Below are 144,179 nucleotides of genomic sequence, written 5' to 3'. Positions count from 1 at the left end.
AAGTATTAATTTTTGGCATTTTTTCCCTTTCTTTGAAGTTCTCCTTCTGGCTACAAAAACTTCCAATTAAGTTTTTTAAATAAAAGATAGAAGTTAAAAGCAACTGCTGCCTGGGGTTAGCAGGATGGAAACTTGTAGTTGCTTGAAGCTGTACTTCAAAAAGAGAAAACTCAATTTTAAAAGTGTAGAGGTTTATTCGTAAAATACATTGTGTTCCAAAAAATGATTCTGTGGATACTCTGGGATGTGGAGGAGTGAAACTGTAGGTTACTTGTTCCAGTGTGCTTATTTACAGAATATACCTTTTCTGTCTAATATAATGTGTAATATAATATGTATTTTTCCTTTAGTACTAGAGATTGAACCCAGGGTATTCTACCTCCAAGTTGCATTCTCAGCCCCATTTTATTTTATTTATTTTTGGTTTTAAAATAGGGTCTTGGTAGGTTGCTGAGGCTGATCTTGGACTTGTAATCAATCCTCTTGTCTCAGACTCTTAAGGCCTGAGATTACAGTCTCGGGCCACCACACCTAGCTCTAATATTTTTATTCTAAATAAAAATAAAGAGACATTTTTGAGCATCTGGATTCTTGTTTAGTTTTTCTTAGTCCCTATAATTAGTTTACTACTGAGATTCTAATTTTTTTCTCCTGGTGCTGGGGCTCCAATCTGGGGACTCACAAATGCTGGGCAAGTGTTATACCTCTGAGCTCTCTCCCCAGCTCTGAGATTCTCATCTTTATTCATTAAAGAACTTTTGTAAACTTCTTTTGTATAATATGTGTGTGTTTCCTTTTCTATTTCATACATATACAAGAATATATGAGTGTATTATACATTTCTTTTTCTCTCTTTTGACAGTTTCTCTTGTTCCTAAATTCTAAAGTCTACTTACAGCAGACTTCCCTAAGAAGAATGTACATGTATTCCTCCAGGAATCAAAGAGGATGGTGAGTAAGTGGGTGAGGGCTTTCTTTCTTTCTTTCTTTCTTTCTTTCTTTCTTTCTTTCTTTCTTTCTTTCTTCCTTTCTTTTGTTCTTTCTCCCCTTTTCTCCTTCTCTCTTTCTCTCTTTCTTTCTTTTTTTGTGGTACTGGGGATGGAACCCAGGGGCTTTTCTACCTCCGGGCTATACTCCCAGACCTATTTTTTATACTTTATTTGGACACAGAGTCTCACTAAGTTGCTGAGAGCCTCACTCAGTAGCTGAGGCTGGCTTCGAACCTGTGCGATCCTCCTGTCTCAGCCTCCCAAGTGCTGGGATTACAAGCATGCGCCACCATGCCGGGCTTAAGGGTTTTCTACAGCACTTTTTCCTAGGAGTGGTGAGCATTTTTTATTGGAAGACTAGAGTCGGCCGCAACATGTAGCAAAGAGGAGTAACTGCTAAAATAATAATAATAAATAATGGTTTAACTCTATTTTTATCATAAATCCGAGGCTGTCACTCCTTAGTGGGTTAGGAAGTTACTATTTTTGTTGTTGTTGTTGTGGTGGTATTTGAACCTGAGGTTAGTCTACCTCAGGCTACCCCCTCATCCTTGCAGATTTATTTTTATAAGGGACAAGTAGGGCCGGGCGTGGTGGCGCATGTTTGTAATCTCAGTACTCGGGAGGCTGAGACAGGAGGATCGCACAGGTTCGAAGCCAGCCTCAGCTACTTAGTGAGGCTCTCAGCAACTTAGTGAGACCCTGTTTCCAAATAAAATATAAAATAGGTCTGGGAGTATAGCCCGGAGATAGAAAGCCCCTGGGTTCCATCTACTAAATACATACATACATACATACATACATACATACATGGGACAAGTAGAAAATATAAAATACATGGCAAATGTAAGATGAGTATTTTTTTATGAATCTTTGTACAACGTGGCTCCTACCCACCTCTTGCAGCTTTCCATGGCTTCAACTAGCCACGGTCAAGTGTGGTCTGAAAATAGTGAATGGAAAATTTCAGAAACAATTCAAAAGCTTTAAGTTGTGTGTCACGCTGGGCGAGGTGGTACACACCTGTATTCCCAGTCCTTGGGAGGGTGAGACAAGAGGATTTCAGGTTCAAGATCAACAGTTTAGCAAGACTCTCAGCAACCTAGTGAGACTTTTTTTTTTTAAACAAAAAATTAAAAAGGCCTGGGGGTGTAGTTCAAAAGTAAAATGCCCTTGGTTTCAGTTCCCAGTTCAACCTCCCCTCCACTGTGTGTCATTTTTCATCACAAAAGAGTGATGAAATCTTTTGAGGCCTTGCTTTATCCTCTCTGGGTGTGAGTCATCCCTTTGTCCAATGTATTTATGCTGTATAGGCTACCTACTCGTTAGTCAATTAGAAACTGTCTGTTGAAGTATTTCAGTGCTTTACTATTAAAATTCTTTAAAGTCCCCAAAGCGAGAGTACAGATGTTGGCTATTTTATTACACTATATTGTTATAACTGTTCTGTTATTAGTTATTATTGATCACTTATTGTGTCCAACTTATAAATTAAAATTTATTATAGGTTATTATTATATTGTTGATCCCTTATTGTGTCATAGGTATGTATGTATAAGAAAATACACCATAATATATACAGGGTTCAGTGCCATTTGTGATTTCAGGCATCCACTGGGGTCTTGAAATCTACCCCTGCAGATAATGGGAGTCTACTATAGCTTTACACGCACGCACACACACACACACACACGCACACTGCAAAATGTGTCTTTTATTTTTATTTATTTATTTATTTATTTATTTATTTATTTATTTATTTATTTATTTATTTTGGTGGTACTGGGGTTCCTGGAAGCCCTCCTTCCTCCGGGCTACACTCCCAGACCTATTTTATATTTTTGAAACAGGGTCTCTTACGCCAGCGCGGCCGGCTTCGAACCTGCGCGATCCTCCTGTCTCCGCCTCCCAAGCGCGGGGATTACAAGCGTGCGCCACCACGCCCGGCCAAAATGTGTCTTTTAAAGACGTCAGCCTAGCCTGGCAAGCGGGCGCACTCCTGTAATCCCAGTACTTGGAGGCTAAAACAGAAGAACGTCCTGTTTGAAGCCTCAGCAACCTGGTGAGACCACACGCCTGTAATTTCAGTACTTGAGAGACTGAAACAGGAGGATCACAGGTTTGCTGCTGGCCTTAACAATTTAGAGAGACCCTGTTTCAAAACAAAAAATAAAACGGGGCTGGGGGTGTAGCCTGGAGGTAGAATGCCTCTGGACTCAACCCCAGCATGACAAACAAAACAATCAAAGAAAATAATTCAGGATGTGTAAAAATTTAAGTTTAGCACCAGTGGGCTCTTGAACTAACTGGTCAATAAGGAAGAAAAGAACAAGCCACAGACCAATATTTAGACTATCTTTGGCCCATGTGTATAACACCCCTCAGCCCATTCTCCACAGAGAAGCCCCAGCGACCTTCTTAAAGAGAATACTGGTCTTCCCAGTCTACTGCTGTCTTATTCTTTCCATTTGCTTGTTAACCCTTTGTGCAGCCCTTTATTTTTAGCCTTTCTTAATCACTTTGGATCATGTGTATCTCTTGTATACAACATATAGTTGAGCTTTGTGAGGCAAACTGGAAAAATGTGTGTGTGTGTGTGTGTGTGTGTGTGTGTGTGTGTGTGTGTGTGCGAGCGCGCGCCTCACTGGGGATTGAGCCTAGGCGCAGTCTACCTCTTAGCTACACCCTACCCCTTTTTAAATTTTTTTGGGTTTGAAACAGGTTCTCAGTAGGTTGCTGAGAATCTCACCAGTTGCTGAGGCTATTTGAGACAGGAGGATCAAAATAGCCTCCTGATCCTCCTGTCTCAGCCTCCTAAGTACTGGGATTATAGCTACACACTACCATGCCTTTCCACCCCCAGTCCTTTTTATTGTTTATTTTGAAACAAGGTCTTGCTGAGTGGCCGAGGCTGGCCTCAGACGTTCTGTCCTCCTGTTTCAGCCTCCCAAGTGCTGAGATCACAGGTGTGTGCCACCATACCCACTTTACTTCCTTGAGCATGATTTCCTTTTGTTCTCGAGCCGTATTTATGATAACTACTTTAAGATCTTTGTCTACTAAATCTGACGTCTGGTCCTGCTCAAAATAAGTTTCTGCTGCTTGTTGTTCCACCTGTATCTATGGCACATTTTCCAGTTCTTTGCATGTTTCATTCCATTGTTATTGTTGAAAATTGGAAATGTTAGAAGGCATATTATAATAACTCTGGACGCTGAGCCACCGTGGGGTTTGCTGTATTTTTTTTTTTTTTTTTTTTTTGCAGTACTGGGGATGGAACCCAGGGGCACTGTACCTCCGAGCTACATCCCTAGCCTATTTTTTAGTCTTTTTAGTTTTTGAAACAGGGTCTCACTGAGTTGTGAAGAGCCTCGCTAAGTAGCTGAGGCTGTTGGCTAACTGCGATCCTCCCGTCTCTGCCTCCCGAAAGCTGGGATTATAGCGTGCGCCACCACGCCCGGCTTGCTGTGGTTGTTGGCCTCCTAAGTTGTTTAGCGACATTGCTGGGCTATTTCAGTCTCCCTTGTGCACAGTGTGGTGCTTGTCCCCGGAGGCTGCAGCCTGGGGCATGGGGAGAGTCACTCTGGAACAGTGAGAGGTTTGGCAGGGCTCCTTTAGTCTCCCTCCCTCTCTCCCTCCCTCATTTTTCTGTTACGTTCGCTGCCTCTGCTGGCATCACAGCCAGTTGCTATTCTCCACTGATTGTTCTACTGTTTGCATCAGTGTCCTGGGAGTATAAATTGCCATGTATTCTGATCCAATTAAATTTAAGATTTTTAGTAGAAGTAGTCCTTTTATTTTATCTTTTGGTGCTGAGGATTAAGCCCAGGAACATTCTACCTCTGAGCTATACCCCCAGCCCTATTTAATTTTTTGATTTTGAAACAAGGTCTCAGTAAGTTGTGGAAGGCCTCACTAAGATGCCGAGGCTGGCCACAAGCCTGCAATCCTCCTGTCTCAGCCTCCCAAGTACTGAGATTACAGGTGTGTGACACCACACCCAACTAGGAGTCTCCTCTCTCTCTCTCTCTCTCTCTCTCTCTCTCTCTCTCTCTCTCTCTCTCTCTCTCTCTTCTCTCTCTCTCTCTCTCTCATTTTTTTTATATTGGGGGTTGAACCCAGGGGCATTCTACCTCCATCTATACCCCTGGCCCTTTTTATTTTTTATTTAAAATAGAGTCTTGTTAAGTTGCTGAGGGTCTTGATAAATTGCTGAGGCTAGCCTCAAACCTGCCATTCTCTTCTCTCAGCCTCCTATGTACTGGGATTATAGGGCAGAGCCACCGTGTCTGGCTTAACAGGATTCATCTTTGAGGCCACTCTTTGAGATTTGGTCAGGTTCCCTCTTTCCCTGGTTCTGTCTGATAAAATTCCTACCATAGTTTTGTATGGTATTAACTTCCTCCTCGTAATTGCTTAACATAAAAATCTCCAGATTAGAAGGGCATGGTGGTGTACCCTTGTAACCCCAGTACTTGGGAGGCAGAGACAGGAGGATCGCGCAGGTTCAAAGCCAGCCTCGGCTAGTGAGGCTCTCAGCAACTTAGTGAGACCTTGTTTCCAAATAAAATATAAAACAGGTCTGGGAGTGTAGCCTGGATGTAGAAGGCCCCAGATTTCATCCCCAGCACCACACACACACACACACACACACACACACACACACACACACACACGCATCTCCAGATTATCCTAATCTAATTATCTCATGGGGAGATCTTTGAAGGTCTCTGTTTTCATGTCTTGCTTCTCCCCCTAGTAATTACCTTTTACCTTTCCTCTGAGGTTATGGATGGGAGCAGGCTCCTTTCGAGTGGCAGGGCTTCTTCTATGAGTGGGGTGTTAGGCAGTAGTGGTGACTTCTAATATTTTCACCTCACCTTCTCTGGCATGGAGCATCTTTCCTATCAGTGAGCTAGGGCAGGAACAATATGGGACCATATTCTTGACTTGCTAAACCTGAAGGAGAGCTGGGCATGGTGGCACATGCTTGTAATTCCAGTATTTAGAAGGTTGGGATGAGAGGACTGCAGGTTTTCAGCCAGCCCCAGCAACTTAGTCATGCCCTTCACAACTTAGTGAGACCCCGTTTTATTATTTATTTATTTATTTATTTATTTATTGTGGTACTGGGAGTGGAACCCAGGGGCCTTCTACCTCTGGGCTACATTCCCTGCCCTATTTTTTTTTTTATAATTTATTTGGAAATAGGGTCTAAGTTGCTGAGAGCCTCACTAAGTAGCTGAGGCTGGCTTCGAACCTGTGCGATCCTCCTGTCTCTGCCTCCCAAGCGAGGGGATTACAAGCGTGTGCCACCACGCCTGGCTTTATACCCTATTTCTAAAATGTCTTTTTTCTCTTTTATTTTTCCCTCTCCCCTTCCTTCACTTTTCTTTCTACCTCACATATGCTAAGCACACCTCTACCACTGAGCTATATTCCCAGCCTCTAAAATATCTCAAGTTGCAAATAACCACAAAAGAAAAATTTCCCTCAATACCCAGCAATGCTACTGCTGTTAAGAGGTTGGTTAATGGGTACAACGTTACAGTTGATAAGAGGAAGGAGTTCTGGTGCTTAATTGCATAATAAGACAATACAATAATTTATTGCATATTTCAAAATATCTAGAGGAAATGATAAATGTTGGAAGAGGTAGATATACTAATTGCCCTGATTTAATCATTATACAATATACATGCACTGAAACATCACGCTGTACCCTGTAAACACTTACAATCATTATTGTCAAAAATAAAACTTTAAAAATGCCTCAGACTCCAGAAGATTGTCTCACTCTCCTTCCTTCCTCCCTCCCTCCCTTCCTTCCTTTCCTTTTTTTCTTTCTATTGCGGCACCAAAGATGGAACCCAGGAGCATTCTACCTCTGAGCTATACCTCCAGCCCTATTTTTTATTCTTTTTTTTTTTTTTTTTTTGCGGGTCTGGGGATGGAACCTAGGGGCATTCAACCTCTGACCTACACCCCCTGCCCTATTTTTTATTCTTTATTTTGAAACAGGGTCTCACTGAATTGCAAAAGGCCTCACTAAGTTCCTGAGGCTGTCCTTGAACCACGATCCTCCTGTCTCAGCCTCCCAAATGCAGGGATTATAAGCATGGCCTACCACGCCCAGCTTGTTTCACTCTTTTCTGTGAACTTTAAAATTATAGCCATATGCTTGATTCCTTTTAATTTTTGTTTATTATTTGGGATTTAACCTAGGGGCACTCTACCTCTGAGCTATACCTCCAGTCCTTTTAATTTTTTATTTGGAAACAGGGTCTCACTAAGTTGCTGAGGGTTGTGCTAAGTTCCCAGGCTGACCTCGAGCCTACTATCCTCTTACCTCAATCTCCTAAGTACTGGAATTAAGTACACCACACCTGACTGATTCCTCATAATTCTTGGTCTTAGCATAACTTGGTAAGTGATCGCAGCTCTCTGTTATGCAGAGGTGGCGAAGGTGTACTCCCTGCCCTTGAGGAGCTGGCACCGTGGCGGGGAAGATAGATGTGCTTGAAAAGCCCCACCACACTGAGGAAGAGACAGGGAGCTGTTCTGCTGTGGCCTTTACAGAAAGCTTCCCAGATATCTTGGCTTTGAACCTCAACTCACCAGCAGGGATTTACTGGTCCACAGCAGGAGGGAGAGGCCTCTGAGCCACTGAGTAAAGTGCTGTGCGTGGGTGACAAGCGTGTGTGGGAGATGAACCTAGAAAAGCATTCAGAGGCCAGGTGGGGAGCTTGGCAGGCCAGGCTGGGGCAGGAGAGCAAAGGTGCGGTACCCCGCAGGCCCGGCCCAGCATCTCTCCCTGTAGACGGCCTGCTGTGTTTGCTGATGAACGGGCCCTGAGGTGAGCCCCTTGTCCCAGCTCCTCTCCCACTGAAGCCTGACACTGATGCTGAGTGGAGGGAATATGGGGAGGAACTGAGCATCTTGTAAAACGCCTGCAAACAACACATTTGTAGGATGTTTCAACTTATCAGCCTCAATTATTCATGTTTGACAGTTATATTTTGTTCTTTAAAATATATTACATGAAAACATGTCTTCTTTTAAAATGGATATTTTTACATTTTAAAGTTCTGATTTTTCCCTTAATTGGTGACTTAGAAAAAAAATTGCTTGCCAGTTGAACCCTCATTTTCTTTTTGTCTTTCCATTTTCTGAATTTCAATTTCCTTACTTGCCCAGTTTGCTAGTTTTCCTCTATAATCTTTTTGGCATTGGAAATCTAATACTTCTCATGGTTGGTGCTTTTCCCTTTACTAGAAAGCATTATTTCATTTTATTTTCCTTTAAAGTAACAGGAGTCCTTTGTGCCTCCGGAGGGTGAGTGTAGCATCCGAGGAGATGGTGTTGTGTACGCTGGGCACTGGGTTTAGGAAGACTAGCACTGAGTGTGGTGTGCAGCTGTGGTTCAGTGAGAAGTTGCCAGAAGAAAACTTGGGATCCGGGTCTTGAATGTATCTAATTAAGGCTTGTAAAAAACTCTTGCTTTCAATTCTTAGCTTCATAAGTGTGAATTGCCTATTATTATTATTATTATTATCATTATTCGTGTGTGTGTGTGTGTGTGTGTGTGTGTGTGTGTGTGTGTTGCTGGGGATGGAACCCAGGGGCATTCTACTTCCAGGATTCACACCTGACTTATTTTATTTTTTATTTGAAAACAGGGTCTTCCTAAGTTTCAGAGGCCTCACTAAGTTGCTGATGCTGGCTTTGAATTTGTGATCCTCCTATCTCAGCCTCCCAAGTCCTGGGATTACAAGCGTGTGCCACCAAGCCCGGCTGCCTATCATTATTTTAGAGTCTTTGGAAGATATCTGTATATTTTTGGGATAAGATTATATTAATATTTGTTTTATGTTTCATTTTAATCTATCATTAAAATAATAATTATTATTACTATTTTTGTGGTAGTGGTACTGGGGATTGTATCCAGGGGCATTCTACCTTTAAACTATGCTCCAAGCCTGTTTTTTTTTTTTTTATTTTGAAACAGTCTCACTAAGGTGCTAAGGGTCTCTCTAGGTTGCTGAGGCTGACCTTTGAACCTGCAATTCTCTTGTCTCAGTCTCCTAGTAATCCCAGTAGCTACTGGGATTACAGGCATACACCACTGCCCCTGGTTTACCCATTATTTTTTATGTCACCAATTGTACAGCTCTGGGGATGATTTCTAGATGCTTTTTGACAGCCAGCTGTCTTTTTTCCAAGTAGCTTAGGATTCCTAAAAAGAGCACTAGCTTCACTTAAGGAGATTATGCTTTATCTCATGTTATTTATAATCTTAAGTATCTGAAATTTTTAGAGAACCTTAACCTGCCACACTCTGTGGCACACGGGTCCCTCCCTCCTTCCCTTCCTTGTGTACTGGGGATTGACCCCAGGGGTGCTCTTCCTCTGAGCCACCACCCAGATCTATTTATTTATTTACTGTATTACTCTGGATTGAACCCAGGGGCATTCCACGTCTGACCTACACCCCCAGCCCTTTTTATTTTTAATTTGAAACAGAGTTTTAAACCTGGGATTCTCTGTCTCAGCCTCCTCCGATTATAGACATGTACCACTGAGCCCAGTTTATTTGATATTATCTAAGACAGTTCATTTGTTTCTAATGTCAAAGATGAACAGCAAAAGACTGTAGCTCTCTTTTTTTTCCAATGGGAAAAAAGTAAAAAAAGTCAATACATAATAATTTTTGGAGTAAAATGCAATGTTCTGTACATGTATACATTGCATAATGATTAAGTCAGGCTAATTAGCATATCCACCACAGCAAACATTTTTTTTTCTGGTGAGAACATTTTTTTTTTTTTTTTTTTTTTTTGGTGGTACTGGGGTTCCTGGAAGCCCTTCTACCTCCGGGCTACACTCCCAGACCTATTTTATATTTTTGAAACAGGGTCTCTTACGCCAGCACGGCTGGCTTCGAACCTGCGCGATCCTCCTGTCTCCGCCTCCCAAGCGCGGGGATTACAAGCGTGCGCCACCACGCCCAGCCTTTTTTTTTTTTTTTTTTTTTGTGGTACTGGGGGTAGAACCCAGGGTTTTTTTTTTTTTTTTTTTTTTTTTTCCCTACTCCCAGACCTATTTCATACTTTATTTGGAAACGGCGACTTACTAAGTTTCTGAGAACCTCACTAAGTAGCTAAGGCTGGCTTCAAAACTGTGTGATCCTCCTGTCTCAGCCTCCCAAGCACTGGGATTACAAGGTGCGCCACCACACCCAGCCTGGTGAGAACATTTAAAATCCTCTCTTCAGCTGTGTGTGGTGGCACATGCTTGTAATCCCAGTACCTGGAAGGCTGAGACAGGAGGATCACAGGTTCAAGGACCATCTCAGCAAGTAGTAAGGCTCTCAACCTAGTGAGACTTTTTTTTTTTTTTTGGTACCAGGGATGTAACCCAGGGACATTTTACCTCTGAACTACACCACCAGCCCTATTTTTTAGTCTTTCTTTTTTTTTTTTTTTGAAACAGGGTCTCACTGAGTTGTGAGGAGCCTCACTAAGTAGCTGAGGCTGTCTGTGAACTGTGATACTCTGGCCTCTGCCTCCTGATACTGGGATTACAAGCCACGTCCGGCTTGAGACATTTTTTTAAAAATATTTTACGGGTCGCCGGGTGTGGTGGTGCACGCTTGTAATCCCTACGCTCGGGAGGCTGAGACAGGAGGATCGCATGGGTTCGAAGCCAGCCTCAGCTACTTAGTGAGGCTTTCAGCTACTTAGTGAGGCTTTCAGCAACTTAGTGTGACCCTGTTTCCAAATAAAATATAAAAAAGGTCTGGGGATATAGTCCGGAGGTAGAAAGCCTCTGGGTTCCACCCCCAGTACCACACACAAAATTTTTTTGCGGGTCTGGGGATGGAACCTAGGGGCATTCGGCCTCTGAACTAAACCCCTGCCCTATTATTTTTTATTTTTGTTTTGAAACAGGGTCTCACTGAGTTGCGGAGGGCCTCCCTAAGTAGCTGAGGCTTTCCAAGAACTGGGATCCTCCTGTCTCAGCCTCCTGAATGCTGGGATTACAAGCATGCACCACCACATCCAGTTGAGACATTGTTTTAAAATAAAAATAAAAAAATTGTACTAGTTGTGTGGCTCAGAGATAGAATGCTTATGAATTCAATCCCCAGTACAAAAAATAATCCTCTTTTCTGGCTGTTTTGAAATATATTATTATTAGCCGGGCGTGGTGGCGCACGCTTGCAATCCCAGCATTCGGGAGGCTGAGACCTGGAGAATCGCAGTTCACAGACAGCCTCAGCTACTTAGTGAGGCCCTCTGCAACTCAGTGAGACCCTGTTTCAAAATAAAGAATAAAAAATAGGGGCAGGGGGTGTAGCTCGGAGATCAAACGCCCCTGGGTTCCATCCCCAGGCCTGCAAAAAAAAAAAAGAAGAAATATATTATTATTATTATTTTTATTTATTTATTTATTTATTTATTTATTTATTTATTTATTTATATATTTGGTGGTACTGGGGTTCCTGGAAGCCCTTCTACCTCGGGGCTACACTCCCAGACCTATTTTTACATTTTTATTTGGAAACAGGGTCTCCTAAGCCAGTGTGCGGCTGACTTCGAACCTGCACGATCCTCCTGTCTCTGCCTCCCAAGCGCAGGGATTACAAGCATGCGCCACCACGCCCGGCGAAATATATTATTATTAACAACAGATGAAGAAAATGTGGTATATGTACACAATGGAATACTGGTCAGCTGTAAGAAAGGATGAAATCTTGCCACTTATGCCAACATGAATCAACCTGGAAGAAATGTACGAAGTAAGTCGGGTACAGAAAGACAAGCACCACGCGATCTCACTTGTGTATGGAATCTAAGAGTCCATCTCAGAAGTGGAGAAGGGGGTGTGTCAGTACAGACTTGGGAGGGAAGAAGGAAGGAAAGTTTTGACTGTGGAGTGTGTCCCCTGAGGGTGGGGTGGGGCACTGTGCTGTGGCTGTGGAGGGGACACCAAGGAGCCTGGGTTTGACCCTATCCTCACTCACCTGGGGTACCGAGGAGAAATGTTTCTCTGCAGTTCTTCTGTGACTGCCCGAGTGGAAGTTCTGAGAGATCTCCAGCATTTGGCAGATCTGTTTTTCCCCTTTGTAGCTTCCTTCTTTGAACAAAATTGACTCTTTTGTGTTCTTGGGAATACAGTGGGAAGAAGCACAGTATTCTTTGGTTCAAAACACCCCTTGTTTTTTTTTTAAGGGTCATTTTTTCCCCTTTTATAGAGCCATTTTAATGGAGATTGGTGTTCAGTAGTTGATATATGCTTTTAATTAATTAATTAATATGGTGCTGGGGATTGAACTCAGAGGCATTCTACTTATGGGCTATGGCCCTGGTTTTTATTTTTTATTTTGAAACAGACTCTCACTAGGTTGCTGAGACTGGCATCTAACCTGTGATCTTCCTGTCTCAGTCTTCCAAGTACTGAGATTATAGGTACGTGCCACTGTGCCTGGCTGATATATGGTGTGTGTGTGTATGTGTGTGTGCATATGTGTGTGTATGTGTGTGTGCTTGTGTGTGCATATGTTTGTGTGTATGTGTGTGTGCTTGTGTGTGCATATGTGTGTGTGCTTGTGTGTGCATATGTGTTTGTGTGCATATGTGTGTGCATATGTGTGTGTGCTTGTGTGTGCATGTGTGTGTGTGCTTGTGTGTGCGTGTGTGTGTGTGTGTATGTGTGAGTATGGTACTAGGGATTAAACCCATGGGAATACTACCTCTAGCTACACCCCCAGCTCCATTTTATTTTTTTATTTTGAAACAGGATCTCACTAGGTTGTCCAGGGCCTTGCTAAATTCCTGAGGCTGGCTGTAAATCTGTAATCCTCCTGTATTAGACTCCCAAGTACTGAGATTACATGTGCTTGCTACCAGCCCTGGTTTCAGTATATGATTTTTTAGTATGTTCTGAAAGTAAGAACCAGGATTATGGGATAAAACTAAGTTTAAATATATTTTTTTAAAATATCTGAAGTGAAAGGTGTTTGTGGGCATTGTATTAGTAAGTAGTTTCTTCTTTACCTATAATGAACTAGATTTTTAGAAATTCCTTTGTAGTCTTGTTTCACAATTTAAAAAAATTAGAGCTCTTAAATATTTGTTCTTTAACCATTTACTGGTGCGTATTATATGCTGGGTGGTGTATGTATAGGGCTTGAAGTCAGGGAGATGTGAATCCAAGTTCTGGTCCTGTTATATACCAGCTGTTGTGCCTTTGAGCTAATCACTTAACCAGTCTGAGTTGTGTGTACAACAGGCTTCCTGAACCATAACTTCTGGGGCAGTTTAAAGGGTTAAATAAGGCACTATATATAAGTCAGTATTTGATTTTTAGTAGGCACTTAGTAAATGTAATGTTTTCCCTCTCCTTAAAGTTTCTAAACATTTTTTTTCTCTCTCTCTTTCTCTTTTGAAACAAGGGTCCCAATATGTTACTCAGGCCAGCTTTGAACTTCTGGGGTCAAGCAGTCTTACTACCTCAGCCTCCTGAGCCGTTGCAGCTACAGGTGTGCTCTACTACACTGGGCAAGGATTCCAAACTTTAAACATGACTTTTTATAAATTCTTTTTACAGTTTAAAATATGACTACCTATCAGTATTTTAAAAGCTTAATTATTTAGAATGGGTCTTGGTCCGGGTTGTTTTAAGCTTTTAGAAACATACTGGCACATACATGGTACATTACATAATTGAGTTCTTCCAATTGATTCTGAATTAGAAAATCCCTTTAATGTAAAGAATACAGTTGTCGGCTGGGTGTGGTGGCACATGCTTGTAATCCCCGCGCTTGGGAGGCGGAGGGAGATAGGAGGATCGCGCTGGTTCGAAGCCAGCCATGCTGGCTTAAGAGACCCTGTTTCCAAAAATAAAAAAGTATAAAATAGGTCTGGGAGTGTAGCCTGGAGGTAAAAGGGCTTCCAGGAACCCCAGTACCACCACCAAAAAAAAAAAAAAAAAAAAAAAAAAAGAATATATATTCATGGCTTGTGAATATGTGGATTCAACCAACTATGATTGAAAATATTCAGAAAAATAAAAATTGCACTTAAGTTGAATGTGTACAGACTTTTTCCTTTGTCATGATTCCCTAAATAGTACAGTGTAACAACTTTTATTTTACATACCACTGACATTATATGAAGTATTATAAGCAATCTAGAGATGATTTAAAGTATACAAAGGGATGCCTGTAGCCTACATGTAAGTGCTGCATTTTATTATTATTATTATTATTATTATTGTTATTATTATTATTATTATTTTATTTTTGTGTGTGTGTGGTACTGGAGATTGAAATCAGGGGCAGTCTACCTCGGACCTATACCTTTAGCCATATATATATATATATATATATTTTTTTTTTTTTTTCTTTATTTTGAAACAGTCTCACTGAGCTGTAAAGGGCCTCATTACATAGCTGAGGCTATCCGCGAACTACAATCCGCCTGTCTTAGCCTCTCAAATACTGGGATTACAAGCATGCGCCACCATGCTGGGATCCAGCTCTATTTTTTATTCCTTATTTTGAAACAGCATCTCACTAAGTTGTGGAGAGCCTTACTTAAGTAGCTGAGGCTGACCGTGAACTTGTGATTCTCCTGTCTCAGCCTCCCAAGTACTGAGATTACAAGTGTTTGCCACCATGCCTGGCAGTGCTACACTATTTTATATAAGGAACTTGAGTATCTGCAAATTTGGGTATTCAAGGGGTGTCCCAAAAAAGTTCCTGCAGATACCTAGGGAAGACTGTGCTTATTTTTCTGAATATATGTTGTGCTTGTGATTATTATATAAATATACTGTAAAATGCAGATCAATTCAGCCAAAGTTTACTTAACTCATGAAGAAAAAAACTATGTCCCTTTAGCTTTAGAAATAAAAGGCTTTAAGCCGGGCGTGGTCGCGCATGCTTGTAATCCCAGCATTTGGGAGGCTGAGACCGGAGGATCACGGTTCACGGACAGCCTCAGCTACTTAGTGAGGCTCTCTGCAACTCAGTGAGACCTGGTTTCAAAATAAAGAATAAAAAAAAAAAAATAGGGCAGGGGGTGTAGCTCGGAGGTTGAATGCCCCTGGGTTCCATCCCCAGACATGCAAAAAGAAAAAAAAAAAAAGAAAAAAAAAGAAATAAAAGGCTTTGAGCCAGGCGTGGTGGCGCACGCTTATAATCCCAGTACTCGTTAGGCTGAGACAGGAGAATCGCCATTCGCAGTCAGTCTCAGACTCTTAGAGAGGCCCTCTGCAACATAGTGAGACTCTGTTTCAAAACAACAACAACAAAAAAAATAGGGCTGGGGGTGTATCTTGGAGTTATAATATCCCTGGGTCCAATCCCCAGTACAGAAAAAAAAAAAAAAAAGAAGAAAAGGCTTTGATATTGCAAGGTGTGGGTGTGTTTTAATATTTTAGTAAATTTGGCAGACCTCTCTAGGGATTCATCACCTGGCACAATTGGTGGCACAGGGCACATCTGGACATGCTGATGTGGGCAGGCTTCATATTCTTTTACTCTTTCTTGATGTCTATGGAGGCAGGGCATTTGCCTCTGTGTCTTTAGTTGCTTTTCCTACATTGGTCACTGTTTCATACTGTTGAATTTTGACTAGAAATTGGATCCAGGGGCTTTCTACCACTGAGTTACACTCCCAGCTCCCCCCCCCCCCTTAAAATTTTTTTATTTTTATTTTTTGCGGGTCTGGGGGTGGAACCCAGGGGCATTCGACCTCCGAGCTACACCCCCTGCCCTATTTTTTATTCTTTATTTTGAAATCAGGTCTCACTGAGTTGCAGAAGGCATCACTAAGTAGCTGAGGCTGTCCGCGAACCGTGATCCTCTGGTCTCAGCCTCCCAAATGCTGGGATTACAAGCGTGTGCCACCACGCCCGGCTCCCCCCCTTTAATTTTAAAACAGGGTCTCACTAATTTGCTGAGGGCCTCACTAAGTTGCTGAAGCTGGCCTTGAACCTGAAATCCTTTGGAAGCCTTCTTAGTCATCAGCTTTGAGGTCACCTGGGTCTGGCTTGGGAGGGGCACAAACTGTCCACCCAAGTGAAAATTTGTTTGCATGTAGGCAAGTTTCCAAGGACCAAATGGGACCGATAAGCAGGTAGACCCTGACATTTTCCAGAATTGTTTACCCTTTCCTTCCCTGATTCATCCATGACTACTTTGTTGTTTTCCCCTGACTCATTGCATGACTGCTTTGCAGTCTCCTGTGATTAATCATTTTTATAATGTTTTGGTTAAAATCCCCAATAAAACAAAGATGCTGGTGGAAGGAGAGCAGATCTTTGTCTCCTCCCCAGCTGCCCTACACTTCTAATATTAATTCTGATTCCTTGTCCTTCATGTGAGAGACTTTTAATCTCATCAATCCATCAATACCATCGGTAGCTTCCTTCTGTCTCAGCCTCCCAAATACTGGGGTTACAGGTGTGTGCCATAGTATCCTGCTGATAATGTCTACTTTACTAAACTTGCTTTACTTTTATCAACCAATGTAAATGTAATGTGAAATATTCTTGATAAACTGGATGAATGTATTTACTTGTTAATCAACCCACCAGAATTTCCTTTTTTTTTTTTCTGTAGTTAAAAAAAATCCTGGGGATCGGGGGAAGATGGTGGTGGCTGAGGTTGCAGTGGTGACAGCTGGCAGCGGCTGAATAGGACATGTATTCCTGTGAGAAACCCTGGACAACATATTTTGGTTTAATATCTGATTGGGACAACATACAGAGACATTTCTAGCCATGACTTTGTACCTAAAATATAAGAGAGAAGAGATGGACCAAGATGGCAGTGGCGGCGGCAGCAGTAGTGGCGGCCAGTATTTGGGAGAGGCAGACAGATCCAATCCAACCCACCTTGAACTGTTGGAGAAATCTCCCTGAAAATAGACTGCTCCTGCCCCACATAATCAGGAATTCTGACAACATACTATGTAAGAAAAATGCTCAGGAGGAGAACCAAGATGGCAGCAGTGGCGGTAGTAGTGGCCAGTATTTGGGAGAGGCAGACAGATTGAATCTAATCTACCTTGAACTTTTGAGGAAATCTCCCCAAAAGTTCCTGCCTCACATGCTCAGGAACTCTGGACAACATACTATGTAAGAAAAAGGTTTGGGGTGCGTCAGAGGGAGCCCCGCATAGCCAGGTTGGCTGGTGTGCCGTGTGTCCTGGGAAACAATGGTGTTCCTGGCCACTGCACTTGTCTGCGCTGCAAAGGAGGCCGGGGTGTGCCCGGAGCAGCAGAACCTGCTCTCCGTGGTGAAGCTGTGGGCCTCCGCTCTTTGGGGGGGGGGAATAAAACCCATTGCTGCTAAGTACTCAGGGCCCCAACTTCTGCAAAAGACATGTACTGTTTTCTTTTACTAAAAAATATTGAAGAGGGAGGAAGATGGCGGTGGTTGCGGCCGCAGTAGCAACCACAGCCGCAGCAGTGATGGTTGGCAGCAGCTGAATAGGACCTGCATCCCTCTGAGAAACCCTGGACAACAGATTTTGGTTTAATAGCTGATTGGGACAACATACGGAGACATTTCCAGTCATGACTTCCTATTTGAAATACAAGAGAGAGAGTGGAAAATAGCGGAATTAGAGGCAAGATGGCAAGGTGGCACCTGCCACTACAAGAAAAGTGATTTTTGGAGGGACATCCCAGAAGAAATCAGAAAGTAGACTGCTCCTGTCGCACAAGCACAGGAACTCTTAACAACAGCATACTCTAGGAGAGACCAAGAAGTGGCAGTGGCAGTGGCCAGTATTCAGGAGAGGCAGACAGATCCAACCAAATCCACCTTAAAATTTTGAAGAAATCTCCCCCAAAGTAGACTGCTCCTGTCACACATGTTCAGAAATTCTGGACAACATGCTATGTAAGAAAAATGTCCAGGGCGAGTTGGAGGGAGCCCCGCCTCTATGGCCGAGCGGGCTCACTGCACTGAGTGTCCCAGGAGACCTCAGTGCTTATGGATGCTGCGCTCTTCTACGCTGCGCTGGGGGCCAGGGTGTGTTTGGAGCAGCATATCCTGCTCTCACGGTGAGGCTGTGGGCCTCTGCTTTCGGTGGGGAGATAAAACGCATTGCTGCTAGGGAATCAGGCTCCCAGCTTCTGCAAATAACACGTGCTTTTTTCTCCTATTTAAAAAAAATATGGAAGGAAAAATGGAAACCTCTGTAGACGTCCTGCCCACGGTGATGGGGACTCGAGCCTGTTGTGGGGCAAGGCTGGGTCTGGAGCTGGCAAGGCTGGGCCCAGTGCCTGCTGTGCAGCAAGGCTAGGACTGGAGCTAGCAAGACCGGGCCTGTAGCCTGTCACGTGGTAGGCCTGGGACTGGGGCCTGCTCCACAGCAAAGGACCAGCAGATCCTTGCATCCATGTGGCCAGGAAGCACTAGAAGCTACCGCTGCCTCACCTCATCTCTCAGCAGATTCCCAGATCCAAGTGGCCTCTATTAAAAAAAATTGGTTCTACCGGGCGTGGTGACACACGCTTGTAATCCCCGAGCTTGGGAGGCTGAGACAGGAGGATCGCGCAGGTTTGAAGCCAACCTCAGCTACTTAGTGAGTCTCTCAGCAACTTAGTGAGACCCTGTTTCCAAATAAAATATAAAATGGGTCTGGGAGTATAGCCCGGAGGTAGAAAGCCTCTGGGTTCCACCTCCAGTACCACCAAAAAAAAAAAAAAAAAAAAAAAAATTGGTTCTGCCAGGCGTGGTGGCACATGCTTCTTCTTCTTCTTCTTTTTTTTTTTTTTTTGGTGGTACTGGGGTTCCTGGAAGCCCTTCTACCTCCGGGCTACACTCCCAGACCTATGTTTACATTTTTATTTGGAAACAGGGTCTCCTAAGCCAGCGCACGCGGCTGGCTTCGAACCTGAGCGATCCTCCTGTCTCTGCCTCCCAAGTGCGGGGATTACAAGCGTGCGCCACCACGCCCGGCCGGCACATGCTTCTAATTCCTGCACTTGGGAGGCAGATACAGGAGGATCACGCAGGTTCGAAGCCAGCCTCGCTGGTTTAAGAGACTCTGTTTCCAAATAAAATATAAAAAAATAGGTCTGGGATTGTAACCTGGATATAGAAGGGTTCCATCCCCAGTACCACCAAAATAAAATAAAATAAAATAAAATTGGTTGTGAGTGGATCATCTGTCAAAGTTACTTACCTTCTGGCTTTCAGGATTTCAGTAAGTGGAAATCAGTGCGGAAATTAAAAGAAGGACTTCCAAGGAAGACAGGAACTGTAATTGATTGGATGTGAAGAAATAGAAGCTCTAATACATTGTTGGTGGGATTGCAAGTTGGTGCAACCACTTTGGAAAACAGTACGGAAGATCCTCAGAAGAAGGAAAACGAACTTCCCATATGATCCAGCAATACCACCTCTGGGTATCTACCAAAAAGAATGAAAACCAAAATACCAAACTAATGCATGAACAACCATGTTCATAGCTGCACAGTTCATCATTGCCAAACTGTGGAACCAGCCAAGATGTCTTTCAAAGGATGAGTGGATTTCAAAACTGAGATGTGTACACAATGAAATTTTGCCCAGCCATAAAGGAGAACAAAATTATGGCATTTACAGTGAAATGTCACAAAAAATTAGAAATCAGATGCTTTTTCCGAATGTGCTAAAACTAGGGAGAAATGGGTAACAGGAGGAACTCTAGATGAAGAAGGGACCCTATAGAGGAGGAATTAAGGTGACCTATCTGAGGGGATGGGAGGTGGGAAGAGGGAAATTCTTTAAAGCACATGATGTACTTAAACATATCAAAGTCAATCAGGAAGCCAAGCATGGGTAGGAGGGAGGGGGAGGGAAGGAGTTTGGAATTGGGTAAGGGCTGATTGGGTGATGTGTGCATGTATATCTCCACAAGTTTTTTTTTTTATCCCATTAAGATGTATGACTACAATGCATCAATAAAAATTTATTTTAAAAAATCCTGTAGAGCTGGGTGTGGTGGCACATGCTTATAATCCCCATGTTTGGGAGTCTGAGACAGGAGGATTGCACAGGTTCGAAGCCAGCCTCAGCTACTTAGTGAGGCTCTCAGCAACTTACTGAGACTCTCTTTCCAAATGAAATATAAACTAGGTCTGGGAGTATAGCTTGCAGATAGAAAGCCCTCCGGTTCCACCCCCAGTACCACCATTCTTTGTCCCTTACCTTTATTCTGTGGACAACCTTGCCAGATGCTGATGTGTGGACACTCTTGGGTACCCCTGCTTGACTTGAAGTCCCCAGGTTTTCTGAGAGCCTGTAAGCACTGCACACTGCGAACCTTTTGATAAAAGGTAAGTCTAATTTGGTCTTTGAGGCTGCAGAAAGAGGAAATTGTAAGCAAGTGAACTATTGAGTTAGGAGATTTTACTTGAGGCTAATCCTGAATTATAAACTCAAGAGTTCAGGTCTCAACACAGAATATTGTTGGTAATTCTCCATAGATATTGACTTTAAGGTATTTTTCTTTTGTCAAAGGAGTGAATACAATTTCATAAAATTTTACTTAAGGTTATATAAAGAAAAACTTAGCTTTATAAGTAGGTAAATAATGAAAAGTTGAGAACATTGTGGAGTTTATTTGGAAGCCTACTTCAGAATTAAAGATTTTTGGGAAAAAAGAGTATCCAAGTCATACATTTTGAGACTATGTTGATAAGTGCTTATAAGGTGATTTTCTTGTGTGTGAATTACTAAGCAGTGACTATCTGTAATAATACATTTTGCTTAAACTTTAGTTTTTTCTTATGTTATACTAGCTTTATAAATTTTCCTGGTATATTTGTGTATTTGTTGATGTGTGCATGTAGATGTATGTGTGTTATGTATATAAGTAGATGTTTACAAATTTATATGTTTGAAATACACATGTGCATATACACACACACTCCATTGGTAGAAATTAGAAACTCTCCAGACCTGCAATGCCACTATCCTTTGTCAAATTTTATGCCGCATAAGATATGTCCAAATCTTAACCTGTCTTTGTTAATGTGATCTTACTTTCATTAGATTAAGATGAGCTCACACTAGATTAGAGTGGGCCCTAATCTAATAACTGGTGTTCTTATAAGAGAGAAATTTGAATACACAGAGATGGAAACAAAGGAAGATTGGGGACAGAAACAGAGGCTGGAGCATCAAGGAGGGCCATTGAGTACCAGACTAAAGAGGCAGGGACATCCTCTAGAGCCTTAGATGGGAGCATGGCTCTCCCACCCCTTGAATTTGAATTTATAATTTTCAGAATTATGAGAGAATAAACTTTAATTGCTTTAAGTTCCCCAGTTTGTGGTATCTTCTTGTGGCAGCCCTAGGAAACTAATATAGTCACCTCACCTAAGTTTTTGGTAGCTCATCTCGAAGACATTCAAATTGAGATAACAAGTAGGCAAGGGGAAATATGCTTTTGGGATGTATGGGCCCGAGCAGGATAACTGATATAAATTTGGTACCTGCAGTTGGTCATGGTGGTGTACACTTGTAATCCCAGTACTTGAGAGGCTGAGATAGGAGGTTCCCAGTTTAAGGCCAGCCTCAGCAATTGAGTGAGGCCTTCACTAACTTAGTGAGACCCTATTCCTAAATAAAAATAAGACAGGATTGGGGTGTAGCTCAGAGGTAGAATGCCCATGGGTTCCATCCCCCAATTGGTAAGTGCATACTTCCTCCTATTTTTTCCTGATGAATTGTTTTATCTTTTATTTACAGGAGCTTTTTATAATTTGGAGGTATAACCTGTTGTCATATATGTTATTGGTATAGGTAATCAGCTCATTTTACATTGTATCCAAATTTGGGTAACCATTTGTACAAATATACTCTTCTTTAGTGATCAGTAAAACAGAAAGTTAAGAACATGGCTTTCGGATCAGAATCCCTAGGTTTTAATTCATTTTGTCCCATCATCTTAGATGTTGAACACCTATAAAAATTTAAAATATAATATATAATATACAATATAATCATATGACATATACTCACATAACAATAAGAACATAATTATAAAATAATAATTAGTATCAATATAAGCACTAGGTTATGGTTTCAATATTTTAATGCATCTGTGTAAATTTTGTTGAATGATTTGCACAATTGAAAACTTGGAATTTAATGGGTTAATGTCACATCCTACTTTCTAGTTGTACATTCTTAAAATTATTCTGTCTGTATGTGTACATTTTCTGTAAATAGGAATATACCTACCTTATATGAGTTCATCTATGAATAAATGTGATAAATTCTGGCAAACTTCTTTTTAGTGTTTGCTACATATTAAGTAATCAATAAATATTATCCATAATTAGTATATATTTTTGTGGTATGGGGGTGGAACCCAGGGGCTTTTCTACCTCTGGGCTATACTCCCAGACTTGTTTTCTATTTTATTTGGAAACAGGGTCTCTCTAAGTTGCTGAGAGCCTCACTAAGTAGCTGAGGCTGGCTTTGAACCTGTGCGATCCTCCTGTCTCAGCCTCCAAGTGCTGGGATTACAAGCGTGCGCCACCACGCCCAGCTCATAATTAGTATTTTTATTTTATATATTTTGGTAAAAATTCTTTTAGACAATATTATTTTTATTAATCTCAATAATAATTTTGTTAAACATTTATTAAGTAGTTCTAAGTATAAAATGAGTAGGATACAGGAAAATTGCTTACAAAATTCTTCAAAAATGGTGAAATTTAGAACCGGGCTTGGTGGCACGCACTTGTAATCCCAGCACTCGGGAGGCTGAGACAGGAGGATTGTGCAAGTTCGAAGCCAGCCTCAGCTACTTAGAGGGGCTCTCAGCAACTTGATGAGAACCTGTTTCCAAATAAAATATAAAAATAGGTCTGGGAGTGTAGCCCAGTGATAGAAAGCCTTTGTGTTCCATCTTTAGTACCACACACACACACACACACACACACACACCAAAAAAAAAAAAGGTGAAATTTAGGTATGAGATATATTACTCAGTATTAGAGTATTTATCTAGCATGCATGAGGCGTGGGTTCAATTCCCTAACACACACACACACACACACACACACACACACACACACACACACAATATTTTGGTAAATATTTTTCTAATAAATAATACAATACCTACAATCCCAAATCTCAGAGCTAGAACATCTAAAAATTATAGCTATTTCTTTGCTTGTTGCATATGTCAAGACTGTTATTAAACACTATTTATGAACTCCATTAGACCCTTTCTATGTAAATTTTACTAATGTAGAAAGCCTTTAGCACTATTTTCTTGCATTTTTAATTTTTTGTTTGAAAACCAATTCTCACAAAGTTGCTGAAAGCCTTGTTAAGTTGCTGAAGTTGGTTTCTAACCTGCAATCTGTCTGTCTCAGCCTCCCAAGTACTGGGATCATAGGTGTGCACCACACCTGGCTTATTTTCTGGTCTTTTAATAAAATAACTCCTCAGCATTTGTTTTTTAGCTTGGTGGTGACTCAGTGTTACATTAAATTACTTTTTTTTGAATTTTTCTATGCCAGGGCTCCTGAATTTAATTTGCATGTGGAATTCCTGTGTGTACAATTATCAGAATCTATTTCCCAAATTATTTTATTGAAGTTATTTTAATTAGGGATAATATGATCAATATATAGACAATTAATGCCAGCTTCTTTGTTAATGCTAATATTTGTTTTTCATAAAAATTACCTCATTTTAGAGATTCTGTGATATGTAATAATATTGTATGATTCCAATTTTTATTCTACCTACCAAAATTAATAGATTTTTTTGTGTGGAAAAAAGTCCTTAGTGTGTTTTCCAGAAACTTCCTCCCAGCAGAAATTCTTAAAAATACCTTTTATCTTTGTAAAATACAGCTGAGTGTAGCTCCTGGAAAGAAGATTCTCTGACATTAATTGGCTGAGACAGTTCGTAATAACATAACTTGATATTTTTCAGGCACAATGGGAAGGTGTCCACAGTATACACCAGTAAAATCCTGTGGGGTTTTGTGTTCAGATTTTTTGCAAGTCAAATATAAGCCTCTTAGCTGGGTGTGGTGGCACACACTTGTAATCCCCGCGCTTGGGAGGCTGAGACAGGAGGATCGTGCAGGTTTGAAGCCAGCCTCAGTTACTTAGTGAGGCTCTCAGAAACTTAGTGAGACCCTGTTTCCAAATAAAAATATAAAAATAGGTCTGGGAGTATAGCTCAGAGGTGGAAAGCCTCTGGGTTCCACCCCTAGTACCACCAAAAAAAAACAAAACAAAAAAAGAAATATAAGCCTCTTAAAGTTGTGGTTTCCGTGTGTGTGTGTGTGTGTGTGTGTGTGTGTGTGTGTGTGTGTGTGTGTACTGGGGATGGAACTCAGGGGAATTCTACCTTTGAGCTACACTCCCAGCCCTTTATTATTATTATTATTATTATTATTATTATTATTATTATGCAGTATTGGGAATTGAACCCAGGGGTAATTCTACCTACAAGCTGCACCCCCAACCTTATTTTTTTTTTTTTTTTGCAGTATTGGGAATTGAACCCAGGAGCATTTAATTCTTTATCTAGAATCAGGGTCTCACTAAGTTGCTAAGAGCCTCACTAAGTAGCTGTGGCTGGCTGCGAACCTGAAATCCTCCTGTCTCAGCCTCCCAAGTGCTGGGATTACAAGTATGTGCCACCACGCCCAGCCCCAACTCTATTTTTTGTTCTTTATTTTGAAACAGGGTCTTACTAAGTTGCAGAGGTCCTCACTAAGTAGCTGAGGTTGTGGTTTCTATTTTTAAGAATGGCATGTCTTCTTTCTTTTTATTTTGCTAATAAATATGGAATGACCTTAACACCAGAGGGCAGTATTTTATAGTCGTTGTCAAAATATTCTTATAGTCATGTAATTATCGGGTAGATTAAAAAAGATGTCTTAGGTATGTTTGGTGTTTTCTCTGGTATTGCCAGATAATGCACCCGTTCTGGGACCCATATCAAAGTGTCATAATGAGTCTAGAATATCATAAATAGCAGGCTTTAGAAAAATCTGTTTTGTGTGTGTAAACCTCCCTGAAATAATTCTCTCAATAAACTGTGTTGTTTCTGGGGGGTTGTCTAGTTGACAAGGGTGGGTGGATTTCATACAGCACTACCTACCCCCAGGCCCAGCCAGAGGAGGCCGTGCCCAGGCAGCCATTTTAAAAGTCAGATTGTGTGCCGCCAGCAGACTTGGGTTGGGGTCAGGGATGGTCAGAATTTATGAATTTTGCTCCCAAAAAATCTTGCTTTTACTGAGAAAAGAATGAGCTTTTTGTTCAGAATTCATGCAATTTATTTAATACATATTTATACTGTTGCAGTTTAAAAACAACAGACAACAGGGAAGATGTTTTAGTATACTACATTTAGTTACCTGTCTTTTTTGCTTGCTAGTTTCCACTTACTATGGTCTTCCAATAGTATTTATTTATGTGGTATATACATTGTGATATTTCAATACCTGTATACAATATTTACTGATAAAAACAGTAATTAAATTATCATTTCCATCTCCTTATCATTACTTTGTGCTTGGAGCCTTCAGGCTCCTCTCTTCGTGTGTGTGTGTGTGTGTGTGTGTGTGTGTGTGTGTGTGTGTGTGTTGGTGTGATACTTGGGATTGAACCCAGGGGCATTCTACCTCCCAGCTACACCTCCAGCACTTTTCTTATTTATTATTTTATTTTTCAGTACTGGGGATAGAACCCAAGGGCATTCTACTTCCAAGCTATACCCCCAGCCCTATTTTTTATTCTTTTATTTTGGAACAGGGTCTCACTGAGTTGCAAAGAACCTCTCGAAGTAGCTGAGGCTTTCTGCAAACCACAATCCTCCTGTTGAGACAAATGCTAAGATTACAAGTGTGTGCCACCATGCCCGGCTTCTTCTAGTAATTCTTAAAATATAGTAATCCCTCTGTTCTATAGAGCACTATGTGTTAGTAAAAAATTAAAATCAAATTTAAAGAGAAGGGAAATATTAACCAACCTGATTTTATGATTACACTATACAACTATCAAATTATAACACAGTATGACATAGATTTGTACTATGAAATTTTAAAAATTTGGAAGTGCAACTTAAAAATATGTCTCTTGGGGGGGCGCTCAATGAATATCTGTTAAATAAATAAAAATATTGTAGCCGTGCGTGGTGGCGCGTGCTTGTAATCCCAGTACTTGGGAGGCTGAGACAGGAGGATCATGAAGGTTGGAAGCCAGCCTCAGCTACTTGGTGAGGTTCTCAGCAACTAAGTGAGACCCTGTTTCCAAATAGAATATAAAATAGGTCTGGGAGTGTAGCAACAAAGGTAGAGGGCCTCTGGGTTCCATCTCCTGTATCACACACACACATAAAGAATAAAAATAATCTATGCATGACCAATAATATTGTACAAAAAATGCTCAGTCAGGGCCTGTTGAGAACTGCACGAGTCTTAGGGTTTGCTGTGTCCTGTGGGAGCGGAAGCAGAGCTGAGGCCGCGCCCCATGACCTCTGAGAGCGTCTTTTGCTCATTCGTTGCATGGGAAATGTTTATGTATTTTTAACTCCTGGATTATTTCGGTAGGTAGTTATGTAAAGTGCACTTAGAGTGTGAGTCATGACCTCCAACTTAAGATATTCAGTGTTCCTTCTAGGAATCAGAAAACTTTACTTTTACTCTGGAAAGGGCCAGATAGTAAATATTCGGGGCTTTATAGGTATAATATGATTTTTTGAAAATGCCGTATTGCCAGCCTCAATGGTGTACACCTGTAATTACAGTACTTGGGAGGCTGAGACAGGAGGGTGCCGGGTTTCAGGTCAGCCTCAGCGACTTGCTGAGGCCCTGTTCCAAAATGAAAAATAAAAAAGGGATGGTGGTATAGCTTAGAGGTAGAATGCCACTGGGTTCAATTTTCAGTACCGAAAGGGGGAAAAAATACACCTTGACTAATTAGTGGCCCTCGGGTTCCTTCTTAAGCAGTTGGTCCACACCTCAATTCACCTTATCTTTCAGTTCGGTGGTCGTAGTTGCCCCAGGCCAGGCTTCTGACAACCAGTGACTTAGCTCAGAGCCCCTTGAAATTATTGCCCAATCCTAAATATTTTTTTTTTTTTTGTACTGGGGATGGAACCCAGGGCATTCTACCTCCAAGCTACACCCCCGGCCCTAATTTTAAATCTTTTTATTTTTTTAAAACAGGGTCTCACTGAGTAGCTGAGGCCGTCTGTGAACCATGATCCTCTCAGCCTGCCGAATGCTGGACTCCAATCCTAAATTGGATTGCCCTGGCCAGCCCTTCCTTGTGGAGGAGGCAGTGACCAAACCCCTTGCCCAGTTTGCCTTCTCCCTCTTCCTGCCTGGCTCTTGCCCTTCCCCGTGCTCTCCCTCAGGCAACTGTGAGAAACAAAATTGCCAGACTTTCTCTTGACTTGCATCTGAACTCACCATACTTCACCCGAGGTAGAACAATGGGTCACACAGGTTTGGTCACATCTACTCCCAAACAGCCATAGACAATACACGAAATGTGTGGATGTGATGGTGTGCCAATAAAACTTTATTTATAAAAATAAATAAGATAAAATGATAAGATGAAAATAAGTACATAAAATACAAAATGATCTATCGTTTATGGATCCCTTCTTTAGAATTTTTCATAGAGTTTTCTGATTAATAAATAACATTAAAGAATGTTTAACCTATATCAGTTAATCAATATCACTTTTTTTTTGTACTAGGAATTGATTTAAAAGGCATTCTACCTCTGAGCTACCCCTTTAACCCTTTTTAGTTTTTGTTTTGAAACTGTCTTGCTAAGTTATTGAGAGTCTCACTATGTTGCAGAGGCTGGCCTCAAACCTGTGATCCTCTCGTCTTCACTTCAAGGTGTCAGTTGACTTGAAGGACCCTTGCAAAAGCTTTAAAGGCACTTTGCGTAGTGCCACAGAGCACTACATGAAGACACAGGTCTGTTTTAGCTCTGGGCCTGTGTTGTGGCCCAGTCCTGTCACAGTTTATATTATTTAGAGTGATAGTAGCAAAAATGGTACCAGCATGTGGGAGGTTCACTGTGTGCCTGCTGCTGTATCAAATGTTTTTTTCTTCATCATCCCTGTTACTTCTCTGAAGACAACGGAGTCTTTCCACAGCACTAAGCTTAGAGAAACCCAGGGATGTGTTAGTAAGTGCTAAAGGCAGCAGCCAGTCTGGAGAGCCCGAGTTAAAGGGCCATGTTCCTTACCTAGCTAGGCAATTACATTGTGATGCTCTTATGCCCCATAAAGCGTATCAAAGCCATCCTTTAAAAATGTCTGTTGGCCTTGGTTACAATGACTTTTTTGTGTAATTGGATGTTGTACACAGCGGCAGGGTTGATTCTCACATTCGTTTTAGTTCATAATAGAATATATTAGTTTAGTTGGAATTGTTAATTTCCCCTTGGGGAGGATCAAGTGCCCGAGGCACTAATTGATAAATCAATAAATCTTTAGTGAGTCTGGTAAATCAACTGTCACACACGCATCAACTTTTTCTCTAGAGTATAGATTTTATCCAGGATGAGTGTTGGTTTCATCCCATCATTTTCTCCCTCTAAATTGTAATATACTAAGGTATTTAAACAAATCCCTAAGATTGCAACCTCTCCCTTTTTTGTTTTTTTAAAAATAGCAGTAGGGATCACGGGTTTTCTAGCTCTCTTAGGGAAAGAGCTCGGTTGTTAGCATATTTGCATTTCAACCCCTAACCTCTCCGGAGGACAAATGGCTGACTATGAAGCCCACAGGCAGAGCACTGGGACTGTGGATTAAGCCTCTGAATGCTGACTAGTTCTGCGCAGCATTCCCAGCGTGTGTGAAGAATGTATTTGTAGCTGGGAGGCAAACAGAACATCCAAAGCCGAGCAAGAATTTTGAAAAATAGTTGTCTTATGTATAAATTTATTTTGCTCTCAGTGTTTTATTCTCGCCTGTTTCGTTATTCCTTATTTCTACTTTCTTTTGAAAGACTTTAGTTTTGTTTGATATTCTCATGAGCAAAGTTTGGTCACTTGTTGTTGAAAGCTGCAGTTGTCGTTTTGATTTTTAGATGCTCTTTGTTTCTTTATCATTTAAAAACCAAGTTGCTGATGAGTGGCATAGGTACCCCTTCCCCCACCTGAGAAGGCTGGTGACTCCCCCACAGCCCCAAGGTAGAAAAGGCCCTGGGTTCCACCCCCAGTACCAAAAAAAAAAAAAAAAAAAAAGAAAAAAAAAGAATTATATTTTGGTAGAAAAACCAAGCTTATTTTTGCTTGGGGAGGGCCTGGGGATCAAACCCAGGGATGTTCTATCTCTGAGCTACACCCCAGCCCCTTAAAAAAATGTATATATGTATGTATATATATATATGAAACGATGTTTGCTAAGTTGCTGAAGGTCTCCCTAAATTGCCCAGGCTTGGCTTCCAACCTGTAGTCTTCTGTCTCAACCTCCCAAGTACTGAGAATTACAGGCTTGTACCACCAAGCCAAGCAAAACAAAATTAATTTAATGAATTGGCACTTTGACTTTAAAGGGTCACCAGGAATAGTCTTTTGGTTTTTTTTTTTTTTTTTTTTTGCAGTATTGGGGTTGAATCCAGGGGCATTTTACCTCCCAGCTACACCCCCAGCCCTATTTTTTATTCTTTCTTTCTCTATTTATTTTTTGGTGGTACTAGGGGTGGAACCCAGAGGCTTTCTACCTCCGGGCTATACTCCCAGACCTTTTTTATATTTTATTTGGAAACGGTCTCACTAAGTTGCTGGAAGCCTCACTGAGTAGCTGAGGCTGGCTTCGAACCCGTGCGATCCTCCTGTCTCAGCCTCCCAAGCTCGGGGATTACAAGCATGCGCCACCACGCCCAGCCCACTTTTTTTTTTTTTTTTTTTTTTTTGGTGGTACTGGGGTTCCTGGAAGCCCTTCTACCTCTGGGCTACACTCCCAGACCTATTTTATACTTTTTAAAATTTGGAAACAAGGGTCTCTTAAGCCAGCACAGCAGGCTTCGAACCTGTGCGATCCTCTTGTCTCAGCCTCCCAAGCGCAGGGATTACAAGTGTGAGCCAGCACGCCCGACTTTTTATTCTTTATTTTGAAACAGGGTTTCACTAAGTCGTGGAGGGCCTCACCTAAGTAGCTGAGGCTGGCTGCACAACCTGTGCTCTTCCTGTGTCAGCCTCTCAAGTACTGTTATTACAAGTGTGTGCTATCACTCCTGGCTGAGAATCTTCTTTTTATTAAGTACTGTCAGAGAGGAAAGCAAAGCTGACCAGAAGAAAAATCCTGTCTCTGCACTCAGGAGCTCAAGATTCTTGTTAGAATAAGGCATGCCAGTGGATTTGGCCATCACTGAAGCAACCCACTTTGGGAGAGACTGTGGGCGAGATAGCATTGGATTAGAATATTAAAGGTTTAAATTAATAGCATTTAAACAATATAGGGACATTTGTTATGGCTGTAAAAGCACAGGGGAAAATTGTGGTGTGTGTGTGTGTGTGTGTGTGTGTGTGTGTGTGTGTGTGTAATGCCTAGCTATTCACTTTGGTTGGCACAGTATAGAGGAGCAATGGGAGATGATTTTTGAAAATAATTTAAACTTCAACTGGGCGTGGTGGCGCACGCTTGTAATCCCCGCGCTTGGGAGGCTGAGACAGGAGGATCGCACAGGTTCGAAGTCAGCCTCAGCTACTTAGGCTCTCAGCAACTTAGTGAGACCCTGTTTCTAAATGAAATATAAAATAGGTCTGGAGTATAGCCTGGAGGTAGAAAGCCCTGGGTTCTACTCCCAGTACCACCACACACAAAAAATAATTTAAATTTAAAATTCATAGCTCATTAGATCTTTAAAAGAACAGCAATACATCCTTTTCCTTTCACATATAATAAAACTAGATGTTTGTCTGTAGAGATGATGATAACATTTGTTCTGTTAAGGCAGGTACAGGGTGCATGCCTGTAATCCCAGTACTTCGGAGGCTGAAACAGGAGGACTAGCAACAGGAGGATCACTAGTGAGATCCTGTTTGAAAATAAAAAAGGGTGGGTGTGTAGCTCAGTGGTAGAATGTCCTGGGTTCAATCCCTAGTGAAAAAAAAAGGTGAATTTGACTAATATATAATAAACTCTCTGTTTAAATTTTAATAGTTGTTAAGATAATCAGGGTCAATGCTCTGGTGTAGTGAAATTTCATGACACAGCCTGGGCTTTCTAAATTCCTCTAATTACTTACCTGTACTTTTGAATTGGAAATTGATCACCTAGTCTAGGTGAAACATCAGTAGGAAGTTTTTTTTTTTTTTTTTTTTTTTTTCTGGTACTGGAAATTGAATTGAAACCGGGTCTCACTGAGTTGCAGAGGGCCTCACTAAGTAGCTGAGACTGTCCACAAACCACGATCCTCCAGTCTCAGTCTCCCAAATGCTGGGATTACAAGCATGCGCCACCACGCCCAGCTCTATTTTTATATTTTAGTTTAAAACAAGGTCTCACTAAGTTGTGGAGGGCCTCACTAAGTTTCTGAGGCTGGTCTGGAACCTGCGAACCTCCTCCCAAGTACTGGGATTATAAGCATGCCTCACCACACCTGGTACAGCAAATGGTTTTAACTGTTTTGTGGTTTTTATTTTTTGAAAGATATCTTCAATTTACTTTTTGAGTGAGCCAAAATATTTTACTTATAGTATTAAAAATGAGTAACATTAAATTGCCTTTTTATTAAAATTCTGCTAATTTCTAATATGTTATATGATTAGAAGATACAATAAATAACATTGCACATTCTTTTTTAATTTATTTTTATTGGTGCATTGTAATCATATATCACATTGGAGTACAAGACTTGAAAGGATATACAAGCACACATCATCCAATAGCCCTCATCCAGCCCTTATCCCATGCCCTCCCCCTCCCTTGATCCCATTCTTCTTTGGTGATTAACTTTGATACATTTGTTTATGTACCTCCTGCTTTTTAAAGAAGCTTCATCCTCCCCTATTTCACACCCTCTGATTGGTCACCTTAATTGCTTCACTATAGGGCCCTTTCTATAGCTCGACCTCTTCCTGTTGCTCCTTTCCTCCTAGTTATTGCTGATTAGGGGAAGCATCTGGTTTTTATTTTCTGCGATATTTCTCTGTGCATGCTGCATGCTGCATTGCAAGTAGTGATCCTACTCTTGACGGTCCCAGTAGTGGTCTGGCTACCCGGTGGACTGATCCAGACCTCGCTGGCTCAAGCAGCGGCCTTGCCTCATGGGAGGCCCTGATTCTGGTCTCGCTGGCCCCGACACCGGCCTAACCCCTTAGCTGGCTCCGATCCCGGCCTCGGTGGCCCAGCACTGGCCTAGCCTCAAGGCAAGCTCCGATCCCGGCCTCAGAAGCCTCAGTAGTGGCCTTGCCTCACGGAAGGCTCTGATCCTGGCCTTGCTGGCCCCGGCACTGGCCTAACCCCTTGGCAGGCTCCAATCCCAGCCTCGGAGGCCCCAGCACCGGCCTTGCCTCACGGCAGGCTCTGATCCCAGCCTTGTTGGCCTCGGCACTGGCTTAACCCCTCGGTAGGCTCCGATCCCAGCCTTGGAGGCCTCAGTAGCAGCCTTGCATCACGGAAGGCTCCCATGCTGGCCGCTGGCCCCGACACCAGCCTAACCCCTCGGCAGGCTCCGATCCCGGCCTCGGAGGCCCCAGCACCAGCCTTGCCTCATGACAGGCTCTGATGCTGGCCTTGTTGGCCCCAGCACCGGCCTAACCCATTGGCAGGCTCTGATCCCGGCCTCAGAGGCCTCAGTAGCGGACTTGCCTCCTGGCAGGCTCCGATGCCGGTCTCAGAGGCCCCAGCACCGACCTTGCCTCACGGCAAGCTCCAATTCCAGCTTTGCTGTGTCCGTCGCTAGCCTCACCCCTTGACAGGCTCCAATCCGAGCACTCTCTTCGCCCAACCAATTGTCTCACGTTCTCGAGGGTGTGTGGTGGTAGCATTCTGTCTCTGGGGTTATTACTTCAAAGGTTCCAGGCGTAATGCATCAGATCTCTGCCTCCCCTGAGTACTGGCCACTGCCATTGCCACTGCCTCCACCATTTCAAATCTTTCTCAAGCTCTTTTTCCACTCTGAATGTTGTCCAGTGCTCCTAAGCATGTGTGACGGTAGCATTCGATATTTGGTGTAATTTCTCCAAAAAAAAAGGTTGGTAGGATCCGATTTCTGCTTCTCCTGAATACAAGTCTCCACTGCCATCGCGGATACCACTTTCAACACCGCCTTTCTCCTTGGTCTCCACTAAACTCTCTCCTTAGAGGTGATGTCCAAGATTCTTAGCAATGTAGAGAAGAAACAGTCCTCCTTCACAGGGAATTTTTCCAAAAGTTCCAGTTCATTTGGATAAGTTTTGTCTGCATCTCCAGTATCCTGGCATCTGCCACGGCCTTCTTGATCCCTTTCCGATATTTTTCTTTTTTCTTTTTCTTTTCCTTTTTTTTTTTTTTAAATAAGAGAAGACAGTATGTGTGGTTTGAAGAGGTAGTGGGATCAGGCACTTAGTAGCACTGTGACCCGGCCCGGTTTCCCCAAGGGTCCAGCGTGTTCTGCACTACTCTGCCTGGGGCCCAGAGTCCTGCGAACCTGGCCCTGGCTCTTCTGGGGTCCGCTGTGCCCCGCCTGACCCCCGCCCGGGACCCAGGGTCTTTCGACCGGGCCCAGTTTCTCCAGGGGTCTGGTGTGGCGTGCTCCGTGCAGTCCAGCCCAGGGCCCAGAGTCCTCACATTGCACATTCTTTTGTTGTACTGGAGATTTAACCTAGGGGTTCAATCTTCTACCTCTGAGCTCTAACCAGCCATTACTTTTTTTTTTTTTTTTTTTTGTGGTACTGGGGTTCCTAGAAGCCCTTCTACCTCCGGGCTACACTCCCAGACACCTTTTTATACTTATACTTTTTTATTTGGAAACAAGGTCTCTTAAGCCAGCATGGCTGGCTTCGAACCTGTGTGATCCTCCTGTCTCTGCCTCCCAAGTGCGGGGATTACAAGCGTGGGCCACCACGCCCGGTTAGCCCTTACTATTTCTAATTTTGAAATAGGGTCTCCATAAGTTGCTGAGGCTGGCCTCAAACCTGATATTCTCTTGTCTTAGCCTGACAAGTACTGGGATCACAGGTGTGTACTACCATGACTGGTACTATTTTAATTTGTTAAATATGTTTTTGAGTATTCAAAAGTAAGTATTAATTTTGAAGTATTCAAAATAAATATTTCTTTGAATATATGCATTGTGAATATTTTGCTGTTTTTATATATGAGGGACAAGGTAAATTAACTGACCAAGGTTGGTTTCAAAAGCAGGTTAAAATATGTTGCTTGTAAATGAGATAGGATTTTTATTTATTTTTTATTTTTGCAGGTCTGGGATGGAATGCAAGGATATTTGACCTCCGAGATATCCCCCCTCCCCTATTTTTTATTCTTTATTTTGAAATAGGGTCTCACTAAGTTGCGGAGGGCCTCACTAAATAGCTGAGGCTGGCCGTGAACCGTGATCCTCCGGTCTCAGCCTCCCAAATGCTGGGATTACAATCGTGCGCCACCACGCCCGGGTGGTAGGATTTGAAGACAGGAACTTTTATTGGCTTAAAACTGACTGATCTTATTTAGTAACATTTCTGAGAAATTATTAGTAGGAACAGAATTGTAACCCATCATGTTAGTTTGTATATTAATAGGTCACCTGGGAAAATACAGAGCAAAGATTCCCATGTCTGGTTTTCCTCTTTTCTTGATTTCTTTTGCATTTGCTTCTCTTCTCTTGGTTTCTTTTGTTTTAACTGTTAAAAATGACTTCATAGCTAGGCATGGCGGCACACTCCTGTAATCCCAGTCCTTGGCTAAGACAGGAGGGTCGAAGGTTTAAGGCCAGCCTCAGCAATGTAGAAAAGCCCTCAGCAACTTAGCCAGACCTTGTTTCAAAATAAAAAACAAAAAGGGCTAGGAGTGTAGCTCAGAAGAAGAATGTCTGGGGTTCAATCCCCAGTTCCATTAAAAAAAATTGTCATCTCCTGTACAGTGGTTACTCCAGATTTCAAAATTATTTGAAAATTTATCAAAGTATAATATTAATCAATATGATTACTATTCATCTTAACAATGTAATTTTCTTAATTTTCCCATGATGTTTATATATATATATTTTTTTTTTGTACCAGGGGATTGAACCCAGGGGCCTTCTAGATCTGAGTCACAACCCCAGCCCTTTTTATTTTTTATTTTGAAACAAGGTCTCAGCTTCTTAACTGAGGGTTTTGCTAAGTTGTTGAGGCTGGCCTTAAAACTCTGATCCTCCTTTCCCATCCTCCCCAGGTACTGGATACAGGGTGTACCACCACCATGCTCAGTTCTTGTGGGATCATTTTTTTTTCTGCTGAAAATATATACCTTAAACTTTTCACTGGTTCATGTCTGCTGATTGTGAAATCTCATTGTTTTTCTTTGTCTAAAATGTCTTCATTGGCTGGGCATGGTGGAGAATGCCTATAATTAATATATTTATGTTTTATGTATGTATATATATGCACATATGAAATATATAACAGAATTTTATATTTTAACCATTTAAGTGCACAATTCAGTGGGATTAAGTACTTTCACAATGTATGCAACCATTACCATTATATCCAGGGCCTTTTCATTCCTCCAAACAGAAACTCTATTCATTAAGTAGTAACTTCCATTTTCTCCTCCCAACAGTTCCTACCTTTCTGTCTCTATGAATTCATCCATTTAAGATATTTCATATAAGTATCTGGGCTTGGAGATGGACACTTGTAATCCCAGCATTTGGGAGGCTGAGACAGGAGGATTGCGGTTCGTGGACAGTCTCAGCTACTTACCTGAGTTCCTTTGCAACTCAGAGAGACCCTGTTTCAAACTAAAGAGTAAAAAATAGGGCTGGGGGTGTAGCTCGGAGGTAGAATGCCCCTGGGTTCCATCCCCACTATTGCAAAAAAAGGGTATTTTATTTTATTTTATTTTTTATTTTTATTTTTATTTTTTTTGGTGGTACTGGGGTTCCTGGAAGCCCTTCTACCTCTGGGCTACACTGCCAGACCTATTTTTATATTTTTATTTAGAAACAGGGTCTCCTAAACCAGCGCGCGCGGCTGGCTTCGAACCTGCGCGATCCTCCTGTCTCCGCCTCCCAAGCGCGGGGATTACAAGCGTGCGCCACCACGCCCGGCCAAAAAAAAAGGGTATTTTATATAAATGTATTTAATATATGAATAAATGTTTTTCTTTTGTTTTTCTTTTTTTGGTGGTACTGGGGTTCCTGGAAGCCCTTCTACCTCTGGGCTACACTCCCAGACCTATTTTTTATATATTTTTTTGAAACAGGGTCTCTTATGCCAGCGCAGCTGGCTTCGAACCTGCGCAATCCTCCTGTCTCCGCCTCCCAAGCACGGGGATTACAAGCGTGCGCCACCATGCCCGGCCAATGTTTTTCTTTTGTTATGCATTTTAATTATACAGAATAATGGGTTTCATTGTGACATAGTCATACATACAAATAACATACTTAAATAATTTTCCATAATTATTGTTTCTCTTCTCTTTCTCCTTTCTTTGTTTGCTATGCTGGGAATTGAATCCAGGGGCACTTTACCACTGAGCTACACCCAAGTTCTCATTAAGTTGCCCAGGCTGGCCTCAAACTTGTGATCTTCCTGCTTTTGACCTCAAAATATCTAGGATTATAGGAGTACACCACCACCATTTGGGTTGTTTCTACCTTTTAGTGTTTTTTTTTTTTTGAGAATTTTATAGTTGTAGGTCTTACATTTAGGTCTTTGGTCCATTTTGAGTAGATTTTTTTTTTTGTATTCTTTTTTTTTTATTGGTGCACTGTATTCATACATCATAGTAGGATACATACTTTTGTAGACATACATGCACACTTTTCCCAGTCAGCCCCCACCCAATCCCCACCCCATTCTCTCCCTATACCTCCCACCCATGCTTGGCTTAGTAGTTGACATCTAGTATTATGGCAATTTATCTAAAATTAAAAATGATAATCTCACATAACAGTTTCATTTGTCTGATACCAAGCTTTTGATGACTTAAAGATAACATTTCAATATTTCTTTTTGCTTTCTTTCTTACCAGAGAATATTTTTTTCTATTTTTTAGGTGAAACTATCATATATTTATATATTTATTTTTCAGAAAAAATCTATCCTAATATGGAATATGGAGTCTAGGTACCCAAAACGGTCTTGAAAAAGAACAAAGCTAGAAGACATATATTTTCTGATTTCAAACCATATAAAGCTACAATAATTGAAACAGTGTAGTACTATTCTAAAGGCAGATATATAAACCATTGGAGTTAAATAAAAGCCTAGAGCTAAATTCTTCCCTATATTGTCAAGTTATTTTTGACAAGGTTTCCACGAACATTTGGTGGTGGAAATGATAATCTTTTAACTAAATATTGTTAAAAAATAATAATTACATGGAAAAGAATAAAATTGGACCCTTACCTAACACATATACAAATATTAACTCAAAATAGATAATAGACCTAAATACAAATCTTAAGACTATAAACTTTTAGGAGAAAATCTGGGTCATAAAACCTCACAACATTGAAATTGACAGTGATTTCTTGGTTATGATTTCAATGACACAGGCAACAGAGGAGTATACAGACTCCCTAAAAAATAAAAAAAATAAAAAAATTGTATATCCAAAGACAATGTAAACAGAGTTAACAGTTTCTAATAGAATGGGATAAAATATTTCCAATTGCTATATCTGAAGGTATATTAATATTCCTACTAGAAATCCTAAAAATTAACAACAATAAAGGCAAACAATACCATTTAGAGATAGGTAAAAGACTAACATAAATAATGAATCTCCACAGATAACCAATCTTAATTGTCTGTTGGATGGAAACTCTTGTTTCTCTGGTTCTGGTGTGTGTTACCTATTTCTTCTTTGTAGTTAATCTCTTTGAGTATTTTCTCTAGTGCTGGTTTTGAAGACATAAATTCCTTCAGTTTCTGTTTGTCATGGAAGCTTCTTATTTTTCCATCTAATTTGATAGAAAGTTTTGCTGGGTAGGAAATTTTTGGCTGGAAGTTGTTTTCTTTCAGAGTTTGGAATATGTTACTCCAAGCCCTTCTGGCTCTCATGACTTGGTTTGGGAAGTCTGGAGTGATTCTGATTGGTTTGCCTCTGAATGTCACTTGGCCCTTTGTTTTTGTTGCCTTTAAGATTCTCTGCTTGGCTTCCACATTGGTCATTTTGACAATTATGTGGCGTGGGGATCCTCTTCTCCGATCCTGTCTAAAGGGAGTTCTATAAGTTTCCTGGACCTTTGTATCAACATCTTGCTCTATGTTTGGAAAATTTTCTGCTATTACTTCTTTGAAGAGATCGTTGATCCCTTTGGTTTCACTTTCTTTTCCCTCCTCTATTCCAATTATTCTTAGGTTAGCTCTCTTAAAATGGGCCCATATTTCTTCAATATCAGATTCCTGCTGTCGGATATTTTTTTCTAGATTAGAAACTATGAGTTCATTTTTGGATTGCTCATCTTCTAAGAGCGAGATTCTGTTCTCCATGTGTTCTAATCGGTTGTTTGTGCTTTGAATTGAGGCCTTTACTTCATTAATTGCATCCTTTATCTCTTTTTGGCTCTCTCTGAGTTCTTTTCGAAGCACCTCTATTATTTCTACAGTGATTTTCCTGATTTGATCTTCTAGAAATCTCTGATTTTCTGTTTTATCGGGTTCTGATATTGTGGGGTTGTGGACATTAATTGCTCCAGTATTATTCCTCTTTCCCATGATTTCCGATGTTTGTGCCTTCTCTGGGTTCTTCCCTTGGGTCACTATGACTTCCCTTAAGGTGTTCTGGATCTCGAGTCAGTAGTATCTCTGACCCCACTACTCCTTTACTGGGTTTTATCACAGAGTCTCCGACCCAGAGAGTCGATAGAGGCTGCTTTAGACTGTGGGGGGTGCCAGGTTGCACATTCTCCTATGGTGTGATATCTCTGCCACCGCCCCTCCCCCACTGGGTCAAGACCCAGGGAGTACAGTACTGGGATTTCTCCTCTGTGGCCCGCAATTTGACTCACTGTTCTTGAGTACGCAGATAGAGCTGTACTGGCCTCGCTGAATTCACTGCTGCTGCCGCCGGTGGCAATATGGCGCCGCTGCTACGCCCTCGGCTATGGGGCTGGCGTTTTTCTTCTTGATTTTGATTTCTACTCTGAATCCCTCTAGCGTGTGCTGAGCTCGGCCACTGGGAGCTTTAGATGCTCTCTGCGCGGAGAAATCCCGCCTAGCTGTTCCGCAGTGGCTCACCTCGGCTTGCTGTAGCCGTCCCGTGAATTCGCCGGTGCCTCCGGCAGTATGGCGCTGCTGCCGCGTCTGCCGCGTCCTTGGGCGCGAGGCCAGTGTATCTCCTTTGTGGCTCTGTTCTCAGTCCGCTTTCTCTCTGGAGCCTGGTGATTTTTTGTTTCACTGGTGATGGTGTTTTCTGGCTATGAAAGGCGCTGATTTTGTGGTAATGGAGATTTGTTGTTAGCGGGGCTCTTAAGCCCCGCTTTTCTCGGTCGCCATCTTCCCGGAAGTCCTTGAGTAGATTTTTATATATGGTGTAAGGTAAGGGTCCAACTTCAGTCTTTGAATATGAATATAAAAAATTTTCAGCATTATTTGTTGAAAGTCTCTTTTCCTCATTGAATGGTTTTGGCATCCATGTTCAAAATCAGTTGATCATATACAATTTATTTCTGAGATCTCTATTCTATTCCATTCATCTATATGTCTATCTTTATGTTTTTTTAATTTTTAGTTTTTTTGGTGGTACTGGGGTTCCTGGAAACCCTTCTACCTCTGGGCTACACTCCCAGCCCTATTTTATTCTTTTTTATTTGGAAACAGGGTCTCTTAAGCCAGCGAGGCTGACTTTGAACCTGCGCGATCCTCCTGTCTCTGCCTCCCAAGCGCGGGATTACAAGCATGAGCAACTCCACCCGACATATGTCTATCTTTATGCCAGTGCCTCACTGTTTTGACTACTGTAGTTTTGAGTTGAGTTTTGAAATCAGAAAGTATGAGATCTTCAAATTTGTTTTTCTTTTGCAAGATTATTTTAGTTATTTAGGATCACTTAAAATGGGCCTTTTCAGCCAGGCATGGTGGCACATGCTTGTAATCCCAGCGCTTGGGAGGCTGAGATAGGAGGATCTCACAGGTTCGAAGCCAGCCTCAGCTACTTAGTGAGGCTCTCAGCAACTTAGTGAGACCCTGTTTCCAAATAAAATAGGTCTGGGAGTATAGCCCGGAGGTAGAAAGCCCCTGGGTTCCACCCCCAGTACCACCACCAAAAAAAAAAAAAAAAAAAAAAAAAGGTCTTTTCTATTTCTATATTGGATTTTTTTTTGGGGGGTTACTGGAAATTGAGCCTGGAGGCATTCTACATCTGAGCTACACCCTATTTTTTTTTTAAATTTAGAAACAGGGTCTCACTAAGTTGGAGAGGGCCTCACTAAGTTTATGAGGCTGGCCATGAACTCGTGATCCTCCTGTCTCAGCCTCTCAAGTACTGGGATCAGGCATGTGCCACCATGCTTGGTATGTCATTGGGATTTTGATAGGAATTATGATAAATTTTTAGATTTCTTTTGATAATACTAACATCTTAACAATGTTAAGTCTTCCAAACTGTGAACACAAGATGTTTTCATTTATTTATATCGGGAGGACTGGTGATTTAACCCAGAGGCAATCTACTTCCAAGTTATACCTCAGCTCAATTTTTTATTTCTTATTTGGAAACAAAGTCTCATTATGTTGCTAAAGCTGGTTTTGAACTTGCATCCTCCTGTCTCAGCTTCCAAAGTACTAGGATTATAAGCATGTGCCACCACACCTGGCCTTATTTATATCTTTTAAAACTTTTTCAAGAAATCTTATGTAGTTTTCAGTGTAAAACTCTTTTATCTCCTTGGTTAAATTTATTCCTAAGAATTTTATTCTTGATGCTATTACATATAAAATGTTCTTCATTTCCTTTTCAGACTATTCATTCCTGTTCTATAGAAGTATAGCTGATTTTGTATGTGAGTTTGTATCTTGCAACTTTATTAAATTTGACTATTGACAGGAACAGGGTTTGGAGGGAATATTAGGTTTTCTAAATATAAGATTATGTCATATTTGAACAAAAAACTTCACTTTTTCTTCCAATTTAAAACATCTTTTATTTCTCTACTACTTGCTTGAAATGGAAAAAAGTGAGCATCCTTGCCGGATGTGGTGGTATATGCCTGTAATTGGAGTATTTGGGAGGCAGAGACAGGAGGATCACAGGTGTGTGGCCAGCCTCAGCTACTTAGTGAGGCCCTCTACAACTTAGTAAGATCTTGTTTTATTTTTTTTATTTTTAATTTTTTTTTGGTGGTACTGGGGGTGAAACCTAGGGGCCTTCTACTTCCGGGCTACACTCCCAGACCTATTTTTTATGCTGTAAGATCTTGTTTTAAAGTAAGAATAAAAAAGAGGTCTGAAGGTGCAGCTCAGAGGTAGAATTCCCCTAAGTTCAATCTCCAGTTCTGCAATAAACAAACAGTCAAACAAACAGGCATCCTTGCTTTGTTCTTGATCTTGAAGGGAAAGGTTTTAGTCTTTTGCCATTGATTATGATGTTAGCTTAGAGTTTTTTGTTTATGGATCTTATCATGTTAAGAATGTTTTCTTTTTTTGGTATTAGGGGTGGAATCCAAGGGCTTTTTTGCCTCAGGGCTATACTCCCAGACTTATATTTTATTTGGAAACAGGGTCTCACTAAGTAGCTGAGGCTGGCGTCAAACCTGTGCGATCCTCCTGTCTCAGCCTCCCAAGTGCTATGTGTGCCACCACGCCTGGCTCTAAGAACGTTTTCTTGTAGTTATTGTTTATTTAGTGTTTTATAATGCATTTTGCCAAATGCTTTTCTGCAACAATTAAGATAATTATGTGGATTTTTCCTCTTTATTCTATTTGTATGGTATAATATACTGATTTTTTTTGGTATGTCAAACCATCCTTGCATTCTGGGAATGAATGCCACTTGGTTATGCAATAGGATGCTCTCAATATTATACTGAATTCAATTTGTTGATGATTTTTTAGTCAACATTTATACGGAGCATTGTTCTGTGGTTTTATTTTCTTTCTCTTCAATATTTTGGGAGAGATAAGCAGAATTGGTGTTAATTAATTTATTTAATTTTTTTTTGCTGTGCTAGGATTGAACCCAGGGCCTTGTACATGCTTGGCAAATCCTCTGTCATTGAGCTACATCCATAGCCCTTTTTATTTTTTATTTTGAGACAGAGTCTTGCTAATTTGCTCAGTCTGGCCTCAAACTTGCATTCGTCCTGCCTCAGCTTCTTGAGTAGCTGGGATTACAGTAGGTATGCACCACCATGGTTGGCATTTAATTTAATTTTTACTGGGACTGCATTAAATTAGTAAGTTAATTTTAAAGAGAACTGACATTTTATGATGTTTATTATTTCTAAGAACAAGTATGTCTTTTCATTTGTTCAGGTCTACTTTTATATTTTTTAGGTATGTTTATTAAATTTTCTCATATAGTTTTTCCTAATAAACATACTTCTAAGTATTTTATCATCTTTATTGTCACCATAAGTGGAGTTTTTTCTGTTTTACTCCTTTTTCATTAAGACTAATTTTTTCTGGGTATATGGTGTTTGATTGCCAGTTATTTATTTTCTTTTTCGCACACCGATGAAACCACTTTGCTTTCTCTTGGCTTGCGTCCATTTTTGCTTTCTCTTGGTTGCTCCCCCCACCCACCATGGCTACTGTAGAGTTATGCTGCTCTGACTATAGATGTACAAATACTTCTTTGGGATCTTGCTTTCAATTCTTTCAGGGACATATCTAGATGTGGAATGGCTTGATCATATGATAATTCTATTTTTAATTTTTTTTGTGGTGCTGGGTGATGGAACCCAGGTGCTTTCTACCTACAAGTTACACCCCTAAATTTATTTTAGTTTTTATTTGGAAACAAGGTCTTGCTAAGTTGGTGTGGGCCTCACTGAGTTGCTGAGGTTGGCTTTGAACCTGCAATCCTTCTGTCTAAGCCTCCCAGATACTGGGATTATAGGCGTGTGCCACCACCTGCGGTTTTGTTCTAATTTTTTGAGGAACGACTATATTGTTTTCTACAGAGACTGGAAAACATTCTATTTTATGTTCTACAACTATATAATTATTGAATTCACAAAATCTAAAGTTAAGCAGGCCCTTCAGTATGTTACAATGCTTTCCCTGGTCTCTGCTCATCACATCTACCATGTCTGATCTGGAAACCATACACAAGCTTCTACGTGTTTGGCTTCACCTTCTCACTGGAGTGTGGGTCCACACAGTGATGCTGTCTACACTGAGTTCCTTTTCAAAACAGAAAAAATTGCATTTTTAACCCACTCACTTTATATCCTTCAAAATGTTTTCAAAACTTTTAAGTGGCATCTTTTTTTTGTCTTGATTTGGCATTGAATTTATGTTTTTGTGTACTTTTCTTCTGTTATTTCAATGGGATATTCACATGAAGTGTGATTTATTATCATGAACCAGAAGTTCCTTTGGGGTATTATTACTTTTATTTCACTTAAAAATAGTTTTTATTTAGATATAATTCCTGTGACTATGTTTTAAAATATATTTTTATCACTTAAATATTGTACACACATAGCTGTCTGCAGTTTCCTAGGAGAATCCTTTCCTGGTAATTGAGGCATACTAGTTTTTTGGCAATCACAAAGTAATCTTTGAGCACAGATAATTCATAGACACTTTTGTTTTAATTAAGAAAAAGTATGTCAAATCAAACTTTTGTCATGGGATATATTTGTTTTAATGAATTTAACTTTGATTCAAAACTAATTTTAAGTGTACCTGTTTGTCATATTGGAACCTGGATATGTATGCTTGTCTTAAAAAAGCAAAGTTAATTCAACATAGACACTGTAAGAATTAATTTTACTTCTTTTAAAATTATTTTACACTTTAAAAAATTCAGCAACCATGGGAAAAGGGTTAAGTCAGTGGCAGATCATATTCTTAGCATGTACAACACCTTAGGTTCAATTTCTAGCCGCTCCCTCCCAAATTTGGTTACTAGAAAACTTAAAATGGCAAATGACGTCGGGCGTGGTGGCACACGCTTGTAATCCCAGCGCTTGGGAGGCTGAAACAGGAGGATCGCACAGGTTCGAAGCCAGCCTCAGCTACTTAGTGAGGCTCTCAGCAACTTAGTGAAACCGTTTCCAAGTAAAATATAAAATAGGTCTGGGAGTATAGCCCAGAGGTAGAAAGCCTCTGGGTTCACCCCCAGTACCACCAAAAATAAATAAATAAATAAATAAATAAATAAATAAATAAATAAATAAAATGGCAAATAAACTCATATTGTATTTCTATTGGGCAGCACTGGTCTAAAGGATGTGTTTTATTTTACTTTTAGGGGCAATGGAAATTGACCCCGGACATTCCACCTCGGAGCTATACCCCCAGACCTATTTTATTTTTTATTTTGAAACAGGGTCTTGCTAAGTTACTGAGGGTCTTGCTAAATTGCTGAGGCTGGTTTTGAACCTTCCGTCCTCTGGTCTCAGCTTCCCAAGTACTGGGATTACAGGCATGCACTACCATGCCAAGCTCAGGACTTATTTTAGATGGGTGTAAAATGATTCTAGGTAAAGTTTTAAGGTACAAGAATAAATAAAGAGCAAAATAAATATATGGTTAAACTTGGACAAATATGATGGTACAAAACAGTAATAATGGCTTTGTGTTAAAAACAAAATAAAACCAAAAATATATGACAATAGGCTATAAATGCAGGGTAGGGGTAATTAAGCTAAAAGTGATCTGAAGTCTTGTGTTTTTCTGGAGGAGGGTAAGGATATGGACCAAGTTTGCATTGAATAAGTTAATTATGTATGTTTAAATTTCTAGGCTTAGTTCTAAAAGAATATAGGGCTTATTATTGCTCAAATTGTAGAGGAAAAAAAATGGAATGAAAAGATAGAAAACAGATCCTAAAGAAAGAAAGGAGAGAAAACATTGATAGGAGAGATAGAAATAAATCTACTCATATATGAAAATTACAATAAATGTAAATGCTGTATGTATTCCAATTGAAAGATAAAAGGTCATTTGCCTAGACTTTAAATTATTTAAAAATTATATATTTACAAAAAGCACATATAAAGCCTAAGTATATACAAGGGTTAAAAATAAAAGAATGATAAAAGATATATAGGATAAGCTGGGTGTGGTGGCGCACAGTTTGTAATCCCAGCATTTGGGAGGCTGAGACAGGAGGATCGCAGTTTGAAGACAGCCTCAGCTACTACTTAGTGAGACCCTTTGCAACTCAGTGAAACTCTGTTTCAAAATAAAAGAATAAAGAATAGGGCTGGGGGTATAGCTCAGAGGTAGAATGCCCCTGGGTTCCATCCCTGGTATCACACACAAAAAAAAGATATATAAGATAAATATCAAAAGAAAGATTAATGGCAAGGAAAAATAGATATTAAAGCAAACAATTAATCACTAGAAATAGGACAGAAAATTACAAAAATGATATTATACAGTATCTATCCTGTCACAGCCTCCCCCCACCCCCGAGCCAACATTATGTTTTTGAGATTTATGTAATTGGTATGTGTTTAATTTGGGTCTAACATTCCCTGTTGGATGCTGGGAGAACTCCATTCCCTACCCAGAAATCTGTGGATGTCAGAGTGCCTATTTGACACAGAAGCACCAGAGAATATGAAGTTCAGTTTATTACTCACAAAATCAACATCAAAGAATCTAGACAAAGGAGGAGGAGCCCTAGTGGAGTGATGCGGGGCACATACAGCAGGGAGGTAGACAGGTGGAGGAAGACTCAGTGAAGGAGGCACTTTAGTGGACATGATGGACATATACAAATTTATCAAGGCCAATCACGTGTACAGGGAGGGTAAGGGGTTCAGGTGAGATCCAAGGAAAGCTCACCGAGTCCTGTGTGCATGTACGCATCTATTACTCTGAATTTCATCATGATGTATGATTAAGATGCACCAACAAAAAATAAAATAACAAACAATTCTCATTAAGGAGAATGGATTGAATTTGATCTGTAGTAAACAACAGCGAGGGGGCTGGCGGGGCATTGGTTTTTATTATGCTTAAGGAGTGGGGAGAGTTCCTCGTGTGGTTTGAACTTTCTGGCCTACAGAAAGGAAGGAGTGCATGGACTTTCTTATAGGTATACCTAGATGTGTACAAAAAGGAAAGAGAAAGTAAGGGGGTTTAGAAGCTGTCAGTAGCCAAGCATTAATAATCCCGTCTCCATTACTCTATGCATGGATCTTATTTCTTTATTTATTTACTTATTTATTTATTTTTTGAAGGTCTGGGGATGAAATGCAGGGGCATTCAACCTCCAAGCTATATTCCCTTGCCCTGTTTTTTATTCTTTTTAATTTGAAACATGGTCTCACTAAGTTGCGGAGGGCCTCACTAAGTAGCTGAGGCTGTCTGCAAACTACGATCCTCTGGTCTCAGCCTCCTGAATGCTGGGATTACAAGCGTGCACCACCACGACTGGCTTAATTTACTTATTTTTAACATCTTATTATGTGAAAACATTACATATCATTTTCCCTTCTGGGAACAATAAGATGTTTTATAAGTTTTCACTGTTGAAAACAGTTCTGCAGGAAACAACTCTTTTTTTTTTTTTTTTTTTTTTTTTGGGCGGGTCTGCGGATGGAACCCAGGGACATACAATCCCTGAGCTACACCCCCTGCCCTATTTTCTATTATTTATTTTGAAACAGGGTCTCACTAAATTGCAGAGGGCCTCACTAAGTAGCTGAGGCTGTCTGTGAACCGTGATCCTCTGGTCTCAGCCTCCTGAATGCTGGAATTACAAGCGTGCGCCACCATGCCCGGCTAGGAAACAACTCTTTACATAATCTTTGCAAGAGTTTTCTCAGGGATATACCAGGATGAAAAATTGCTGCATCAGAAAGTGTCCTGATGGGGCTGGAGGCACAGCTCAGCAGCAGAGTGTTGACTATCACACACAAGGTCCTGGGTTCGACTTTCAGAAAGTACCTTGATCTTCAGATTTACTGAGCATTGCAAGATTGTTCTCCAGTGTAAGTATAACACTTGTGCTCTCATGTCTTGAAGTGGTGGAGTTTGCTCTTTGTTCCAAGGATGGTGGAGGGCTTAAGCAGGATAATTATATGATGATTATAAAAAAGTGACATTGGCTGCTTTGTGAGGACCTGGGGTCAGCGAGCAGGAGTGGAAGGAGCGGATGCTTATGAAGATGTTGTAATAGTCCAGGTGAGAGGCAATAGTGTTTTGGAGGGGAGAATATTAGTAGAGATGGTAACAAATGGTAGGATTTAGGATATACTTTGAAGACAGAGATTGCAGAACTTGTGAATGGGCTGTGACAGATGACCCCTAGTCTTTGGTCTCATTAGTGAAGTGGACAGGACTGGTAGAAGGGAATGGTCAAGAGCTATCTCAGCCATATTGAGTTTGAGATGTCTGTTAGATGTACAAATAGAAATGTGTGGGAAATCAGCAGCGTGCCATGTGTATGTGTGTAGCTCAGGGAAGAGGCAGCAGGAGCTGGAGAGATATGTTAGAGCTCTCAGAGAACGGGTGGAATTTAAAGCCACAGGATTGGGTTAGATCACCTGGTTATATAGAGGTGAGATGAGGTCTTCAGACAGAGCCCCGTGGTGCTCCAATTGTTAGAACCTGGGAAGGAGAAGAAAATAAATTTAACAAGGACAACTGAGAGATAGAGGCTAATGAAAACTGAAAGAAAACCAGGAGAGTATGGAGAGCCAGCAGCCACACAAAGCTATTTTAAGAAGGGAACAATCACTATGTCAAACAGGCTCTGAGAATAGGCCAAACCCATCTGAGCCCTTTGGTTAACTTTTTATCTTTAACACCTCAGTCATAGTTCTCAGCACTTGTTAATATTCTTGGAGGGAGGAGATGAGGAGCAAAACCTACCCTACAACCCCCATCCCATTTTAAGTATATCATTAGACCCAGAATGAAAAAGATTAAAGAATTAAAGAGTGCTAGAGGCCTTGTATCTGTTGGTAGCCATTTAACCTACCCCATAGTGGCATCCTGGTGTCAAGCAGCTGTGTATATTTTAAGAAAGCCCATCTGAATGCTCCAGAGGGCTTTTTATATCATGAGTTAAAACTGCCTGGAAGATCTGATTGGTTCAGTTCCACAAAGAGGGCTCCAATAGATTTTAAAGCCTTCTGTCTCATTTCTTTGTGCATTTGTTATTAGCTCAATAAATAATAAATAGAGGAATTACCCAGTCACTAAGTTGCTTTTTTTATCAAGTGGAATTCATGTTTTAATAAATTGCAATTTTTCTGTTATTGAACATGTGCTATAATATGCCTGCAATTCAAACATAAAACTATTTTTATTGTGGTATTTGTTTCTTTACCCATACATATGTTCTCCAACTATAGTTTTTGCCAGGATGTTTGTTCATTTATTATTCTTGTGACTGTCTTCTAGTAAAATGTTTACTTTTTCCCGTATTATTTCACTTGAAAATTAATATTTATTTTTCTCTGATCATAGGAGTAATGATGCATTTAAAAATACCATTTTATTGGTGCATTGTAATTTTACATAATATGGAGGTTCAGAGTGCTAGAGCATGTGCACGGCACTTGGTGTGTTTCTCTCTGATCCCATCCCACTCTCTCCCACTCCCCATGCGTATTACTGAGACTGGTATTGACAGCTTCACGTATGTATATGGCATTATCTGGACTGTTTCTTTCATTGAGACTCCTCACCTCTCTCCCTCAGCCCTCCTCCGTCATTTTACTGGTATTTCTCCTCATTTACCTAAAACTCCTTTTATTTCCCCATTTCTCTCTAGCTTCACTTATGAGAGAAAACATACAGACCTTCACTTCCTGAGACTGGTTAATCTTATCATAATATTCTCTAGTTCTATCCATTTTCCTGCAAATAATATAATTTTGTTCTTCTTTATGACTGAGTAAAAGTCTAGACACCTAGGCTGGTTCCATAATTTGGCGATTATGAATTGTGCTGCTATAAACATGGATGTGTCTGTATCACTGTAGTATTCTGGCTTCAGTTTCCTTGGAAACATACCCAGACATGGTGCAGCTGATCATATGGTGGGTCCATTCCCAGGCTTCTGAGGAACCTCCATAATGATCTCCATGGTGGCTGCAATCCCACCAACAGTGTAGAGGAGTCCACATCCTCGCCAGCATGTATTGTTGTTTGTATTCTTGGTGATTGCCATTATTATTTTTTTTTTTTGTGTGTGTGTGTGGTACTGGGGATGGAACCCAGGGGCATTCTACCTCAGAGTGACATCCTCAGCCCTGTTTTTAATTCTTTATTTTGAAACAGAGTCTTATTGAGTTGCAAAGGATCTCACTAAGTAGCTGAGGCTGTCCTCGAATCGCTATCCTCCTGTCTCAGCCTCCCAAAAGCTGGGATTACAAGCATGCTCTACCACGCCTGGCCCTATTTTTAAATTTTTTAGTTTGAAGCAGGGTCTCACTAAGTTGTGGAGGGCATATTAAGTAGCTGAGGCTGTCCTCAAATCTGTGATCTTCCTTTCTCAACCTCCCAAGTCCTGGGATTACAAGCGTGTGCCACCACGCCCAACTATGGTGATTGCCATTCTAACTGAGTTAGATGAAATCTCATTTCCCTAAGTGCTAAATATGTTTCACATTTTAAAAATAGAGCTGGGTGTGGTGGCGCACGCTTGTAATCCCAGTGTTCGGCAGGCTGAGACCAGAAGATCGCGGTTCGCGGACAGCCTCAGCTACTTAGTGAGGCCCTCTGCAACTCAGTGAGACCCGGTTTCAAAATAAAGAATAAAAAATATAGGGCAGGGGGTGTAGGTGTTGAAATTATTATTATTATTATTGGAATTAGTATTGTTGTGGGGGTTGAACTCAAGGGAGTCTAACTCCTGGCTACACCCTCAGCCTTTTTAATTTTTTTTGAAACAGGGTCTTGTTAGGTTGCTGCGAGTCTCACTAAGGTGCTGAGGTGTTGAGTGCCCCTGGGTTCCATCCCCAGACCTGCAAAAATAAACAAAACATACATACATATATATATATTTGGCCATTTGCCTGCCTTTCTGCCTGCCCTTTCTCCCTCTCTCTTCCCTCCTTCTTCCTTCTTTCTCTTCTTTCTTTATTATTCCTAAATGTCATGTTTTTGCTTAGTGTTGTCTTTCCACTACATTTACTTCTGGAAAATGTCAAACCAAAATTTCTAGTATTTGACCACTTTTGGTTACAGAAATGGAGATTTCAGATGGTTCGGCATCTAAGTTTTGTTGGCAATAGTAAAAATTCTAACATTTACTTATTTAGCCTTCTAATTAAATTTCTGGCTGTTATCTCTCCTAGACGTTATATAGTTTGTGGAAACCTGATCCCATGTACTGTCTGTTCTCAAAGAATTGCTTTCTTGGCTTCCTCATTCTCTCCTTTAACTTTTCAGAACCAGAGGCCACATGTCATAGGTTGGTCTTTCTTGCACTGTGTTCTGAAATTGCTACAACTCCCACAAAAATAGCAAGGAAGGTCGGGCTGGGTGGCACACGCTTGTAATCCCAGCATCGGGAGGCGGAGACAGGAGGATTGCGGTTTGTGGACAGCCTCGGCTACTTAGGCCCTTCGCAACTCAGTGAGATCCTGTTTCAAAATAAAGAATAATAAAAAGAAATAGGGCAGGAGGGGTAGCTTGGAGGTGAAATGCCCCTAGGTTGCATCCTCAGACCCGCAAAAAGAAAAAAAAAAAGACTAAAAAATAGGGCTGTGGGTGTACCTCAGAGGTACAATGCCCCTGGGTTCCATTCCTGATACCTCAAAATAAGAAAAAAAAAAAAAAAAGAAATAGCAAGGAAGCTTCATTTTTGGAAAAGAGGTGTATTTGAATGTGAATAAGGTACACTAGCTTAGAAATGGCCTGTGAATATCAGCATAGCTGTGTGTTTAGACAGCATGTACATTGTATTAGGTATCACAGGTAATCTAGGGATGATTTAAAGTATAAAGGAAGATGTAAGCGTGTTGTAGGCAAATACTACGTCAGGGTTTTTTTATTTATTATTATTATTATTATTATTATTATTATTATTATTATTTTGCTGGTACTGAGGATAGAACCCTTCTACCTCTGGGCTACACCCCTAACACCTATTTTTTATATTTCTATTTGGAAACAGGTTCTCTTAAGCCAGCGCGGCTGGCTTTGAACTTGCGCGATCCTCCTGTCTCCACCTCCCAAGCACGGGGATTACAAGTGTGCACCACCACACCTGGCCTTTTTTTTTGTGTGTGGTATTGGGGGTAGAATCCAGGGGCTGTTCTACATCCGGGCTATACTCCTAGACCTATTTTATGCTTTATTTGGAAACAGGGTCTCACTAAGTTGCTGAGAGCCTCACTCAGTAGCTGAGGCTGGCTTCAAATCAATCCTTCTGTCTCAGCCTCCCAAGCACTGGGATTACCAGCGTGCGCCACCATACCCGGCGTAAGTCAATTTATATATGGAATTTGAGTACCTGTGGATTTTATTATCTGTGGGAGGGTCTGGAGCCAATCCTTGAAGGATACTGAGGGATAACATATGTGCTCTGGTCATCCTTACCTGCTTAAAGATCTCAAGCAGGTGCTGGGTGTGATGGTGCACACCTGTATTCCTAGTACTTGGGAGGCGGAGACAGGAGGATTGTAGGTTTGAAACAAACCGCAGCAATATAATGAGGCTGCCAGCAACTTATTGACACCCTGTTTCAAAATAAAAAATAAAATAGGTCTGGGGGTGCATCTTGGAGGTAGAATGCCTCTGGGTTCATTTCGTAGGATCTCTCTCTCTCTCAAACATGTTGTACACTTCATGCCTTCTTGATATTTCATGTGTCAGTCTCTTCCCCTGGGATCTGCCCACCCCAGCTGCCTAGCAAAGTCATATTCATTTTTGAATAAGCAGTATAGTATTTTTTTTTTCTGTCCGAAGTTCCTTGGAATCACTAGCAGAGTTGGTATCTTCCTCCTCTGTGCCATTAATATCTTTAAATCATGCCTGTTTAGGTGTTTGCTTCAGTATGTGGTAATCATTTGTTTTCACTTTTATTTCTCCTACTTAACTGAGCTTTACATGGGCAGAAACAGTGTCTATTAGCTTTGTGTCTCCCATGCCTATCCAGGGCTTGATATAGAGTATGCGTTAAGTCAATGCCAATTATGTTATCTGCCTGAAAAGATGCGTTTAGATGAGTACCTCTAATAGGTCCCTGTTTGTGGTCACCTGGGACAAAGGTCAACAGGGAGGGTTAAGCGTTCTGTGAGGTCCCGCCAGATCATGACATGTGAACCTGCTAGTAGCTGGATGGTCCCTTGGAGAGGTTGTTATAAGCCCTGTCCCCTGAAATCACCATGCGGGAAGATAATATTATAGTTCCTTAAATGTAGAAGGAAATTATTTTCCTCCCTGCAGCCAGGTAATTAGTACTTCAAAGACAATTTCAACTTTATGTGGTGGTTTATAGTAGAGCCTAAAAAGAAATGACAAAAGCAGCAGTTTTGCTAAATAAGTCTCAGTAATTAGAAGTCTAAGCAACATTTTAAAGATTATTATTATTTTCTTAGTAGGTATATGGTTTTTAACTTCCTTATCTGCCAAGACTACCATATACCTGAGTTCTGGGCTCCCAGCTTCATCATGGGTATAGATCTTACTGGTGGAGAAAAGATGACATCATTTCTCTTTAAGAACTTTGAATCTAGACCTACTCCCAGGAGTATTCTTTTCTTTTCCACCAGTCCTCCACCCCCCCACCCCCCACTGGAAAGCATTTTCTTGAAAAGGTGTTTATTTATAAAATAGATCTCAGCAGTGTAGAAAGGCTTTCTCAAAATTTTTGAAATTTTGAATCTGAAGATTTGTCTTCTGCTAGTTTTTGAAAAGAGACATTAAACTTCCTCCCTTGCCACATGGTTACACAAACCCCAGGGTTTCTGGCTTTGCCGTGTGTCCAGCACACTTGGAATCATGCTGCTCTTGAAGATTATCACTACTATTGCTGTTGCTGCTGCTGCGATTATGCCCATTACTGCTATTACTTCTGCTGCTGTAGCTCTTATTATTACAACGACATCTACAATTATTCTTGGGGAAAGGCTGCAATGTGTGTGTTTTCAAGATCTCCAGCAACTCAGAACCCAAAAGGGAACCATTGGTGCTGTCATCAGATTTAACAAGTAATATAGGATTCTCAGTTAACTTGAATTTTAGATAAATAACAAGTAAATTTTTTTTTTTTTTTTTGCGGTACTAAGGATGGAACCCAGGGACATTCTACCTCTGAGCTACACCCCCAGCCCTATTTTTTAATTTTTTTTTTGGAAACAGGGTCTCACTGAGTTGCAAAGGGCCTTACTAAGTAGCTGAGGCCGTCTGTGAACTGTGCTCCTCGTGTCTCAGCCTCCCAAATCCTGGGATCACAAGCGTGTGCCAGCATGCCTGGGAAAATAACAAGTAATTTTCAAGTATGTTCTATACAATATTTGGGGCTTAATTATCCGAAAACTTTATTTGTTGTTAAGTTGTCATGTCTTTTACTCTCCTTCAGTCTGAATTGTTCTTTATGATTTTGATGATTTAGACACTGTGTGTGTGTGTGTGTGTGTGTGTGTGTGTGTGTGTGTTATCAGGGATTGAACCCAGGGGCATCCTACCTCTTACTACATCCCCAGCCCTAGTTTAGTTTAATTTGAAACAAGGTCTTGCTAGGTTGATGAGAGTCTCTCTGTGTGCTGAGGCTTTCCTTGAGCCTGCAATCCTCTAGTCTCAGCCTCCCAAGTACTGGGATTACAAGTATGTGCCACCACACCTGGCTGACGCTTAAAAAAAAACAACACTTGTAATCCCAGCATTTGGGAGGCTGAGACCGGAGGATTGCGGTTTGCAGACAGCCTCAGTACTTAGTGAGGCCCTAAGTAAAATAGGGTAAGGGATGTACCTTGGAGGCAGAATGTTCCTGGGTTCCACGCCCAGACCCGCAAAAAAACAAAAAAAACAAAAAACAAAAAACCAACCCCAAAACAACCCCCCCCAAAAAAGCCTCCCTCAAAACAAAAAAAACCTCCAAAACAAAAAACAAACCAAAAACACTTTTATTGGTGCATTGTAATTCTATACCATAGTGAGGTTTGAAGTGATATAAACATACATGCACACACCACTTGGTATATTTTCTTCTGTATTCCGCCCCACTTCCTCATGTATTGGTAAGATTGGTATTGATATCTTCATATATGGACACAATAGTATTTGAACTGTTTCCTCCCTCAGTCCTCCTTTTTGCCCTCCCGCCTCCCTCTCCCAATCTCCTTCAGTTCTTCTATTGGTTTCTTTCCTAATTTATTTAAAGACCCTTTTGTTTCCTATTTTCTCTCTAGCTTCCATATATAAGAGAAAACGCATGGCCCTTGACTTCTAAGACTGGCTGATCTCTCTTAGCATAACATTAGTACAACCACTATGGTCAGCATGGAAGTGCTTCAAAAGACTGAAAATGGAACCAGCACATGACTCAGCTATACCAGTTCCTCAGTATCTTTCCGAGAGAATTAAAGTCAGAATACTATAGTGAGACGTGCCTGTCCATGCAGCCACTTCACAACAGTCAAATCATGGAACCAACCTGGGTGCCCATGAACACATGAATGGATAAAGAAAACGTGGCATATACACATAGTGGGATCCTGCTCAGCCATAAAGAAGAACAAAACTAAATCCTTTGCAGGAAAATGGATGGACCTTGATGCTTCTGAAGCAACGGGCCTGTTAATTTGCAGGATGTTTCTCAACTTGGGATCACTTGCTGTCACCTCGTGATTAGATTCAGATCCGGCATGAATATTACAAAGCGATGCTATGCTCTTCTAACCTTTCAGGTGTCACACAATTATTCATTGTGACTACTTGATTAAGAGTGGTGTCTGCCTGGCTTTTTTCCGTAAAGTTCCTTTTTCCCCTTAATTAGCATTTTGTGGTAAGATACTTTGAAACTGTATAAATATAATGTTCCTTATTATACTTTTTGATAAGTAAAATAAAAAATTATGCGAGTAAAATAAAAAATAATGTGAGTACAGCGGAGTGTGAAAAACACGAGAGAGGTCCGGTACACGTGGCATGTAAAGTTTTAATGGCACGGCTCTCCCGGGGATCAGGGCGAGGCACCGTGGGGCCCCGCGCGCCTGTCCGAAGCTAGAGGATGCGGGCTCTCCTTTTCAAGGCATGCATCTCGCGAGATGGGGGTTTTACTCGCGGGAACGCCCAATTCTCGCGGGGGTTTCGGCCCCTCCCTTACCCTGCAGAAGTCATGTGATGCAAAGTCACACGAGTGCAGGACCCAACTTATCACTTTTAATTTTAATTAACTAGTTAATATTATACTGAAGGTTTCCTATTTTATTTGGCAGATTATTCTCCATTATTACCATTATTTATTTTTCTGTTCAAACTGTCTCAGATTTCGCCAACAGGGGCCTCTGCAACCCCATTCCAATGTCCTTTGACATATCCCCACCTTTAATTGAAAATTTCCTTACTTTCTATAAAGACAGGATATTTCATTTCAGGCATATCTTTTTTTTCTTTTTTTTGGTGGTATTGGGGATGGAACCCTTCTACCTTCGAGCTACACTCCTAGACCTATTTTATATTTTGTTTGGAAACAGGGTCTCTTAAGCCAGCAAGGCTGGCTTCGAACCTGTGAGATCCTCCTGTCTCCGCCTCCCAAGCGTGGGGATTACAAGCGTGCGCCCCCACGCCTGATTCATTTCAGGCATATCTTGTACTTGTTCCAGACCTGGGCTCAGTGGTTTTTCCAAAGATCTTATTTTTTCTTCTGTGAGATGGTACTGAGACCTGGGTGTGAGTTGTGCTCATCAGTACTGTCATGTCATTGTTCCAGGCACACTCAGTGTTATGGTTTGGATATCATATGTCCCTGGGAGAGTTCATGTATTGATGTTCTGATGTAATATAATTGAATAATAAGGGGCCTAATATTATCAGTGGATAAATCCATTGATAGGTTAATGGATTATTTGGGTGGTGGTGTGGGCACATAGATAATTGGCCTGAGGAAGTAGGCCCCTGGGGGTGTGTCCTTGTGGTATTTAATCTAATCTATCATATATCTCTCTGTGAGTCACACTGATAACCTCCAATTCCATTTCAGCGCCCCAGAGTTTATTCTAGTTTGCTCTGTTGCCACATTTGTATTTCTTTTCTCCAATGAGAAGCCCACTTCCCATTATCTTTACTATATTTACTTATTTAATATACTTATTTATTTCTTTTTTCTTGAGTGCTGACAGGACTTTTCCATACAGTGCCATCATTTTGTTAAACCATTCTGAGTTGATTTTCATAGGTACAAGGTGTGCCCTATATATCTGAAGCATCAAGTATTCCTGTGTTTCTTGGGAAACTTTTGAATTAAAGATTTTTTAAAAGTTTTTTTTTTCAATTTCTTCTCTTTTCTTTCAAGGTCCTTTGTAACTGGCACTTTAATATTTATCATTTTCTCTTAATTTTGCATCTCTTTCTTCATTTCTGTTTTATTCTCCTCCCTTTATTCCTCTCTAATTTCCATCAACTGTTTCTAAACTCTGTATAAACTTTTCAATCTACCTATTGTTAGATCATCTTATTTATGAACTTTGATAGTTCTGGTTTATGCTATTCTTTGTGATGTCTCCTATTTTTATTTTCTGCAACTCACCTTAAAATTTTAGTTTACTATTTTCATATGCTTTGTAGTCAAAACCTTCTGATGAATATTTATCTTCTGAGAATGTTATTTGGATTACTTTTCTCTCATAGTTTTTAATGGGGATTGATCATAATTTTTCTGTTTCTGAAGTCATATTTCATATTTCAGAAAGAATCTTCTATATAGAGAATGGAGTGGGCCTTAATACCTTCCCTTCCCTTTCTTCTCTCCCTCCCTCTCTCCCTCCCTCTCTCCCTTCCTTCCTTTATCCTTCCTTTCTTTTCTCCTCCTCCTCCTTCTTTTCCTTCTCTTTTTCCCCTTTTTCCCTCTCCCTCCTCTCTCTCTTTTTCCCTTTATCCCTCATTCCTTCCTCTTTCTTTCCTCTTCATCCTAGGAATTGAACTCATTGGCATTCTATCTCTGAGCTACACCCTCGGCCCCATTTTATTTTTTATTTTAAAACAGAGCTTAGGTTGCTAAGAACTTCACTAAATTGCTGAAGCTGGCCCGAAACTGTGATCCTCCTGTCTAAACCCTCCAAGTACTGTGGTTACAGATGTGTACCAACATGCCTGGCAGGAAAGAAAATTTTGAAAATAGTCAGAGAAAAACAGTTACATATATAGATGCAATGGTTAATTTTATGTCAGTTAGGCTGGTCACAGTGTCTACATACTTGGTCTTACATTATTTTGAATATTTCCATGAAGGTGTTTTTGAATTACATTAACATTTAAATTGGTGGTCTTTTATTAAAGCAGATTATTCCTCATAATATAAGTGGGCCTCTTTTTTTTTTTTGTGGTACTGGAGATGGAACCCAGGGGCATTCTACCTCTGAACTACGTCCCCAGCCCTGTTTTTTATTCTTCATTTTGAAAGAGGGTCTCACTGAGTTGCAAAGGGCCTCACTAAGTGGTAGCTGAGGCTGTCCGCGAACCGCCATCCTCCTGTCTCAGCCTCCCAAATGCTGGAATTACAAGTGTGCGCCACCATGCCCTGCTAGGTGGGCCTCTTCTAATCAGTTGAGGCCGGCCTGAATGGAACAAAAGACTGACCTCAGCCAGGCCTGATGGTGCATGCCTGTAATCCTCGTACTTGGGAGGCTGAGATAGGAGGATCAAAGGTTTGAGGCCAGTCTAAGCAATCTAGTGAGGCACTGTTTTAAAAATTAAATAAAGTAGGGCTGGGGATTTGGCTCAGAGGTAGAATGCCCCTGGATCCTAGCCACGGTACCAAAAAAACAAAAACAGAAACCAAACTTGACCTTCCCTGAGCAAGAATAAACTATTTTCTTTTGTAGTACTGGGGATCAAACTCAGGGGCACTTATCTCCAAGCTACACCTCTAGCCCTATTTTTTTTTTTTTTGTATTCTTTATTTTGAAACAGGGTCTCACTAAGTTGTGGAGGGCCTCACTAAGTTACTGAGGCTGGATGCCAACCTGTGATCCTCGTGTCTCAGCCTCCTAAGTACTGGGATTACAAGCGTACATCACCACGACCAGCTTCCTTTTCTTCTTCTTTTTTTTACTTTAAACTTTTTAAAAGTGTGCTTTACTGGTGCATTATAGTCTCACATCATTATGTGAATCAAGTTGACAATGACATAGATGCACATAGCATGTGGTACCCTCCCATTTTCCCCTTCCCAGTTCAGAGGACTGAGATTGACATTGGGCGGTTGTATTTCCCTTAATGAACCTCATCCTTCCCCTCCCCTCCCCTTAGATCTCCCTGGCTCCACTGAGGTTTCTCCTCCATTATCTGGACTCCCTCTTAAACCCCAATTATTCCCTAGCTTGAGCATATTAGAGAAAACATATGACCCTTCACTTTCTGTAGTTGGCTAATCTCGCTTAACATAATGTTCTCCAGGTCCTCCCATCTTCTTGCAAATGATATAATTTTGTTCTTTTTATTGCTAAGTAGAATTCCATAATGTGTATTTCGCATAGTTTTGTAATCCACTCACCTGCTGATAGACACCTAGGTTTGGTCCATAGTTTGGCTATTATGAATTGTGCTGCTATAAACAGGGGTAGACATGCATTACTATAGTTCCATGGTATCATCCTCTTTGGAGAGATACCCAGTAGTGGTAAAGCTGGATCATATGGTTGATCCATTCCTAGTTTTCTAAGGAATCTCCACACTGATCTCCATAGCAGCTGAACTAGTTTGCACTCCCACCAACAGTGTAGAAGAGTTCCTATTTCCCTACATCCTCACCAACATTTATTGTTATTTGGCTTTTTTATGATTGCCATTCTGATTGGAGCTAGGTGGAGTCTCAGTGTAGTTTTGATGTGCATCTCTCTGATTGCTAATGATGTTGAAAATTTTTTCATATATCTATTGGCCATTTGTTTCTCTTCTTTTGTGAAGTGTCTATTCAATTCAGTTGCCCATTTCCAAATTAGGTTATTTTTTTTCTAGTGTAAAGTCTTTTAAATTCTTTGTATATTTTAGATATTAGTCCTCTCTCAGAGGTAAAGATCTTCTCCCATTCTGTAGGCTTTCTCTTTAGATTTGTGTGTGTGTGTGGGGGGGTACTGGGGACTGTGTTATATCCCCGGCCCTATTATTTATTCTTTATTTTGAAACAGGGTCTTACTGAGTTGCAAAGGGCCTCACGAAGTAGCTGAGGCTGTCTGCGAACCATGATCCTCCTGTTTCAGCCTCCTGAGTGCTGGGATTACAAGCATGTGCCACCATGCCCGGCACTCTCTTTAGACTCCTGATGATTTCCTGTGATATGCAGAAACTTTTTAGTTCGATGCCATCCCACTTATTAATACTTGTTTTAATCTCCTGAGTTTTGGGGCTCTTGTTGAGAACGTTTCTACCTGCCTAGATGTTGGAGTGTTGAACCTATGCCTTTCTCTAGTAGCTTCACAGTGACTGGTTTGATTTCCAGGTCTTTGATCCATCTCAAGTTGACTCAGTCTTGGTGAGCTGCTCTGGATCTCTGCGGGGATAGATGGGTTCAGCTGCAGCCACAAGGTCTGGCCGGATCATCTGGTCTGCCAGGTCCCTGTCAAGTGTGGAGTGAAATGCTGACTATTTTGATGATAGTGTATAGTCACCGGACTCACAACAATCCAGTTTCTTCTTGGAGGTCTCTGCGGGCTGCGGTGCTGGCAATCAGCAGCTCCAGCGTGGCCTGGCCAAGATGGGGCCAATGCCACTGCAGCAGGTCTCTGTTCACCAGGTGAAATATAGGAAGTGCATTACATTCTTCTGTTCCTTTTTCTAGTTCTGATTCTGCTGCTTTTCAACTTTTGTTTTGAGTTTTGAGGTGCCCCTTGTGCCTTGTCAAGAAGCAGTCTTCCCAGTGATTGAGGTCCAAGTCTCAGTGTGCATGAATCCTGCTGTCTTCCTCTAAGTCACCATCTTTAGCAAAAACGCAAGAAGAAATTCTTTTTTTTTTTTTTTTTTTGCGGGTCTGGGGATGGAACCCAGGCTCATTCGACCTCTGAGCTACACTCCCTGCCCTATTTTTTATTCTTTATTTTAATTTTTTTTAATTTTGGTGTTACTGGGATTCCTGGAAACCCTTCTATCTCCGGACTACACTCCCAGACCTATTTTATATTTTTATTTGGAAACAGGGTCTCTTAAGCCAGTGCGGCTGGCTTCGAACCTGCGCGATCCTCCTGTCTCTGCCGCCAAGCGCAGGGATTACAAGCGTGCACCACCACGCCCAGCTTATTCTTTATTTTGAAACATGGCCTCACTAAATTGCAGAGGGCCTAAGTAGCTGAGGCTGTCCGCGAACCCTCTGGTCTCAAGAAGAAATTCTAAAGCAGGAATCTTTGTACCATAACCGCAAAATTGGCTTTCCTGAATTGTCAGATTGATGGCCTTTGGACTTAAACTCTAATCTAATCAGCTCTTCTCTGGGTCTCTCACTGGCTGGTCTACCCTGTACATTTTAGACTTTCCAGAGTCCATAATCACATGAGCCAATCCTTTAAAATAAGTCTCTTTTGCCTGGTGTGGTGGCGCACGCTTGTAATCCCCGCGCTTGGGAGGCGGAGACAGGAGGATCGCGCAGGTTCGAAGCCAGCCGCGCTGGTGTAAGAGACCCTGTTTCAAAAATATAAAATAGGTCTGGGAGTGTAGCCCGGAGGTAGAAGGGCTTCCAGGAACCCCAGTACCACTAAAAAAAAAAAAGTCTCTTTTTATGTGTGTGTACATACATCTTGTCCATTTGTTTCTTAGCAGAACCTTGACTAATACAACACAGGGAACAATGATTTTTTTTTTTTTTTTTTTAGCTCTGTGTGTATTGAAAATTGAACCCAGGGGCATTCTACCTCTCAGCTATACCTCTAACCCTATTTTGTTTTTTGAAACAGAGTCTTCCTGGGTTCTTGAGAGTCTCATTACTTGCTGAGGCTGTTCTTGAACCTGTAATCGTGCTGCCTCAGCCTCTCAAGTACTGGGCTTACAACTTTGAGCCGCCATGCCTGGCTGGGAATGGTGATTTTAATGACCAATGTCTCATCATCTCCTATGGTGGCCAAAAAGTAGCAGGAAAAACATTTTTAAAGTACCGAGGAAACGCTGGGCATAGTGGCGCACGCTTGTAATCCCCGCGCTTGGGAGGTGGAGACAGGAGGATCATGCAGGTTCGAAGCCAGCTGCACTGGCTTAGGAGACCCTGTTTCAAAAAATAAAAAGGTTTAAAATAGGTCTGGGTGTGTAGCCTGGAGGTAGAAGGGCTTCCAGGAATCCCAGTACCACCAAAAAAAAAAAAAAAAAAAAAAAAAAAAGTACCGAGGAAACAACACTGTCAACTCGGAATTTCATATCCAGGAGAAATTCTCTTCACAAATGAAGGTAAAATAAAAGCATTCTCAAATGAAAGAAAACTAAGAGAAATTGTCACAAGGTGACCTGCTTTAATGAAATGCTAAGTCAGCATGCTGGCACACGCCCGTAATCTCAGTACTTGGGAGGCCGAGACAGGAGGATGACAGATTTGAGGACAGCCTCAGCAAGTTGTGAGACTCTCATCAGCCTCATGAGACATTGTTTCAAAATAAAAATAAAATAGGGCTTGGATGTAGCTCAGAGGTAGAATGTCCCTGAATTCAATTTTCAATTCCCAGTAAAACACACACACACATGCACACACACACACACACACACACACACACATACACACACCAGGGTTGGGGGTATAGCTTAGAAGTATGCTTTCTCTGGTTCAATCCCTCAAAGAATAAAAGTTAAAAGAAATTCTTTAGATAGAAGGAAAATGGGACTTCAGAAATTAGGAAAACAACATTGAAGATATTTGGGAAAATATAGTAGACCATTTCTCTTCTTTTAAATTATTTTATTTAAAGTATGGAGCCGGGCGTGGTGGTGCATGCTTGTAATCCCCGCGCTTGGGAGGCTGAGACAGGAGGATTGCGCAGGTTCGAAGCCAGCCTCAGCTACTTAGTGAGGCTCTCAGCAACTTAGTGAGACCCTGTTTCCAAAAATAGGTCTGGGAGTATAGCCCGGAGGTAGAAAGCCTCTGGGTTCCACCCCCAGTACCACACACACAAAAAATTAAAGTATGTATAGGAGCTGAAATAAAAAAAATTAAAACATCATCTTTTGAGGTTTTTATTGTATTGAGGGTAAAGTGTCTTATTTAGGGATAAACTTTCTCTGTCTTCTACACTAAGTTGCTAGAGGGTGATGTCTGTGAATATGGCAGAGAAAGAATGTCCCCAAACCTCTCCTCCAGGAAAGCAATGAGGACACTGGCAAAAATTGTCAGAATCCAGGCCAGGCGTGGTGGCGCACACTTGTAATCCCTGTGCTAGGGAGGTGGAGACAGGAGGATCACGCAGGTTTGAAGCCAGCCTCGCTGGCTTAAGAGATCCTGTTTCCAAATAAAATATAAAAATAGGTCTGGGAGTGTAGCCCGGAGGTAGAAGGGTTTCCAGGAACCCCAGCACCACACACAAACACAAATTGTCAGAATCCACTTTTTCAAACGACGCTTTGCAAAGCATTTATTTAAAAAATGGCCAAATCTCAATAAAAACAATAAATATTGCGGTGGTTTAACTTTCTCTTTTCTCATCCTCCTTTTTCCTTCCATGATAATCTTGAAGACCCAAAGTTTGCCATCATGGTGAAAAACATCAGCCTGGCAGTCACTGAAGGAGGCAAGTGGAAATGAAGTTCTTTTAAAACTCCTTTCTCAGAGATATTTTTATGATTTACTCTATCTGGTGGTTCTCTAGGAGATCCCCTCACAAGGTTGTCTTTATTAGACCTGATTGGGAACTCAGGGTAAGCAGCTATTTCCTGAGGGCGTTTTTGAAGAGTGGTCAGTAGCAAGTGTTTAACAGTGCATCAGCATGAACAGGTAGGTAACAGTTGAGCCAAATAACACAGTAGTCAATAGTCATAAAAGGAAAAGATGGAGAATGATTTATTCACAGAGGGTTTTGAAGAGCTCTAGCATATTCCTGGGAATTTAGAAGGGCAGAAACATTAATAGGGGAATGGGTACACCCAGGGTTGTGCACATGTTCAGAAAAGAACTGAGAAGGCCTTACATTTCTGATATGTATAGAATGCCCCCTAAAAGCTCATTTATTAATATTTAGGGTGATATAGTTGAGTCATGAGGGTTGTAATCCCAGCAGTGGATAAATCCATTGTGGATTTATCTGGGTGGTGGTCTGGGTCAGTAGGGTGGGTCCTTGGGGGTGTGGCCTTGGGATTATATATGGTTCCTCTTCCCCTACTCACTCTTTTTTGCTCTGGCCTTCATGATATGAGGAACACAGCCCATGAGCTATCCTTCTTTCTACCTCCTGCCACTATGCCCTGAGACCCACAGTTCCCAGCTTTATATGGACTAAACCATGAGCAAAAAATTCTTCCTTCTTCTAAGTTGCATGGTCAGGTCTTTAGACTGTGGCTGTAAGAATGCTGACCAGAATAAACATTGATACTAGAGAAGTGAGGTTGCTGCTGTATCTAAGTTTGACCATGTGGATTATGACTCCTTAGAACTGGTTTGTGAGAGGAAATTGGAAGGGCCAGAATTTGGTTTGAAAGGCAGATGTTATAGACTGTGCTCAGGAGATTTGGGAGCACAAAGAGGACTTCATAGGGAAATAGAGTAGAGGAAATGTGTGTTACACGTTGGCAAAGAATTTGTCTGCATTTTGCCCATGTCCTGAAACTTTATATGAGGCTGAATTTAATTATGGACTTGAGGCAGGAGCCTGACTATGTTCTTGAAGATGACTCTTTGCTGAAAGCCTAGAGGAAAGATATAATAAAGCTTTCTTCCAAAGCCCCCCTTTGAGGGTAGTTAAGACCACAAGATAAGACAACCAAGTTCAGCAAGATAACGCTATTCATTCCCAGCCACATGGAGCCCAAGATGGCGCCACCCAGTCCCATCCACATGGAGTCCAAGATAATGCCACCCAGACCTGGCCATAGGAGGCTAATACAGCAAATCTGGCTCAGAAGTGGAAGTGAAACCTGACCAGAGCCCCTGTATTGATATCCTGCCTGTTATTGATCCAATAAAAACCTATCTCATTGTGGCTGTATAATCTGAATAATGACACCATTCTGAGCTCAGATCTGAAGCTTTGCTCACTGAGCCTTCACCAGTGAATAAATAAACCTTCTTTACCCTACTCCAGCCTCTGTTTCTTGTTCTCAGGGGATCAAGCCTCCTGAAACATTTTGGTGAGCCAGCCAGGAGGCACTTTTGGGCCAATCTGGGATTCAGGGCACTTTGCCTTCTCTCATCTGTGTCTTGGGAGTTGGCTTTCCCCATCACAGACTTTGATCCACTGAGTAAGCCGCAGGCCTTTTTACACTGTGTGGGAAACCTCCCCAGCAGCTGTTAGTCAACTCTGGGACTAACAGCTTCTGAGTTTTTAGGCCAGAGACAGAACAGGTTATTGTTTAGCTCTGATGACTGAGCCCTGGGGTAGTGTCTGAGAGACACAAAACTGGAAGTTAGCTCAGGATTTGGGTTGGGTGTGTGTGAATGGTAAATGCAAGTGTGTGACTGAGACAGATACTGAGGTCAGACTCCAGTTTGCACCTCAAGGGCCAAAGCAAGTGTTGAGCCTGCTGCTTAGATCCAGGGCCATCCTGTAACAGCTAAGTGGCAGCCCAGCAAGAACCCTAAAAAGTTATTGGTCTGACCAAAGAAGAGGGTGATAATACTCTGCCTATGCCAAAGGATGGCTAAAATATCTCCACAAGGAGGATGGCTGGCACGGATGAAGCAAGTATGATCTGCTGTCTGTTTTAGGTGTCCCAGCATTAGTCTGAACTCTAGGCAGGAATGGTAGGGAAACAGAGTAAGCACCCTCCCCTAGGCCTCATGATGAGACAATTTGGGAAGCTAACCCCAGGAAGTTGTGCACTCTGTGTGAGGTAAAATGGCCAACCTTTGGAGAAGACTGGCCAGAAGAAGGCTCATTAGATCCAGGCGTCATTTGGGATCAAGTCACAGGCATTCCAGAATGTTCGGATCTTTTCCCTTACATGATACTTGGCTCAAACTAGTTCAGAACTTCCCCCCCTCCTCTATGGCTTCGAGATCCAATCTCCCAGATCTTAGTCAACAAAAGGTAAGACTCTAGTGGTCAGTCAGGAAACCAGAGGCAGCAACCAGGTGAAGTCCAAATCTGCCCATTTTGGAAAGTCTCCCAGAGGAACCAGACTTGCCACTGCCAGATCTCTCCCAGACACCACAGCAGCCGACAGCCCCACTGGCACCTTTGGCACCTCCTCATCCACCACCACCTCCTGCCCTATCCAATTAGCTATCCAGCTTGGCAAAAGGAACCCCCAACTCTGCCATCTTACTGTGCCAGCCCAACAGCAACATCTTATCAGACCACAAACTAGTTCTCCCCTCCACCACCACCACCACGATACCTACTGCTGTCAGTGCCAGCACTGACTTGGAACTTAAGGTCTAGTAAATAACCTTTTGAAACTCTACTGCCATTTTCTGGCCAGGTCACTCTAATGCCAGTTCAGGGGTCCCCACCATGGACAGACATGGACAGTTGCAACCTAGTGCACTGATGTTTGTGTATCAACCTTTTACTACAACAGATCTCCTGAATTAGAAACATTATACTTCCTCTTTTTTACTGAAATGCTGCAGGCCCTGCCTGACCTCCTCCATTGCATCTTCCAAATGCATAATCCTACTTGGTCTGACTGTCATCAGCTCCCTCGGACTCTTTTCAATGCTGAAGAAAGGAGCTGCATTCTGAAACCACAGCCCCGGGAAAAACAAAAACAAACAAGCAAACAAAAAATGCACCAACAGAAGCCCTAGACCCCCAGGCTTATGCTCAAGAATGCCTGCTGGCAACAGACTCCCAATAGAACTCAAATGGTTCCAGAGATGTGGTGGAACTGGAGGCATACCGAGAAGCCCTCCTCCAGGGATTTTGAAAGGGGGGCTCCAAGGCCACCAACACTGCCAAGGTTGGAGAGGCCTTTCAGAGGTTTGGTGAGAGCCCTGGTGCCTTTGATGAGCATCTCTGCAAAGTGTATGGTACCTTTACTCCATCTGATACCGAGGCATTTGAAAACCATTAGCTGGAGTTAACCAAAACACTGAAGAGAAATCGAAAGAAGATTGGAAAATGCAATGAAAAGTTGACCTCATTGCAGCAGCATGGAGTGTAGTGCTCCATAAGACAAACCCCAACCAACAGGTCAAGGGGTCAAGGGCCCTCTCATCCCTGATACCCAGGGCCACCCAAAGGAAAGAGGGCCCCTCTCCAACATGATTAATGAACATTCTGTAAGGAAATTGGGCACGGGAAGAATGAATGCCCTAAGAGAGGTTGAGGGCCCCATGAGGAGTCATCAGGTCCCTTCCCAGCTCTTTCAACAGTCAGCCAGGCTGGTTTGCTTGATGAATAAAGGGGACCAGATCCCAAAGCCCCCAACGGGCCCATGGTCAGAATGGAAATGTGTGTGTGTGTGTGTGTGTGTGTGTGTGTGTGTGTGTGTGTGTGTGTGTAGGGGGGCACAATCTCTAGTTTCTTGTTGACACTGGGGCAAAACACTCAGTGGTACCAGTTCAATAGCTCCCATCACTAACTAACATGTAAATTTAAGTGGAGCAATAGAAAAAGCCTCCCACAGATGTTTTTCATTCCCCACTAATGCACCCCTAGAGGGAAGAGAAATTATTTATCAGTTCTTATATATGCCAGATTGTCCAATTCTATTGCTGGGTAGGGACCTCCTCACCAAACTCAAAGCAACCATCACTTTCTCAAAGAAGGGTAAATTGAAGTTGGTAGTACCCTCTCAGCTGATTTGCTTCCTGCAAATGCCCCAAGAGGAAGAGTGGAGATTGTTAGGGATACAGAAAGGGGGTATTTCAAGCTGGGAATGGTGGCGCATGCGTGTAATCCCAGCATTTGGGAAGCTGAGACAGGATAATCATGGTTCGTGGACAGTCTTAGCTACTTAGTGAGGCCCTTTGCAACTCAGTGAGACCCTGTTTCAAAATAAAGAATAGGCAATAGGGCTGGGGGTGTAGCTCACAAGTAGACTGCCTGTGGGTTCTTACCCTGATACCGCAAAAAAGGGGGGTCCTTCAGCCTCAAGGTAGCAGCCCAGTGGCCCACAGTCTGGACCAAAGACAATCCACTTAGAACAGCCAGATTCCAGGCACTAGTAGTCATTGAACTTTACCTGACACCAAACTAGTGAGATTATAGTAGTACCCAATCCCCAACTGGCCCTAAAGGGAATCCAGCCCCACTTAAAGAGATTTCAACAACATGGTATTATCACATTATACTAGCCCCAAAGGAGCATTCCTTTCTTGCCAGTCCAAAAGCTGGGAGCCCAGGACTGCTGACTGTGAAGAGCTTGTGAGCCATCAGCCAAGACACTATCACCCCACATCCTGCGTACCTAACCCGTACATCCTCCTTTGTTTGTTTCTGGCCACCATGACCTGGTTCACATGCCTAGATCTAAGATATCTTTTTCAGTATCTATCCGGATCCTGTAAGCTAAGAACTGTTTGCTTTTGAATAGGGGGATCCAAAAACTGGAACCAAAAGCCAGTTCACCTGGACTCGGTTGCCTCAAGGATTTAAAAACTCTTTTACCATTTTTGGAGAAGCCCTGGACTGTGACTTCACCTTGGGCTGCACTCTCCCCTAAGATGCTGATGATCTCCTCCTTGGACACGAGACTCTTGAAGGCTGTGCCAAAAACAGGCCAGCTGCTCACCCTCCTAGAGCACCGTGGTTATAGAGTCTCTAAAAAAAAGTCACAGGTCTGTGAACAAAAAGTGAAATATCTGGGGCTCACCATGCAGAGAAGGGAAAGGCTATTTGGGGCAGAATGAAAAAAGGCATTCCAAGCTATCTAAGTGCTCACTAACAGAAGAGCTCTCCTAGAATTTCTTGGAGTAGTAGAATCCTGTCCTATTTAGATTTCAAACCTTACAGTCACAGCAAAAGCCCTCGATGAATCTACAAAGGGGGAAGATAAAGCCCACTTTGTATGGAAAAAAAAAGCAACAGGCCTTTCAGCAACTCAAAAGGCAACTGCTGACCACCTTACCCTGACCTAGTCTTAGAAATATTAATGGATGGGAGCACTTCTATAAATCAACAGGGAAAATTGGCAAGCTGGGTATGCTGTTGTAACCTGGACAAAGTCTTAGAGGTAAAGACCCTCTTGGCCAGTATGTCTGCCCAAAAGGCTGAGTTAATTGTCCTTGCCTGGGCACTAGAGTTGGGAGCAGATCAAGTAGTTAACATCTGCATTGACTCTAAACTCTTTTAAACTCTACATGTCCATGGAGCTCTTTACAAAGAAAAAAGACTGACTTCCAGGAAGATGGTGACGGAGAAAAGCGGGGCATACGAGCCCCACTAACAACCAATCTCTATTACTACAAAATCAGCACTTTTCATAGTCAGAAAACACCATCAGCAGAGAAACAAAAAATGTAATTACAAGGGACAGAGAAAAAGAGGGCTGGAAAAATGAGACACCAGAAAGAAACCAGACCGCAGTGCTGCAGCCGTGGCATGGAGCAGCGGGCACCATCTTTCCTTGCAGCACCAGGTCCCCAAGAGGAGGGGGACTCAGAACAGAGCTCAGAGCCATAGAGGAGATATGCCGACCTCATGTCCGAGGACGCGCAGCAGCACCTTACTGCCGGCAGCAGTGGCGAGTTCACCAGACGGCACCAGACCAACGCACTCAACAGCCCACGAAGCTCCAGAGAGGAGTGGCTGACAGCGAGCCGAGGTGAGCCGGGGGGATTCGGCAGATTTTTTGGCGCAGGAAGCATCTAAAGCTCCCAGTGGCTGGGCTCAGCACACCCTGCAGGGACTCAGAGTGGAGCTCAAAAACAGAGAAGAAATATGCCAGCCTCACAGCTGAGGGTGTGGCAGTGGTGCCATATTGCCACTGGCGGCAACAGCAGTGAATTCATGGAGTCCACTACAGCTCCATCGGCACATCATCAACAGTAAGTCAAATTGCGGCCCCTAGAGAAGAAATCCCAGTACTGTACTCCCAGGGACTTGACCCAGTGGGGGAATGGTGGTGGCAGAGATATCACACCATAGGGGAACGCCCAACCTGGCACCCCCCCATGATCTAAAGCAGCCTCGATTGACACCCAGGGTCTGAGACTCTGCGATACAACCCAGTAAAGAAGTAGTGGTGACTGAGATACCACAGACTCGAGATTCAGAGCACCTTAAATGAAGTCTTAGTGACCCAAGGGAAGAACCCAGAGAAGGCACAAACTTCCAAAATCATGGGAAAGAGGAATAACAATGGAGCAATGAATGCCCACAACTCCACAACATCAGAACTCGATAAAACAGAAATTCAGAGATTTCTAGAAGATCAAATCAGGAAAATAACTGTAGAAATAATAGAGGTGTTTCAAAAAGAATCCAGAGAGAGCCAAAAAGAGATAAAGGATGCAATTAATGAAGTAAAGTCCTCAATTCAAAGTACAAACAACCAATTAGACCACATGGAGAATAGAATCTCGCTCCTAGAAGATGATCATTCAAAAAATGAACACATAGTTTCTAATTTAGGAAAAAAAATCAGACAGCAGGACTCTGACATTGAAGAAATATGGGTCCATTTTAAGAGAGATAACCTAAGAATAATTGGAATAGAGGAGGGAAAAGAAGGTGAAATCAAAGGGATCAACAATCTCTTCAAGGAAGTAATAGCAGAAAATTTTCCAGACATCGAGCAAGAGGTCGATACACAGGTTCAGGAAACTTATAGAACCCCCTTTAGACAGGATCGAAGAAGAGGATCCCCACGCCACATAATTGTCAAAATGACCAATGTGGAAGCCAAGCAGAGAATCTTAAAGGCAACAAAAACAAAGGACCAAGTGATATTCAGAGGCAAACCAATTAGAATCACTCCAGACTTCCCAAACCAAGTCATGAGAGCCAGAAGGGCTTGGAGTAACATATTCCAAACTCTGAAAGAAAACAACTTCCAGCCAAAAATTTCCTACCCAGCAAAACTTTCTATCAAATTAGATGGGGAAATAAGAAGCTTCCATGACAAACAGAAACTGAAGGAATTTATGTCTTCAAAACCAGCACTAGAGAAAATACTCAAAGAGATTAACAACTACAAAGAAGAAATAGGTAACACTCACCAGAACCAGAGAAACAAGATTTTCCATCCAACAGATAACTAAGATTAGTTATCTGTGGAGATTCATTATTTATGTTAGTCTTTTACCTATCTCTAAATTGTATTGTTTGCCTTTATTGTTGCTAATTTTTAGGATTTCTAGTTGGAATATTAATATACCTTCAGATATAGCATTTGGAAATATTTTATCCCATCCTATCAGTAACTTTTAACTCTGTTTACATTGTCTTTGGATATACAATATTTTTTTTTATTTTTTAGGGAGTTTGTTTACCCTTCTGTTGCCTGTGCCATTGAAATCATATCCAAGAAATCACTGCCAATCTCAATGTTGTGAGGTTTAATGACCCAGATTTTCTCCTAAAAGTTTATAGTCTTAAGATTTATATTTAGGTCTTTTATCTATTTTGAGTTAATATTTGTATATGGTGTTAGGTAAGGGTCCAATTTTATTCTTTTTCATGTAATTATTATTTTTCAACAATATTTAGTCAAAAGATTATTATTTCCTCCACCAAATGTTTGTGGAAACCTTGTCAAAAATAACTTGACAATATATGGAAGAATTTATCTCTAGGCTTTTATTTAACTCCAATGGTTTATATATCTGCCTTTATAACAGTACTACACTGTTTCAATTATTGTAGCTTTATATGGTTTGAAATCAGAAAATATACATCTTCTAGCTTTGTTCTTTTTTGATATTGTTTTGGGTATCTAGAGTCCATATTCCATATTAGGATAGATTTTTTTTCTGAAAAATAAATAAATAAATGTGTGATAATTTCACCTAAAAATATTTTCTGGTAAGAAAGAAAGCAAAAAGAAATATTGAAATGTTATCTTTAACTCATCAAAAGCTTGGTATCAGACAAATGAAACTGTTATGTGAGATTATCATTTTTAATTTTGGATAAATTGCTATAATACTAGATGTCAACCACTAAGCCAAGCATGGGAAGGAGGGATGGGGAGGGAACGGGGTGGGAATCGGGTAGGGGCTAATGTGGCGATGTGTGCATGTATATCTACAAAAGTTTTTTTTTTATCCCATTATGATGTATGAATACAGTGCACCAATAAAAAAGTAAAAATAAATAAATAAATCCACAAACTAAAAAAAAAGCAGGAGGTACATAAACATATGTATCAAATTAATCACCAAACAAGCATGGGATCGAGGGAGGGGGAGGGAATGGGATGGAGACTGGATGAGGGCTAATTGGATGATGTGTGCTTGTATATCCTCTCAAGTCTTATATTCCAATGTGATGTATGATTACAATGCACCAATAAAAATAAATTTAAAAAAAAGAAAAAGAAAAAGAAAGACAGTGTCTTGGAATAAATTTTGTCAGTTGCTAAAGGGGAAAAAACAAAAAACAAAGAAAAAAGACTGTTTAATTCTGGAGGAAATGACCTAAAACACCCTCAAGAGATCCTAAAACTGCTTGAAGGTGTTTGAAAGCCAGCAAAAGTGACCATTGTACACTGTCGGTAGTGTCAAAGAACAAGCCACGAGATGCAAGGGAACTCCAAGGCTGAGAGTAAAGCAAAATGGGACACTCAGAAGCCCCTTACAGCACCATACCACTGCTGGCACCCCTCCTCCTGCCTTGGGTACCTGACCATATCCCCTTCTATGAGCCCCAAGAGCAGGAATGGCTAAAAAGAGAAAAGGTAACTGAAATCTCAGAAAAATGGATGCTACTGCCTGATAGCTGTGTAACCATTTCTTACAAGCTTGGACCAATTATTGTGAGGGAGGGACATAAATCCACCTACATTGGGTGAGAAAATCTTAAAAAGCTCTTTGGCTGGTACTATTATTACATACACTACTTGGCAGCATTAACAAAGTAAGTAGTGCAGCAGTGTGTGACCTGCAGCAGAAACATTCCTAAGCAAGGACATGAGCTTCTTCCCAGAACACAGGGTGTGGGAGCAGCCTCCTTTGAAAATGTGCAAATTGACTGGGGATATAACCTTGGGATTATATATGGTTCCTCCTCTCCCTGCTCACTCTCTTTTGCTTCAGCCTCCATGATGTGAGGAGCACAGCCCATGTGCTATTTTTCTCTGCCTCCCACTGCTATACCCTGAGATCTGCAGTTCCCAACCTCACATGGACTAAATAAGGAGCAAATAATCTTCCTTCCTTTAAGTTTATGGTCAGGTCTTTAGATTATGGCTGTAAGAATGCTGAAGGATATAATTCCCATTTTTGGCTAACTTTGAGTTCTTTGAAAGCAGGAAGCAAAGGCTAAGGCAGAGTATTGTTGAAGGTATGGCTCAACATTCACAGAGCCCCTCAGCAGAACAATAGACTATTTTCAGGCACTTAGATAATCTCTGTCCAATCATTAGTCACAAAGTTAACTGAGCAGAGACGTCAGTGTCACATACAACAAAGAATAGAGATGTAAAGTTCACAAGAGTCAACAAATAAACAAATAGCAATAACAATAAAATGCAGTAGCAACAACAGCAAATTCTAGGAAGGGGGGAAATGTGAGTTCCATTGTCAGATCATATTATATAATATTGTTAATTACTATTATCAATTTTTTAGTACTGGGTCTTGAACACAGGGACATTTTACTTCTGAGCCCTTGACATTTTTAAAAATTTATTTTGAAACAGGCTCTTGCTAAGTTGCAGAGAGTGTTGAAAAATTGCTGAGGCTGGCCCCAAACTGAGATTCTACTGGCTCAGCCTCCCAAGTACTGGGATTATAGATGTGGACCACCATGCCTGGCCTATCATATTTTTTAAAATAGGCCTATCACTATGAGGGAGATGCAAATCAAAACTACACTGAGATTCCATCTAACCCCAGTCAGAGTGGCAAGCATAAAGAAATCAAACAACAACAAATGCTGGCGAGGATGTGGGGAAAGAGGAACTCTTACACTGTTGGTGGGAATGCAAACTAGTTCAACCACTATGGAGATCTGTGTGGAGATTCCTAAGAAAGGTGGGAATAGATCCACCATATGATCCAGCTTTACCACTCCTGAGTATCTTTCCAAAGGGGTTGAAATCAGAGAACTACAGCAACATATGCATACCTATGTTCATAGCAGCACAATTCAAAATAGCCAAAATATGGAACCAACCCAGGTCCCCATCAACAGATGAATGGATTGCAAAACTGTGGGAAATACACACAATGGAATTCTACTCAGCCATAAAGAAGAACAAAATCATACCATTTGCAAGAAGATGGAAAGTCCTGGAGAGCATTATGTTAAGTGAGACCAGCCAAGCACAGAAGGAGAAGGTACATATGTTCCCTCTAATATGCCCAAACTAGGGAACGTAGAGGATACCAGTGGTACTCCAGGTAATGGAGGGGAAATACCAGCAAAGCTTGAATGGAAAGATAGGGGAGGAGGAAGACTGAACTTGATTAATGAGGGTCTACATTGAATATGTGTAAAATTATGAATACGGCATGGTTACCCTGGACAATCATTGGTGGGAGGGGGGAAGGGAAAACAGAGGCGGGCGGGGGAGAGGGCACCAAGTATAGTTTAAATGTATACCATTTATGTTCAATAAAAATAATAAAATAAAATAGGACTATCATACCTATTATATTACATAAGATGTTCAATATTCAACAAAAATATGAACATACAAGAAAACTGAGCGTGGTGGTGCATTCTTGTAATCCTAGTACCTGGGAGGTTAAAACAGGAGGATCACAGGTTTGAGAACAGCCTCAGGAAGTTGTTAGACTCTCATCAACCTACTGAGACCCTGTTTCAAATAAGAAATAAAAATGGATCTGGGGGTATAGCTTGCAGGTAGAATGCCTCTGAGTTCAATTCTCAGTACAACAACCACAACAAAGAAACAAAACAAAACAAAAAAACAGACAAGGAAGTATATCTATACACAGGAGACAGAAGCAGTCAATAGAAACTTTCTGAGGAAGCTCAAACATTATACTTAATCATTTAAAACTTCAAATCAATTATTTTTAAAATATTCAAAGAATGGGCTGGGATGTAGCTCAGTGGCAAAGCATTTGCCTGGCAAGAACATCACACTGGGTTCAATCCCAGTTCAAAAAGAATAAAAAAAGACCTCCTTTAAAATATTCAAAGAAGCCAGGCTTGGTGGCGCAGGCTTGTAATCCCAGCATTCGGGAGGCTGAGACTGGAGGATCGCGGTTCGCGGACAGCCTCAGCTACTTAGTGAGGTCCTCTGAAACTCAGTGAGACCCTGTTGCTGACTAATCTCAGTCGGGTCGTTATTGTCCGCTCCCGGTCAAATCCTCAGAAAGATGGGGCAAAAGGCAGGTGGAGTTCTGCAGAATCTTATCTGCAGCGATTCTTTCCCTTTAGGGACTAAATTTTCTTTAGGTCCCTAAATGACGACGCTTTGGAAAGAACCTGAGGTGGACAAAGGCTTCTTGAGCCAATGACACTTTATTATGAAAACCCCAAGAAATTTATACCCTTCCCCAGTAAAGTTAAAAGAAAAAGGAGGGTGGGTGTCTTTCAGCTGGCTGTTGGCCTTCGAAAAGACCAACTCCTGTTCCTCTCCAAGGTCTTGCAGATAAGCAGTTCCAGGTGGCAGCCTCCCAGAATAGTCAAGGCTTGGGAGCTTCTCGGGGAATCTTCTTTAACTTTTCCTGGAACTTTTCCATCTTTTTGGGCTCAGTTCATATAGCAAGTGTGGGGAAATGTGGTGATTCAGGTGGATGTGATGGAGTTTCTTCAGGTGTTGGCATCTTATCTTCTAAATCTGAAAGCTTAAGCATACTCACAACACAGTTTGGCAGACAAAATACCACAAACAACACCACAAGGTTCTTAGTTTTAATTGTCAGATGTATTTCCTTAACTGCTGAGCACTCTTCTTTAGACAACAAGCCTATTAAAAGCCTACTCACCTTTAATAATCCACTTCCCTGTCACAAACTCTCTGCAGCCTGCTTCTAACTTTCTAATTCCTTCCTTTCCCAGTTGGGACTTTCTTATGATAAGCTCTTCTTCATGCAAAAATGCTTTTCTTACTCTTACGGTATTTTCTTTCCTTCATACATATATATTTAGAACGTTTGTCCTTTATTTAGTCATATTCATTTCTAACTATGCGGTCAGTCAACAGTCTTTTTCTTTGGGTCTCTTGTATTTGGGCAGCTAAGTTGTTTATCAACTAAATTGCTTTAAGGTCACACATAAGGTTTTTCTCTGTCTCTAGGCAGGATTTCAAGGGTAAACAGTTACTTTGAACTGAGCTACTTTGTCGGAGTTAATGGATAGTGATGAAGGTCAGAGGCCACTTGTGATTGCTGCAGCTGGGGTGCTTATCACAGTACCTGAATTCTGGCCAGTCTTTTCATTATTGTTGAGCAGAGCCAAGGACGTTTAGACAAATTATTAGAGAGTTTATTTCCACGGACTCAGTTTCTTTTTATAGTCCTGATTTCACATCACTGGAGCAATTCGTGTAGAAAGTTAAAAGGAATAATAGTGAAGGGTATCTAAAAGTGGGGGGTACTTTGGCCAGAGACGATACCTCCTTCTCGGGGCTTTTTTGCCGATTAACTATGTGGAGTGGGGTCTCAACACATAGATGCCGAGGCAGCAGGATGTCTTGGCAAGACCAGGTTTCAAAATAAAGAATAATAAAAAAAAAATAGGGCAGGGGGTTTAGCTCGAGGTCAAATGCCCCTGGGTTCCATCCCCAGACCCGCAAAAAATTTTTTTTTAAATATTCAAAGAATGAGAAAACATATTTCCCTTCTCTTTCTGTGGTTGGCTGATCTCACTTAAGACGATGTTCTCCAGGTCTTCCCATCTTCTTGTGAATGACATGATTTTGTTCTTTATTGCTGAGTAGAATTCCATTGTGTATATTTCCCATAATTTTTCAATCCATTCATCTGTTGATGGAGACCTAGGTTGGTTCCATATTTTGGCTATTACAAATTGTGCTGCTATGAACATGAGTATGCCTATATTACTGTAGTTCTCTGATTTCAACCCCTTTGGAAAGATACCCAGTAGTGGTATAGCTGGATCATATGGTGGATTTGTTCCCAGTTTTCTAAGGAATCTCTGCCCTGATCTCCAATAGCAGCTGAACTAGTTTGCACTCCCACCAACAGTGTAAAAAGTTTCCTATTTCCCCACATCCTCACCAGCATTTGTTGTTATTTAACTTCTTTATGCTTATTTGCCCAAACTAGGGAGAATTAGGGATACTCCTCTAGATAATGAAGGGGAAACCTCAGCAAAGCTAGAAAGGAAGGGTAGGAGAGAAAGAAGGCTGAGTTTGATGAATGGAGGAGCTACATTTGAATATGTGTATAAGTGTGAACGTAGCATGGTTAACTTGGAAACTCATTGTTGGAAGGAGGAAAGGGGAAATTGGGGGGGAAGGTACCCAGTACTGGGTGAATGTATGCCATTGTCAATATGATCCACTTTATGATGTGAAACTATAGTGTACCAATAAAAAAAAATCAAAGGGATGAGAAGAAACTGTGTGTAAAGGACTAAGAGAATCTGGAAAGCAGAGAGAAGTGATTCATAATATGTAGTTGAGGCTTAGGAAGGTCAACAAGTGATTTTTCATCAGAAAATATAGAATATACTGGTTTTGGAAAATTACTCCAGTATTAATTTCCAAAATGTACAAAGCATTCAGAGTCTGGGTGCTACATAAGCACTCAGGCGGGGAGAGGTGGCAGTGTTGACTCTCTCTCCTCTATCTGCCCTTTGCCCTAATGATTAACTTATATCAAGAATGTAAAGGCAATTAGAGTCTTTAATCTTAAAAATACATAGAGACAGCCAGACATGGTGGCACATGCTTGTAATCCCAGCATTTGGGAGGTTGAGACAGGAGGATCCGGGTTCGCAGACAGCCTCAGCTACTACTTAGTGAGGCCCTTTTCAATTCAGTGAGACCCTGTTTCGAAATAAAGAATAAAAAATAGGGCTGGGGTGTAGCTTGGAGGTAGAATGCCCCTGGGTTCCATTCTCAGTATTGCAAAAAAATATATAACATAGAGACAATTGAAAACCCTAAGATCACAGTGACTTTGCTGGTGTATTTCCAAGCTGTAAAAGATAGCAAGTGCCTTATGCCTTGCTCTTATATATTACACAGAGCTGCACTGGCTAGAACTAGTGCCTCTAATTTGCCTCTTCTTTGTGACCCTGACTTGTGATAGGTTGGGTGCCCCTCTCCGCACATGACCCCACAGCTGCAACAGGAGGCAGAACCCCGGAAGCCAGAAGCAGAGATATCATGAGAATCCAGGTACCACCAGATCCCAGGCATCGCAAGGCTCCAGATGTCATGAGAGAATTGGGGTTCCCACAGTTAGCCCCAACCCCCAAAGCTCCCGCTTAAAACACAGGCCTGTCATGTGTGACTCAGCTGGTCGATCAGGCCCATCAGGACTATGGGCAACTCTCCAGACACGTGGCCCATCCATCCCTTCCCACATGGCAAACTGAATCCCAGGAGGGTGTGGGTCGGGTTTGAACAAAGCAGTGGTTTCTGATAACCTGGTTGGTGTCTTTACCTCCCTTCTGAATGTCATTCATTCATTTGGTACCAAAACTCGGGACGTTTGGACAATTTTGTTTTGTATTTTTTTCCTTTTTTTTTCTTTTTTTGAGCCGCAGACTCTCTGACCTGCCAGCAGCGTGCAGGCTCCGTTCCTGCTGCCAGAACCTCTGCCCACAGCTTTAGCAGGAATTTCAGTCCCAGCCCCGCTGCTTGCCACGTGTGCCCCGCAGTCACTCGGGCCCTGCTGTGCACCCAGCAGCCACATGCCTGCCCTGCTATTTCGGCTCAGTGCTCCTGCAGCCCTCAGAGGTCTTTCAAACAGGGTGGGCTCCCTCCCTGTTCCTTGGTCAGTGGGTTGCTGCTTCTTGCCTCTCCAGACTTGGGTCCTCTGTTGGTAAAATCCAAGTGTTTGGTGACCCATTGTCCCTGGATGACCAGGTCGTCCTCCGGTTTTGGGAAGAGATTGATCCATCTTTCCAGACCTCTTAACCCCCGTTTCTGAACGATTGAACAGGATTATCGGGGATGCCTGTGTCCTGTTGTTCGTTCTCGCCTGCGGACCAATTATGGGGAGACAAAAGTCCAAAATAGATTCCCAGTCCCCACTAGGTCGTCTTCTCACTAATCTCCAAACTCTAGGTTTGGCGGGGGAGTTATGCCCAGAATGGTTCATTTTCTATGCATGAAGGTTTGGCCTAATTACGAGTTAGATAATGGGTCGTGGAGGCCTGAGAGTGGCAGTTTAGATTTTAAGATCTTGACTGATCTCAGCAACTTTTGTAAGCGGTCCAGTAAATGGTTGGAAGTTCTTTATGTACAGGCTTTCTTTTGTATGCATTCTCGACTTTCCCCCACACCTGCTCTACTGCCCAAGTCATGCTGGCTGGGGATTCTTGCCAGTCGCAGTCACCATCTTGGTCGCCACGTGGCAGCATACTGATGCCACCTGGTGGTCTTTCTGGGTTTCAGGCTAACTCACAGTCGCCCGTGCCAGCCTGCAATTTTGCTGGGTCACAGGCACAGTTGCCATTTTGTGACAACACGTGGATGCCGGAGTCTGACCTGGCTGGGTTACAGGTGCCATTTTCTGAGGACCCTGATCCACAGGATCTTTTCTCACCACCACTCTCACCCACTCTTTTTCCCCCACCCCCGCCATCCTCCCTTAAGGGACCAACGCTTACTTTCCCCTCGCCTTCCCCGGTAGGTCACTGTACCTGCTTCAGGGACCCCCCCTTCTCTCTTGGTCCTGCTCCATGAGGTGGTTGGTGTGGTCCACATCCATGTTCCTTCTTCCCTCCCTGACCTTGCTTGAAAATAAGTTACTGAAATTTTTGGATACAGAACAGTTTTTATAAAGATACATTATTCTTCATCTTGCTTAACCAATAATCTTCTGACCTAGGTGTGGGCCCACCCATTAACTCTGTGCAGGCCCTTTTTTATGATTATGGGGATGATGATTATGAGGATTTCTTGCTCAGCCCCAAAGCCTTCCTGCCTAGATGCAGGTATAGCCTAGGTGTTTGTTAGGACCCGAATGATTAACAAAGGCAGGTGTCATGTGGTATCTGCCCCCTCTTGACAGAGGCATGTACCCTCTTCCCACATTCTTGGGGGAATTCTAGCCTATCTGCTATAAGTTATTTATTATGTAAACCTGTTTTTAGAATATGAAGGCCCTAGGTCCCAACTCTTCTGTTTACTTGCTAATTACTTTTAGTGAGGGAACTTTGCATTATAACAGCTGCCTGAGTGCCTGGCAGTAACCAGCCCCTGACTGCTTTTTACATTTTGACCTTTATTTTTGATACATTAATACCAAATTCATTTTCTAATAAATTAATACCAAAGCCATTTTCCAATGCTGGCACAGTAATACCAAAGCTATTTTCAAATACATTTTGAAGGCAAGGCCCCAGTTCTGGGCAGGGGACACGCGTGGGGGCCTGCCGCTGGCACCCCCGGAAGCCCCAGTGGCCCGGGCTGCAAGGCCCTGGCCCTGGGCAGGGGGCATGCTTGGGGCCCGCCAGCATGCCCCAGAAGGATCGGGGCCCAGCCTACCCCCGGAAAGGCATGGTGCTGGGCAGGGGGCGGAGCCCGAGTTCTGGGAGGCCCGGTACCAAACACTAGGCCCAGCCGCAAGGTACAGAGGAACCCAGCACAGCTGTGCTGTGCCAGGCCATGGTGCGCTTAGAACTCTGCATGGTGAGGCTGTTGGACTCCACTCTTGGAAGGGAGGAAAGAAAAAATTAATAGCTACTGAGTGCCTGATCCCACAGCCTCCTTAAACCACACATACTGTCTTCTCTTATTAAAAAAAAAAAAAAAAAAAAAAAAAAAGGAAAAGAAAAAAGAAAAGAAAAGTATTGGAGAGGGGTCAAGATGGCTGTGGCGGCAGCCAGGATACTGGAGATGCAGACAAAACATATCCAAATGAACTGGAACTTTTGGAAAAATTCTCCGAGAAGAAGGACTGCTTCTTCTCTACATCGTTAAGAATCCTAGACATCACCTGTAAGGAGAGAGTCTAGCGGAGTCCTAGGAGGAAGGTGGTGTTGGCAGCGGTGGCCATGATGGCGGTGGAGGCTTGTATTTGGGAGAGGCAGAAATCTGATCCAACCCACCCTGATCTTCTGAAGAAATTACCCCAAAGGTCAAATGCTACCATCGCGCATGCTTAGGAGCATTGGACAACATGCAGTGTGGGAAAAGAGCTTGGGAAAGATTTGAAATGGTGGAGGCAGTGGCAATGGCAGCAGCAAGTACTCAGGGGAGGCAGTGATCTGACGCAATACACCTGGAACTTTTTTTTTTTTTTTGGTGGTACTGGGGTTCCTGGAAGCCCTTCTACCTCTGGGCTACACTCCCAGACCTATTTTTTTTTTTTTTTTTGAAACAGGGTATCTCAAGCCAGTGCAGCTGGCTTTGAACCTGCGCGATCCTCCTGTCTCCGCCTCCCAAGCGCGGGGATTACAAGTGTGCGCCACCATGCCCGGCCACCTGGAACTTTTGAAGAAATAACCCCGGAGGCAGAATACTACCACCATGCACCCTTGAGAACATGGGACAACCTGCTGGGTGAAAAGGGTGCTGGGATTGGAGCCTGACGAGGGGTGAGGCTGGTGACAGGAACAGCAAAGCCAGGATTGGAGCCTGCCGTGAGGCAAGGCCGGTGCTGGGGCCTCTGAGGTGGGGATCAGAGCCTGCCAAGGGGTGAGGCCAGTGCTGGGTCCAGTGAGGCCGGGATTAGAGCCTGCCATGTAGCAAGGGCGGTGCTGGGGCCTCTAGGGCAGGGATCAGAGCCTGCCGAGGGGTTAGGCCGGTGCAGGGGCCAGAGAAGCCGGGATTGGAGCCTGCTGTGAGGCAAGGCCGGTTCTGGAGCCAGTGAGGTTGGGATCAGAGTCCTCCGGGTAGTCAGGCCATTACTGGGGCCGTCAAGAGTGGGATCGCAACTTGCAATGCAGCATGCACAGAGAAATATCACAGAAAATAAAAACCAGATGCTTCCCCTAATTAGCAAAAACTAGGAGGAAAGGGGTAATAGGAGGTGGTCAAGTTGTAGAAAGGGCCCTATTGAGAAGCAATTAAGGTGACCAATCAGAGGGGATGGGATGGGGGAGGATGGAACCTCTTTAAACTCATGAGGTACATAAACAAATATATCAAAGATAATCACCAATCAAGCAGGATCGAGGGGGGGAGTATGGGGATTGGATGAGGGCTGTATTGGATGATGAGTGCTTGTATATCCTCTCAAGTCTTGTATTCCAATATGATGTACGATTACAATGCACCAATAAAATAATAATAATAAAAAATAAAAATACATAAATAAAAAAATACATTTTGAAGCCATTTCCCAGTACTAGGACAAAAGAGGCACCACCTACCTACAAAATAAGTTAGTAGTAGTTCATTGTCTTGGTAACATTGATAAGAGTATATCAATACAAAAATCTGTATTTAAGGGGCCGGGGGGGGGGGGGCAGAGTTCCACTTTCGGACTTTCCAGCAGGACTGCCAGGCATGCTGCTTTTCTTCTTTTCCCTTTCTATTTCTTACTGACTTTGTAATAAAAAAATTTTAAAGCTACACTGAGTTGTCTATTAGTTTTAATTTCTTAATTCAATTTATTTTATTTGAACCAAGGAAAGGATCCCACAGCACCATTATAACCATAATATAGAAGTCAGAAGCCACTGGGTAATATGTTCAAAAGGGCTGAGTTAGTCATTCAGACTGGGTATGGTGGGCATGCCTGTAATCCCAGTATTGTGGAGACGGAGACAGGAGAATCACAGGTTTGAGGTCAGCCTCAGTAACTTCGTAAGACCTTCAGAAACTTAGTGAGACCTTGTTTCAAAATAAAAATAAAGCTGGGAGTGTGAATCCAGGGGTAGAATCCAGGTGGATTCAGTTCCCAGTACTGCTTCTCTCCCCCTCCTCCCAAAAAGAGAATTCCATGTGCAAAATGATCTTTCAAAACTAAGGAACAATTAAGATATTGCCAGAGAAACAACAACTGAGCATTTCCCATGTCTTGCTAGTTACATGCTGCAAAATACTAAGGGGAGACTTTCAGGCTAACATAAAAAGTTAGATCCACATGATTAACTACAGAGCACCAGTAAAAGCAATTACACAAGTAAATATAAAAAACACTGAGTTACAAAGAGGGATTTATATATTTTTAATTTTATTCAAAAGACTTTATAAAACAATAATTATAAGTCTGTACTAATGAGCATACAATGTTTAAAGATTTTTTTTATGATAATAACAGCACAAAGGAGGGGAGGAATCTAGCCATATAGGAGAAAGGTTTCAAATGCTATTGAAATTAAGTTGGTATTAATCTGAAGTAGATAGTCATACATTAAGATGTTAATTGTAAACCTGAGAGTGGTGGTACATGCCTGTAAGCTCAGTACTTGGGAGATTGAGACAGAAAAATTATAGTTTTGAAGTCAGCCTCAACAATTTAGCAAGATACTCAGAAACTTAATGAGACCCTGTTTCAAACAAAAAATAAAAAGGGCTAGGCATGCAGCTTAGAGATAGAATACCCCTTGGTTCAATCCTTAGTATCCCCATCCATTTTCATTTTTGATATTTTTAACTTATGTTGAGTTTATCAGGACATAACCCCATGATTTTTGGCTTTGTTTTGTGAGATCTTGTTTCTGTCTTTTGAGTCATTCTTCCCTTGTCTTGAAGGGTAGGTAGCATGTGTTTGCTACTGAATAGTTTTTTTTTTTTTTTTTTTTTTTTTTTGGTACTGGGTTTCCTGGAAGCCCTTCTACCTCCGGACTACACTCCCAGACCTATTTTATATTTTATTTGGAAACAGGGTCTCACTAAGTTGCTGAGAGCCTCACTAAGTAGCTGAGGCTGGCTTCGAACCTGTGCGATCCTCCTGTCTCAGCCTCCCAAGCGCGGGGATTACAAGCATGCGCCACCACGCCTGGCTAGCTACTGAATAGTTTTATTAGTCTGCTTCCTGCTAATAGGATTTTGGGCGCTAGTACAGCTACTTTTCCTTTTGCACTCTTTCTTCTTTTTAGTCCAGAAATGTTTCTGCTGACATAATTTTCTCAAGAACCTTTGCTGGGATGTAGCTCAGTGGTAGAACTTAGTGAAACCCTGTCTCAAAATAAAAAATAAAGAGGGGTTGGGGATATAGCCCAGTGGTAAAGTATATTTCAGTGGTAGAGGCACAATCCTCTGTACCAGAAAAAAAAAACAACAAAATTTTTGTGGGCTTTGTGTGGATTTCACTGAGATACACTGTGTTGTATTATAAAGCCACACCTCTCTTTGAGATAAGCCCTTCAGTGCCTGGGGCCCCTGTCAAGAGAGTTGAAGGACAATTTCCTTAAGCTCCTTTAGGTTCTATGGTTTTATCGGGAGGTTATATCATGCCCACCTCAGCCTCTTTACAGGAAACTTGTATGACTAAATACTCTTTTTCTGAGGTTTTAGAAGAAGACAGCCACATCTCAGAGTTTTCTCTAGAGTCTATTTTCTTGACAGTGTTCTCATATCATTTAGTGTTATTTGCTATCTGGAAAAGCTGAGATTTTTCAAGATAATTAAGTTTGGCTCCACTTTGTTTAAAAGTTCTTCCTTTCATTTATATAACTCTGCTATCACATTTTACTATGCGCAGCAAGAAGAAACCAGGTAGCAACATCAATACTTGGCTCAGAAATTTCCCTAGCCAGATAATGGAATTCATGGTTATAACTTCAGCTTTTCATACAACAGCAGGAGACTCGTGTGTGTGTGTGTGTGTGTGTGTGTGTGTGTGTGCGTGCGCATGTGGTTACTAAGAAATACTTTATTAAGCAACATCTCTAGCCCTTAAATTTTTTTCCTTTTGAAACAGGGTGTCATTAAGTTGCTGGGGCTAGCCTTGAACTTGTGATCTTTCTGTCTCAGCGACCCAGGTAGAGATTATATAGATACATTCTATGACAGTGGGACACAATTTAACTAAGATTTCTTCTACACATAAGCAAGGATCCCCAGGGCCTCTTCCGTTTTCCAGTAATGTGTTCCTCAGTTCCTACTGACCCATCACCAGTGAGTCCTTCAGACTCAGACTTCTATTAGCAATCTGTTTAAGGCCATTTAGGATTTTTGTATGATTCTTATCAAAATTACTGTAGCCTCTGCCCACTATCTTATTCCAAAACTACCCCCCCCCCTTTTGATGTTTGTTACAGAAGTATCCTTCCAGGTACCAAAATCTGAATTAGTTATTTAGAGCTACTGTGCCATAAAGGATTAACCCAGGCAAATATAAGCTGTCCAAAGAAAAGTTTGATTGTTGCCTTGTCCCTGGAGTAAAACCCTTCATCCCTGAATCTTCTGTCTGATAAGGATGTTTTGGTTTCTCCTAGGCCTTGGGGCATGTCAGGTAGTTTATGTTAACAATGTGATTTACGGCAGAGGCTTTAGGCTACACAGTAATTTTTTTTGTAGTATTGGGATATTGAACTCAGAGGTGCTCTACCTCTGAGATATATTCCAGCCATTTTATTTATTTTTTTGGTGGTACTGGGGTTCCTGGAAACCCCTTTACCTCCGGGCTACACTCTCAGACCTATTTTTATACTTTTTTATTTGAAAACAAGGTTTCTTAAGCTAGCACAGCTGGCTTTGAACCTGAGCAATCCTCCTGTGTCTGCCTCCCAAGCGCAGGGATTACAAGTGTGTGCCACCATGCCCTGCTATTCCATTTAATATATTCCATTTAATATTCTATTTAATATAATAAAATATTTTTTATTTTTTGTTTTGAAACAGGGTTTCTCTAAGATTGCTGAGAGTTTAGCAATTTTGCTGAGGCTTTCCTCATACCTGTGATTCTCCTATCTCAGTCTCCCAAGTACTGGGATTATGGGCCTGTGCCACCATACCTGGACAGTATGCTCTTCACCATTGGAGGGGCCAAAGAGTGAAAGTCAGCCATGCCTATGCAGCCAACCTCCAATAAAAACCCTAGACACCAAGGTTCAAGTGGGCTTCCTTGGTTTGCAGTACTCTGTGCGAGCTGTTATATATCTCTGCCGAGAAAATCGACTATCCACATGATTCCCCTAGGAGAGTGTAGAGCTTTGCTTAACCTTGGTAGGTGGCCACAGGGAGGCTTCAGGGAGCCCTGAGAATGGAGTGTTCTGATCACAGACCCTAATGAGCCTCACCTTACCATATTACAGTCTTCAGGGCATGTCCTGATTGCAAGCTCAGCTGTATTATAATAAAATGAACATAGTCTCGTGGGCACGATGAGGTCTAGCTGTGAGGCCTGGTCAGAGGAGGTAGAGAACAAAGAACTCCAGCAGTGGTGGGAAAGTGACCCTAACCAACCCCTTTTCCCCAGCCCATAAACCTACCTGTCCGGCCCCCTGTCAAGACCACCAATGGGAAAATCCATGACTGTGTAACTATCCCTCCCTCCTAATGCCCCATAAAAAGCCCCTAGTCTGTAAGACAGGGGCCCCTGTCGCTTGTGAACTCTCCCAGTCAGGTGCTACCTCCCAGATTTATCTCCAGATAAATCTGTTCCTGCTGTTGAGCTGTGCACTCCTTGTCTCGATATTTACTAATATATGATATTTACCAACAAGTCTGACATATCCTTGAAGGCCCCATAGGACCAGGGAAATAACTAAAATATCCTAAATCATTTTGTAACTACCAAACTGATGTCATTTTCACATACTTCCTTTTACCCATTCCTCAGGATAATCTTTTATAAAAGAGCCATTTACCCCCAGTGCACCTCTCACTCTGGAGTTGGCTTACATTCTTCCTTGAATGTGCAATTCTCGCTTTTCTAAATAAGTCTGTCTGTAGCTCTACCCTTTGTCTTGGAGATTATTTTTCAATCTGTGTTCAGCACCACAATAAAGAGATCAACTGGAAGTGAATTCTGACCTCTCTGGGACTCTGCCCTATACATCTTTTTCCATTGCTATTTTTTTTTCGTTTTGGTACTGGAGATTGAACCCAGGGTACCCTGCTACCAAGCTACACACCCAGCCCTTTTTATTTTTTTGAAATAAAAAATAAACCAGGGTCTAATGGTTTGGATTTAGGATGTCCCAATAGCACTCATGGAAACAAAGAAGCAATATTGGGAATGGGGCTTGGTTGCTAAGTAGTGGTCCCTGAGGGTATGGCCTTGAGCATTATGTAATATCTCTCCTCCACCTGCTCTGTCTCTGCTTCTGGTCTTCATGATGTGAGAGCAGAGCCTAGTGCTCTATTTCTGTTTCCTGTCTCTATGCCCTGAGCTCCGCAGACTCAGCCTGATATCTACTGAACCCAGAAATCTCTGTGTAGATTGTGAGTCTTTGGAACTGATTTGTGAGAGGAAGTTAGAAGGGCCAGAATGTGACTAGAATGGAAGATAGTAGATACGGTGCTTAGGAGATTTCAGAGAGCAAAGCAGACTCCATGGGAGAATGAAATAGAGGCCATGCCTGTTACATTATGACAAAAAACTTATCAGCATTTTGCCTGTGTTCTGAAATTTTGTATAAGGCCAATTTTTTTTTTTTTGGTGGTCCTGGGGTTCCTGGAAGCCCTTCTACCTCCTGGGATACACTCCCAGACCTATTTTTAAAATTTTTTTGGAAACAGGGTCTCCTAAGCCAGCGCGGCTGGCTTCAAACCTGCGCGATCCTCCTGTCTTCGCCTCCCAAGCGTGGGGATTACAAGCGTGCGCCACCATGCTCGGCATATAAGGCCAAATTTAAAGATGATGGACTAAGTCGGTTAAAGTGGTGCATGCCTCTAATTCCAGTACTTGGGAGGGTGAGACAGGAGGTTTTCAGTTTCAAGGCCAGCCTCAGCAAGTAGTGAGATTCTCACCAACATAGCAAGACCCTGTTTCAAAATAAAAATAAAATAGGACTGGGGGTATATCTTGGAGGTTGAATACCTCTGGGTTCAATTCCCAACACCACACACAAAAAAGAAAAATAATGTGATGGACTGATTAAGCTGTTGGTGGACATCTCAAAAGAGCTAAGTATTCAAACTGAACTATGGATGTTAAAGTCTATGTTCAGTGAGTTGTACATCAAATAGTGGAAGCAAAAAGCAGAGATAATTTATAGATTTGCAGTTTGGCCAGAAAGGCATGTATAAATTGGGACCCAGAGAGATGATACTGTGATAAAATAAGGATGGATGAAGAGAAGGAGGAAGCTTTGGCATTATGGAGATGGAGCTGGCTGTGGCCTGGCTGGAGGTGGGCCCCTTGCAGTAATGACAAAGGCAGGCCCAGTGGCTGTCTTTATAAAGGGCCCAGTGGCAGTGATTAAAGAGGGCATTGCTAGCCAGGCGTGGTGGTGCATGCTTGTATTCCCAGCATTTGGGAGGCTGAGACCGGATTATATAAAATCTATCCTTCCCCTTCTCACTCTCTGCTTCTGGCCTCCATGTGAGAGCAGAGCCCTTGCACTCTCCTCTCTCTGCTCCCCACTGCCATGCCATGAGCTCTGCAGACCTGGCCTCACATGGACTGAACCTTTAAATCTCCAAAACTGTGAGCAAATAAATCTTTCTTCCTCTAATTTGTGTGGTCAGTCATTTTGTTCATAGCAGTGAGAATGTTGACTGAGACATGGGGTCTTGTTAAGTTGCTGAGGTTCTCACTAAATTGCTGAGGCTGGCCTCAAATTTGGAATCCTCTTGTCTCAGCTTCCCAAGTATAGGGATTACAGGTTTTTTCCACCACATCCAACTTTAATTGCTGATTTTAGTCTGTTCGTGTTTACAATAATAAGCTGTAACCATGAGTGTGATGGTTTTGCTGAATCCTACGAGTCCTTCTAGTGAATCTCTGAGCTGTGGGTAGTGTGGGAGATTCCAGGAACAAGGCTGCATAACAAATTACCATAAATTGAAGAATTACAACGTATACATTCATTCTCTCACAGGAATCTAGGTGTAGCTTAGCTTGGATCTTCTGCTTCTGGTTTCACAGGACTGCATTCAAAATATTGGTTAGATTGTGTTCATATCTGGAAGCTCAGCTGGGAAGGAATATGCTCCCAAGTCCACTGTAGATGGAAGTCCCTTCCTGTGTTTATGGAACTGAGGGCCTCTTGATGGCTGGAGGCTGCCTTCCGTGTCTTGCCATCTGGCTGCCCATCATGGGTGTTTATTTCTTCAAAGCTGTCTAGAGAGAGTGAGTTTCTAGAGTGAGACTGATAGCAAGCAGTCTTACAATCATAGAAGTGATAGACCCATCACCTTTGCCATATGCCGTTAGAAGCTTGTCACAGGTCAGCCCTCGCTCGCAGGAGGGGATTCTTCAAAGGCATGGATATTAACTGGTGGAACTATTAGGAATAACCCTTGAGTGTGTCTACCAAATTCTTTGGAGTTTCATTTTAAAGGGAGAGAGAAAGAAATGGGGTAGAAACTAGAAGAGGAAGCAAGGTCAAAAACTTTTGACTTGGGAAAAATGTGTGCTGATGGAAATCCTCCAGCAGAGAGGATATAATAAAATACTCCATTGTGGAACTGCCGCTGTAGTTTTTAAAAATATTAAATGCAACTGGAATTCTTGTTTTTATTTCATTTCACAAAGAACATTGTTTAGGGACTCTACTTTCCCCAAATATAAAATGTAGATGTTGGTCTATCTCAGTGGTGGTTAGAGTAAAAAAAAAAAAGCAAAACAAAACCCAAAAGGATCATTGGGGATATGGGAGAAAATAAATCTTAAAGCTTATGTTCCTTCTCCTCCTCCTCCTCCTCCTCCTCCTCCTCCTCCTCCTCCTCCTCCTCCCCTTCCTCCTCCTCCTTCTTCTTTTTCTTGTCCTGGAGATGGAACCCAAGGGAATTCCACCTCTGAGCTACACCTCAGGCTCTATTTTTGATTCTTTATTTTGAAACAAGATCTCACTGAGTGCAGAGGGCCTCACTAAGCAGCTGAGGCTGTCTGCCAATCTCGATTCTACTGTCTCAGCCTCCTGAATGCTGGGACTACAAGTGTACACCACCAAGCCAGGCTTGTTTTTCTTCTTCTTTGCAGTACTCAGGGTGGAACCCAGGGGCATTATACCTCCAAGCTACACCCCCAGCCCTATTTTTTGGCCTATTTATTTATTTATTTTGGAAATGGGGATGGAATCTGGAGGCATTCTACCTCTGAGCGACACCCCCAGCCCTAATTTTTTATTCTTTATTTTTGAAACAGGGTCTCACTGAATTGCAAAGGGACTGGCTAAGTAGCTGAGGCTGTCCAAGAACCATGATCCTCTGGTCTCAGTCTCCCGAATGCTGGGATTACACACATACACCACCATACCCGGCCTAGTGTTTTTATTTTTGAAACAGGGTCTCACTGAGTTTGCAAAGGGCCTCGCTAAGTAACTGAGGCTGTCTGCTAACTGTGGTCCTCTAGTCTCAGCCTCCTGAATGCTGGGTTTACAAGCATGGGCCACCATACCAGGCTTGTTTTTATTCTTTTTATGCAACCTTTTTGTATATGTTTTATAGTGTATTCAATATACAAGTACAATGTTATAAATAAATTATAAATAAAATATACATCCATTTGAAAGGCATGTCAGCAGGTTTTTAAGTGAAAATATACCAAATCAAAAAACTTTTGTAATACTTGGGAGGCTGAGACAGGAGGATAACAGGTTCAAGACTTGCCCCAGCAATTTAACAAGAACCTCAGAAACTTAGCAAGACTCTGCCTCAAGATAAGAAATAAGAACAAGGGCTGGGGGGTATAGCTTGGAGGTAGAGTGTCAGATTCCTGCTGTCAGATTTTTTTTTCTAAATTATAAACTATGCATTCATTTTTTGAATGATCATCTTCTAGGAGCGAGATTCTATTCTCCATGTGGTCTAATCGGTTGTTTGTACTTTGAATTGAGGCCTTTACTTCATTAATTGCATCCTTTATCTCTTTTTGGCTCTCTCTGGATTCTTTTTGAAACACCTCTATTATTTCTACAGTTATTTTCCTGATTTGATCTTCTAGAAATCTCTGAATTTCTGTTTTATCGGGTTCTGATGTTGTGGGGTTGTGGGCATTCATTGCTCCATTGTTATTCCTCTTTCCCATGATTTTGGAAGTTTGTGCCTTCTCTGGGTTCTTCACTTGGGTCACTTAGACTTCATTTAAGGTGCTCTGAATCTCGAGTCTGTGGTATCTCAGTCACCACTACTCCTTTACTGGGTTGTATCGCATAGTCTCAGACCCTGGGGGTCAATTGAGGCTGCTTTAGACCATGGGGGGTGCCAGGTTGGTGTTCTCCTATGGTGTGATATCTCTGCCACTGCCACTCCCCCACTGGATCAAGTCCCTGGGAATACAGTACTGGGATTTCTCCTCTAGGGGCCACAATTTGACTCACTGTTGTTGAGTGCGCAGATGTAGCTGTACTGGACTCGGTGAATTCGCTGCTGCTGCCGCTGGTGGCAATATGGCGCAGCTGCCACGCCCTCGGCTGTGAGGCTGGCGTATTTTTTTTCTGTTTTTGAGCTCTGCTCTGAGTCCCTGCAGGGTGTGCTGAGCCCAGCCTCTGGGAGCTTTAGATGCTCCTTGCGCCGAGAAATCTGCCGAATTCCTCCCAGCTGATCCGCAGCAGCTCACCTCGGCTTGCTGTCCGCCGCTCCTCTCTGGAGCCTGGTGGGATGTTGAATGCGTTGGTCTGGTGAGTTTGCTGCTGCCGCTGGCAGTAAGGCGCTACTGCCGCATCCTCGGGCGTGAGGTCAGTGTATCTCCTCTCTGGTTCTGAGCTCCGTTATGAGTTCCCCTCCTCTCTGGAGCCTGGTGCTGCAAGGGAAAATGGCGCCCACCGCTTCGCGCCACAGCTTTGGCTGCAGCACTGCGGTCTGGTTTCTGGTGTCTCGTTTTTCTAGCCTTCTTTTTCTCTGTCCCTTGAAATTACATTTTTTGTTTCTCTGCTGATGGTGTTTTCTGGCTATGAAAGGTGCTGATTTTGTGGTAATAGAGATTGGTTGTTAGTGGGTCTCGTAAGCCCCGCTTTTCTCTGTCACCATCTTCCCGGAAGTCCCCCATTCTTTTTTTTTAAATAGCAGTCACTTGGATCTGGAAATCTGCTGAGAGATTAGGTGAGGCAGCAGCAGCTTCTTGTGCTTCCTGGCCACACAGCTGAAGAAACCTGCTGGCCCTTTGCTGTGAAGCAGGCCCAAGTTCCAGGCCTGCCCTGTGGCAGGTTCCAGGCCTGTCCTTGGTGGCTCCAGGCCTGGCCTCACCCTGTGGCAGGCAAGAGTGATCATCTTTTAATTAAAAAAATTTTTTTGTGTGTGGCACTGGGGATGGCACCCAGGGGCATTCTTTCTCAAGCTATACCCCAAGCCCTATTTTTTATTCTTTATTTTGAAACAGGGTCTCACTGAGCTGAAGAGGCCTCACTAAGCAGCTGAGGGTGGCCATGAACCTGCAATCCTCCTGTCTCTGACTCCCAAATGCTGAGATTACAAGTATGTGGCACCACGCCCAGCTGACAGTGATCATTTAAAACTAATTTTTTTCTGCTCAGGGACTCACACTTATGAAAATATATCACTATATCATGACAGATCAACTGTGACTGCAAGATTCTATGTTATTTAAATGTTTTTTCCTTTTATAACCTTTTGTGGTTTAAAAATTATCATTGCAAAGCTCTTTTGTTAAAGCAAAATATATAATAATCTTAATGTTTATTTGTTTTCTATAGTTCTAGTAACCTTATTTTACTATAAATAAATGTAGTATGTAACTTAGACTACTTGCTTGAGTTTATGTCAAATAGTGACAGTTGTATCAGTTTTTAATCTTGTATATTCAGTTACTTTTGTGGCTTATAGCTTACCCTACTTTGAAAATAATGCAGGCCCAATAATCTATGAACTGAAGCAATCTTCATTAGGAGGGTTTAGTACTCTGCTTTTTTTTTTTTTTGTGGTACTGGGGGTGGAACCCAGAGGCTTATCTATCTCCAGGCTATACTCTCGGACCTATTTTTGGAAACAGGGTCTCACTAAGTTGCTGAGAGCCTAAGTAGTGAGGCTGGCTTCGAACCTGTGTGATCCTCCTGTCTCAGCCTCCTAAGTGCGGGGATTACAAGCGTGCGCCACCACGCCTGGCTAGTACTCTGCTTTTTAATAATGTTCATGCTCACTGACTAGATTTCAGAAAGACTTGGTATTTATGACTCAATTAAGATGCCATTTTGCTTGTAATTCTAATATATATTCCAGGCCTTAGAAATCCTACAGTGGATACTATCACTAAGATGTATGTGTGGATGCCCTGTCAATCATGTGGCAATGTATTTGTCTTAGATGGTAACACAGACTTTTCAGTCTCCTGACATCCATGTTTCACAACCTTCAGCTTTGAGCATTATTGCCTACAGAAAGACCTTGGTGCAGTGCCCCCTGCTGGTGAATGGCAGCTGAGTGTTTGCATCGTGTCATTGATGGACGCAGTGGGTCCCTTTGCTGACACAGAGCCGAGGGTGATGCTGAGCCTGCCAGGTCATTTTAGATCAGGTCATTAAAGTAACAGAAGGTCGAATTGATAGAAAACGAGCAGCTCACAGCTTTCTTTACATTTTCTAGACATGTGATGATCTTCTATAGTTCAGTTTGGCTGATAAAATATGAACACTTCACAAAAATTGTTTGTATTTCATACTCTGTCTTAGTTCATTTAACAAGCCATTTTGCCCTAATTCTCAGGAGCTGTATTCTTGTTCCATTGGGAGACCTAACTGCAGCCTTGGCAGAGAAAAATTTAAACATGAAATATTTTAGGAGTGTTAATTTTGTTAAGCAGTTAGAAAAGCACTTAAAACAAAAAAGCCCTTTTCTCTTTTATATGGCTTTGGATTAGAACTCACTAGGGTAGGTTTCTAAGTGATGATAATCATGTCAAAGAAAATTAATTAAAATTAAGGACCACATTAATGTTTTAGATTATTATTTTAACTTTGGCCTCTGGTGAAGGTGATTGCTATATAATGAATAGTTACTCACTTAATTTTGTTCCCACAGTACATGAACCTAACTGTGTACAGAAGTGGCGGGTTTGTCACAACAGTGATACTGGTAGCCTTTGATTCAGGAATGTAGTACACATATCTTAGTGTCTTAGGTTCCGGAACAGGTAGCTTGTTTACTTAGGTAGAAAGGAAACCAGGAGAATGTGTGTCCTCAAATCTAAGTGAAGCAGGTGTATCAAGGTGGTGGGTGGGGAGCATGCTCTGTTGAATGAGTACAACAGTTCCCTCTTCTCTTTGGGGAATATATTCCAAGACAATCTGTGGATGCCTGAAACCTCAGCTAGTACCGAATCATACACACACACACACACACACACACACACACACACACACACACACGTTTTTGCTATACATATACACATATGATAAGTTTAATTTATAAATGTCAAAGATCAACAGCAATAACTAATAACAAAAATAATGATTATAACAACCTATTGTTATAAGTTATTTAAAGCTTATGAATTATTTCTGAAATGTTTTAATATTCTTGAACTGTACTTGACCATAGGTAACAGATACTGTGGAAAACAAAACTGCACATGTGTGCGTGTGGGCGGGGGCTGTTGTATGAATATTGATTGTGAGAGGCCACTGTTGACTTGATAGGGAGTTTCAGTGAACTGATGAGACAAAAGTCTGATTCCAGTGGCTCATGAGAAAATAGGCGTTACCTCTTCGGCTTCCATTTTGCTTTCCTCATTTCTGATTTTTCTTCCCTTTTCTAAAAAAAAAAAATCAGTTTTAAAGTCATTAGAGAAGCTGGGCATGGTGTTACACACTGGTAAAACCAGTAAGGCTGAGACAGGAGGGTTGCAGGCTCGAGGACAGCCTTAGCAAGTAGTGAGACTCTCATCAACCTAGCAAGACCCGGCTATAAAACAAAGAATAAAATAGGGCTGGAGTGTATCTTGGAGGTAGAATTCTCCTGGGTTCCATCCCAAGTAAAACACACACACACACACACACACACACACACACACACACACACACCACCACCACCACCACCACCACCACCACCACCACCACCATCATCAGAGGGCCTTAGGGCATAGCTCAGTGGTAGAGCAAGTGCTTAGCTTGTGCAAGGCTCTGGAGTCAATCCCCAGTACCACCACCAGAAGAAAAGAAAAGAAGACATAAGTTAGGACCAAACAAAGTAGGCATTCATGTAGAATAGGGGGCTGGCTCCAGCACCCCAGAGTAAATTGGGATGGTGTACATGAGGTCGAGGTGGTGATTGCCCAGCATGGGCTATTGGAACTGATAAGATGAGAAAGTGGTTTGACACCCTGGATTATAAGTGGGATAAGGAGGGCCTCCCCGTGGATGTGTGGCCCTGCTTGGGGTGTCAGAGCACCGAGGGATGGAAGCATTCATGTACAATGGCAGTCTAGGGCGAAGTGTTTGAGTCTGAGTGGAGCAAAGAGTACTCTCACATAGTAAGGCAGTGTCCTTACTGACCATGTGTGAGGGATGACCCCACAGGGTACCAGAATCTGAGCAAGGTGAGAGAGATATCTGTATAGAAATGCAGCGTGCCACGGAGAGTTGAATTCTTAGTAAAGTGAAGAGGACATCTGTACACGTGGACAGCCTGGTGGGGTGCAGGAGGAACACATGCATGTCGTGGGGTGGGAGGGCCACCTGGCAAGGAGTACAAGAACTCCAGTATCAGGAAGATGGCTGGGGCAGGAAGGTACACGCTGAACATGATGGATCTGGAATATCACATTCCGGAAAGTAAGCGTGTGCTCCAAGAGTGATGGAGACCAATAAAAAAACCACATGGACACCACCTTGAAGTGGTTTTCATTGGCCAAAGCAGTGACAATTGAAGCATCCAATTATTAAGAATAATGAATTGATGAAAATAGAAATCCATGTATCACACGGGTATAAATGATTGAACTGCAAATGTGATCGGCCATAGGATGCTTACATAGTCTCAAAGTAACTCTTGACAAGATGCTTAATAACTATGAAGGAAAAAAGTATCTTTGTAATGATGTGAGACTATAGTGCACCAATAAAACATTTAAAAAATATATCTTTTTCCCCTTTTTTTTGTGGTACTGGGGGTGGAACCCATGGGCATGCTATCTCCAAGCTATACCCCAGCCCTATTTTTTAGTCTTTATTTTGAAACAGGGTCTCACTGAGTTGCAAAGGGCTTCACTAAGTAGTAGCTAGGCTGTCCTCGAACCGCAATCTTCCTTCCTCAGCCTCCTAATGCTGGTATTACAAGTGTGTGCCACCACGCCTGGCTAAAAAAGTATCTTTATAATAGAGAAGTACAGAAAATTATTCCTTAGTCAAGCAGCCAAACTAAACATCATCAGTAAAGGAACAAATCAAAATCATGTATTCCTTGATAAGATGCAGTAAAAAGGCCATAGTGTCCCTTATGCCAAAGCTACATATTCTGAGTATAAAGAGCCAACCCCCATTTATTTTTCTTTGGTGGTACTGGGGTTCCTGGAAGCCCTTCTACCTCCGGGCTACACTCCCAGACCTATTTTTTTATTTTTGGAAACAGGGTCTCTTAAGCCAGGGCGGCTGGCTTTGAACCTGCGCCATCCTCCTGTCTCCGCCTCCCAAGCGTGGGGATTACAAGCGTGCACCACCACGCCCGGCTTCAGCCCCAATTTGATGGACAATTAACTGGTCTATAATCTTCAAAAGTTCCATGTCATGAAGGTCAAGGGAGGACTTCCTAAGGAACTAAGGTCAATTCCTAATGTAAGGAACTGATCCCAACTGCAGGCGACGAAAGATGTTTAAATACAATATGTGAGTTTGAACTGAAATCCTTTGTTACAAAGGATATTATTGGGCAAACTTGAATGAGGACCGAGGATCACATGGAAGCCATGCATCAGTGTTCATTTGCTAATGTTGATGTTTAAATTGTGGTTTTATATGAAAATGTTCCTGTTTGCAGGAACAGGGCACTTGAGGATTCATGCATGATGAGGCATCAAATTGACAACTCCTGGGGCTTTTTCTTTCTTTCTTTTTTTTTACTTAGAGATTGTGTACAAATAAAACAGAATGTGAGAAGAGAAATGAGGACAGGTAATTTTCCTAGGAGTTTTATTATAAAGAGGAGCAAAGAAACGAGACAGCCTCTGGTAGGGGAAGATGAAGCAGAAAGGATTCTCTTTTTTTAAATTTTTTTTTATTGGTGCAGAAAGGATTTTCTAAGATGAAAGTATAGAAGCAGCATGGAAGCATGGCCCAGTCACCCAAAGACAGTGGCGGTTTATTGTTCAGTGATTGCTGTGAGGACAATATTGCACATCTTTCCATGAGCCTGTACTTTCGAAGGCCAATCCTACCTTCAGGAAGATTTTTTCTTGTACTGAGGATAGATTAGAAGTGCTGAGTTTAAGCTCATTTCTTCTTCTCTATGAAGACAGAGAACAACTGTTACCATAGTGTTGTATGCAGTTGCCTCTCCTTACCTGTGGGTCTGCTTTCCATGGTTTTAGTTTCTGTGGTAAATGATGGTCTAAAATATTAAATGAAAAATTCCAGAAAACAAGCAGTTCTTCAAGTTTTAAATTGTGCACTCTGAAGAGCACTGTGATGAAACCTCCTCCTGCCCGGCCCCACCTGCCTGGGATCGGAATCATCCGCTCATCTAGTGTGTCCACACTGTATACCTACCCACCAGGGAGTCTCAGTTACCAGATGGACTTCTGTGATGTCGCAGTGCGTGTGTTCAAGTAACCTTTATTTTACTTAACAATGGCTCTGAAGCACGAGCACGGCGATGCTGGCAATATGAATATGCTAGAGAGATGTAAAATGCTTCCTTTAAGTGAAAAGACGAAGACTATCAACTTAATAGGAAGAGAAAATAAATTACATGCTGAGGTTGCTAAGATCTATTTTAAGAATAAACACAGTCACATAGGGTTTTGCACAATGCATGGTCTCATGCATCCATGCAGGGCAGGGGGGAGTCTTGAAATGTATCCCCTGCGGATGAAGTGGGATTACTGTAGCAATTATAATTGCCCTTTAAACTTTCATTTTTATACCCTTCTATCAGTGAGGCCATTTATCTACAAATATTTACTGACTTTGACTCTGTGAAGCAAGGTGTGAGTTCATTTGGATATAAAATGAAGATGTTCATAGACTTTCCAGATCTCAAACACTAGTGAAAACAGCTTTTATTAAATAATCAATGAAGAAATTGAAGTGTGGGCTGGGGGTATAGTTCAGCGGTATAGTGCTTGTTTAGGGAGAAAAAAAGAAAGAGAAAGAAAGAGAGAGAGAGAGAAGGAGGAAAAGAAAGAGGAGGAGGAGGAAGAAAAAAGAGAAGAAAGAAAAATAAATAAAAATTGTGGAGAGTCCTGAGAGGAAAACAGAGTGATTTGGATAAAGAAGGCTCTTGAATTTAAATTCAAGAGGTGTGCCCCATTAAGGAAGTACCAGCTGAGCTGAGACATAAAAGACAAGAAGGTCAAAGCTGGGCACAAAGGGAAAGATAAGCCCTCGTGGCCCAGCGTGAGGAGGAGGCTGAGCCAGGAGGGGACGCACTGGGTCTAGGCAGCAGGGTGGACGGCCTAGGTGGCTGGGTGGATGATCCGGCCTTGCCAGGCCAAGGGTTTGAGGTCTAGCCAGAAACCAAGCCACTGAAAGGCTTTAGTGATGGAGAATGCCACAGTTGGCTTTGGGTGTGGTTTTCTTAAAAAAAAAAAAATGCTCTGACTGCTTTGCAGATCACTGGAGGTAAGTACAGAGCAGAGAGAGGGGCGAGAGGCCGTGCCACCGACCCGGGCCGGAGAGTGGCTGCTATGGCGGCCTCTGCGCTGGCTCTGGAGAGGCTGATGGGCTTAGCATGTTGTAAGGACAACAGAGTTGATAGAACTTGTTGATGGAGTCCATTTCTTAGGAGGGGTATAAAATCAAGGAGATAAGAGAGAAATCAAGGATGATTCTTAGATAGGATCAAAGCATTAGGAGGAAAAACTGTAAAATGTAGAATTATGCCATTGGAATATAGCTGAGACATCAACCAGGCAAATGGTCCCAGGACAAGGGTAGACCAATGTTAGATGAATTTTCTATTTCAGAACCCCCCATGAGTTAAGTGTCCATTTCCTGAGAAGCCCTGGTCTGACCAGATAAGCCACCATCCCCCTCCAGCCCGACCTGTACAGTTACCAGGAAGACTTGTCCTTTCCTTGGCCGCCTCTCATTGGTCCACCTTGGCCAATCAGTGAAAAGGACATTCTCCACCGATTCTGGCCCAATCACCTGGTCACATGATACCCCCAACCCTGTGGAACCCCAGCTAATTAGTTCAAAAGGCATTTCTCCTAGCCTATTAGCCCCCGACACGTACCCCTGAGTCGGTTTATAACGCTGACCCCAGCCCGTGCTCTCTTTTTTCTTCCTTTCGTGTTGGCCCCTCCAGTAAATTTCTTCGCCACAAGGCAGTCTCTGGTGTGGTCAAACTTTGTCCTTCAACACAGCCTCTGAATTGAAGTTTCTCTCTAAGTCCTAGAGGAGCGGGGTCCCTAGTACACACACACACACACACACACACACACACACACACACACACACGTATGTCTACTGTCTATAATACATTATGTACATATGTGTATTTTGTGGTATTAGGGATTGAACCCAAGGGCATTCTACGTCTGAGCTATAGCCCCAGCCCTATTTTATTTATTTATTTAATTTTTTTGGTGGTACTGGGGGTGGAACCTAGAGGCTTTCTACCTCCGGGCTATACTCCCAGACCTATTTTATATTTTATTTGGAAACAGGGTCTCACTAAGTTACTGAGGGACTCACTGAGTACCTATTTTATTTTAATTATTTATTTTTTTGGTGGTACTGGGGTTCCTGGAAGCCCTTCTACCTCCGGGCTATACTCCCAGACCTATTTTTACATTTTTATTTGGAAACAGGGTCTCCTAAGCCAGCGCGCGCGCTTGGCTTCGAACCTGCGCGATCCTCCTGTCTCTGCCTCCCAAGCGCGGGGATTACAAGCGTGCGCCACCACGCCTGGCTACCTATTTTATTTTTTAATTTGAAACAGGGTCTTGCTAAGTTTCGGAGGCTGGCCTCGAATCTGTGACCCTCCTATCTCAGCCTCCTAAGGGCTGGGATTGCAGGCATGTGCTATCATGCTTTGCTATATATGTCTATATCTATCTATATAAAATATATATACATATGAACACTTCAATCATTTACATATTTGTGTATTATATACATACAAATATCAATATTTTAAAGATATATAAACTCTAGATTATGATTTCCAATCTATTTTAACGTACCTGTGTCAATTTTGTTGAAATAGTCACAAAAAACTTGAGACCTGACAAGTTAAGTCCTCAATAAAAGGCGCAACTGGCATGCCTCACCACCTGAGAGCATCTGGGCAGTTTAACAAATGTGCCCAGGCCTGGCTCTGTCCTTGGGGAGTGTTTTAGTCACTCTGGTGACCAAATACCTGACAAGCACGGTTTAGAGGAGGAAAGGTTTATGGCTCATGGTCTTAGAGGTTCAGAAAACGGTTGGCCAACTCCAAGGCAGAAACCGAGTGGCAGGTGGAGGAAAGCCACTCTCAGCCATGGCAAAGAGAGCAAGAGGAGGGGATGAGGGAGACCTAGGCCCCAGGACCCCGTCCCTAGTGCCCCACCGGCCCCACCTCTGAACCTCCCTGCATCAGGGACCGTGCTTTTGACACGTGAGCTTTGGAGGACATTCTAAGCCCAAACCCTAATAGAGAGTCTGTCCCTAGGTCTGAGCGTGGCCTCAACACAAGGATTTCTGGAAAGCCCTCGGGTGGTATGATTTTTCCTGGCTGGCAGCTAAGGTTCCTTCTACCTCTGAAGTCCTTCGATTCTGTGATTATCTCTCTTATTACACTTCTGGTTTCTGTATGGGATGGGGAAACATCTGAAACTAGTTTTTTTTTTTTTTTTGTAATCAGAGCTTTAGGAAGGATTAACTAGATGGCATTTTACTTAATCATGGAATTACATTTTTTTATGAAGCCATTTTCTTAAATCATTTATTTGGGTTCCATATGTGCACATTACAGTGAAAGAATCTTTGAAAATTTTTGATTTAAAAGGGCGAGGATTCCACTCTACTTATAGGTGGAATGCTTATAGGACAGTTTGATTTTCTTCCCAGTGGGGTGGTAATTTTCATTAAAAGACACAAACCCTAGATGTCTGGCCAGGAGGATATGCTTGGGTTGGAAAAAGTTGCCTGAGAGACTGGAGTTCTTGAGCCAATTCCATCAGCCTGCCCTGAGGCCAGGGGCTGGGGCACCTTGTTCATATGCCAAGGAGAGCACACCTTTTTGCAGAAATAAACATAGTATAACTTCTTATTATAATTATAAAAATTATATAATTATAAAAAGAAGTCAGGGATATAAAGGCAGATTCAACATATGTGTTTACTTTTGCTCCCTCCTGAAATCTTACCAGAATAAGACTAAAGTGTTGTTTTTTTTTAAAGAAATAATTCACAAGGACAAAAAGAATAAGAAAGAAGAAAATAGCAATACCATTTTGGAAGCTAGAAAGTACATGGACGAGCGGTGACTGGCTTAGCAAACAGAAGAAAGCTTTCTTTTAAGCTGGCAGGTGAAAGAAAACCAAAAAAGAATCCAAATTGAATAGGTGGACTGAAGTTGAAGGTCGGCCCCAAACCCTGAAAATTTGAAGAAAAGCTGTCTCAGGGCCAGTGAGAGCCCCAGACCCCCACCCCACCTTCGTACTCCAGAGGACTGTCCCCTTCCAGGCCAGTAGAAGGCAGTACTTTTGTCAGCCAGGGAGGTGGAGGAGGGCCCTGCGCGCAGGACTGGAGCACCAGGCTCGAGCTCAGCCCCACACTGAGCCTGGCAGTGGCCCTGGAGACTTCAGAGCAGGCGTGGGGCTCCTGTCCCACTGCGGGACGCTGTGGTTCCACTGACCTTCGACCTGCTCACTTCAGCCACCGCACGCTGGCCTGATCATTAGGAACTGTGACTTATTCAGACGCTGCATCCTGAAGGCCCTGTGTCCTTCTGGCTAAGCTGCCCCACCCAAGCCGCCCGAGCCACTGCCGGCTCCGCGGGTTCCTCACACTCTAATTTCCTGGAAGTAGAAGGGGCTGACATTTGACTTCTAGTTCTGTATCATATTTCTCTCACTCTGGCCTCATTGTCCTGCCTTCGTAGTGGAGGAGGTCAAAGAGGGAAGGAGCCACCGGGAGGAAGCCCAAAATCTCATTTGTTGCTTATAAAGATGCACAAATTCTTAGCTGGGCGTGGTACACACACCTGTAATTCCAAGTGCTGGGAGGCTGAGACAAGAGGATTGCAGGTTTGAAGCTGCCTCAGCAACCTAGTGAGACCCCGTTTCAAAATAAAAAAGTAAAAAAAAAAAAAGGATAGGGGTATAGCTTGTTAGAATGCCTCTGGATTCTATTTCCAGTATTTAAAAACAAAACAAAACAAAACCATCTATTCCTCCTTTGTTTCCATTCTAAGTCACACCTCACACCTTCCCCTGCACCCTGGAAGCCGCCAGCCCTGCTTCTTTCATTCTCTCCAGCCTCACTCTTTATGTCAGTAACTTCCATGGTTTTTGATTATGCCCCTACAATTTTTCATTGCAATGGGCATCACACACACACACACACACACACACACACACACACACACCTTACAACCTGAATGTTTCAAGAAGTAATTCTTATTGGAACATTCTCCTATATCTTCTATTTTGTTCGGTTGGATCTATCTTTTCCATGTTTAAAATTCTGGCCAATAAATTGATATTACAACCCATGTGAATCCTAACTCAAAATCCGAGAAATACTGCTGCAGAGCCGTTCTTTTTTTCTCTCACATACTCTACTTTTTTTCCCCTTTAAGATGGATCCTTCTCTTATCAGGTTTAGCCACCTCACCTCATCTGGATTCTTAAAGTCACATAATAGAAAGAGTTGTGTATGCAGACTGCCCTGTGTCCGGGCTCCCTCCCTTCTCCACTCTCCCGGCCCTCCAGCTTCTGGGGCCAGCCCTGCACCACGCACCCGTGCTGCTGTCTCAAAGGACAGTTCTCACTCCTGGCAGTGGTATTCAGGCCTCTCCTTTCTGGTTCTTTCTGCAGCATTCAGCTCAGTTGTGTGCTCCCTTGGCCCTTGGCACCCCACCTCTTCCTCGGCTCCTGGCAGGCTCTCCCTTGCTGGTTTGACCTTCACGTCTCTCCCACACTTCTCCGCAAGGGGCCCACTGAGCAGCATCTAGGCGCCCTCTCTTCATCCCTGGATCTGATACTGTCTTTGCTTTTTGGCTACTTAAAACTTGCTCCCAGTGCTCTTCGCCGAACGCCTTGGGGTCCTTTACCTTCTCACACCACCCCACCGGCCCCCGGTTTTAGGGTTCATTGTTCTCCTTAGGATCTGCACATCCTGAATGTTTTCCTCTTTTAGGAGAGAGAATCTTGGAATAAACAGTCCCCTTCCCCTCGCCTTTTTATTATCTCTGCTCCTTTGGTAACTTGGAGCTTTTCTCTAGCATGTTCCCCATTCTTTGATTGTGTGCTTGGTGCAGTTTCCCAAGTCTCATTCTAATTTTCCCTGGAGGGCAGCCTTCATTACTGCTGCTGATGAGTGCTGAGGAGGGAATGTGGGCGTGCGGCTTCCTTGTTTCTGTGCCATACACTTCAAGTGAACACCGTTAGCGGGTGATCACACAGCTGCTGAGGGCCACGGGCTGTTTCTTAACCGCATTACTCTTCTCAGGGGACTTCTGTGTTTATTTCTTGCTTGTTCTCTACAGTTCTCTTTCTGATCGGGGAGGGTCTAACATATTAAGGTTCTTGGAAGTCTAGATTATATTAGGTCTTACATGAAGTGATTTTATTATTTCAAGTATAGAAGGTCTACTTAAATACTATAAATGAGAGCTATCATAAGATGGTAAAAGGATTGCATTTGTTTTATGCTCACTAATCTAATCCATCCCTCCCAAACATTAGAATATTCTAATGTCCTGTTAATTTGCATGAATCACAAACTGGAAAAGTCCTTAGAGATAATCTAGCAGGGTTTCTCACGGAGCGGAGTCTCGGGATGAACAAGTGCCTTGCGTTCATGCACAGGACTCCTTCTTGGTAGAAGGTGATGATTAAGAAGGTGATGATTAAGGCCTCTGTCTTCTAATGTGAGGCCTTTTTTTTTTTTTTTTTTTTTGCAGTGCTGGGGATGGAACCCAGGGGCATTCTACCTCTGAGCTTATACCTCCATCCCTATTCTTTTCTTCTTTATTTAGTTTCAGAGGGCCTCACTAAGTAGCTGAGGCTGTCTGTGAACAGCGATTCTCCGGTCTCAGCCTCCCAAATGCTAGGATTACAAGTGTGCGGTACCACGCCCGGCTGTGGCATTTTTAAAAATAATACTTCTTATCTTTGTGTTCATCATGTCTTTCTCCCTATTCCTATAAATACTTAAACATAATAGAGACCCATATTTCCCTTTTGTCATCATTCTGGGGACATAGAGAATTATCTTGCTCAGTCACAATTTTGTAAGATGACCTTGACTTTAACATTTTTTAATGTGGCCATGTGTGTGTGTGTGTGTGTGTGTGTGTGTGTGTGTGTGTGTGGTACTAGGGGTGGAACCCAGGGGCTTTCTATCTCCGGGCTACACTCCCAGACCTATTTTATATTTTATTTGGAAACAGGGTCTCACTAAGTTGCAGGGGGCCTCACTAAGTAGCTGAGGCTGTCTGTGAACCGCGATCCTCCAGTCTCAGCCTTCCCAGTGTTGCGATTACAAGTGTGCGCCACCACGCCCGGCTTCAGATGACCTTTTTTAAAAAAAATTTTTTTAGTGGTACTGGGGGTGGAACCCAGGGGCATTCTACCTCTGAGATACACTCCTAGCCCTATTTTATTTTCATTTGGCAACAGGTTCTCACTACATAACAGAGGGCCTCACTAAAGCTGGCCTTTTGAAACTATGATCCTCCTATCTCAGCTTCCCAAGTACTGGAGTTACAAGCATGTGCTACCATGTCTGAATTACAGATTACCTTTGAATTTTTTTATATGTATTGCTATGAATGAATGAGAGAATGTGTCTATTAAAACTCCCAGTCCTTGGAAGTCTTAGTCCTATAATCACAGAATCTGTGCAGACTAGTGTGTGTCCTTAGATCTTTTGAAACATGGGAATGTGTTATATTTGAGACTGTGATACCATTTTTTAGATTATTTTCTTTGATGTTCTTTTCAAGAATGCAGTAAACTCGAGTTTCTTAAATTTCTTTTAAATTTTAGATCTATAGTGCTGTCTGGTTTGTTTTCTTAGCTTTTCTTCTAGAGGGTCAACAAATCTTCTCTATAAAGAGCCTAGTAGTAAATATTTTAGATTTTGTGGACCATATGGTCTCAATTATTCAACTCTGACACTTTAATGAAAAAGCAGTGTTAAAAAAAAATCAAAATTTCAGCCAGGGGTGGTGTTGCATGCCTGCAGTCCCAGCTACTCAAGAGACGGAGGCAGGGGGATTTTAAGTTTGAGGCCAGCCTGGGCAACTTAGTGAGATATGGTTCAAAATAAAATAAAAAGAACTGCAGGTATAGCTTGGTGGTAGAGTGCTTGCCTAGCATGTGCAAGGTCTGGTGTCCAATTCCCAATACCACCTCAAACCAAGCAAACAAAACACAAAATTTCATCAAATTTAAGCGATCTTACTGACTTTTAATTGTCAACTCAAGGATCACGCAGCATCTCATCTAATAACTGAAAGATGTTTTCTTGGGCATGGTAGAAAAGTTGGTTTTTGTAAGGAGCATGAGAAGGAACAGAAAGCGCGTGGTATGCAGAAGTGATTTGGTCTGTACCAGGTAACTTCGGGTCACTCACTTCCCTTGCAAGTGTTAAAGCAGGGACTTGCTTGTCCAGCCTGCTCCCATTGACGGGCCCTTTTCCACTGGTTGCTGGAAATATCCTGGGTTTAGGAGAGACTAATCCGTTTGGTGATTTTTCTGCCTCCTTGAAGTTTCAGCCGATTATGCGATACTAAGTAGGAGTGACTCCAAATTGGTGTGGTCTGTTGGGCTGGTGCAGGGATTTGGGGAGCTCACTTCAAAGCAATAGGCCTTTTGTAAATTTCATTTATAATTACAGGTGACTGTAAATGAAGTGAGATCACTTAAGAAAAACGACATTCACAGAAAGAAGCAGTTGAAGGTCATACTTTGGAACTTTGTCTCAATTGCTGCTGAGTATTTTTAAGCGTCAGTTGTAATCTCTGCCAGAATTTTTCTCCCCAAAAGGAGTTTAACAAGCTTAAATCAGAATAACAATATCAGTTGTGTTCCTACTTCTATGCCTTTTCTGAAGTTGGTCTCCCTGTGGAGGATGCAGTCTCTCTTTTCCATCTGTCTAAATGTTATCTACAAAGTCTTTCCACTCAAACCTAGTGCTTTCTTGCTTTCTGAACTCTGCTGGCATGCTCCTCTTTAGGCCTTGTATTATTTGTGTGTTCTAAGTAACGTTCTAATGTAATTTGTGTGTTCTAAGAATTGTGTTTTCTTTTTAGAAAGAAGCTCTGAGAGCACCATGCTCTGCCTGCAGTGAATCCTCAAAGCAGCACCATTTCGCTTCCAACAAATCTCAGCTTCTTCCTGACCTGGGAGGAACCTTATTTTGTGGAAGGGGGTAGGAAAGATGCTTGATCAAGTTAGCAAAATCCATAGTTATTTTTGTATGGCTCTAAGTTCTCAGAAAGGAGACTGGATCTGTTATAGAAACGAGAGTGTAGAAACCATAGGACATTTTGGGAGGAGCCAGCACAGCATCTAAGCTGTGGCTGACCTGCCATCAGGTCTCGGGAGAAGTGTCTGAAGAACATTTTAAATGCTGGTACTAAAGCTACTTCTTCCTAGATATGGGGACTTGAATAATCTGTTTAGTTTAATTCTCTCACTGGACAATGGAGATTGTAATGGTACCTATCCTGATAGAGTTGATAAGGGTCTTAAATAAAACATGACATAGGATGGCATCTAGCACGCAGAATGCATGCAGTAGATGTTAGCTCTTATTGTCATTGAATATGTGGAGCCTGAGCTTGGGCTGCCTGAATCTAAGCCCAGGGAAGATTTAGTGCTCAGATGAGCTAAATAGAGGACCTCAGACTATGGAAGGAAGCCTGCCAGTGAAGCCCACAATCAATACCTTAAGTGTGAAGTTACCCAAAGATAGCTATAGTTCACATATTTCTGAATTGAGTTTTGGTTCAACTAAATTTTAAAATTTACTGAATGTTCTATATACTATGTCCTGGGAATTCAAAGATGAGTAAGGTGTGGCCATTAGCATTAGAGAATTAGAATCAGGGAGATACTTATGGCTATGGTTTGAATGTGCTTTGTCCCCAGCAAAACTTCTTTTGAGGCTTAATTTCCTGGTGGGGTGTTTGAAGGGGGTAATTATGTCATGGAGGGACACTTGAAAGATATGGTAGTTCTCTTAGAATTGGGTTAGCTTCTAAAAGTGGGTTGTTACAAAAGTGTGAGTTTTTTCTTCCTGTTTAGCCATATAAATCTTGTCCCCACCCTCTCACACACGCTCTGGCCGTGTGTTGCCACTGCCATGTTGTGATGGATCCAGAGAGCTCTCACAAGACGCCATGCTGTTTGCACTTTCCTGTCAGTAGAATCAGAAGCCAAGTAAATATCTTCCCTTTAAAAGTAACCATCCGACTGGAGCTTGCGCATGGTGAACTCACCACTGCTGATGGCAATATGGCGTCTCTGCCACGCCATCGGCTGTGAGTCTGGCGTATCTCCCTTCTGGTTTGAGCTCAGCTCTGAATTCCTGGAGACCGTGATGGGCTTGGCCGCTGAAGATGGTGGCTCCTCTTCATGCTGAAAGAACTGCTGAATTACATCTGACTGGGCAGCAACTGGTTGCTTCAGCTCCTTTGCTTCTCCTCACTGGAGTTTAGGTCTTTGAAGCAAGATGAGATATCCTCAGAAATTTACAGAAATTGTGGTCTTCAAAAGAATCCCAGCAGAGACTTCCGGGAAGATGGCGACCGAGAAAAGCGGGGCTTAAGAGCCCCGCTAACAACCAATCTCCATTACCACAAAATCAGCGCCTTTCATAGCCAGAAAACACCATCACCAGAGAAACAAAAAAATCACCAGGCTCCAGAGAGAAAGCGGTCTGAGAACAGAGCTCAGAGCCACAGAGGAGATACAACGGCCTCACGCCCGAGGACGCGGCAGCAGCGCCATACTGCCGGCGGCAGCGGCGAGTTCGCTGGACGGCTACAGCAAGCCGAGGTGAGCCGCTGCGGAACAGCCAAGCGGGATTTTTCAGCGCAGGGAACATCTAAAGCTCCCAGTGGCTGAGCTCAGCACACGCTGCAAGAACTCAGAGTGGAATTCAAAACCAGAGAAGAAATAAGCCAGCCTCACGGCCGAGGGCGTAGCAGTGGCGCCATATTGCCACCGGCGGCAGCAGCAGCGAATTCAATGAGTCCAGTACAGCTACATCTGCGAACTCAAGAACAGTGATTCAAATTGCGGGCCACAGAGGAGAAATCCCAGTACTGTACTTCCTGGGACTTGACCCAGTGGGGGAGTGGCGGTGGCTGAGATATCACACCATAGGAGAATGTGCAACCTGGCACCCCCCATAGTTTAAAGCAGCCTCTATCGACTCCCTGGGTCGGAGACTCTGTGATACAACCCAGTAAAGGAGTAGTGGGGTCTGAGATACTACAGACTCGAGATCCAGAGCACCTTAAGTGAAGTCATAGTGACCCAAGGGAAGAACCCAGAGAAGGCACAAACATCCAAAATCATGGGAAAGAGGAATAATACTGGAGCAATGAATGCCCACAACCCCACAACATCAGAACCCAATAAAACAGAAAATCAGAGATTTCTAGAAGATCAAATCAGGAAAATAACTGTAGAAATAATAGAGGTGCTTCGAAAAGAACTCAGAGAGAGCCAAAAAGAGATAAAGGATGCAATTAATGAAGTAAAGGCCTCAATTCAAAGCACAAACAACCAATTAGACCACATGGAGAACAGAATCTCGCTCTTAGAAGATGATCATTCCAAAAATGAACGCATAGTTTCTAATCTAGAAAAAAATATCCGACAGCAGGAATCTGACATTGAAGAAATATGGGCCCATTGTAAGAGAGCTAACCTAAGAATAATTGGAATAGAGGAGGGAAAAGAAAATGAAACCAAAGGGATCAACAATCTTTTCAAGGAAGTAATAGCAGAAAATTTTCCAAACATAGAGCAAGAGGTTGATACACAGGTCCAGGAAACTTACAGAACTCCCTTTAGACAGGATCAGAGAAGAGGATCCCCACGCCACATAATTGTCAAAATGACCAATGTGGAAGCCAAGCAGAGAATCTTGAAGGCAACAAAAACAAAGGGCCAAGTGAAATTCAGAGGCAAACCAATTAGAATCACTCCAGACTTTCCAAACCGAGTCATGAGAGCCAGAAGGGCTTGGAGTAACATATTCCAAACTCTGAAAGAAAACAACTTCCAGCCAAAAATTTCCTACCCAGCAAAACTTTCTATCAAATTAGATGGGTAAATAAGAAGCTTCCATGACAAACAGAAACTGAAGGAATTTATGTCTTCAAAACCAGCGCTAGAGAAAATACTCAAAGAGATTAACTACAAAGAAGAAATAGGTAACACACACCAGAACCAGAGAAACAAGATTTTCCATCCAACAGACAACTAAAATTGGTTATCTGTGGAGATTCATTATTTATGTTAGTCTTTTACCTATCTCTAAATGGTATTGTTTGCCTTTATTGTTGTTAATTTTTAGGATTTCTAGTTGGAATATTAATATACCTTCAGATATAGCAATTGGAAATATTTTATCCCATTCTATTAGTAACTGTTAACTCTGTTTACATTGTCTTTGGATATACGATATTTTTTTTATTTTTTAGGGAGTTTGTATACTCTTCTGTTGCCTGTGCCATTGAAATCATATCCAAGAAATCACTGCCAATCTCAATGTTGTGAGGTTTTATGACCCAGATTTTCTTCTAAAAGTTTATAGTCTTAAGATTTATATTTAGGTCTTTTATCTATTTTGAGTTAATACTTGTATATGGGATTAGGTAAGGGTCCAACTTTATTCTTTTCCATGTAATTATTATGTTTCAATAATATTTAGTTAAAAGATTATTATTTCCACCACCAAATGTTCGTGGAAACCTTGTCAAAAATAACTTGATAATATAGGGAAGAATTTAGCTCTAGGCTTGTATTTAACTCCAATGGTTTATATATCTGCCTTTAGAACAGTACTACACTGTTTCAATTATTGTAGCTTTATATGGTTTGAAATCAGAAAATATATATCTTCTAGCTTTGTTCTTTTTCAAGATCGTTTTGGGTATCTAGAATCCATATTCCATATTAGGATAGATTTTTTTTCTGAAAAATAAATATATAAATATATGATAGTTTCACCTAAAAAAAATAAAAAAATTCTCTGGTAAGAAAGAAAGCAAAAAGAAATATTGAAATGTTATCTTTAAGTCATCAAAAGCTTGATATCAGACAAATGAAACTGTTATGTGAGATTATCATTTTTAATTTTGGATAAATTGCTATAATACTAGATGTCAACCACTAAGCCAAGCATGGGAAGGAGGGATGGGGAGGGAATGGGGAGGGGATCGGGTGGGGGCTGACTGGGCGATGTGTGCATGTATGTCTACAAAAGTTTGTATCCCACTATGATGTATGAATACAGTCCACCAATAAAATAAATAAATTTAAAAAAAGTAACCATCCTTAGGTATTTTGTTATAGCAGCACAAAGCAGACTAGGACACTCATTTCCATTATATTAGGGTGTTATGCTTTGAATTTAGACTGTCCCCCAGACCTTATGTAGACAAGGAAGCCATGTTGGAGGTGTGGTCTTGGGGACTCTATATAGTCCTGCTTCCCCTTGCTGGCTTTCTTACCTCGGGCCTCTGTGATGTGAGAACAGAGCCCTTGCGCATGCGCTCTCTCTCTCTCTCTCTCTCTCTCTCTCTCTCTCTCTCTCTCTCTCTCTCTCTCTGCTTCATGTATCGTGCTATGAACTCTGCAGACTTTACCTGGTTTGCCATGGATAGAAACCCTGAAATCCTCAGAACTGTGAGTAAATTAATTGTTCTTCTCTAAGTTGTTGTCATCTGGGTTTTTTTTTTTTTTTTTTTTTTTTGGTCACAACAGTGGGAATGCTGATTGAAACATAGGGTAAATAGCAAGGTAGATAAGTAGCACTGTAAAAATATTATTTTGACTGAAGAGGATGTTAAAGATGATAGGACACATTAAACTACAGGTAATCAGTTATGAAATTTTTGATTCAGTGGAAAAAGTGGCTTCTGAGTGGGTCTTGGGGGAAACTGGCTGTCTTTCAAAGGAGGACACCAGCAGCTGTCATCTAATAGGAGAGTTACTCTTGTCTGCCTGGCAAGGTTGGGGAGCAGCTGAACCTGATCTACATCAGTCTGCAGCAGAGCTCACTTAAGTGCTCTGGAGGTAGAGAAAATGCAGGAGCAAATGTGCAGATCACACATGATCTGGGAGAAGTGAATCTCCCATCAGAGCAGGGGCAGGTTTGTTCTTTGTCAAGGTGACTAATAAAGTATTCTTTTACATCTACATAGCACTTTTCATGTCCTTCACTGCATGTGAAGTGAATAAAAATCTGATGTCAATGGACTCTGCAAATATCTTCACTTTTGTAGAAAGTGACTAATCACTTTGGAGTGAAAGGTGGAGCATTTAATTAAAATGTTCATATTCTCCATGGTAAGCACTTCCCTCGGTCCTGTGTTGGACACTGACACTGTCTGCATGCTCAACTCTTTCCAGACTTTGTTGTAGCTGTCACCAGTTCTGCACAGGTGAAACCTGTCAGCACTTCTCTGTAGCCTCTTGATTTTTGCCCTGGGGCCCCTCACGCTGGGATGCCCATGGGTCCCTGTTCAGCAATCACATGTGAGCGACTTGGAAGGATAGGGGAGATGATTCCTCCAGGAAAACCCTTGACTTGTGGGGAGCAGAGGCCAACGGATAAATGTCACTCCTTTCTTCCCCGCAGTGTTGTTGGTGGTTCCGAGTCACATTTCATTAGGCTCCTTGGGTGGATGGAGCCAGCCGCATCTAAGATGGTGGCCCCCTTATCTGTTCATGTGTTGCCTGTGGTATAAAATAAACCCAAGATGCAAGCCTCTGCTTTTGTGGAAGCCCAGCTCAAAACAAGACACTTCTGAAGTTTTCCACACCTTGGTGCCTCTTTATCCTTTCTTGTCCGGTGGGAATTCCCCATGTGTCATAGGTTGAGCTACTCTCCCTAGGGTAAATCCTTCCTCCAGCTTGGATTATAAATATTTATAGAGGAACTGTGAAACTGGAAGAGATCTTTCTTTTTCAAGAAAGCTTGGTGTTTAGGTGGATTTGGTGATGGTCTCTCCACATCCAATTTTGAGATGAAACGCTAAGTGAATGGCTTTCCATCTGTCCTTGGCTATGCCACTGGTAGCTTGCCTGGAACTCCAAATCTCGACTTTGCCTATTGGGTGGGGTATTATTATAAGGGGAAAAATATATATAAAAACATATAAATATATATAAATATATAAAACACATATATTATGTGTTATAAACTATATTTTGTATATATTACATATATACTATATACATATATATATGTACTGGGGCTTGAACCCTGGAGCAGTCTACCTCTGAGCTATACCCCAGCCCTTTTTATTTTAAAACAGGGTATCACTATGTGGCCAAAAGTCTTGCTAAATCGATGAGGCTGACCTCAAACCTGCGATCCTCTTGCCTCACTCTCCCAAGTACTGGGGTTACAGGTGCAAGCCACCAAGCCCAGCTATAAAAACATCTTTTTAGTATTTTTTTTTTTTTTTGCAGGTCTGGGGATGGAACCCAGGGGCATTTGACCTCCAAGCTAACCCCCTGCCCTATTTTTTTATTCTTTATTTTGAAACCAGTTCTCACTGAATTGCAGAGAGCTGAGGCTGTCCGCGAACCGCGATCCTCTGGCCTCAGCTTCCCAAATGCTGGGATTACAAGCGTGCGCCACCATCTTTTTAGTATTTTAAAAGCATTAATCTTTTTCTACAGGCAATGAAATTAAGGAATAAAAGAAAAATAAATGCCAGCCTCTTATAGAGGCACTGAAGCAAATGTAATAAATAAGTTATGAAAGAATAAGCATTGGGTGTTTGATAAAACTGGTGGGACAGTTTTTGGGTATCTTTTATAATACTTGGAGATTTTAGGTTTACCCCAACTTCCTTTGGGTGAGTGTATGAATAAATGTATCAGGCAGTCCTGTCCTGTTGTCTGTTGTTTGAATGGTTATATTAAATTAAAATTTTAATTTATTAAATTAAAAATTATAACAAGTGGCTTTCTCCAAATTTACAAATAGAGCACCAAAAGGGAAACCCAAAATACATGGATGACATTTAAAACCAGTGACAAGATAATCCCAGGAATCCAAAAACACCGATGGACAAAGATCAGTGATAGCCACAGGACTCAGCGTGTCAGCCTCACTGTGGAGGACTACAGACTTCAGAACAGGAGTGTGGGGAGGGGCTGGGGGAAGCTCACCAGGTGCGGTGTGAATGCATGCTCCTACCACTGAACCGCATCAGGATGTGAGTCCACAGTGCACCAATAAAGGTTTATTAAAACAGAAAAAAACCAAGAACACCCCCAAACAGCAAACCTATGTCAACTGGAAAGCGCTGTGGACTCATGTAGACCAGGAGCTGAACATAAGGCATCAGCCCTTTCTTATCATGTGTCAGCACAAACTGCTGCCGTAGGGTCTGAAGGGCCTGGAGGAGACTCCCGTGTCCTCTCTTAAATGGTCCCTTCCAGGATGAGGTCCCACACCGAGAAGAAAGTGCGTGACATGGAAATTAAATTGAGCAGAGTGGAGTACGAAAGATAAAGTCTTAACAATACTTAAAGGGACGAAAATATTTTTAAAATGAAGAAAGAATAATATTCTAGAGGAAGTGAGAAATATTGACGATAGGAGAAGATCAAAGTAACAAGGATCTCCCAAGAAGAAAATTAAGGCAAAGGGAGAGAACAAATAAGAAAAGCTATAATTTAAAAAAAATTTATAAATGAAATCATGAAATTAAAAAAACATTTGAAATTGCATGTTGCAAGAGCTTACCATGTACCTGACAATACTGATTGAGAATGGATAACCCAGAATGGCGAATACCAGGACATACTCTAATGAATTAGCAGTACTTAAAAGAAAAAAAAAATTTGTGGTTTGCCAAGCAGGAAGACCCAGTGACTTATATGAGAAAGTTAGTTAAATTGTTATCAGATTTTTATAGCACTATGCTATGCCAGTATGCAATATATTTTTATTTATTTAATTTGTTAATTTAATTTATTTATTAGTACTTGGGCTTGAATCCAGGGGCCTCTACCTCCAAGCTACACTCCTGACCCTTTTTGGTTTTTATTTCGAAACAGGGTCTTACTGAGTTGCCGAGGGTCTCACTAAGTGTAGAGGCTGGCCTGGAGCCTGTGAGTCTCCTGTTACAGCCTCCCAAGTACTGGAGTCATAGGCCTGTGCCACCATGAGCAGCTCAGTGTGTAACATGTTCAAAATACTCAAGGGGGAAAAAATCTGAGCCAAAGATCTAGAAAATGGACTTTGAAGTAAAAAGATTACTGTTGAGGTGTATTCATTTCGAGTCACCCCTCCATGCCAGTCTGGTAGGGAGCTGTATTTCTATTTTCTGTATTTCTATCTTTCTAATACACTTCTTTAAATCTTCAAAAAAAATTACTGTCATCAATTTTCAACAATTTGGAAAACGGTGTTTCTATAACTTTTTCTTGAGGAATCTACTAGAGAAAGAGCTTCAGACACCTCAAAAGACTAGACAGACACCAAAAATGAGGACTAAACATAGAGTTACTTATAGACTGACCAGAAACGAAGATACAGTATGTAAGAGCTGTATGATTTTTTTTTTTTTTTTTTTTTTTTTGGTGGTACTGGGGTTCCTGGAAGCCCTTCTACCTCCAGGCTACACTCCCAAACCTATTTAATTTATTTATTTTTAATTTTTTATTGAACATAAATGGTATACATTTAAACTATACTTGGTGCCCTCTCCCCCCCACCCCTGTTTTCCCTTCCCCACTCCCAACAATATTGTCCCGGGTAACCATGCCATATTCATAATTTTACACATATTCGGATGTGGACCCTGGTTAATCAAGTTCAGCCTTCCTCCTCCTCTATCTTTTCATTCTAGCTTTGCTGGTATTTCCCCTCCATTACCTGGAGTACCACTGGTATCCTCTACGTTCCCTAGTTTGGGCATATTAGAGGAAACATATGTACCTTCTCCTTCTGTGCTTGGCTGGTCTCACTTAACATAATGCTCTCCAGGACTTTCCATCTTCTTGCAAATGGTATGATTTTGTTCTTCTTTATGGCTGAATAGAATTCCATTGTGTGTATTTCCCAAAGTTTTGCCATCCATTCATCTGTTGATGGGGACCTGGGTTGGTTCCATATTTTGGCTATTACAAATTGTGGATATATTCCTAGCTTTCTTAGGAATCTCCACACAGATCTCCATAGTAGTTGAACTAGTTTGCACTCCCACCAACAGTGTAAAAGAGTTCCTCTTTCCCCACATCCTCGCCAGCATTTGTTGTTGTTTGATTTCTTTATGCTTGCCACTCTGACTGGGGTTAGATGGAATCTCCGTGTAGTTTTGATTTGCATCTCCCTGATGGCCAATGATTTAGAACATCTTTTCATGTATCTATTGGCTCTTTGTATCTCTTCTTTTGTGAAGTGTCTATTTAGTTCATTTGCCCATTTCTTGATTGGGTTGTTTGTTTTGCTAGTGTAGAGTCTTTTGAGCTCTTTGTATATTCTAGATATTAGTCCCCTATCAGAGTGGTGGCTGGTAAAGATCTTTTCCCATTCTGTAGGCTTCCTCTTTAAGTTATTGATGGTTTCCTTTGATGAGAAGAAACTTTTAAGTTTGATGCTATCCCACTTGTTAATTCTTGCTTTAATTTCCTGAGCTTTGGTGGTTTTATTGAGAAAGTTACTGCCTGTGCCAATATTTTGTAGTGTTGAACCTATGCTCTCCTCTACTAACTTCACAATCTCAGGTCTTATTTCTAAGTCTTTGATCCATCTTGACTTGATTCCTGTGCATGGTGAGATATAGGGGTTTAGATTCATCTTTTTACAAATGGATAGCCAATTCTCCCAGCACCATTTGTTGAAAAGGCTGTCTTTTCTCCAGTGTATGAGTTTGGCCCCTTTGTCAAAGATTAATTGACTAAAGATGTGTGGGTTTGTTTCTGTATCTTTTATTCTAATCCACTGGTCAGTATATCTGTTATTGTGCCAGTACCATGCTGTTTTTACTACTATTGCTGTATAGTATAATTTGAAGTCTCCCAGACCTATTTTATATTTTTATTTGGAAACAGGGTCTCTTAAACCAGCGCAGCTGGCTTCCAACCAGCGCGATCCTCCAGTCTCCGCCTCCCAAGTGCGGGGATTACATGCGTGCGCCACCATGCCCAACATTAGCTGTATTTTGAAACTGTAAATTTAGTATGACTATAAAAAATGGGCGAGAGCGTCAGAAGTATCCTGGTTAGATACAGAGCGCCCCTGAAGAGCCTGTGGATTGAGCTCGGGGTTGACATGTGATGGACTTCTTGGTGTGGCTGGAGAAGGGGGCCTCTGGAGGTGCAGCCTGGGGGGTTATGTATGGTTCCCCTCCCCTTGCCGGTGCAGCTCTCTCTGCTGCTCTCTGTGATGTAAGGAGAGAACCCACGTCTCTTCCTCTCTGCCTCCCACTGCCACGGCCTGACACCCTGGTCCCACATGGGCTAAACTCCAAGATGCCCTACCCAAACTGTGAGCAAATAAACCTTCCTCCCACTAAGTCGTATGGTAAGGTTTACTGGGATGTAGCGGTAAGAATGCTAAAACAAAACAAAACAATAAAAATTTAAGCCGGGCGTGGTGGCGCACTCTTGCAATCTGAGCATTTGGGAAGCTGAGACAGGAGGATCACAGTTTGCAGACAGCCTCAGCTACTTAGTGAGGCCCTTTGCAACTCAGTGAGACACAGTTTCAAATTAAGAATAAAAAATAGGGCTGGGGGTATAGCTTGGAGGTAGAATGCCCCTGGGTTCCATCCCTAGTACTGAAAAAAAAATCAATCTCTTCTCAATGATTAGGTGGATAACAGTAGTATTAGTATCATTACTCTTAGTCTGTTGCATGTATAACATGGGATAAAATAGATGAATAGTTGTAAGATATTCTAATTATGCCATCTTTTGTATTTTAGAAAACCAGTTTTCCCAGTATGAAGGATTGTAATACAGAAAAGATATTAAAAATAGCCTTGAGTTTAGGCCAGGTATGGTGGCTCACACGTGTAATCCCAGCATTTGAGAAGCTGAGATAGGAGGATTGTGGTCCACGGACAGCCTCAGCTACTTAGTGAGGCCCTTTGCAACTCAGTGAGACCCTGTTTCAAAATAAAGAATAAAAAATAGGGCTGGGGCTGTAGCTCAGAGGTAGAATGCCCCTGGGTTCCATCCTCAGTACCGCCAAAAAAAAGTAGCCTTGAGTTTAAATGAGGAATTATCAGTATCAAGTTATGAGCTATATATTTTATGAAATGTGTGCATGTTTGTATATATGCATATTTCTAGTTTTGACTGATGGAAAGGCCTAGCAATGAGCATCTCTAGTGACTAGAATGTAGCCTTGCTATAGTTTGCACCTTGAATGTCTCAAAGGTCATTGCTGCCAGGTGGTGCTACTGGGAGGTGGTGGAAAACTTGAGAGGCGCATAGTGGGAGGTCTGTAGATCTCTGGGAGGAGGCGCACACCTGAGGGACAGTGGGACCTCAGTCCCTTCCTCTCTCTTTTGCTCCCTGGCCTTGATGTGGGTGGTTTTGCTCCACTGTGTGCTGCTGTGGTGTGCTGCCTCACCACAGGCCCAGGGTCAATGGAACCACCCTCCAAAACTGAACCCAAATGAACCTTGTCTACTGAATAAGTTGATTATCACAGGTATTTATTATAGCAACAGAAAGCTGGTTAACACAAGCCTTAAAATACCATTTCCCACAGTAGGGGTGGGGGCAAGGTTCTTGGAGAAATAGCTGATTCCAGGTTTGGAGCAGAAAATTAACAAAATGAACTGGAACATTTCATTATGCCAAATAGCAAGGAAGCTCATAGAAGCTTCAATGTCATGTCAAAAGGATTCAGTAGCTAATTAAAAAATAAAGATTCCTAGTGCTCAAATTTTTGACCCATTGAGCTATAATAGGAGAAATATTTGTAATGATCAAAACATTGAAATATGTTTAAGTCCACAATTTTTTTAATTTCAGAAATGTTTTTAATTTACCAATACCTAAATAATAATAACCCACAATAGACTTATGTCCCGTCCCTAAGGCTCCGTCCTGCAGAGCCCCGGGAAAGAACACACAAATGCCGAGTCTGCTGATGATACTTCTTCTTTAATGCCTCCCCTCTTTAATGCTTCCCTTCTTTAATGCTTCCCTTCTTTAATGCTTCCCCTTCAATGTGCACAGCAGGCAAATATATATCAGTCTCATAACCCCTCCCTCATCACTCCATCAACCCCAAGCTTCCCACAGCTAGGGCATGCACATTTCTAACTCTCTCATAGGCGGGCTGGTGGTAGCACGAGGCGCTGCGTCACTGATCATCCGTAGGGCGCCTGATAGGGCTCACTGCACAGGCTCAGGGCACCGCCAGCCTCGTGAGCCTCGTGACTTGGCAACATGCCTAGGTGCCATCTTGAGCCACCGCCCCATCCTGGTCTAGCCGAGTGGGCCCCGACATCTCCCCCTTTTTGTTTTATTAAAATTAAGGCTTGAGACCGTGCCTGTCTTAGGTTGTCGAACCTCAAGGATCATTCTTACCTGTCTTTGGGAGAACAATAGCATGATTATTTCCCTGTCTTAGGTTGATATGATCCCGGGGACGATCGTACCCATCATTGACTACTGATCCAGCATATTGAGCCATACATGGGGAGATGAGCCAACTTCAAGGGCTGCCATAGCTTGTACCAATATGCGCTGTTGTTGCAGTGTTTGTTGTCGAATACGCCTGATATATCCAACCAGGATACAGCATACTACCACCAGCAAAAAATGCCCAGAATGCCACGCCACCCCAATCTCTTAAGAAGCCCACTGTCCCCTGTATCAGGTCTATCCATTGTTGTACTGAGGCAATCTCCACGTGGGTAGATTTGATCGCGACAATGGACGCTCGAAGTTCTGTCATAGTCTGTTCAAATTTATGGCTCCAATTTCCCAGAAGCATTCTGCCTATCTGTTGGGATAGATTGCCTGTACGGGAAAAAATTCTGATACTGCACAGAGGTTATGCATAATCCAGGCAATTTTTGAATACATGGTACCATGGCCATCTGTCCCAAGATGTCAACCTGTTCTTGTAATAGGTCCACTCTTTGATTTACCATCATTATGCCTGCTTTAAGCTGCTCATTTCTTTCACTCCTCCCTTAAAAAGAATCTTACAGAGAGCCTCTTTGACTTTCATAACCTTAGACCCCATGATAAGTCTTGCTTCGTCGCAATCCACGAGCTTTCTACTTCGTCGCTAAATCCTGCGAACCTACACAGCGTTGTACCTGCGAACTTACCCCACGGCGTTCCTGGGTCTCGGCTCCACTTGTCGCGTCCCCATACGGGCCACCACTTGTCGTGTCCCTACGGCGTTCCCGGGTTTTGGCTCCACTTGTCCCGTCCCTAAGGCTCCGACCTGCAGAGCCCTGGGAAAGAGCACACAAACGTCGAGTCTGCTGATGATACTTCTTCTTTAATGCCTCCCCCCTTTAATGCTTCCCCTCTTTAATGCTTCCCCTTCAATGTGCACAGCAGGCAAATATATATCAGTCTCATAACCCCTCCCTCATCACTCCACCAACCCCAAGCTTCCCACAGCTAGGGCATGCACATTTCTAACCCTCTCATAGGCGGGCTGGTGGTAGCACGAGGCGCTGCGTCATTGATCATCCGTAGGGCGCCTGATAGGGCTCACTGCGCAGGCTCAGGGCACCGCCAGCCTCGTGAGCCTCGTGACTTGGCAACATGCCTAGGTGCCATCTTGAGCCACCGCCCCATCCCGGTCTAGCCGAGCAGGCTTTGACAGACTTATACTTATCTTTTTACTATAACAAGAAGATTTCTGTAATTTATGTTGTAAATAAATCTTGTGGGTATTGGTATAAGCACATCAGAACATGTTAACATTTATTTATTTATTTATTTATTTATTTATTTATTTATTTGCTTGTTTGTTTTTGTTTATTTTTGTTTTTTATTCCCTTCCTATCCCTCCTTCCCTTGCTTGGCTTAGTGGTTGACTTTGATATATTTAAGTACATTGTGTGTTTTAGAGGATTTCCTTCTCTCCTCCCATCCCCTCATTTAGGTTGTCTTGTTTGCTCCTCTATAGGATTTCCTTTTTCATCTAGAGTTCCTCCTATGACCCATTTCTCCCTAACTCTCACATATTAGGGGAAGCATCTGATTTCTTATTTTTTGTGACTGACTAATCTCGCTTAGCATAATGTCCTTCAGTTCCATCCATTTCCCTGAAAATGATGTAATTGAGTTTTTTTTTTTAAATGGCTGAGTAAAATTCCATTGTGTACATATCCCACAGTTTTGTAATCCATTCATCTATTGAAGGACATCTTGGCTGGTTCCATAGTTTGGCTATGGTGAATTGTGCAGCTATGAAGATAGATACACATGCATTAGTTTGGTAGTTTGGTTTCCTATCTTTTGGGTAGATAACCAGAAGTGGTTTGCTGGATCAAATGGTAGATTTGTTCCCATTCTTCTGAGGATTCTCCATACTGTTTTCCAAAGTGGTTGCAGTAATTTGCAATCCCACCAACAATGTTTTAGAGTTCCCACTTCTCCACATCCTCACCAGCATTTGTTGTTGTTTGTGTTTTGAATGATTGCTATTCTAGTTGGAGTAAGGTGAAATCTCAGGGTAGTTTTGAGTTGCATCTCTCTGATTGCCAGTGATGTTGAGCATTTTTTCATGCATTTATTGGTCATTTGAATTTCTTCTTTCATGAAGTGTCTATTTAGTTCGCTTGCCCATTTTTTGATTGTATGATTTGATTTTTTTAGTGTTGAGTTTCTTGAGTTCTCTGTATATTCTAGATATTAGTCCTCTATCGGAGGTGGCAAAAATCTTCTCCCATTCTGTTGGCTCTCGATTGAGGTTCTTGACAATTTCCTTTGCTGAACAGAAGCTCTTCAGTTTCATGCAATCCCATGTATTGATTTTCCTTTTAATTTGTTGTGCCTTTGGGGTCCTGTTGAGAAAATGTTTGTCTGTGCCTATGTGTTGCGGTGTTAGACCTATGCTCTCTTCAAGGAGCTTCAAGGTCTCTGGTTTAATTTCCAAGTCTTTGATCCATCTTGAATTGACTCTTGTGCAGGGTGAGAAAGGGGATTAATTTCCAATTTTCTGCATATGGTTAACCAGTTTTGCCAACACCATTTGTTGAAGAGGCTATCTTTTCTCCAGTGTATGTTTTTGGCCCCTTTGTCAAAAATCAATTGGCTGAAAGTGTGTGAGCTTGTTTCTGGGTCTTCTATTCTGCTCCATTGGTCTATGTATCTGTTTTCGTGCCAGTACCATGCTGTTTTTATTACAAAGGTTTTGTAGTATAGTTTAAAGTCAGGTATTGTGATTCCTCCTGCTTGGTTTTTGTTGCTGAGAACTACTTTGGCTATTCTGGGCTTTTTGTTATTTCAAATAAATTTAAGGGCTGATTTTTCTATGTCTGTGAGGAATGATCTTGGTAGTTTAATGGGCACTGCATTGAAGCTATAGATCACATTTGGAAGGATGGCCATTTTAATGATATTTATTCTGCCAATCCATGAACATGGAAGATCTTTCCATCTTCTAAGATTAAGTCTACAATTTTATTATGACTTAAAAATTAAAACCCTATAGTCACCCTTCAGAAGATTATAGGGATTCAATTCAATTGGTAAATAAAGGGAAAAATTCAAATATTTATTCTTAATTTTCTTAGGTGACGTGGGCCAATAAAAACCAGAGGTAGCCGGGCGTGGTGGCGCACACTTGTAATCCCCGCGCTTGGGAGGCTGAGACAGGAGGATCGCACAGGTTTGAAGACAGCCTCAGCTACTTAGTGAGGCTTTCAGCAACTTAGTGAGACCCTATTTCCAAGTAAAAAATATAAAAAAGGTCTGGGAGTATAGCCCAGAGGTAGAAAGCCTCTGAGTTCCACCCCCAATACCACCAAAAAAATAAAAAATAAAAAAAATTAAAAAAAACCAAACCAGAAGTAGAAGAGGAGATGTATCATAAAAATATTCTAATAAAAAAAGAAGTGGTAGGATTAGAAATTACCATTTTAATGGATTTAGGTGTGCATTGACAGCTGTCACATCACAAAGAGAGAGATAATCAGAGTTTATGTGTCACCCAGTGAAAGGCCTCAATGCTACCTGTGGTGTCGCTAAAGGGATCGAACCTGAGTTCCTTCTAGCCTCCAGAGCCAGCTGCCAATTTGCAAGAAATACAGAGGAACATGTTGAATTATTCCAAGAGTAGCAATCAGCAAAACTAGACTGTGAGAAATTACCAGTGAAATGCCCTAGGGTTTTTTCAACAGATAAATTATAAAGAAAGAGATAGAGGGGGATCTATAAAATTAACCGATAGAAAAGAAATATAACATTATATATATATATATTTTTTTTTTAATTTTTTAATTTTTTATTTTTTGGTGGTACTGGGAATGGAACCCAGGGGCCTTCTACCTCTGGGCTATAACCCAGACCTATTTTATTTATTTATTTATTTATTTATTTATTTATTTATTTATTTATTTTTGGTGGTACTGGGGTTCCTGGAAGCCCTTCTACCTCCGGGCTACACTCCCAGACCTATTTTTATATTTTTATTTGGAAACAGGGTCTCCTAAGCCAGCGCGCGCAGCTGGCTTCGAACCTGCGCGATCCTCCTGTCTCTGCCTCCCAAGCGTAGGGATTGCAAGCGTGCGCCACCACGCCCGGCCAGACCTATTTATTTTATATTTTATTTGGAGAAAGGGTCTCTTAAACCAGCTGAGGCTGGCTTCAAACCTGCATGATCCTTTTGTCTCAGCCTCCCAAACGCGGGGATTACAAGTGTGCGCCACCACGCCCGGCTATAACATATTTTTTTAATGGCAAGACTATATCATTTAGCAGTGGGTATTTGGTGGAAAAAAATCACACACACACACACACACACACACACACACACACACACACACACACGACATTAGCCCCGGTAGTGGTTCTTTTGAGAGTATAAGAAGGGTTGACACTGAGTCAAGGCACATGGAAGGATTTCTGGGGCAACTTTAAATTTATTTCTTCACCTTGGTGGTGGTTGCCAGTTTTTTTTTTTTTAAATAATAGTATTTATTTTATGAAAAAAATATTTAAAAAGGAAAAAAGTAATGATAAAGTGACTAAAATATACCCGTACTTTCAAGGAACAGGGTTTTGTCGTATCAAATCCATTTAGGGTCTTCTTGGGTTTAGCCAGACCCATGGCCCGCGCCACCACACTTGGCACCACCCCCACCCCAGTGGCTGTTTTCTTTGACTCCCTTCTGCTACCCAGCGACGCCTGGCCACACAGTTGACATCCTCCCTGTACCAGGTTTCCAGAACAGAGCTAACATGTTAACTTGTTAACTCCAGGTTAAATTTGTCCATAAACAAAGGTGAAAGTTGTTGGTTTTTTTTTTTTTAAATTTCAGTGTTTGTTTTTAAACCTATTACTCATACGTTCTAAGAATTAGAAAACGGCCACGCTTGCATGTGTTTTCACAACGTGCCTTTCAAGATGCCTCGTGTATAGAATAATGCAGGTCAACGAGGTACCAGACCTTCTTCGGCACTGATGTTGGCCTTTGAGGGAGAGGCGGCCTGGCTTCCTCATTTTCCTATGGAGATAATGTAAACCAGAGGGTTGGTGGCAGTCTACAGACCACACAGAGCCAAGGGCTCTGTTCGGCCACTCAGTGAGACGATGGCTACTTTAATTTCCCTGGTTATTTCATAGCCAATATCATCTTAAGAATCATCGCACAATTTTTCTTTCGCTGCGTTCGTCCCTGGGATTTTTGGCCAGGGCCTGAGAAGAAGGAGGGAGTGCATCCTTTCTGAATTGTAGCGATTGAAGGTAGCCTTTGAATGGTTTGTTTTCCAACTTAAATCCCTAGAAAAAAGTGAGAGATTTTGACAGAACTAGGGCAGAGCAAGCTAAAAGTCAATTAAGGCTGATTTTTTTTCAAGAGCCACATAAATGTTATAAAAGTGCCACATACTTGAGCCATTTCAGCAGTTTTCCATCTGTTTTTGTTGTCTCAAAAAGAAGGAAGTTTTCTGGCAGTCCTCTGAGTTGTCTTAAGTGGCTTTCAGACCATCTCAGCGAGTGAGAGGGCCCTGATTCTCCGTGCTGTGCAGGGTGCACTCGTCCATTGGATTAGTTTTGCCCTTTTTGGCTTGAAAAAGAAAAGAATGTGGACTTTCACTTGACAGAGCAGAGATACATTGGGGTCGTCCTTCGAGTACATTTTCCACAGGCGCCTATCTCTTCTTGGGCATAAACAGGCTGTTGCTGAACATACAGCCATTCAGAAGATTCTATAAATCGAAGCTTCCATCTTCTGCTAATATGGCTTTTGGCAGTAAAGCCATTATCATGAAGTGCCATAAAAGGCATCTTTTTTTTTTTTCATCTGTTGCCAACTCAGCATGGGGTTTATTGCTATTTAGAAGTCTGATTGCTAAATGCTAAACCAGGCAGGTCGCCCCGCAGTAAATGGATAGATGGGTCTCTGGTCTGCCACTTGCTGTCACTCAGAATGACTGGCAAATGTTTGTTGAGGCTGGCCTTGAACCCGTGATCCTCCTGTCTCAGCCTCCTAAATACTGAATTACAGGTGTGTGACCATGTCCAGCTAATCTGTTATGACTAACTATCGTCACTATGATATGTGGTAGAACTCCAGGACTTATTTCTCCTGTCTTATTGAAACTTTGTACCCCTTTTTTCTTTCTTTCCTTCTTCCTTTCTTCCTCTTTCTCTCTTTCTCTTTTCCTTTCTTTCTTCTTGCTCTTTCTTTCTTTTTCACTGGGGATTGAGACCAAGAGCATTTCTATCTCTGAGCTGCACCCCCAGCCCTACTTATTTTTTGTTTTTAAACAGAGTCTCAGGCCGGGAGTGGTGGCACACACTTGTAATCCCAGCATTCAGGAGGCTGAGACTGGAGGATCACGGTTCGCAGACAGCCTCAGATACTTAGTGAGGCTCTCTGCAACTTGAAGAGACCCTGTTTCAAAAATAAAGAATAAAAAATAGGGCAGGTGACGTAGTTCGGAGGTTAAATGCCTCTGGGTTCCATCCCCAGACCTGCAAATAAATAAATAAATAAATAAATAAATAAATAAATAATAAAACAGAGTCTCATTAGGTTGCTGAGAATCTTGCTATATTGCTGTGGTTGTCCTCGAACCTGAGATCCTCCTGTCTCAGCCTCCCAAGTGCTACAAGCCTGACTGAAACTTTGTACCTTTGACCAGTATGTTCTCACCCCCCCCCCCACTTTCCTTGCTGGCACACCATTTTACTTTCTTCTAATGAATCAATTGTTTTTGATTCCACATATAAGTGAGATCATGCAGATTTTGTCTTTCTGTTCCTGGCTTATTTTATTTAGTATAATGTCCTTTAGATTAATCCAAGCTGTTGCAAATGACAGAATATCCTTCCCTCTTTCTTTCTTTCTTTCTTTCTTTCTTTCTTTCTTTCTTTCTTTCTTTCTTTCTTTCTTTCTTTCTTCTTGCTTATTTTTGTGGTACTGGGCATTGAACTCAGGGGCATTCTACATCCCAGGGGCATTCTACATCTCAGGGGCATTCTACATCCCAGCTCCATTTTTTTTTAAATTTGAAAACGGTCTCCCTAAGTTGCTGAGGCTGGCTTCAAACCTATGATCTTCCTATCTCAGCCTCCCAAGTACCAGGTTACAGGCATGTGCCACACACTGGGTGAATACCCTTCTTTCCGAAGGGTGAATGGTGTTTCCTTGTACTTCTGTGTTCTCTACCCATTCTTTGGTCAGTGGACACCAGGGCTGCGTCTCTGTCTTGGCTTTTATGCAGTGTTGCAGAGAACATGGGAGCGCAGGTCTCTCTCTGACATATTGGTTTCATTTCCTTTGGATATATATCCAGTAGGGCATCATATGGTAGTTTATTTTTAATTTTTTAGGAAAGTCCATATTACTGTGATAGATATATTAATTTATATTCTCACCAGCAGAATTCAAGGGCTCCTTTTTCTCCACACCATCACCAACACTTGTTGTTCTTTGCTGTTTTCATGATAGCTATTCTAAAGGGTGTGAGGTCATATCTCACCACAATTTTAACTTGCATTTGCCTCATGATTGGTGATGCCGAGTACTTGTTCATATACCTGTTGACTCTTTGTATACTCTCTTTTGAGAAATGCCTATTCAGGTCCTTTGCTCAATTTTTTTTTTGGGGGGGGGATACTGGGGATGGAATCCAGGGGATTCTACTTCCTACCTACACCTTCAGCCCCTATTTTTTATTCCTTATTTTGACACAGGGTCTCACTAAGTTTCAGAGGAACTTACTGAGTACCTGAGGCTGGACACAAAACATAATCCTCCCATCTCAGCTTCCCAAGTACTGGGATTATAAGCGTGCGCCACCATGCCTGGCTGTTTTTCCCAATTTTTAATCAAGTAATTTGTTTTGATTTCTTGCTACTGAGTTCTTATATGTTCTATATATTAGTTACTTATCAATTGTATGATTTGCAAATATTTTCTCTTATTCCATAGTTTGTTTGTTTTTCTGGGAAGATTTTAGTTTGATGTAATCTCATTTATCTATTTTTGCTTTTGTTGATGGGTTTTTAGGGTCTTGGCTAAAAACATCACCTACAGCAATGTCGAGAAGATTTTAGTTAATGTTTCTTCTAGTACTTTTATACTTTTGAGTGATATGCTAAATTATTTTTTTTGTTTATGGTACTGAGGATTGAACTCTGGGGCATTCTACCTCTAAGATATAATCTCAGCCTTATTTCATTTTTTATTTAGAAACAGAGTCTCACTAAGTTGCTGAGGCTGGCCACTGAACCTGTGATCCTCCTGTCTCAGCCTCCAAAGTACTGGGATTATAAGCATGCACTACATGCCTGCCTATGTTTAAGTATTTGAATTTGTTTTTGCATATGGTATGAAATAAGAATCCCATTCTTCTGTGTGTGAGTATCCTGCTTTCCCACACCATCTATTGAAAAGTCTGTTCTTTCTCCATTGTGTGTTCTTGGTACCTTCATAATAAACCAATTGACTGAAAATGTATAAATTTACTTGTGGGCTCTTTATTCTTTTCTATTTGTGTATGTGTCTGTTCTCATGAAAATACCATGCTGTTTTGATTAATATAGCTTTGTAGTATATGGATGGTACCCAAGTTATGAGGGTTGGACTTATTTTTCAAGTTTATGATGGTTTAAGTGATAAGTATTCTGTAGAGACTGTTCCTAAATGAGTGTGTGTGTGTGTGTGTGTGTGTGTGTGTGTGTGTGTGTGTGACTGGGGATTGAACCTAGGGGCATTCTACCTCTGAGATATACTCCAGCCCTATATTTTTATTCTTTTTTTTTTTTGAAACTGGGTCTCACTACATTGTGGAGCGCCTCACTAAGTAGCTGAGGCTGGCTGCGAACCTGCAATCTTCACGTCTCAGCCTCCCAAGTGCTAGGATTTCAAGCATGCACTACTATGCCTGGCACTCCCAGCCTTTCTTCTTATTTTTTTTTTTTATTTGAAACAGAATCTTGCTAGGTTGCTGAGAGTCTCACTAAGTTGCTGAGGCTGACCTCAAACCTGAGACCCCTCTGTTTCAGCCTCCCAAGCATTGGGATTTCAAGTGTGTGCTGTACCTGGCTTGAATTTTACTCTTACAGGCTAGAAATATGTAGTACAATATTTTCTCTCTGATATTGGGCAGCAGCAGTGAGCCATAGGTGCCACTTAGCCATGTGTAAGGCCAGGAACGTCTGTATTTTGAATATATATATATGAGAGAGAGAGAGAGAAGAGAAGAGAAGAGGAGGGAAGGGGAGGGGAGGGGAGAGATAGGAAGGGGAGGGAAAAGGAGGGGAAGGGAGAGGAGAGAGTGAGCACATGGTCACTCCTGCATCTTTCTTTCATTAAGTCTAATACAATGATGTCTGATGAAATGCTTTTGCTGTCTAGGGTGAGATTATTTTTTACCTTCTGTTTCAAGCTTTTAAATTGTTTTTTAAATTATGAAACAGGAGCCGGGCGTGGTGGCACACGCTTGTAATCCCCGCGTTTGGGAGGTGGAGACAGGAGGATCGCGCAGGTTCAAAGCCAGCCGCTTGCTCTGGCTTAAGAGACCCTGTTTCCAAATTAAAATATATAAAAAAAATTAGGTCTGGGAGTGTAGCCTGGAGGTAGAAGGGCTTTCAGGAACCCCAGTACCACCATAAATAAATAAATAAATAAATAAACAATGAAACCGGGATTATTTATTTATTTTGCGGTACTGGGGATGAAACACAGGGGCATTCTACCTCTGAGCTACACCCCCAGCCCTATTTCTTATTCTTTATTTTAAAACAGGGTCTCAGCCGGGTGTGGTGGCACACGCTTGTAATCCCAGTACTTGGGAAGCTGAGACAGGAGGATTGCACAGGTTTGAAGCCAGCCTCAGCTATTTAGTGAGGCTCTCAGCAACTCAGTGAGATACTGTTTCCAAATAAAATAGAAAATAGGTCTGAGAGTGTATGCTGGAAAAATAAAAATAGAATAATAAAAAAAAACCAGGGTCTCACTGAGTTGCACAGGGCCTAAGTACCTGAGGCTGCCTGCAAACTGTGATCCTCTTGTCTCAGCCTCTCAAATGCTGGGATTACAAGTGTGCGCCACCATGCCCAGTTTACCCAGGATCATCTATTTAAAAAGTGAAGAAACTAAGGGACTTAAAAAGATTGATTAGACACTTTGCGAGTTTTTTCCAGCTCATTGGTTTAAAATTTTGCTTAGTTTTAGAAGATAAACATAAGACATCCATATTTGTCTCTTCCTTCACATTAACCAAATCAAAAGCATTTTTATTTGTTCATTCTATGATAACAAAACTCCTTTACATCTGTATATTGCTTTTACACCTCAACATTAGTTCTTCAGTTAGGTTTCATAATTGTAAATTTTCTTTTTATGCATCAACATCTATCATGTTTCCTTTTGGGAAGAATTATTTCTATTTCACTTTCTTTGAGATTTTTTCTGCTCCTCGTTACTCATTACCCAAGTGCCATTTTGTAAAAGGTCTTTAGAACTATGAAATCCTTGCCAAATAAAAATATCTACTCTGATTTTTTGACTACTAATCAGCCCAAACAGTTGGCTTTAAAATATTTTCATATTTCTGTTTCTTTTATTTCAATTGTCATATTTTAGCTTAATGCCTTCATGAGATAAAGATGAACTGGGGTTTGAAACTGGATTTTTATCCACAGGTACACTGCTTTTAACTTTCCCTTTTTATTAACAAAGCTAATGTGAAAGCAAAGTGTTTTCTGTTGCCAATTTAACTTCTTTAATTAAAAATGAAAGTTATAAGGTAGCAGTGCCATGGGTAAAGTTCTAATATCCTCAGAATGGGGGAAATGGGTTTAAAATTAAAACTGTTGGCATGATGGTGACTCCGCAGTACAGGAATTTTGACATTTTAATGGAAAATGTATACCAATGCCTTAAACTCTTCTAGTATTACCTTTTAAAATATTATAAAACTATAAGAGGCATGACTATGAGAAAAGCGCTGATGAAAGCCCAGGGTGCCTTGGGAAGATGGGAATTTGAAAGATTAAAGCATGCAAACTCGGGTTTCAAACTCCAAAGGAATGTGTATCCCATTCGTAAATGAGGTCAGGCAAAGCAGGATTCCGCTCCACTTTTACCAACCTCATAAAATTGGCCAGTGTCTGTAACAAACAATTCATTCTGGAATGTGCTGAGCCCTGTGATGAAATCCCAACAAGAACCCCTGGTTTATGGTCTTTGTGCCAACTGGGTGGCTATAGGAGTTCATTTTTTTTTTCTGCCTGAAAAGCAAAGTACTTATCAAAAGTGTTTTCCCCTTTTTTTGAGGGGGGGGGTCTTTAGATACCTCCTCCCATTTTCAATTATATCAGAAATGATCTTTTCCAACCTACTTGCACATTCATGGAGAGCTTTATCTACGTCAGCTGGGATTAGTATATCTGGTACGCTATGCAGTCCATCCAGTAGGATTCCTAACTTTCTGTAGAATAATGTTCTTTCCCCCTCTGAAAAAGCCAAATGCCATACCAGATGTATCATTTTATGAAATATTAATATATTTTTTCAATACCAACATTATACACAGAGGTATTTCAGGCATACAAAATGTTAAACCTACAAAGACTTCAACACAAAAATGTCCTGGGCTCAGGACTCACAGTAAAAGTGTAATAGCAAAACTAAATTAATTTCATGGTAATTTATCATCCTTAAAATTTAAAGTGGGAGGAGGTGAAGGGTCTTTCTGTCAAGTATCTTCCTTGTGTCTTCCAACAAGAACTTAAGGCTAAAATTCAGTAAGAGCAAAGTAAAGTGTGGTATATCTGCGTAAGCTTATCAGACATATTTTCCCCCTAAACCCATAGGTCAGTTCTTGACATACTTGACCAAGCTTCTAGACATTGAGTCCTAACAGCACTGACACTTTGAGAAGATCCCATTTTTACATGAAGCAACCATGGTTGACAGAGAGGACCTTTGGAAAGCTCCAGCCACCAGCTGGAGCGGCTGCCCAGGGCGAGGACTGCAGACCCTGCTGGCCTGCAGGGCCCAGAACACTGGAGGCCCTCCATCCCGCCAAGTGCTCAGTCAGCCATGTGGCAAGGAAGAGCTTGGGGCCCGTGGGTCCTAGCCGTAGAGAGCAGAGCAGGGCGGCAGATGCGCGGGTCGCAGGCTGCAAGCCGGCCAGGGCTTCTTTCCACTGTTTCCCTTCATCTTTTGCTGTTATTTCACAGTGGTCTGGCAGGAAGCATCTACTCTTTGCACCACCTTCCAGGGATGGGAAATCATCCTCAAGCATTTCACCTGGAAGTCTCTGAAGAGGACATGTGTCCTGGTAAGACATCCTTTTATGTTATAAGTAGCGTTGCAGATTTGTCTTTGGTGTGCCTTCCTGTATTCTGCCTTTCTTCATTTTCCCCATGTGATTCATTAGTATTTTTCCTGTTGTAGAGGGTTATCATTAATATCCAAATAAAAAGCTCCAAAAGCATCTGCATTTAGGGCAGCAGTCTTTCTACAGAAAACTGGGTTAGTTGCTTTCTTTTCTAACCTAATTTTGCTGGATTTAAAGGTTCTTTTCCTCTTTTCTTTTCCTTTTCTGCTCGTGTTTTCTTTTCTTTTGGTGTTTGGGATTGAACCCAGAGGCGTTCTACTTCTAAACTGCCACTCTTTTTATTTTGAAATAGGGTTTCACTAGGTTGCTGTTGGTCTTGCTAAGTTGCTGAGATTGGCTTTGAACCTGTGATCTTCCTGTCTCAGCCTCCCCAGTCCTGGGATTACCAGTATGTACCACCACTCCTTGCAGTTTTTCTCATTTTTGGAATAGCTTTATTGTTTTTATGTGTTTGTATATTGAAATACATAATCTTTACAAAATCTTAAGAAAATATTTCCAAATGTAAAGAGGTTAGCAAAGACTACCCATAAATCTACTTCCTGGAGACAATCTCTTTTCCCATTTGAATTAAACATTTCTGATTTCTTTTAGGTAACTAGAAATATAACCATCTAAGCTGAGTATGGTGGCACATACTTATAATCTCAGTACTTGGGAGGTTGAGACAGGAGGATCTGGGTTCACAGCCAGCCTCAGCTTCTTTGTGAGGCCCTTCACAACTTAGTGAGATGCTGTTTTAAAATAAAGAATAAAAAATAGGGTAGGGGTGTATCTTGGAGGTAGGATGCTCCTGGGTTTAATCCCCAGTACTGAAAAAAAAAGAAAAAAGAAAAAAAAAGAAAAAAAAGAAAGAAATATAACCAACTATGTTGTGGTCCAGAACTATACCTTCTCCTTAGAATACTCCCAATCTTCATGTCTCTTCTATTCAGCCTATACTCTTTCTCTATACTCTGTCTCTCACCTTAAAAATATTTCTTTGTGTGTGTGTGTGTGTGTGTGTGTGTGTGTTACTGGTGATTGAATCTAGGGGTGTTCTACCTCTGAACACCCTTTCCCTAGAATTGTGTCTTTTTTTATTTTGAAATGAGATATTGTTAAGTTGTTGAGGGCCTTGCTAAATTGCTAAAGTTGGCCTTGAACCTGCAATCCTCTGTCTCAGCCTCTCAAGTATATGGTGCCACTGTGTCTGATTTAAAGACTTTTTTTTTTTTTGCTGGTGGTACTGGGGATCGATCTGAGTGGCATTCTGCTTCCTAGCTAAGTTCCCAGACCTATTTTATATTTTATTTGGTAACAGGGTCTCACTAGCTCAGCCTCCCAAGTACTAGGATTACAGGTATGTGCCACCACACTCAGCAAGACATTTTCCTTTCCTTCCTTCCTTCCTTCCTTCCTTCCTTCCTTCCTTCCTTCCTTCCTTCCTTCCCTCCCTCCCTCCCTCCCTCCCTCCCTTCTTCCTTCCTTCCTTTCTCCTTTCTTTCTTTCTTTTCTTTCTTTCTTCTGCTGGTGATTGAACCCAGGGGCATTCAGCCTACAAGCTACACCCCAACTTTAGTTTACATTTCATTTGGAAGCAGGGTCTCACTAAGTTGCCAGAGCCTCGCTAAGTTGCTGAGGTTGGCTTCCAACCTTCCATCCTCCTGTCTCAGCTTCCTAAATACTGGGATTACAGGTGTGCACCACCATGTTCAGCTCTTAACAAACTTGTGTATGCCATGTCTTCCCTCTTGACAACCATGTTTCTTTACTCATCTTGATAGCATACTTTCTCAAAAAGTTGAGTAGACTTTCTATTTCTACTTTGCTTCGGTGATATTTTCTTATTTCTTGTATTCTTGGTGCTCTGGCATCTGGAGCCCTGATCCAAGAGAGATGTTCCCTGTACCTGCCCCAGGGCTAACTAATTCCTAAAGACAAGAATTTCTAGAGATAGCAAATAACTCTCAGGGAGCATGCCTTTGATATATACACCAACCAATCCAGAGCCCAAACTCCACCCATCTCCTTTATCAAATTCTCATGCACCAAGCCACTATTACCCTGCCCTAAGTTGCCCCAGGGCTAGGTACCTGACACTAGGGGCCATCCCTGTAGCTCAGGGCCTTGGAGGTTATCCAGACTACCAATCCCGGGGTTACTCAGAGGCCACACTTTATTTGCCCAGTCCTTCCAATGAGAACTCCAGGGAAGGCTCTGGGTCAGTCTTCTTTCTTCCTTTTCTGCCTCTGGACCGACCCTGGCCCTGCATGGCACACCATACCTCCTGTTTCCTGGGATAAACTTCTTCCCTCTTGACAATCTGAATACCTCATCATGGCCGATTAAAACAAAGCCAGGGGGGCCAGGCATGGTGGTGCACACCTGTAATCCCAGTCCTTTCTAGGCTGAGACAGGAGAATCACAGGTTCAAGGCCATCCTCAGTAACTAAGTGAGACCCTGTTTCAAAATAAAATATAAAATAGGTTGGAGTATAGCTCAGACGTAGAATGCCCCTGGATTCAGCCTCCAGTACAAAGAAGAAAAATAAAACAACAACAAAAACAAAGCCCAGATAGAAATTTTAGAATATCTTTCCTTTCCAGATTTTCCCTGTGAACTACTATAATCAGACTTCTGTTACCACTATTTCTCTGCAATGGATGGGTCTTAGAAGAACACCTATCTTTTGTCAAATTCAGTGGTTAATTATAGATTGTCCTGATCACCATTCTGAACAGCTTGCTCTGTGTCTTTGTGGTACTGGGGATTGAATCTAGAGGCATTCTACCTTAGAGCTACACTCCCAGACTGATTTTATTTCTTATTTGGAAAAAGGATTTCACTAGGTTGCTGAGAACCTCACTAAATTGCTGAGGCTGTCCTTGAAACTGTGATCCTCCAATCTCAGCCTCCAAGGGCTCCAGCCTCAGGCAGCTTCTCATCTCTGTCTACTCTCAGGCTGTGCATTATCTCATCCAGTCCCATGAATTTAAATGTTACCTGTAGGTATTGGTTTTCAGGTGCTTTTTTCTTAATTTGTGTATATCACCACCATCACCATCACCGTTATCATCACCATCATCATCACCATCACCATCATCATCACCATCACCATCATCATCACCATCACCATCACCATCATCATCACCATCACCATCATCACCACCATCATCATCACCACCATCACCATCATCACCACCATCATCACTATCACCATCATCACCATCACCACCTTCATCATCACCACCATCACCACCATCATCACTATCACCATCATCACCTTCATCATCACCATCATCATCATCACCACCACCACCATCATCATCATCATCTGTGGTAGTGGGGATTCAACCCAGGGGCATTCTCCCTTTGAGCTACACTTCTAGCCCTTTTGTTACTTTTTGCTTTAAAACGGGGTCTTGTTAGGTTGCTGAGAGTCTTCCTAAACTGCTGAGACTGGTCTTGAACCTGTGATCCTCCTGTCTCAGCCTCACAAGTACTGGGTAAACAGACATGCACCACCATTCCTGGCCTTATTAATATTACTTTTGATTGACAAATCATGATCATATGCATTTATGGGGTCAAATGTGATGTTTCAGTTTATGTATAGAGCATGGAATGATTGAATCAGACTAAATTAATGTATCCATCAACTTGTTTACCTGTCTTTTTTATGTGTGGTTCTGGGGATTGAATCCAAAGTTGTTCTACCTCTGGGCTAGATTCACAGCCCTACTCATTTTTTTTTTTTTTTTTTTTTTAGTTTGAAACAGGGTTTCACTAAGTTGCCAAAGGCCTTACTAAATTGCTGAAGCTGTCCTCGAGCCTGTGATCCTCCTGTCTCAGCCTCCCCTCCGGGGATTACAGGTATGTACCACCATGCCTGGCTACCTATCATTTTTTACGGTGAGAGATTTGAATTTTGTAGTATATAATACATTCTTACTGATCACGGTTGCCCTGCTGTGCAATAGTCTCAAAACCGATTCCTCCTTTCTGAAACATTTTGCTTTTATTTTGTTGAGTTACAATTCACATCACATAAACTTAACTGTCCTTCGCCATAAAATGTACACATCAGCAGCATTTAGTGTATTTACAATGTTGTGCTTTCATTACCTCTACGTAGTTCCAAGACATTTTCATCATCCCAAAAAGGGAACCCTGTGCCACCAAGCGGCCATCACCTGTTCCCTCCTCTCCAAAGTCTCTGGTGGCAGCAAGTCTGCTTTTCCTGGATTTACCTTTGGGTGAAGCATCCTCTAGGTGAGTCCCAGTTGTCCTATCTGCCCACAGGACCTTTCCTCTGAGTTTCTGACACTCGTCCGCAATCCCCACTTGCCATCTTTGCCCGGTGCTCTGATGATACAGCAAGCTTCATGTGTCTCCAGTGAGCTTTGAGTTACTCCCTATGACCCCTGACTTCTCCCTTTGCAGGAAAGACGCCAGCATTCCCTGGTTTCCAATACCCAGGCCCTGGGAATTCTAATGATTCTTCTTTTCTGCCTTCTTCTGTGATTTATTTTCATTTTATTCTTCTCCTCTCCCATTTTGTACAGCAAAGCAGGGAGGCTTTGGTGATGGAGAGGAAGGGAGTGAGGAGACAAGCGGCAGCCTGGCAGATCTGTTTCTGTGTCAGAAACTGTCAGGGGGCAGTTGTGTGTCTGATGGGGACGGGCCAACCACCGCCGTCAGGACTAGGAATGGGCACCGGTGATGGTCGGGAGGCTGCCACCCACCGCAGTCCAGCAGCGGGAGGCTCATTCTTCCGCAGACAGTGAAGCCATCTCCTCTCTCAGCACCGCTCCAAGTTAGCGTCAGTGTTCCAATTTAGGTCCCTCCCAGGGTCTGTCTATGGTTCTCTGATTAAGTGGATGCATTTTGCCTTTCATATGGTTACCCTTCATTCTGTCTGTTTAAATGTGTTGCTAAGAAGTATAGATTAGAAGCTGGGAGTAGTGGCACAAACTTGTTAATCCCAGTGTTTAGGAGGCTGAGACAGGAGGAGTTCAGGTTCAAAGCCAGCCTCAGCAACCTGTTTCAAAACAAAAAAATTAAAAAAGGGCTTTGGATATATCTTGGAGTAGAACTCTGGGTTCAATCCCCATTTATCCCCCCATATACACTCATGAAAATATATATGGATTAGAAACAGGCCAGATTTTTCTTTGGGAATTTTGAGTCTTCTTTTTCATTTTTATTTCCTCCTTCGCACAGTTTTCCAGGCCTTCGTACGCCGGCACATGCTAAACAGCATGGAAGCAGGCGTCCTGCCTCGTGTTCCTGGCAATAGAAGTGCAAAGCGTGGTTGGCAATTAAGGGCTGATTTCACTGTGCTGGAGGTTTGGGGATCGATAGTTTGGCACCACAGGGTAATTTCGAATCCAGGAAGTGCGGAAACGTGCCTCATGCACATCTCTTTCTTTGCAGGGTAGTGAGTGGCTGCTTCTCTCTGATTAGCTGGGCTTCCTGAAAATGAAAGATCCGGGAGCATAGGATCATGTAGAAGGCTCAAGGAAGGGGGAAGGACTCAGTGTACAGCATTCTGTACACTTAAACAAGAATAGAAACTTACTTTTTGAGAGTTAGCAATATTATAAGTCAATTGGGTTGATTTTTTTAAAACCTACAGTTGATTTTTATTTAAAACGGAATATTTAACAGTTTATTGGTAAGCCTAAAGGCTTGAAATTACACATCTATGAATTTAGGCCTTGCGTTGTTGACACCTTGGATCCTATTCTCCTTCCTTTGCTATTTTTTAACTTACTGCAACAGATGAGGGGCTCTTAAACCATCTGTTAACCTTTCTTTCTCTCCTTTCTTTTTTTTTTTTTAAACCATGCAGAGTTGCTCAAGGCAAGAAGACCCAGAGCCAGCGAGACCGGAACAAAAAGCAGAGGAGGTGAGCATGGGTACAGATCATTGGCTTTGACATTTCAAGGCTTGAGCCTATTAATTTTTTATGCCCTGCTACTTGTATATCGTTAATAAAAATCTGACGAAAAACTTTTTAGGATGTATTTGTTGCTTTGGCTTTGATCTTAATGTTTGCAAACTAATACATTAATACATGTGAAGCCTTGAGGAGTTTTTCTAAGAGAATATTTCCATACATTATATTTTCATTTCCATTTTAGGTAGCTGGGCCTCTGTGGAGTTGTTGATGGCAGTGGCATTAGATTTTGGTGGGAAATGTATCTCTTTGCCTGCTATTAAATGTTACTTCTCTGGCATATGAAACTTTGTCATCAATATTTTACCTAAATCCACTTCTAAAAGAGCCGGCACTTTCCGAGATGTGTTGTCATTTCAAATTCTTCATTTTAAAAAGGGATGCGAAACGCCAGTGAGTTGTTTGCCAGATCAAAGCAGTCCCAGCATCCAGCAATGTGGCTTGCTGTCTAGTTTTTCCAGTGTCAGTTGGATTGGGTTACAGAGATCACCTCGGCTGAATGTTGGTCTCTTTGCTCCCTTTAAGGCGCCTGCTCCCTAGGTGTGGCATCTGTGATTGAGTTTTGGGAAACTCAAAAGTCAAGCCAGCTGCAACATGTCATTCTGTTACTTATGTATTATACATATGCCCTCAGATCCAAGAAATGGTCGTGGTATGACAAAACGCTCCCGAAGACTTCTAAGCAGCATTTGAGATTTGAATTGTTTGATAATATTTGGAAATTTACTTTATAAAATAAGTAGAAGCTGGGCGTGGTGGTGCACACCTATAATCCCAGTACTTGGGAGGCTGAGACAAGAGCCGGGCATGGCGATGCATGCTTGTAATCCCAGTATTTGGGAGGCTGAGACAGAGGATTGTGGTTTGCGGACAGCCTCAGCTACTTAGTGAGGCCCTTTGCAACTCAGTGAGACCCTGTTTCAAAATAAAGAATAAAAAGATAGGGTTAGGGGTATAGCTTGGAGGTAGAATGCCAGTGGGTTCCATCCCCAGCACTGAAAAAAAAAAAAAAGTAGAACTGGGGGGTGTAACTCAGAGGTAGAATGGCCCTGGCTTCAATCCCCAGTACTGCAGTAATAATAACAATAATAATAATAATAATGCATAAATAAGTAGATATAGAACTTAAATGATTACTTATCGAAATGATCACTAACCCAAGTTTGAACGGTTTGGAGCAGGCAGATAGGCTATTGAAATGGCCCTTTCATTTGCACTTTACTGGAAAGTGACAGTGAAATTATTTGAATATTTATGATTTATATTGAGGATAAGACTACCTTCAATAGTTTTCAGATTTTTATCCTTGTAAGTAATGTTTTGTTTGAAATGCCTATCAGTTTCTGATCTATGAGTTGCTAATTATTCAGATGAATGCCGGGTACCTTTTTCTCAGAGAAGAGGGTGTAGGAGAGCAAACTTAGTTCACTGTAGCAAACATTACAATAACCTGTGGTCAGTGATTTTTAGGGAAATTTCTTTTATTATTGTTCCCCCAAAGATGAAAGCTTTTAAAATATGAGTATCTTTTGATCCACTAGAGGGAGTAATGCTGTACAAATGTGTGTGTGTGTTTTTTTTAATGAAAAAGATTTGTTTGTCATTGAGTTAGTAAATACATTTCGTGGTAATAGTCTTATCCAAATTTCACAGCCATGGTATTTTGAGTCTTGCTGTTTATTTATGAATGTTGCTGGTGACAGAGGGAAGTGCTTTATATGTTCAAGCACTTGTCCTACTTCTTTTTCTCCCTTCTAATGTAGTCCCTTAATTTTCTAATTCTGCCTACTATCCTGAGGCAATTTTGATATGCAAATAAGCCTTAGCATTAAAAAATGGAAGCTTTTGAGATTCTGACTTTCATTTTTTCTTCTTCGAGATTCTGTGTTTGGTACAGTGTCCCCACGACAGGGAATAAATGATTACAACTTCATTTCTCTTGCAGCTTTCAAGAGCAAGTCTTCTGACTCAGAACCTGCTCCAGGACCTCCCGGTGGTCTCTCTGGACCAGTGTTCTGACTCTGAGGGAAATCGGGAAGGAAGAGAGGGAGGCTGGTCATTGATGCTAATTGATATTCTCCCAGACAGAAATTTCTTCTGAAGCTAGGATAATAAGAAGCTTCAAATTGGAATGTGTTTGAATCTTCAGAACTTAAAGAATTTAAAGTAATTTAGACACATACTTTAAAAAAATTTAAAAAGCTTCGAAAGCTTCTAGTGAAAAGCACAGCACTGGTTCATCTTCTCCGCTCATGTTGCTTCTCAGAGCAGCGACTTTATACACTAAAAATTTTATATACAGTGAAACGCAGACTTTAAGTCTTTAAAACAATTTGTTTTGATAAAGGGATACAGGTGCATAACTACCACCATGCTCAAGACAGGTTATTTCTGTTCCAAAAAATGTTTTCATACTAGGCAGAAAAGCAGAATTAGATTCACTATAGTGATTGTTAAAATGACCACTGATTAGAATAATTAAAATATTTTTTACTTTTTCAAAATAGGTGCAATAGTTAACAAATGTGGTTATATTTTAGATGCACTAGATGGAGTCATTAAATCCAGTTGATCTACTATTTTCTTTGATCTCCTGTGCCGTGTGTGTGTGTGTGTGTGTGTGTGTGTGTGTGTGCGTGCGTGTGCGCGCACGCGTGATACTGGGAATGGCACCTGGGAGTGTTCTATCTCTGAAATATATCTCCAGCCCTATTTTCTCTTTTATTTTGAAACAGGGTCTAAGTTTCTGAGGACCTCCGTAAGTTGCTGAGGCCAATCTGGAACTTGTGATCCTCCTGTCTTAGCCTCCCAAGTACTGGGATTACAGGTGTGCACCACCATATGCTGCTTCCCCTTTGCTTTTGATATCATTATTATATAAAAAGCCCAAGGTCTCTAAAATTTTCTCCTATGTCTTATTCTAAGAGTTCTTCAGCTTTAGGTTATATATTTAGATCTATGTTCCATTTTGGTTTACATTTTGTGTACGGTTTGAAGTAAGGATCCACATTTACCCTTTTGCATGTGGTTATCCAAGCACCATGTGTTGAAAACACTATTCTTCCCCCCTTAGCTTATCTTGGTACACTTGTGAAAATCAGTTGGCTACCCATATAAAAGCATATTCCTGGAATTTTAATTTTCACTATTGATCTCAATGTCTACCTTTATGTCAATACCACATTGTCTAGGGTCTAGAAGCTTTGTAGTAAGTTTTGAAATTGAAACGTGTAAGTCCTCCAATTTCTTCTTTATTTTCCAAACTATTTTAGCTATACCATGTCCTTTGCATTTCTATATAAATCTTAGATCAGCATTTCAATGTTTGCACACAGACACATATATGTATGCACACATGCCAGCTGGGATTTTAATGGGGGGTGCATTGGGTCTTTTTTAAAATACTTTTATTGGTGCATTGAAGTTTCACATCATGATGTAGTTCACAGTGATAACAACCTACATGTGCACAGCACCTGGTGGCAAAATAGTGTCTTAACCATATTGAAGCTTCCAGTCCACAAACATGCAGCCGCCTCCATTCATTGGAGCTTGCTTAATTTTCTTCAACAATGGTTTGTAGTTTTTGGAGTGTACGTTTGCAAGTCTTTTGTTAAATTTATTCTGAATTATTTTAAATTTTTATTCCATATTGTGAATGAAACAATTTTATTTTTAATAAAAGAAAATTCTTAATTTTATTTCAGTTTGTTCATTTCTAGTGTATATAAATATAGTTGATTTTTGTATGTTGATCTTCTATCCTGCTACCTTGCTGAATTAATTTATTAGTTTTAGTCTTTTTTTTTTTTGTATGTGGGGTGTGGGGGGGAAGAGAGAGAGAGAGGGAGGGAGGGAGGGAGAGAGAGAGAAGAGAGAGAGAGAGAGAGAGAGAGAGAGAGAGAGAGAGAGAGAGAGAGAGAGAGATACTGGGGATTGAACCTAGAGACATTCTACCTCCAAGCTACACATACTCCCCATTTTATTTTTTATTTGAAACAGGGTCTTACTAAGTTGCAAAGGGCCTCATTAAGTTGCTGAGGCTGGCCTGCGATCCTCCTGCCTCAGCCTCCCAAGTACTGGAATTGTAAGTGGATTCCTAAGCATTTTCTTTTTTCTTTTCTTTTCTGTGTGGTACTGGGGATTGAGCCTAGGGACATTCTCCCTCTGAGATATACCCAAGACCCTCTTAAATTTTGTTTTTAAACAAAGTCTTCCTAGGTTGCTGAGGTCTCACTAAGTTGCAGTCTTGAGCCTGCGATCTTCCTGTCTCAGCCACCATGCCTGGCTGGATTCCTAAGGATTTCCTATCTATGAGATTATGTTGTCTGAGAATAAAGGTAGTTTTACTTCTGCCTTTCCAGTCTGGGTGCCTTGTATTTTTTCTCACCTAATTCCCGGGCTAGAACCCTCATTACAATGTTGGATGTTCTTTGTCTTGTTCTTGATCTAAGAGGAAAACATTCCTCTCCTGGGCTACCCACGGAAGACTGTCCAAAAGAATTTGTTCTTGTCCTCGGATAATTGCTCACAACCACGTCACATTTTCTACATTACAGTTAGATCATGTCTTTCTTGTATCATTTCCATCACTGCCTTTGCTGGTTACCCTTCTTTGTTCTTGATGAAAGAAGAAACATGTTTGCTTCATCGTATCACTAGTACCTTGCAGGGCTCTTTTTCTCCATTACTTATAATTTGTTTCAACTCTGCTTTCAAGTCCGCTGACTTCTGCTCAAATCTGCCCTTATTTCACATGTTTCATTAAGGCTTTATTGAGCTGCTGCTAGTTTTATCTAGAGTTTCTAGTTGCCTTTCCTTTCCCCCTTGCATTCTATTCCTCATTTCTTGGTTATTACAAAGCGCAGGCATACTCTTATGGAATCCCACCATAGTGTACCCTGGAGACCTCCCCTCTGGCGCCTACCGTCTTGCTGCTCACTTGGGACTGGTGGCTTTTACTGCCGCCATCCAACTGACATTCTGGCGCCTCCCTCCTCTCCATGTCCTCCATCTTCCTCCTTATCAGCTCAACCATTGTAACGCAGGGCTAAATCTCTAGGTAACGCCATCAGAATGTGTACACGGGAGGCAAACTTTCAGAGTGTTTGCAAATCTGAAAACTGTCTTTATTCTGTGCCGTGTTTTGTCCCCACTAAGCCTCATGCTGAGGCTTGATCATTCAACATGGCAGTGTTGGGAGGTGGGGCCTAGTGGAAGGTATTTAGGTCATGGGAGGGAGCTGTGGTAAACAGCTGCCTTTGAGACTTCTGATTCTCACAGGACTGGATTAGTTATCCTGACAGTGAGTTTGTATAAAACGAGCTTGGTTTCCTTCTGTTAGTCCCTCTCTTACCAGGCCATCTCTTATGCACATGTCCTCTTGCCTTCTGTTTCCTGCCATGAGTTGAAGCAGTCTGGTCTTCAATGTCTAGCTTCTAGAACTGTGAGCTACATAGGACACTTTCCTTTACAAATTACCCAACTTCAAGTGTCCTGTTAGAGCAACAAAAAATGGACTAAGACATGCTGCCCTAAAACTTGATTGGTAATTTTGGCTGAGTATAGAATTCTAGGCATAAAATAAACTTTCTTCAGAAATCTAAAGGTCATATCTTGTTGTTCCCTATCTTCTTATATTGCTTCTGAGAAACTGAATATGAATCCCATTCTTTATTGTTGTTTTTTTTTTTTTTACTGCTTACTGTCTTCTTTTAGAAGTCTTGTCTTAGCTGGGCGTGGTGGCGCACGCTTGTAATCCCCGCGCTTGGGAGGCAGAGACAGGAGGATCGCGCAGGTTCGAAGCCAGCCGCGTGCGCTGGCTTAGGAGACCCTGTTTCCAAATAAAAAAATGTAAAAATAGGTCTGGAAGTGTAGCCCGAAGGTAGAAGGGCTTCCGGGAACCCCAGTACCACCAAAAAAAAAAAAAAAAAAAAAAAGTCTTGTCTTCTCTTCTGAAATTCTATAGTGACATATTTAGGTTGAGGTCTTTTGCATTCATTTTGCTTAAAATTTGAGAGGCCCTGGAAGACTGATATTATGCCCATATGCCTACAGCAGAATTAGTAGCTACCTGCAGGCTTTACTATTTTTTTTTTTCAATTTGGAATTGAAGAGGCCTATGGCAGAGCTGACGATTCCAAATACAGATCCTTTATTAGTTCCCCTATCTCCAGCCCCACTACTCAGTCTATGGCTGCAAACCTAACATTTCTGAGACTAGAATCTCTTGTTGCTAATTTTCTACGCTTAGCTTCAGACTCTCCACGTATGTGCAGCTGGAGTGGTAAAGACCTCTCCAGCTTACTCATACCTGTCCATTCCTTTCAACCCAACCCTAGTGGGTCTCTCTGGCCCACCAGTGACTAGTCTTCTGTTTTCTTCATAGTGTGGGAGTGAAACTTTTCTATTCTTTCACCATCCTTTTCCTGGGGGTGGAGGAGGAAAAGTACAGCCAATATCTTCCATTTGCTGCCCACCCCAACTCTTCCTTAGCCTTTTCCATTTTCACCTTTGTGCCAAGACCTTGACCTGCATGCATACATTTATCTGATTCTCTGCCATCTGCCTTTCTGATGTAGTTAGCTAATAGGGCACAGCAGTGGAAGATCAGAAGGTGGAAAGAATGAGGCCAGGGTATTTGTTCCTTCAGCAACTTCCTCGTGAGCTCGTCTGGAGGTGGCCGAGCCCCTTTCGGAGGGCCATCTCCAGACGAAGAGCTCTTTCCAGCTCTTCTTCCTCTGGCTTGAGTCAGCAGGAGCCTCAACTTTTTATTCCAGCCATGTTCTCTCTGGCCCCGGAGTCCTGGTCATCCTTTGTGTTTTCTCTTTTCCCTGCTTACATCTTTGTAATAACCCCTTACCGAATTTTCATCAGTTGATCCGATCTGAGT

Source organism: Muscardinus avellanarius (assembly GCF_963383645.1).
Source record: "Muscardinus avellanarius genome assembly, chromosome: 10".
In the NCBI taxonomy this organism is placed as follows: Eukaryota; Metazoa; Chordata; class Mammalia; order Rodentia; family Gliridae; genus Muscardinus; species Muscardinus avellanarius.
This window is presented reverse-complemented; position numbering follows the sequence as displayed.